The sequence below is a fragment of the Dipteris shenzhenensis genome, chromosome 26 (assembly GCF_047967505.1).
Source record: "Dipteris shenzhenensis isolate YYH24624 ecotype China chromosome 26, Dip_SZ_1.0, whole genome shotgun sequence".
In the NCBI taxonomy this organism is placed as follows: Eukaryota; Viridiplantae; Streptophyta; class Polypodiopsida; order Gleicheniales; family Dipteridaceae; genus Dipteris; species Dipteris shenzhenensis.
In genome coordinates, this window is record NC_141621.1 from 41443316 (window position 1) to 41587494 (window position 144179).

At 40.4% G+C, this 144179-nt stretch overlaps 2 pseudogenes; one reads left to right on the plus strand and one right to left on the minus strand.

Moving 5' to 3' along the window:
• The first annotated feature begins 23403 nt into the window (after positions 1-23403).
• Positions 23404-24993, plus strand: LOC147885086 (polyol transporter 5 pseudogene; annotated as a pseudogene).
• Positions 24994-25035: 42 nt separating this feature from the next.
• Positions 25036-64377, minus strand: LOC147885087 (uncharacterized; annotated as a pseudogene).
• Positions 64378-144179: the final 79802 nt, after the last annotated feature.

Here is a 144179-nt window from a genome sequence, read left to right on the forward strand (position 1 = left end):
ACCTGGAACCTCCTTCTAAACCTTGGAACTCCTTCTAACCCTGGAACTCCTTCTAACCTCCTTCTAACCCTTAAACTCTTCCTAAACCTTGCAACCCCCAATGAAGACGAAAGTCTTCATTACCTCAATCATGATGATACATGTTCCTTTTACACATGCATGCACTTTGTTTGCTTACCACACTTAAGCCTAGGTCTTTCACCAGCGGAACACGACTCGAGGTCCTAAGCTACACATATACTACAACCGACAACCCCGATATATCTATAGGTGAAAAAATGCCTCGGAACCCTGCATACTGAGAAAACCCAACTCTTCCTATGAAAGCAGTGGGAAAGAGCCAACACGTGGACAAATTCAAAGCTGTACATGTATTTGATTACTCAAACATGGATAGATTCAAAGGTGCACATTTGTTTGACTAAATCCACAACTCCCCCTCCTTTCCTATAAAAGTGCACCCATCCCTCTCATACTTCTTCTTTCACATCTTGCCTCCATCCTCTGCCCCATTTGGAGTCCTACGCAAGACACTCCTCCCTCTCCATCGACCACCACCCTACTCCCATCCTCACATGGTGAGTTACTTCGAGCCCATCTCGCAGCGATAACCTAGCCATCCACCCACCATCCATTCATCCTCAACAATCCCGTTGCATCGAGAAAGACTTGGAGAGTGTTGAGGTGACCATCTCTCCCTCCCTTCAAAGTTTTCCATCCATAAAGTCCCCCCCCCACCCTGCCCTTCCACCACTGTCCCTCCTCCCCCCCCCTCTCCACCCTCCCCTTCCACCACCATCCCTCCTTCCCCCCCCCTCTCCACCCCCCCATCTATCTCCTCCACCCCCCCCCCATCTCCAGCACCCCCCCCTCTCCACCCCCGCCCCCTTCCATCCCCTCTGCCTTGCCCCCCCCTCCATCTCCACCACCACCCCCTCTCCCCCCCCCCCCCATCCATCTCCACCCCCCCCCCCCTATTCCATCTCCACCCCCCCTTCCATCTCCTCCACTGCCACCCCCACTCCATCTCCAACCCCCCCCCTTCCTTCTTCCTCCTCCACCACCCCTCTCTCTCTCTCTCTACCTACCTCCCCCCTCTTCTCTCTCTCTCTCTCTCTTCCCCCTCCCTCTTTCTCTCTCTACCTCCCCTCTCTCTTCTATCCCCCCCCTCTCTCTCTCTCTCTCCCTTCCCCCCCCTCTCTCTTTCCGACCCCCTCCCTCTTCTCTATCTCTCTCTCTCTACCTCCCCCCCTTCTCTCTCTCTCTCTCTCTCTCTCTCTCTCTCTCTCTCCCTCTCTCTCTCCCCCTATCGCCCCCCCTCGCCGACCGCTCCACTCTAATCTAAGGCCCTAAGGCCTATCTAACTCTAACCCTATATAAGGGCTTCCTAGCCCTTATTATAGGCAACACCTGCCAACGACGACACAGTCGCCTGCCAGTGCGATAGAGCCACCAGTGGTAGTGTGCACAGTACCGCCACCCTACCTCCTATTGCACCTCCTCTCCCTCTGCCCCTACTATGCCTCCTCCGCGCCCCTCTTGCTCTGCCTACCTCACTCGACGCCCGCCCCATCGCCCTCCTACTCGCCTCCATCATCTCCAACCTCCCCTCCTCTCCACACTTCTCTCCCTCGGCTGCGACACCCCCCCCCTCTCCATACTCCTCCCCCTCAGCTGCGACACCCCCCTCTCCTCTCACTAGCCGCTGTCGCACGATGCCCCCCTTAAATTTTTACTTTTTTAAATAATTATTTAAAAAATAAACCCCTAATCTAACCTTAGCATTAAACCTAGGTTAGTTTAACCTAGGTTAGATTAGATATACCTTGGTTTAGTTAGTTGCAACCTAGGTTAGGTTAGCACCTTAGGCTAGGTTAGTCTAATAGGTTAGGTTAGTGAGCTAGGATTAGTTAGCTTTAACCCCTCTAGTTAGTTTAATTAACTAGAGTTAGGTTAGCATAACCTAGGGTAGCTTAGTTACAGCCTAGTTAGGTTAGTTGAACTGACCTTTAGTTAGTAACTAAATGTAATCAGTTAGGTTAACCAAAGTAACTGTCTAGTTGAAGTAACTAGGCAATTGGGCTAATTGGCTAGTTAGACTAACTAGAATTAACTTGGTTCAAACCCCTCAGTTGGACTTCAAGTCCATTCACACCAACCTTAAGACGAAGGCCCCCCCCCCCCCCCAAAAAAGGCCAATTTTAACCCTACTTCAACACTTCATATCGCGCCCGTTTGGGACCCAAAATGGACCCTGCTTGAACCAAGATTTCACACATGAAAACACCATGCTACGAGGCATTTTTCTAGCCCATTGCACACCATTTTGGCATCTTTAGCACTCGCTTATTTGCACCCTTGTGTGGGCCTCATTTTGCACTAATTCGCTCATATCTTTACACTGTGACCTCCGATAGATGATTCATCTGCACCGACACATTTCCCTACACATGTGGGACAATCTTAGGCACATTATTAACATGGCGGTCCCTACAACACTAACACAAATCTAACCCTCCAAGCATAACCCGCACTTGCATCAGAGACACCCTGTGCAACTCTCGCCCAATTTGCATGTAGCTACGCTTCGACCAACACCTTTGACTCCTACGCTGGCCAAATCCGCATACAACTCCACTACAATCATTTCCTCTGACAATCCTCTATCCCAATTCCCTCCTTGAAATTCAAGAAATCCCTTAACTCCTCCACGCCACAACATGACTGGACGCCGTTGGCACCGACGATGATGGGGATATTGACCTCGATGCAGAGGCTAAGAATTTCTTTAATCGCAAAAATAATAACAATCAAGGCAGGCACCCCTTGGGAAAAACAGGAAGTTTCCAAATATAATGGTAGGGGAGATCCAGCTAGATTCCTCCAACATTTTGATGCTGCATGCCGAGTGGGCGGAGATCAATCCAATGAAACCAAGGTGGCCTGCTTTCCCATGGCCTTAACCGATGAAGCATCTGAATGGTACCTAGACCTCCTAGTGGAAAAGTGAGAGCCACATGGGACCTACTTCAAACAGAATTCAAAAGGTGTTTTCAAATGGAGAGACTACAAGATGATCCCGCTCTCCAACTAAGTAAGATCGAACAAGGCCGTTAAGAAGATGTACGCATGTATCTGGGCAAGATGAAAAGATTAATTGCCAAATGTGACCCACGCCCCGATGCAAAGTACCTCATGGCCTGGTTCATTTACAGGACTAAGAAAGAAAATCCGTAAGGATTTAAAAAAGATTGGCAGCTATGAAATGTTCAGTGCTGCTCATGTGGCAGCCATTGACATTGAGGATGGCATGACCAACTGTGACACCAGCACTGATGATGGCAGATCCAGTGCATGAGATAAGCACTCTAAAAAGGGCAAATCCAAGTCTAGTTCCAAAACATCAAATGAAGATTGCCTAGAGGCCATGACCATGAAGCTGAAAGAAGACATGATGCAGGCCATGGAACAAAAGCTTCACTTGTCTCAGCTACCAACTCAGACTTATCCATGATGAGAAAATGTCTGGTGTCCACATTGCATGGCCAATCATACAGCAAATGAGTGCTCGATCCTAAGAGCTAGGATCACTACACAAGCAAATCCACTGCCAAGGTTGTGGTGCCATATCTGTGTCATCGGCGGCCATGATGAAAATAGTTGCATCTTCAACATGTGCAACAACCCGCCTCGACCTCAATAATACCAAGCGGCACCCATGCTAATGTACAGGCAACCGGCACTTGCACAAATGCCCCTAGCTCCGAAGCTAAATCCTATTCCTGTTCAGACACAAGTCCCACAATTACTTACGAATTTGAATCCATGACCATATCCAAGATCGCCAAATCTAGCTCCTCAGGTCATTCCAATACAACAATTACAAGCCGAGGAAGTAGACTCACCATTTGAGTATGAAATATAGTACCCAGTGTACTATGTTGAAGGCGTAGAGGTACTAATACCAGTCTATGCAAATCAAGTACATCCCAACACATATCGAGCACCAATCAAGTGCTACGGTTGTGGAGAAAATCATCGGATCGCAGAGTGCCCTTGTGGTAGCCCCACTACTTTCCAACCAATCTATAGAGATTGTGGTATAGGACATGCCTGTATGGATTGCCCCATGAAAAATAAGGTCCCACAACAAACAGAGGTTAAGCCTGATGTCCCAATCAGCATCATTGGGATGGACCATCAAAGTGTGGTGCTGGCAAGCATAATATCACAACCTGTGAATGTAATTAAATGCCAGCAAAAAGAGGCCACCAAGGATCCTAACATTCCAATCCAAGCTAGATGACTTCTTAAAAAGAAAGCACAAGTGCCTCCACCTCCGCCAAGTAATGAGCAGCCGAGCTCATCCACATTAACTCCCGAGCCTCAAATAAAAGAAGCTCAATACCCAAATGTAGAGGTGGAGAAGGCTCGTTTTCAAGCACTTCAACAATGGGTACAAAAGGAACAAGCTCAATTTGAGGCTAAGAACAAGCTCAAGATCCAATCCATGACTTGGCCCCACAAAGTATTGATACTATACTCAAGCCTCTCTTCCAACAATAGACTCCACAACATAATGTACTGCCACGTCAACTTGAAGGAGCTGCACTCTCTAGCATCTTGAGTTGCCCTGTGTCAATTCCCATCGGAATCCTCCTACGAAAATAATAATGGTTCTTAATTATTTGTGTAGGGAATATTGGAGTCTGGTGGTTTGGGACCTTGAAGACAACTATTGTTGGTTTGTCAACTCGATTGCAGGCTTTCATGGCTCAGTGCAAATGTAAGTATTCTATTAATCTGTTGTTACTTCTATATTATGTACCTTATGTAATAGACACACTAAATTTTTTTAATATGTCATGATGAGCAGCTCGGTTGAGAAGTTGGTATTTGCTATGAGAGAAATAGTACAGTACAAAGACTCGGTAGATTTCCAAAAGCATTTAGTAGCGGTGAAGGCTTTTCTTAGAGGTAGCTAGTCATCCACAAGCTTGCAAATCTGTGGATCTCGATGTAGGAGGCGTAGTCTATGAAGGCGAAGCTCTTGTCGTAGGAGTCATAGCTACTTGTGTGAGCTTTGAGTCGGGATGGCCTTGGAGGCTTTTGTTCATGAAGACAGCATCATCAAGGTTGCGGGAGGTTGCAGAAGGCTATGAACCATTTGGAGCTGCGGGCTAGCAGAGAAGGGCCTCGTAGAAGGCTTTGGGAGGTGATAGTCTCGTTGAAGGAGGCTTTGCTACAGTCGTGGATCTATGGAGCACTCTAAGGTGGATGGAACCTATGTGGAGACATGATGAAGAAAGTGCTCATGACATGTACCTCAAGTCAATTATGGTCCAAGATAGATTAGCTTGGACTCATAAAGAGAATCTTGAGATAGTGCAAAGTGCTTGATTGATATTACTTCAAATGAACCTCCCTTTTATATGTGAGGGTACTTACATCCATATGCTTGCTCACATGTGGGATATCTCCTCCATGCCATGTGGCAGTTTTTACTCATACCTTTGCTCTACATGTGCTCATGGCACCACAACTCTCAACAGCTACACCCAGGAAAACGTTGACCCGAAACCATAATTAATATTTCATACTTTTGTGAATGATAATGTAGTTGTTTTTGCATATTTCTCTAGTTTTTCATGAAGAAAGGCTACAATTTCTCAAAATACTGCCAAGCTGGGAATTAGGATTTTCCTAAATTATCTAATATGGTCTTATGTAGAGTACTTTGCATACTCCATGTAAAGTAGTCTACAAATGCAAAGTAGTGAACAAGTAGTGCCAAAGCACTTCCAAATGAGTCTCACAAGCATTGCAAAAGCACTCACAAAAGCAAGCAGTCAGAAAGCATACTAAAAGCAATGAATGTTTACATGGAAAGTAGTTTTAAAAGAGAAAGAAGTTGTAAAGTAGTCACAAAGCATTGGTAAAGACTTGTCAAACCACTAAAAAGCACATGTAAAGAATTACCGAAATAGAAAAATAGAAAGCAGTGGGCAACTAGTCACAAAAAATATATGTAATACATAAAAGCCAAATAAAATAGGGAGTGAAGCATACCACTTGTTGAGCCTAAAACCATCAATTTTGCTGTTGTGGGAATTTTCCCGAGATGACGTGCGAGGGATGAAGTAGTAGTTAGAACTGAAGTAGTGGTATCATAAAAGCTTACAAGCTTACGAGTGTCATGGGACACATGTGCAAAACTCCTAATCATAATTTACATGGTTGGTGGATATGTCACAAGCAAGAACCTCTTGAAAAGTGCTAGAATTTTGCTATTTTAGCACATGATTTAAGCACAAAAAGTGTACCAACCAAACGTGCTTCCACCCGTTAACTAAACTCTACCTAATTGCATGCACATCAATTTTGTTGGTAGAAAAAACTCTTATGGTTTAGCTACCTCAGACAACCACCATGGTGGCCCTTGCATGAGCCAGACTCCCATGGTGGTACTCACTATACTTAAGCCCAAGAGCTTGATGATGTTAGAATGGGTAGGGACAAAGTAGAGTAAGAGCTAGCAGGCATGAAAAAGTTATTGAAGATCAGACATCTGACAAGGAGGCTCTTTACTAATAGCTTTGCAAAATGTAGAATGCATTGAACATTGATAAGACAAAACGATAGAGCAACTAAAAAGGGAGAATGCAAGAACTAGAGCATTCATGCAAGAGCTATGAGAGAGCTTCAATTCAAGGAAAGATGAAGATTGAGAAGAGAGCAGCCATGGTGGAGGAGACAAAGAGAATGTGTGGTTTTGGCAGAATATGTACAAATCCTTGAGATGTATCTGTTCAATTATTAATGAAATCAGTCTTGAATTTCTACCAGATTTATTATATATTGTCTAGGATGAACTGCTGCAAATGCAGTTGTTTACAAGATGAATGTGGTCACCAGCACGGTGTTTTTACAAGATAGGTGGCATACATTTTATTATATATATATATACCTCTATAAGATTAGAATACATCCAATTGTTTGGGATCATTAAAAAATCATGGTGGATTTGGGATTTACTATAAAAGCCAAGTGCAGTGGTTGTAAAACAAGCACAGTGGAGATCTACTATTTGGGATTTACATAAAACAAGCACAATGGTTGTAAACCAAGTGAGGTGGTTGTAGAGAAAGCACAATGGTTCTAAAACAAGCATCATGGTTTTGGTATTTATCGAATTGTCTAGGGTAATTGAATATATTTTCCTTAGAATGCATTTTCTTATAATGTCTTAGTCATCCACCACTAGTCCAAGACACCCCATGATATGCTCATGCATGTCTGAATCCATTTAGAAGACACTCTTGCTATTCTTGCATCTAGGCATAGCTTGCAACTAGAACATAATATCCCTTACAAGATGAGAGTACACACATGTTTGCGGAATATTATATAACAATTCATAATTGTGGCCTCTTTTGGATGTTGTTTTATACTAGACAACTCTAACTATGCATACCACTTCTCATAGCTTGTTCCCTAATGATCAGTAAATGCCTACTCAACCTTGTGCTTGGGCTTGGTACACTGCAACACAAAGTATGGGTCATCTTCCTTGTTCTCCCCAATGTCAGTGATGACAATTGCAAAGTTATCCCACTCTTCTATATAGTCAAAGAGGTCATCATAATACTCCCCAAAATGGGGTGATTCATCGTTTGTCTCTTCATTATTTGTCACTCCATCTTCATGTCAAGGTAAAGCTTGAACTATCTCCCATCTCTTCATGCTTGCAATGTCCTCACAATTGTGAGGACCCCCTATGATGCACGCCTTGCAGAAAGAAGAAAATTTTCTTGTTTTGAGCACATTGGTTGTTTGAAAAGGTTTTGTACAAACTACGAGTTCCTTTAATGGAATTACAATTGTGTCTATTTATTCTTTTAACTTCATTCACTTTCACTTCATGTAATACTTTGTGCATGACACTATTCTTGAGGTTTTGCTTATTGTATGTGAATTGTGCCCCTATGGAGAGGTTGGCTGTGAGCCATGTTACAACATCATGGGCATCATTGATCATTTCTTAAGGATATGTTAGTTGGTGTTTGAATAGAGCTCTCTTAATAACAAAACCACATCCATCATGTTCCCTCTTGCCATGGCTACACCAAAGAGTGGTTAATAGGGATTAAACCTTGAGACAAAGTAGAATCCAAGGTCTTATTTAAACGTGAGGGGTGGGGGGGGTTCACTAAGAAATATGTAAGATATCATGTACGATCAATGGAAGGGATTTTCTATTATTATGGAGTTACAAAAAAATATATATATAAGGGATTTTTTAATTTAAAAAGTGAAAATTTTCATACATAAGGGATACTTTAATCATGTCACAATCTATAGAAGGGGTGTATATAGGTTATACAAATCCATAAGTAGAAGGTTCTTTTAATACCTCTTGATTGCACGTGCTATATAGGGTTCTTACATAATGGCCCACCTAGGGAACTGAGAGGAAGCACCATCTGACCACACAAAATATTATTTTATATTTTCTTGTACATGGGGATCATCATTTTTTAGCCATTCCCAATGCAATAGAAAAGTGTGTTGCACGAATAAGGTGTCGAGTTCCCTATCATCAAAAATTTAGATATGGTATACACAGTGCACGGATCTGGATCTAAGTCAACAAAAGCAAATTGGCATCAACCATACAAGAGACAAGCAAGTGACTATACATAATATGCACTAGAATTGATATCTGCTTGTTGTACTAGTGAGAACTTTGTATCTCGTCTTGTTCTTCAAATGATTAATTTTTTGCAAAATCTATGATAGAGACAATAGTGTCATGGGGAAAATTGGCAAGACACTTCTTGGATTGCTTATCTTGCCTGATGGTTGTGAAATTATGAAGCACATATTTTGGGATGGATTGAACTAAGTTCTCTACAAGCTTCCTCGACTAAGTGCTCATATACGAGAGTAGCCATCTCTTTTTCTTTGATCCTTCAACATTAACATGTTCAAATATCCTCCATTTTAGAGGAGTAGGGGTGTCTTTCTGCATTTTAAAGGAGCAAATATAATATTGCCTCTTTTTCACATACAATCTATGCATGGGCCACAAATGCATTCAATGTGGTGCCACTCAAACTCTCCCTTTGGATAGGCTACCGGATCCCATAGAGAGCTTAGGTTACCAAGCTTGGTCTCCCTTGGAACACATGATGAGGATTTGGCTGGCCTATAGATTTCACATTCATCTACAAGACATGGGCATCTATCTCTAGGGAGCAATGCTCCAGGATGACTAGATCTTGAGTAAGTTCAAATCTTGCCAGGGTAGGTCAAAGTCTATGTGTATTTTACAACAATACACAATGTTCATGTCTTTGATTTTCTTGACATATAGGGATTACAATGCTCAACGATCCTTTGCCCAATTGAAATGTCAAGGTTTTGATCCATAAACTTTAGGTACAACACTATCTGCTCACCCAACATGCATGGAATAAAATTTGGTTTAAAAAACCACTATGTTTTCCACACTAGTATGAGGAAAATGTCTAATCAGGCTAACTAAACTAATCAAGTGAATAGAACACAAAAAAAATTCAATACTACAAAAAAAGGACAATTTCAACCACCAAGCTCATTCAAAATAGATACATAATTGGTGTCTGACCTATATCATCTTGGTGTTTCGACATCGACCTATTTTAGGATAATCAAACTACTAATTAATATAATCATGCTACTAGAAAACAAAGTAATTAAACAATGAAATGATGATCATATTAACCAATTGAATTATATATTGCTGGTCCAACCCCACCAGGCTGGTTTTGGACTATCACAGTCCAAGCATGACCCAAACCAACCTAGAAATTAAGCTAAACCAATTTAACTACTAGTAAAATAAACTAATCTAACTACTAGAAAACACAAAAATTTCAACCATCGGGCTGGTCATCAATTATTTTGGTTGCAAAATATATATTTGTGTATTTTTTATTTAATCACACCAGTTCATGTTTGACCTAAACCATCTCGGTGATATATTGCTTGATGTTCCAACCATTGCGATGGTTTATGACAATCACATAAGTCCAAGCCAACTTGGTTTGCAAGTTGACTGGCATATGACCTGGACCAGCCTAAAAATTAAACTAAAAATAATTTAGATACTAGGAAACACAACAATTTTAGCCAATCACCAGGCTGGTCATCAATTATTTTTGTTTGTGTAATATATTTTTGTTTCAACCATGCTAGTTTAGGATAATCACAAAACTCATGTTTCAGATCGGTGATATTTACATAATGTTCCAACCACCAGGCTAGTTTAGGATAATCGCATTAAGTCCAAGCCAGCCCGATTTAGGAATTAACTGGTATGTGATGCAAACCAACCCAAAAATTAAACTTAACTAATATTTAACTACTACTAGAAAACACAACAATTTCAACCATCATGCTAGTCATCAGTCACACAACAATAATATATTGTTGTTTCTTTCTCTTGTGAAATATATGGTTGTTGCACCACCAGGGTGGGGTTTAGGATGACCATATTAAGCTCAAGCTAGCCCTATTTAGAAATTAAACAATCAAATTATTCCAAAACTCAATCATAGACAACCATCGGGATTGTGAAATATATTGTTGTTCAACCACATTGGTGTAGTTACAATTACATAGCTGGTGTTTAACCTAAAGCACAACAGTGATGTATTGCATGATGTTCCAACCATTGGGTCGATTTAGGAAAGTCGTATTAAGTCCAAGCCAACCCAATTTAAAAATTAAACAATTAAACTATTCCAAAACTCTTTCATAGACAACCATTGGGATGATGAAATATATATATTGTTGTTCAACAATGCTAGTTTAGGATAATCACATAACTGGTTTTTGACCTAAATCAACATGGTAATATATTGCATGATGCTCTAACCACCGGGATGGTTTAGGGAAATCACCTTAAGTCCAAATCAAATTCAACAATTAAACTATTACAAAACTTATTCACATACAACCATCAGGCTGATTTGGGCAACCAATGACCTACGTTGTATGAACCAAGTGTATGACATGCTCATCCTACTACTTGCGTCCCATTTTCTTTTTGTAGATGTCCTTCTAATTTGGTGAAACTCTTGTATTTTTGTGCCCAAACCTTGTCACTTGATCAAGAACTTCTGTACTTAGTCTATCTCTCCTTTTCTTATATGTTGTTGAAGCCCAAAGGGTGTATGCATGTTAAGGGGGACCACTTTTCAACTAAATAGTGGTGTTGGCTAGTGGTTGGCACTAGTCACTAGAGTTCAAAATTGGGATTAAAAAAAAAAAAGGGAACTAAAAGTTGAGCCCATGCAATTATGAATTGAACTGTGAAAGTGTGCATGAAGGATATGACTTGATGTGTACTTGCAGAAGAGCCTCCTCTTTGTGGATGCTAAGATTTGTCACACCTATGTTTGCTTACTTCAACAACTCTCCCTCTGAGGACACTTTCTTCTTGCTCAATAATCCCACATGCATTCTCCTTGTTGGGCCAGGTTGGAGATATTGGAATTTGCATATAACAGTACCAAGACTTTTAGCTAAAGGTTTCATGATGATGAATGGGTTTAAACCTAGAACCCCAGTTGTAGTGGGACCTTAAAAAAGAGGAGGTTCTAGTTTCCAAATACTTTGACAAGGATATGCTTAAATTATCTAAAAGCTAGCATTAGAAGGGCTTTAGATAGAGTAAGAAAAGTCCACTGTACAAGGTTGGAGTTTGAAGAAAATGAGAAAGTCTATCTCAGAGTGACTAAATCTTCAAAATCCATAAAGATAGTGAATGTCCAAAGTTATCTCCTAGGTACTATGGACTATTCACAGTACTTTTCTTACAAATTAGTCTTACCAAGGGGATGTAGAGTATATCCAAATTTTCATGTAAGTAGGATAAAGAGGAAGTTAGGAGATGATGACAATCTCATTGGCAATGAAGTTCTAATTTTAAGCTCCTTGAGCTTGCTACTTTACCACATGAACTAGGGAAAATTTTAGATAGAACACTCTATTAAAAAATTTTAGACTCTCACTTTGTGTGGACTTTTGTTCTAAACTGGTCACCTCCACTCAATATCACTTTGTAGACTTGTAAATTGAGTATGTTGGAACACGAGATCTGTAAGTGCCACACTTAAATGGAATAATAAACCTCAAAATTTTCCAAATTTGAAGTTGTGACCTCTACTCGATACATCATGTGTAATTTTGTGATACATGTTTTAGGGACTATGATACATTTGTCAACATCATAGCATGCTTCTTTTAATAAATGCAAGTCCTTGATTTCCAACAACAATGAATAATGCTACTCACTCCCACCTCTATCAAATCTTATTTATTTGGAATCCATTCGCATTTCTTTTGCAAGCAACCCTCATAAAGTTGTTTCATTGTATATTTTTCGGGGAGACTTTTTAAACTTAGCTTTGGTTCATACCATAAAGCTTTGAATGTTACTAGAATTCCCTTGCCATCCCTTGCTATATGAGCAACCTTTGCCACCCGAATGGGGCCACCTTGTTCATACAACTTTGAGTCTACATCAAACACCCAAACTGAACAAACATAACGTTTTCAATCTCATTCTCTGGTACAAACTCTGGTAATGGTTTGTCCCCCTTCCTACCACAATATTTCCAAGGTAAAAGTCATTGCTTAGCTTCTTCCTCATCTATGTGGATCTCGGTGACGTAGCTTGTTGTGGCCAAAAAGATTCAAAGTATTCAATGCTCATTATTATTATTTGTTTTCGTAAAGATTTGACAAGTACCTCAATTGACTTGATTATCCCCCATTTTTTACTGCATCATACTTTGAAGATGTTTTATAAAGACTTCCAAGCCTTTCATTTCATCTATGTCAAGTTCTTTGTTCTTTGCAAGAACAAATCTAGTTTCCTCCAATGGAGTTATTTTTTGCAATAAAGCATATGGCTCACTCCATAAATTATCTCCATCCACTGAGTAGTGCTTCCATTGCATCACTGGAATATCATTATGCATGCTAAACCAAAAATAGTGTAGACTTGTGTGCCCTATTAATACATAATCTCCTCTTTTTAAATGTGATGCTATGAATGCTCTCCAATTAACCATTCTCTTTAATTTAACCACTTTTGATTCCTCCATTTGAGAGCCTCTGATTCGAGATGTCATATCTTCCAATGTCAGAACATCCCTTGACTTTAACTCACCAGAGATAACACTAAATATTTGATAAATGTCTTCATGTGTATGGACAACAAGAAGAAAACCAACTTCCACTTCTTTAAATATTTTCAAACCAACTAGCATAGAGCATAAACCAAATATATATCTATTATTGTTTTCTCTCCAATAGTTATCAACCTATATACACAAGGTGCAAGGTAAACATCCACGTGTATCTATATGACATTCTGTATTTCTTTCATGATGGATGTTGCCACTTGGTTACTATCGTGTTCATGCAAACAGTCAATCCAACATTGCAAAAGAATCAAAATCCTTGCACTAATACTCCACAAAAGTGTGTTTTTAGTCTATGTTTACCTCCAATGCTGGTGGGATACATCTATACCTTGGTAATGTTGTTGTATTTTGATCCATGCCATCAATGGGGATACACATGGACTTCTTAGCATGGACAATAGCTTCCTCTCTCCAAGAGGCATACAACAATCTAGCATCTTACACATGACTTAAATGGAATGTTTGCCATCTTATATATTGTCGAAGGGCTGGGCCGGGAAACTTATAAATCGCAGATATTGACGTATTTGGGCATCACCATGCTCATGCCACTGTCTGGATTTAGTCTTGGAGGATTGGTACAAAACACCTGAGACGAGCTTCTTCAAAGTTGTTGTGGATGAGGCACAAAAGGTCGTGTTGTACTTTCTTAAGCATGAGTAAATACTAGGCATATTCAATGCATTGCCCATTTGTGGTCTTAACCCATTGCACATATGTCCCATATCGCTATGGGAGACACATCAGCATGTCATGCACACTTCCACCATTAAAAAAGGGAGTGATGACCCATAACTCGGGTGTGTGAGTATCCCAATACTCGACAGATAGCTCTATGGAAAACTATGATCCTTAGCTCATTCTTTAGTGCTAGATGAGCATGGGCATCACTCCTCTTGCCAGTGTACCACTTTGTTGGCCTAAGACCTGGGACACCCTACACCTATACCTTGAATACCTTCCCTTCTCCTCCCTTGCCCACCGACTCGTGCACGGTCAATGCTTGCAATGGAAAGTGTACAGTGTGGGAGCACACATCGGCATATGCAGTACAAAGTTCTATCTGTGCTCTCCCTTCAACTTGACTTGGGTCAGCATTTGCTTCTAGACCACTAGCCATCTTAGTCATATGGACCAGGGCACTAGCTATTGCCTTTCCGATGGACCCTTTCTCCTTCTGATTTTTTCTAAATTTAGATATTTGCGATGCCTTCCATTCAGTCATCTAGAGTGCAAGCTTCACCTCTCGATCAATGGGCAAGGCTACATTGCTCACCTTCTCATATAATATCCATTGTCCTACTGGATCTCCAAATACTCGAGGGATAAATTGTTCAAGTATCTGCCTCACATCCGATCGTGTCATTCGATCACAACTGGGCCAGCTTGCATAAATAAGGCCAATATTTGGGATATCATTTGATCACGAAGAAATTTAGAGCTTGCATGGGCTCAAATTTCTTCGTCACACATTCCTATCAAGTGCTCGATCATTTTCTTATGGGCAAGCATCTGAATCTCAGTCTTTAACTACTCTTGCATTGCCATCAGAGATGGGTGTGTAGACAGTGGAGTGATCTAGTGCATGCAACAACTATTTTGTAAGTGCTCAAACTTAAAAATAAAGAGCATTCCAAATACACTTGCCAAATAAAGAACATTCAAAATACTGAACATTCAATAAACACAATGCAGGTGTAAACTAAATTTCACTCAAAAGCAACATGCAACATCATGAATGTTTCTTGCAACATAATCTACTACTGTAGCAATCACTACGAGTGAATTCTATAAAGTCACTATCGAGTGTCAATCTATCAACTAGTGGATGTAAGAATAGAAAACATATAATAGCATCACATAACAAAGATGATCTATGAACGTTTCTTGCAGCATAATCTACTACTATAGCAATCACTATGAGCGAATTCCGTAAAGTCACTATCGAGTGTCAATCTATCAACTAGTGGATGTAAGAACAGAAAACATATAACATCATCACATAACCAAGATGATCTATGAATGTTTCTTGCATCATAATCTACTACTATAGCAATCACTACGAGCAAATTCCGTAAAGTCACTATCGAGTGTCAATCTATCAACTAGTGGATGTAAGAACAGAAAACATATAACATCATCACATAACCAAGATGATCTAGATCAACTTTTCCAATCACACATCCGATTGGGAAGAGTTTTATCGGGAGGACCGGCCGACCGGTTAAAGCGGGCCATCATCTGGATAAAACTCGGCTCTACTGACACCTATGTACATAAATAGATATGATATATATGAAGATTGAAGCAAGGGGAAAATGGCTGGCAGATGCAAGACATCCTCCGGCTTCGATCTTTACTATTATTATACACATCAGTCGAGGTGAGGAGAGGACGATCGACCGAAACGGATCTTCTCCTAGCCTGACTAAGACATAAATAAATATCTCTCCCTCTCTCTCTTTACTCTCCCTCTCTCTATTGTCCTCTCTCCCTTTACTCTCCCTCTCTTTCGTCTCTCTCTTTTACTCTCCCTCCCTCTCTTTCCTCTCTCTTTTACTCTCCCTCCCTCTCTTTCCTCTCTCTTTTTTACTCTCCCTCCCTCTCTTTTCTCTCTCTCTCTTTCAATCCCCCTCTTTCCCTCTCTCAAACAGCCTACTCACAGTCAGCCAGGCAAGGTGAGTCCGATCGGCCGAGGCGGGTCATCACCTGGCCCAACTGACTAACTCTAAAAGCTGAAGGCGAGAGTTGCGGTGGGAAAGCGGCAGTTTTGTAGGGTGGTAGTGGCGGGGGCAGGGTCATTTTATAGTTTTTCTCAGAGGCACCGCTGGTACCCCTCTTGGACCGTGCAGTATCTCAACGTATAGGATTTCATATCCTTCCCAATCGGACGATCCATGCTATCACACATGCGGATTGGACATGTACCGCATGGTATAGGAATGTTACTAGCAGTGTTTACTGATGCCCTAATCTTTACTGCTGGTATAGACCACCAACCATGTGGGCCAACTGATACCGCTTGGTATGGATAGACACCGCACAGTGTTTTCGATCACGGTACCATGCAGTAAGAGCATTTACAGCATGGTGGTCTTTCGGTGTAAAGAACCCCGTTTTTTTGCATTTAGGGCGTGAGGACGTGATCCTTAGTCGAAAAGTACATATTTTTATTTTTAAAAAAGTACTTTTTAAATCCTTGGAGATGGAGGAGAAGGATAAAGGAGGGAGGAGGAGGAGGAGGAGGAGGAGGGAGGAGGAAGGAGGAGGAGGAGAAAGGAGGAGGTGTTGGAGTAGCATGGTGACAAGGTGGAGGCAACAAGATGAACAATGAAGCTTGTTTATTCATTCAGAGGATGTCATTATATAGACAAGGGGTACATCCATAGATTACATCATATGTGAGCTCAATAGTGAGCATCTAGATCCACAATCATCTCCATGAATCTCTCAATCACACACCACACTCCTAGATTCACTCATTCACACCTAACTGACACATCATCAATCACACCTAACACAGGCACACCTACACACACACACACACACGTGTTCACACACTCAATCACATGATCACTCACAACCATAGACCTTGGTATGATCCATTACATCAATTTGTCCGGCTTCATACCCCCCCACAAATTGATGATCTCAACCCTAGTAATACTCCATGGGAAACTTCATGGCTTGCCCACCTCTAGTGACAACACTCATGATCCCAACCTGGCACTCACTCTAGTTGCATCAGCAGTAGACTCATTTGGGCATCCTCACCCCAACATGATCTCACTCTGATTTTGATCTCTTGGTTTACAATTGGAAGACTGGACAATGACTATGCATGGGAAGTCCCCATAGGTCTGACAAGGAACTCACACATAAAAGTAACAATCATTTCAGGGGGACATCCAAGGGTAGAGAACCCTTATTAATCACACACAAAAATTCTAAGTTGAAGATGTGGGGAAATTCCCCCCCTTGATGGCAATCTTTTTCTGGCATCATTTCCAAGCCACCATTTTATCAGACTCATAAACTTACTTGTCCATTGCATTGTACCTGGTGTCAATGAAGCAAAGCTTTCCTTCTTTGTGTATCTTCTTGTTATACCAAAGCATAATATTTTTTTCAATGTTAAGCAAAGATTCCAATTCTAGGCAAGGTCTTACCACATGGGCAGTGTCTCTTACCACATGGGTAGTGTCTAATGCCTTACAAGATTTGACAAGTAGACTCAAGCAAGTGGAACTTGAGAACATATTCTTTGAGAGCACAAGCATCATTTCATCTGCATAGAAAAGGAAGAGTATAATGATGAATATAAGATTTATGACTGAGTTGTTATGGTGAAACATAGTAAACATGTTCAAGAATTTCAATCAAGTATAAAAGCCCCAAGTTCTAATTGCCTAGTCAACTATCTTTTACCAAAATATGAACAAATCTACCTACTATGGAGACAGAGATCGGATGAAGGGTGGAATTCACCCTGATTATAGAGGCTATGAAGGGGCTTTTGGTGGCAAAAGAAGCCCTAAATAGTAGAGAATATCCTCCAGCAAGAAATCATGCAATGCTATGTCACATCACCAGTTGGAGTTGCTATAAATTCGACTAGTTTTTCCACGTTTTCTCCTTGCTTAGTGGACCAAATGAGCTCAAATTGGAACAAAAGCTAGCTCATAAGGTCTCCCAACTATACCTAGGAGGGCTGGTTGAAATTTCACTTCTATAGGTCATATGAAATAAAAGTTTATTGGGCAACAATCCTTTCGGCATGGGCTGTGTAAGTTATATTTCCACAATTCCTTTGAACACAAAGTTTGCCCTATCAAGAGGAATATCCAGCTTAAAGGATTCATGAAATGGTGTAGCAAAAAGGGAGAACGAGCTTAAGCAAAAATGGGTAGAAGAGGGAAGATTGGAAGAAGAAGGTGGAGGGTGAAGGGGAAGATGATGATGTGGCTCAAGGAGGCTCAAGGAGGGAAGTATGGCTCTGATACCACATGTTGGAGTAGCATGGTGACAAGGTAGAGAAAACAAGATGAACAATGAAGCATGTTTATTAATTGAGAGAGTGCCATTATATATACACTAGGTACATCCATAGATTACATCATATGTGAGCTCAAGAGTGAGCATCTAGATCTACAATCATCTCGATGAATCTCTCAATCACACACCACACTCCTAGATTCACTCATTCACACCTACTAAACTGACACATCATTAATCATACCTAACTCAAGCACACCTACACACACACACGCACATGTGTTCAGACACTCAATCACATGATCACTCACAACCATAGACCTTGGTATGATCCATTACATCAATTTGTCCTTCAGGAGGAGGAGGAGAAGGAAGGAGGAGGAAGGATGAGGAAGGAGAGGGAGATGTGAGGAGAAGGAGGAAGGAGGAGGAGGAGGGAGGAGGAGGAGGAGGGGGTAAGAAGGAGGAGGAAGGAGGAGGAGGAGGAGGGAGTACTACAAGGGTAGAGAGTGCAAGGGTAAGGGCATGCTAGAACACGATAGTGTAAGAGAGCATGGATGCAATGGAGATCAATCATATGAACACAATAGTGAGCTTGAACACTGAACCCCAAAGAGTCGGAGCTTCATTCCATTGAAAGATATATATACATGTTGGTCTCTACACAATTCGTAGGTACCTCCGTGGTGGGACCTCTTTTCTAGGAGACCTTTTAGACAGGAGTCCCTCCACTTTTGGGGGGGACCTTTTGGGTCTCTACACAAAGTGGGGGGGCCTTTTGGTCTCTACACAAAGTGGAGGGACTTTTTGGGTCTCTACAAAAAGTGGAGGGACCTTTTGGGTCTCTACACAAAGTGGATGGACCTTAGAAAGTATAGGCTTTTAGGCTTTCTCTCTCTAGATCTTGATTTTTCAAGTATGATTGGATCTTTTCTAAAGAGGATTTTGGCTATCTTCATCTTTTAAGATTTATCATACCATCTTTCAGGCTCAAGATATTACATGCAGAGATTTGCCACTACTCTACAGTACACACAATGCTCTCATAGTTGTAGTCCTATACTGCACTTCTGGTCCTTGTTGTGCCACAAGGTTAACAATACCCTCAAGGTGTAGAAGTGGTAGGAGCATTTCCCAAGTTCCTTGATTGCTCGATCATATGCCTTGGCTATATAGATTAGTGAAATGCATATTTAAATTGAATGAGTCCAATTCCTCGTCCATGCCTATATCTCCAAACATAGTATTGTATTGTGTGTTCTTAGCCATCGTCGTTGAAAGCATGGAGTGTTTTGATCTTGATGTCGAACTCCTTTTCCAATGCTGTATCTCCAAACATGGCACTATATGGTGTGTTCTCAGCCCCGCTAACATCTCATTGCAAGCATGTAGTGTTTTAATCTTCATCATGGATTATTTTTTCAAGTTAGTTTCGTTAAGAAGCTAAATTTTTATATTAGCGTCTAAAGTTTGTATGCTTTAATAAAAATAAATGTTTGAAACATTCACCAGGATCTGAAACTTTTATGTAAAAAAGTTTAAAGTTTCACTAGGATTTACGTTTTCTCCTTCAAAACTAGTCAAAAGAAAATATATAAACAATCACTACATTCTACCAATATCGTGAAACTAAAAAAATGAGCTTGAAAACTTTCACCAAGATTTTATATTGATATATAAGCATAGCTTTGATAAAAACAACCCCGATCTTCATGTCCTTGCCCCCTATAAGAGCTTGGCTCCTTACAAGAGTTGCAATGCCTTTGTGGTAACACCTTGTTGCATATTTAAAGTAATGGCTAACATGACTAGCTCAATCAAGTGACTAAGTTCTTTTGGTTTCAACATAGGAGTCCTTTGAGACCCGAATTCCCTATTGAACTCTATCGTGGCTTTCTTATGCTCATCTAGGTATATGTCCATGATGCATTGCACTATCATGTCAATTGGAGGTATAAGCAACACCTCTCTTGAATTAAAAAGGGAAGGCCAAAGATGGATATCTGTTGGTTGTTCAGCATAATCCTTACACTTCTATAAACCATTGAAGTAGGTTTATGTGGACAAATTCTTGTGTCTTAGATCTAAAAGTTTCATTTAGGAGTACCTATTTCTAGAGTTTCCAAATCAAATTTCTTATGAATTATAATGGATATAGTTTATCTACTTGTTTAAGGCTAAGTGATTCCCTTGTAAGTGTATCATCATCTAGGGGACCAAAATTGGAAGTGGCTAAACTCTCCTTCCCTAGTAGAGTTCGCTTTTCACCTAGGATTACCTGTGCCTTAGAATGATTCAATTTTGATTCCATATCGGTCTCTTGCGGTACAAAATTAACATGTGGATCCTTTATTGATGGTGGGTTTATCTCCTCTCATGGATCATACATGAAGACATTCACCCACTATTGTAATTCTTTCATTCCTAAAATATGACACTTAATTGCATTAATGATGTGGTAAAATTAATGATGTATGCTAATTCATGAAGGGTTAGGAAATGAATTTTGGGCAGAGGCTATGGCAACAACAATTTATGTGCAAAATGATATTTCTACTTTTTCACTTTGGAGTAAAACGCCCATTGGAGTTTGGACAGGAATCAAGCCAAATGTTGACCATCTTCATGTATTTGGCTATTGTGCTTATGTTCATATTCCAAAAGAACATTGTATAAAGAAGGATCCTTTTGCCACAAAGGCTATATTTCTTGGATATGCATCTAATGCTAAAGGATATTGATTCTTCGATATTTGCTCTCAAAAAATTATCACAAGTCGAGATGCCGTTTTTGATGAAGCACATATGTCACAATCTTTTCATGATACTCATGTTGCGGGAGCTGTTTTATTACAAGATTTTTATACTGATATGGAAGAAAATTCTCCAATTGTTCATGAGAAGAATTTGGAGCAAGATGATTCAAATGATAATTATTTGGAAGATGATGGTCTTTAATCTGATGGTGATGGTTCAAATCATATACTTTAAAATGTTTACAATTTTTTGGATGCCTCTTTATCTCCTATCCCAGGTACTATAAAAGAAAATTGTAGATCTTGGAAACCTACAAAGAAGATTCTTGAATATGATGCTGCCTTATTGACAACATCTGATTCCTCAACATTTGAAGAGGCTCTTGCATCAGGCTAAGCTAATAATTGGTAGCTAGCTATGGAGGCTAAGTATGCATCTTTGATTAAAAAAGGTACTTGGGAGTTGGTTGAGATTCTAGAAGGCCGCAAACCTATCAAGTGCAAATGGTATATCATACTAAACTAAAAGCCGATGGTTCATTTGATAAGTTTAAAGCAAGATTGATTGGAAAGGGCTTTTCATAAACTCTTGGAATTAACTATGAAGAAACTTGTTCACCAGTGCTTCGACTTATGAGTATTGGTGTATTGTTAGCATTTGCAAATCAGTTTGATTTTGAAATACATCAAATGGATGTTAAGACAACATTCCTAAATGGAGAAGAGATATATATGAAACAACCACTTGGTTTTCAGGTATGTAAAAGGTAAAGAATCCATGGTTTGTCATTTAAGAAAAGCATTATATGGATTAAAAGAGGCATCACGCTCTTGGCACAAAAAGATTGATGATTTCTTGGTTTCACAAAGCTTTCTACCAAGCATAGCTAATGCTAATATATATGTGAAACGTCCTGGTGGATCTTTCATCATAGTTGCATTTTATGCGGATGACATGATACATCATATTTGTTTCCAATGATTTGGAATTTCTTGGTGAAGAAAAGTTTTTGGAATGCAAGATCTAGGAGAAATTAGTTCTTGCTTTGGTTTGCAAATCAAAAGAGATCGAAAGAATGGATGGTTGCATCTTTTGCAATCAAAGTATATTAGTGATCTTCTAGAAAATTTTGGCTTAGTGAATGCGAAACCACAGTTAATAGTAATGGTAACTACTTTTAGGTACACTAAGTTATCAAAAGAGCAATGTCCATGTGATGATGATGAGCGACAACAGATGAAATATTTTTCTTATGCTAATTTAGTAGGAGATCTCATGTTTTTGGATGATGCTACCATACCGGATATAAGTTATGCTATAAGTACAGTCGGACAATTTATGGCAGATCGAGGACACAAGCACATTAGAATGCTGCAAAGAGAGTATTGAGGTATCTGAAAGGAACATTGGATCAAGGGTTATTGTTTACAAGGAAAGAAGGTATCAAATTCATGAATCTTAAAGGGTTCATAGATGCTGACTCAAGAGGCGGCCCTGATATGTCAAAATCCACTAGTTGCCGAAGTTTTCTTTTTGGATAATTCCTTGGTATCGTGGATGAGTAGAAAGCAACATTGTGTTGCAGTGTTAACCACAGAACAAGCATCTTTAGCAAGTCGAGAGCTCATCTGGTTGAGATGGCTATTGGAATGTTTGAAGCAGAATCAAGTGGATTATCAATCCTTATGTGCGAAAATCAAAGTACCATTTCTCTAACAAAAGATGAGGTCTTTCATTCCAAATCAAAGCATATTGATATTCATTATCGTCATGTCAAGCTTGAGGTAAAGAAGAAAATGATAAAGCCTGAATATTGTGCAACACAACACATGGTGGCAAATATCGTCACGAAAGCCTTGGGAGAGAACAAACATGAGGATCATAAGAGAGTTCTTGGTGTTATGAGAAGTCCAACGGAAGTTAATTTTTGGGCAGCTTAGTTAACTTTAAGGATGTTAATTAATATTTGGAAATTTTCCTTTGAGTCCCTGATCTTTTTTCCTTTGAATCCAAATATTTGGAAATTTTCCTTTGAGTCCCTGATTTTTTTTCCTTTGAATCCAAATATTAATTAACATTGGCTAAGTTTGAGGGGGGTGTTAAAGCATTGCAGCCTTAGCTTTTGTCGAGAAAGCATGATCGCTTTTTATATGCTTTCTTCTTCTGCTATAAAGAGAGCTTGCATTCTATGTTCTAATATACTTGATCGTTTAACTCAGACACGACTTTGGCTTTGCCACGGGTTTACATGCTTCAAAATATGAGCGTTGATTTTATAGCGAATACCGACTCGCTCGACTTTCTCTAGATAAATACAAGGCAGATATCATTGACGACGATACCAGAAATTTATCTTCCCTCAACACCAATCTGCTGCGAAATTCCTTATCCTCATGAGTTTCGAGAGCTTGGAGAGTCCAGAGATGAATCCATCCACCTCTAAAGATCAAGTTTCTAGCACGCCCATGAAGCTTCACACTTGGTTTTGCATTTTGCTGAGCACAGTAAGCGCTCTGTTGATGGGGTACGACATCGGAATTTTAAGCGGAGCGATTTTGTTCATTAAGGATCAATTGCATTTGACTATTCTGCAAGAAGAGATCGTCATCGGCTCTTTGAATTTGGTGGCTAGTTTGGGAGCGTTCGCGGCAGGTCCATTTGCAGATGCCTTTGGTCGGAGATATACGCTCATACTGGCCTCCGTATTGTTCTTCGTGGGAGCAGTGGTGTTAGCTGCGTCTCCGAATTTCGCGTTTCTCATGGTTGGACGCGCCTTAACAGGTGCAGGAGTTGGCTTTGCCATGATGATAGCCCCTCTCTACTCTGCGGAGATCTCGCCCGCAAGCGTTCGAGGATTTCTGGTTTCCTTTACAGAGATCTTCGTCAACGTGGGAATCCTGTTGGGCTATCTAATAGGGTTTGCACTTCAATTTCTGAATGCTAAATATAACTGGCGATTGATGCTTGGCGCCGGAGCACTACCTGCGATAGTGTTGTTGGCCGGTGTCCTGTTTGTGCTCCCTGAGTCACCGAGATGGCTGGTATTGAAAGGGAGGTACGTCGATGCCAAGGCGGTGTTGATCGACACTGTATGCGGCGGAGACCAGGAGGAGGCGAGGCTTCGATTGGAAGAGATCAAAGCTGCAAACGAGATAGAAACTTCTAATAGCGACGAAGAAGAGGACGAAATCCCAGAAACAACCAGTTCAGTCGGCAGGTTTCTGCAGCGTGGGCGACGATTCTTCAGCTCTCCCGTGTTGAAGATGTACATAGTGGCTCTGGGGATCAACTTCTTTCAGCAAGCGTCTGGCATCGATGCCACGGTCTACTACAGCCCAGTGGTCTTCCGGCAGGCTGGGGTAACAAGTAAGATAGCGATGCTGGGAGCGACAGCAGGGGTGGGAGTGGTGAAGTTGGCCTTCGTCTTCGTGGCGACGTTCTTGTTGGATCGGGCGGGCAGGAAAAAGCTACTGCTTGTGAGCGCTGCGGGGATAACAGCATGTCTGATAACTGTAGCGACGGCTTTCATAACGCTAGGACTGAACTCAGCAGAGGGCGATTCGATGCTATCCGCAGGAACCAAATTGGCGTCGCATGCATCAGGACTGGGCGTTGCCATCACCGTGGTTGCCATCTGTGCCTACGTCGCCTTCTTCTCAGTGGGCTATGGTCCTATCACCTACGTGATCAATTCGGAGGTCTTCCCCCTCAGACACCGCTCTAGAGCCATGGGCGTCTGCATCTTCGTCAACAGAGTGGTCAGTGGCATTGTGGCTCTCACCTTCCTCACTATCGCCAAAGCCATCACCCCAGCAGGTACCTTCTATTTGTTCGCCGGAATCACGACATTGTCCGGGTTGTTTGTGTTGCTTGTGGTACCGGAGACCAAGGGCAAAACGCTCGAGGAGATGGGGATGATCTTTGAGAAGCCGGGTGTTCAAGGCCACCCAACAAAGTTCAAGAACAGTGAAGTTGATGTTTGACCGCTTGAGAGTCTCATGCGAATGCAGTCAGTTGCATGACAATCAAACCTTTCTGACACCAAGGGCAAAAAGCTCAAGGAGATGGGGATCATCTTTTCGAAAAGCTGGGTATTCAAGGCCAGTTGAGGTTTGAACGTAACGGCGAACCCAGCAAACCTTTTCTCAATAAAAGGCTTGAATGTAATAATTTTGAGCTTTAATGTTAGTTTTGCATTGGATTTCCTACAGATTTTTGTAAAAGAGAGAGATTTCTTTATAATCTTCAACAAACTTTGCAATTTGGAATAGCCAACCAATTGCATAATTGTCAATCTCTTTAGAGTAGACTCTTTTCATGCTATATTTGGTTCTCTTGCCATGCATCCTTCCTGTACTTGTTAGATTATTTCTTTTTTAGCCAAACAATAGACATGTATCCCTTCACAAATGCAAGTGCTCTTCCCTTACAAATTTCTCAAGGCAAGCACACACAATATGTGCTTCATACATGGATGCCTAAATTAGCTAATGTAGTACCTTCATGGTCATTCATGCTAGGAGGAAGGGTCGATGCCCTAAGGATGTATAAATAGTGATGTGGATGCACTAAGCTTATTGTATCTTCTTCTTATTCTTCTTCTAGGCTCTTTTTGGGAGGAAGGGGGGAGTAATAGCAATGCAAGAGTGAAAAAGGGAGAGGGAATACTATGTCCTCAAAAGAGGATGTAATACGAGGGCCTTTGGTAGAGGGTACTTGGAAATGTGGTAGGACTTTGCAGGCTCAAGTCTAGGGTCTGTGGCTCTCATTGATTGAAAAGCATTAAGTTTGTGGGAGCACAAACTTGGATTATCCACATTTCTCTCCACGTTTTGCAAGCTTTAATCTAGTCTATGCTGAGTTTTGTGTTTGAATTTGAAAGTCTAGGTAATGGATTTAACCACCACTACAATTATTGACATCATTTGTGATAGCTATTTTGGCAAAAATTGCATAGATTCTCTCTTTGTAAAAGAGTAATCATGCATAAAAAGCATGAACACAAACATTGCTAAAGAAGCATCAATAAAATTATTGGATATAACCATCGATATATCATTATATCAACACTTGTATCGATGATTATATCAAGGCTATTACAAGAAACGTTTTTCATAGGTATATTGATAATGACACATTAGGTTTGAACAAAATGCTAATCTCTCCTATCTACATAGCCCATTGTGTGTGTGTGTGTGTGTGTGTGTCGCACGTGTGTCTGTGTGTGTATCTCACGCTACTAAACCATCATTTAAAAATGACATTCAAGGACAAGATGGCCTTTCACATGAGTGGCTACATTCTACCCAACCCCCAAAAGGCTCCACCAAGTAGCATGCCATCCTTGCTACTCCTCGTTAGAGCTATTGTTGTCTCCCCATTCCTTTTAGTCTCTTTGAGTCCTCATTGGATTCATCGCCCTTGTCATCAAGTTGAAGATAGGAAGGATCCTCCTTGAACTCATCCTCATCATCACCACCGCTCTACTCTCCATGCCTTCCAACCATTTCAGTCATATATGTGAAGGTTGGCCTTAGTTATCTAGACATCAAAAATGCAAAAGCTACATATTTGGAAGCTCTTCTATAGTGTGCGTCGAGCGATTGAGAGTGCAACATGTCCAAATCAAAGGGAAACCAAGCTGCCTCACATGCAGCCATTGCTGCACCCCTGTACTCAGCCTCTACACTCGACGAGGCAACTGTAGGGTGTTTCTTGCTGCTCCAAGTGATTGTAGCACTCCCAAAAGAGAACACATATCCACTAGTAGATCATCTATCAGAAATACTACCAGCCCAATCAGCATCATTGTATCCATGCAACTGTATCTGAACCCCAGTCTCATTTTTTTTAAACACAAAAAGTTGTGCTAGCTATATTACTTGAAAGCGAGAGTACAAGAGGGCCTAAAGGCCAACAGGCTACAATCACAAAATGGATATAGCCGGAGGAGCCAAAAGTTTTTGAGGAGGGGTGTCTTTTAGAAGGCATTACAATTCTTTTTAAATTAGTTTCTTATTTGAGTTTTTGAGTTCTATTTTAATTAGTTTTTTATTTATATTTGAGTTTGTAAATTTGAGAAATGAGAGAATAGGGAGGGAGAGAAAGAGAGAGGAGAGAGGGAAAGAGAGAAATTAAGAGAGAGAAGAGGGGCTCTTGGCGGCTGTGGCCACCAAAGGGAGAGAGAGAATGAGAAATGAGAGGAGTAGGGAGGGAGAGAAAGAGAGAGAGAAGAGAGGACAGCCCTGATGCACTGAGTGCTCGAGGGTGAATCTCTCACCCATCTTGCTGCTGATGATAACACGGCTGGAGGTCGACCTGTAGAGGCTAGCAATACCTCTGATCCACTCGTCCGAGAAACCGAACTGAGAGAGTGTTCCTTCCAAGAAGGACCAGTCTACCTTGTCGTACGCCTTCTCAAAGTCGAGAAGGAGTATGGCAAGGTGCTGGCCACTGTGCTAGACCCATTCCGTCACCTCTAAGAAAGTGAAGATGTTGTCCAAAATGCTGCGATCTTGGACAAAACCAATCTGGGTGTCATGGATCAAGTTGTGTAGCAGGGGGCGGATGCGGCTACTGATCCTCTTGGCAAGGATTTTGTAGGCGGTCGGGAGGAGGGTGATAGGGTGCCACTGTCTGATCTCTTGACAGTCCCCCCCTTTGGGGATGAGGCATATCAAGCCTGTCGCAAGGCTGTCTGGCATCTGCCCGCTGGAGAAGATATGTTGGAAGGCTGGAGCAAGGGCCGGTGGATCTGCTCCCAAAAGGTGGTGAAGAAAGCTCTGAAGAGGCCATCCTCACTTGGGCATTTCTGCCCATCAATAGCGCTCACCGCATCCTACATCTCTGCCACAGTGAAAGGGGCAAGAAGGGAGTCACTCATGCTAGGCTACACGAGCCGCGGTGTAGACCTCCACACCTCCTCCCTGCAAAGGTGGCCACGAGGGTCTAGGGACTCCTGTTGGAACAATGATCTGTAGAAATCTGTTGCCAAGTCCCGGACCTCGTCTAGATTTGTCCTGACACTACCATCCTGCGCTCTAAGAGATCGGAGCTGTTCCCCTACTGACCTCTGTCCATGAGTCCTGAAGAACTCTCTGCACATCTTGTCACCTTTTCTAGCCCAGAAGGACTTGGAAGCATGAAACGAGAACTCTGAGCGATGCTGGGTGATCTCCTTTAGCATGGCTCGGGCTCGAACCTCCTACTGTCTAAGCCCCTCAGAGCTTGGAGAAGACTGCTGCATCTGCTGAATCGAAGCAAGATCTCGTCTGAGACCCCTCTCCTTCGCCCGACATTGCTGCCTGACTTGAATCACCTCCTGCTGATAGATAAGGCTAGACTCAGCAAGCGCCTGAGCTACCTGTGCTGCCATATCCCCGGTGGGGTCCCAATCCTGCTCCCACAGGTCCACTATCCTGCTATGAACCGCTGCTTTAGAGTAGATGGAGTCAGGGATCCGACATGAGCGTGGAGGTGAGGAGTCAGAGGCTGAGTCCAGGACTAGGATGACTGGGGCATGGTCTGAGAGTGTTGTCCCTGGAACCATTCCTGACTCTCCACCTCTACCAAGCACCCAATCGCTGACATAGAAACGGTCCAGCCGCTCTAAAAGTCTGCCTCCCTCCCTCTTGTAACCCCAAGAGAAGTCCAGACTCCCTGTCCATCTGTGAAAGGAAGGCTCCCTCCAACTGTCCCGACCTCCCATTGTGAATAGGAAGGAGTCCCAATCTGTCTGCTCTACCTGAGCTATACCGAGGAACTCTGGGCCCCATCCCTGCTGATCCTCTAGGGTCTCAAGGTTGTTGAAGTCCCCTCCTACAATCCAAGAATCCATCTCTGGCAACAAGTCTGTTAAGGATCTCCAAAAAGCGGCTCTCCATTTGAGATCGGTTGGGGCATAGATATTGAGTATGCCGATACAAGATCCCGCAATATTCAAGCCCACCCAAAGCCCACGTCCTGCGATCAGAGCCAAAACCACACACATGCTGAACTAGAGAAGCGTCGATGGAGGTACAAACACCCTCGCTCCTCCCCTGCTCACCAATCGAAGGTTCCCAGTAGGTGTGGGATCATCCTATGAGGACCTTCCCACAAATACTGGTCTGTGAAGCCAAAAGCTTGTGTTCTTGTAGTAGGAGCACATCTACCCTTCCCACCAAGGCTGGCTGGAGCTCCTGTCTGAGCACCATCTTCCTGGGGCTGCGGGTTCCTGATGAGTGGAATCCATTGACATTCCAAGAGATAATGCGTATACTCATGAGGAGGGAAGGTGGGCCACAAACAGCTATCTACTTGCGGTCGATGTCGAGGTGGTCGGAGGATGTCTAGTGTGCAAATGAAGGCGCTTCTGTGAGGGTTTTGAAGGAGAGGTCGGATCATTGAACCCATCCTCTAAAACCTTCAATAGAGGGGAGAGGACCTTCATCCCGTGGTGGTAGGCTCTCTCTAACCAGCTCAATGCCTCTGCTAGGGAAATACTGTAGAAGCCCGCTATCTCTGAGGTCCTCCATGGGCGGAGCCCATCCGCGTAGACCCACTCCAGAGGTGGCCGAATAATGACCAAGAGTCGGAAACGTTTGGCGCTCCTTCTTCCACTCAGATGAACGCCACTCTCCTTCCACTGCTGCTGAAGAAGCTCCGCTGCTCTGCTACCAATCCAGTCCTGCACCTGCTCCTGGGAATGATCTCATATCGTCTCCCAAACATTTTCATTCGTCCATTGCTCATTCCCTTCACTAGAGATAGTGAAGGAATAGCTAGGACCATCGTAAGGGGCAAGGACAGACACCAAAATTATAAAAAATTTTTAAATTTCAAATGCATTTTAAAGTTTTTATTAAATTTTTGAATTACGACAGTTTTTATTTAAAATGTGAAAATGTAAAAATTTTGTTTTTTAAAATCATCTTTGAAAAAAAAAGAGATTAAAGTTATTTTTTAAATTAGAGCTATTTTTATCTAAATAAAAAAATGTTTCATAGGAATAATTATAAAATATTTCTAAATTTCAAATGCATTGAAATTTTTTTTTAATTTTTAAATTACGACATTTTTTATTTAAAATGTGAAAATGTAAAAATTGTGTTTTTTAAAATCCTCTCTGAAAAAAAAGAGATTAAAGTTATTTTTTAAATTAGAGCTATTTTTATTTTAAAAAAACGTTTAAATTTTAGTTCACAAGAATAATTATAAAATATTTCTAAATTCAAAATGCATTTTAAAGTTTTTTTTAAAATTTTGAATTACGACATTTTTAATTTAAAATGTGAAAATGTAAAAATTCTATTTTTTAAAATCATCTTTGAAAAAAAAGAGATTAAAGTTATTTTTTAAATTAGAGCTATTTTTATTTAAATAAAAAAACGTTTAAATTTTAGTTCATAGAAATAATTATAAAATATTTCTAAATTTCAAATGCATTTTAAAGTTTTTTTTTTGAATTATGACATTTTTTATTTAAAATGTGAAAATGTAAAAATTTGGTTTTTTAAAATCATCTTTGAAAAAAAAGAGATTAAAGTTATTTTTTAAATTAGAGCTATTTTTATTTAAATAAAAAATTATTTAAATCTTAGTTTATAGGAATAATTATAAAATATTTCTAAATTTGAAATGCATTTTAAAGTTTTTTAAAATTATTTTTGGAATTACGTAATTTTTTATTTAAAATGTGAAAATGTAAATATTTTGTTTTTAAAATCATCTTTTAAAAAGAAGAGATTAAAGTTATTTTTTAAATTAGTGCTATTTTTATTTAAATAAAGAAACGTTTAAATTTTAGTTTATAGGAATAATTATAAAATATTTCTAAATTTGAAATGCATTTTAACATTTTTTTAAATTATTTTTTGAATTACGTTATTTTTTATTTAAAATGTGAAAATGTATATATTTTATTTTTTGAAATCATCTTTTAAAAAAAAGAGATTAAAGATATTTTTTTTATTAGTGTTATTTATATTTAAATAAAAAAACGATTAAATTTTATTTTTAGAAATGATCTTTAAAAAAAAAGAAAATAAGAGTTTAAGTTAGTGAAGTTTTTATTTAAATGTCAAAAAGTATATAATTTGTTTTTTAAAATCATCTATTAAAAAAAATTTATAACTGAAGTTTACAAATTACTGAAGTTTTGAATTTAATATAACATTTAAATTTTGTTTTTAGAAATCATGTATTAAGAACAAGAAAATCAGAGTTTAAAGTAGCTTTTATATTATTTTAGTTTATAGGAATATGTAATCTAATTATAAAATATTTCAAAATTTCAAATGCATTTTAAAGTTTTTTCAAATATATTTTTTTTAATTACGTAATTTTTTATTTAAAATGTGAAAATGTATATATTTTGTTTTCTAAATTCATCTATTAAAAAAAAGAGAGATTAAAGTAGGTTTTATGTTATTTTTGAAATTGGTGCTATTTTTATTTAAATTAAAAAATGTTTAAATTTTAGTCTTCAAAATCATCTTTTAAGAAAAAAGAAAATAAGAGTTTAAGGTAGCGGTGTGCGTTTACTCTGCGTTTATCAATCTTTATGTGGAATATTATAGATTATATAGTTGGTTAAGAGTTGTTTCATAATTTAGGTAGAGTATGTAGGCTGTATAAAACACCACATGGGCATTATCCCTAAAACACTACACCACATGGGCAAAGACCCCAACACTAGAGTGGTTAGATGCATAAGCGTATGGCTAATTGGATTTTCTAAATGCACTAGCGCATCGAAAACACATACGTAAATGATTGTCCAAAGGTCTCCTCTCTCCCCAGGCATGGGAACCAAGTGATGATCTATAGGAATGGCCACTAGTTGAGGTGGATTGCCCAACCAAAATAGATAATATTGAAAAGGCCTAATTGTTTTCTCAAAGTTCTCGCTTTAAAAGGTCTGTAGTGTCAACCCGCTCTCTTTTTTAATGTGTAGTCCGAGAAATACTAGATGCGCCTTGCTTGTGTATCGTTCAAAGTAATGTATTAGGTATCCTTCTATCTTCTCCATATCTATTACAAACCCAAGGTAGTAAAGCATTCAAAGAAGGTCTTATTAACCAAACCTCTCCACTATCTGTCCTTAGTATAGGGGCCATAAGTGGACAATGTGGTCCTTACACCACATGTGGAAAAGTTTCATATTGGATAAAAAGTAAAAAAAGGAAAAAATATTTGAGACATCTAAGTTTAAAAATGCAACAACTAGAGTTTGAAAAATTTTTAATCAAAATTAAGAATTTTTAATAATATTGAGTTTGATAAACATAATATTGAGCCACACATTTGGCCCATCTACCGGTAGGTGCATAGGATGATCCCAACGACATCCTACCTCATCAAGGAGTACGTACAAATAGTTTTCATTACGTAAACAGATTATAAGTCATATTGAATAGAATATTATTTTCATTACCCAGATAGAATATTAATTTCCATGTGTTTTTTTTGTGCATGCGCTAGCCAGCGCACAGGTTCTAGCACCACTATTCGTATGCAGATAGAGATTCTGAGAGCTGAGATGAGGGCACTACAGGATGCTAGGGCACCCCCTCACTTGGTTGCGAGACTAGATTCAGTTATTGAGGCTCTGGGTCGATTGGACACAGTTGAGGACGTTGTGGATAGCTTTTAGGCACAGGCTGAGGCAGAGATCACTGGTGATGGCTTGGATTGGAGAGCCATTCGACAGTTGTTTGAGCGTGAGTCACATCACAAGCAGGCCTTAGAGGATATGTTTTGGGATGGTCACACTGAGGCGATGCGACCACAATCAGGGCTCCCCTTGCATATTTTACATTGTAGGCACCCCATCATAGCAGCACACATTTATTCGAGATATCTCGCTGCGAATGGTGGTCGATTGCCTCATAACCGTCAGATAGCCAGATCATTTACCATGTAGCTATACGCTGAGTTTGTGCTTGGTCATCGGGTAGACTACCTTAGTACCCGAGGAGCAGGACATGGTAGGATGGGACGTCAGGAGCATCAGACTGCAGGTGTTCGGCGTCGACGCGAGGCACCAGAGTTGCACACCATCCCTGCACTGGCATTGCGAGCTATTGGAGGATGGATTAGGGGGGATGTTCATTCAGTGGCATCATCCTTGCAGCACATGGTCTCTGCCCCATCGAGATCACTTTTGATTCCACCTCCCCCACCTCGATCATCGATGGAGCCTTCCACATCTACACCACCTCCCACATCTACACCACCTCAACACTAGTTGGAGGCTCGAGACGCATGGATTGCAGAGTTGGAGGCATTGTTGGCCGAGTCTAGGGATGAGGTTAGTTATTCTGATTATGTTAGTTTATTTTTTTGTAGCGTGTTTTGAACTGAATTTTTTTGGTTAATTCTCACCATGTACGCGACATGTTTGCATTGCAGGCACATCTATTGCATCACGATATGGAGTCTCGTGTACGACTGTTGGAGGCAGATTTGGAGGAGCAGAGGATTCGGACATGCATAACATACCATCATGCAGAGCACTATATTTTGCAGTTGAGGCATATTAGTCGTGATCCATCTCGCCATAGGATCGACCCCAACGTGGCCCTATACCCCGCTCCTCCTGTAGATGTGCCGACTAGGACACCCATAGATGCAGCAGTCATAGCCAGGCTTCCTACTGCCACTTGCGTCCTTTACCACGAGGAGTTTGACACCGTAGGGTGGTTTGGACTAGGGTGCGGCCACATCGCACATCTCCATCGCATGACCCGCCACTTGGTGGCACGATCAGTGTGCCCTGTATGCTTTGCTAACATTGATGTGGCCACATACAGAGGACTAGGCATGGATGATCTGTATCCTGGTCATCATCAGGCCATTGATCCATTCGCCCACGTGGTCTTGACAGAGCACTATAGGGAGGAGGCACAAAGAGCGTTGCTGATGCAGGAGGGTGCTGATACATCAGTGGTTGTAGCGTGTGTTCCATAATGCTTTTCATGGGGTGACTTCATGCCAAGTGATGAGGCACAAGCAGAGGAGGCACGCCGTATTGAGCGAGAGGCAGAGCTGCATACATCATTGCAGCAGTGGGTAGAGCAGCAGCTTGGGCGGGGCCAAGACCAGTGTCTTCTACATGTAGAGACGGTTACTCGCACTAGATTTGAGGCACGAGTATTCGCAGATGCATGACTATGGGAGCTGAGATGCGCATACATAGAGGAGGCAAGGGAGGTAGAGATGGCAGTGGTGGCTCGTGCAGCATGCCCTCCTCTTCAGCAGGATGAGGCTAGCCCATCTCATGCAGGTGATGAGGCTGGCCCATCTGATTCGGCTTTGCCTGAGGGCACACGGTAGACGGTTGGGTAGCAGGTCATACGGAAGCCACGTCAGAGGATGACTAGAGGATCATATGTGGAGTTATCAGATTCTGATTCAGGATGATTGTTTAGGCTTCAGACATTTCTTGTTTAGGGATGCACTTCTACATGATGATGATGATGATGTACACATTCATTTTGGTATTTCATGATATTGTTCTTACTTATATGATGTATGAGCATTTTCATACTTTCATGTTCTTCACACTTTGTTTATCTCAGTTTATAGTTTGTTCAAATCTAACATAAACATTTAAAATTAGGAGTATGATTTTGAATTTCGAATATCTCAATTCACACATCTAATACATAAGGTATTTAAAAAATAATTCCATGTGAAGTAATTGTAAACATTAAGCATTGAAAAAGTGTTCAAGTATAAACTTTATCATTTTGAATATCATATTGAATTTCGTATATATCAATGCTTGCAATTATTACACTAAACCTAAGAGCCATGCAAAGTTTCATCCCCAACAGGGTATTTAAAATTAAGAGTATGATTTTGAATTTCAGATATCTCAATTCACACATCTCATACATAATGTATTTTAAAAATAATGCCGTGTGTCATAATTGTAAACATTAAGCATTGAAAAGGTGCTTGCAAAAATGTATGCATTATACCTTCCACATGGCGCATACCAAATCAGTTGGAGACCAAATCTTGCGTTGATGTACATCTAGGGTAGCCTAAGAGCCGTGTGAAGTTTCATCCCCAACAGGGTTTAGGATTTAGGGTTCAGGGTCTAGGGTTTAGGGTTTAGTCGTGCTAGTAGGAATTATAAAAATGTACGCATTATACCTTGTACATGGTGCAAACCAAATCAGTTGGAGACCAAATCTTGTGTGGATGTACGTCTAGGGTAGCCTAAGAGCCGTGTGAAGTTTCATCCCCAACAGGGTTTAGGGTTTAGGGTTTAAAATGTACGCATAATACCTTCTACATGGTGCAAACCAAATTAGTTGGAGACCAAATCTTGCGTGGATGTATGTCTAGGGTAGCCTAAGAGCCGTGTGAAGTTTCATCCCCAACAGGGTTTAGGATTTAGGGTTCAGGGTTTAGGGTTTAGGGTTTAGTCATGCTAGTAGGGATTGTAAAAATGTATGCATTATACCTTCTACGTGGCGCAAACCAAATCAGTTGGAGACCAAATCTTGTGTGGATGTATGTCTAGGGTAGCCTAAGAGCCATGTGAAGTTTCATCCCCAACAGGGTTTAGGATTTAGGGTTCAAGGTTTAGGGTTTAGGGTTTAGGGTTTAGTCGTGCTAGTAGGGACTGTAAAAATGTATGCATTATACCTTCCACGTGGCGTAAACCAAATCAATTGGAGACCAAATCTTGCATGGATGTACGTCTAGGGTAGCCTAAGAGCCGTGTGAAGTTTCATCCCCAACAAGGTTTAGGATTTAGGGTTCATGGTTTAGGGTTTAGGGTTTAGTCGTGTTAGTAGGAATTGTAAAAAGCATTATACCTTCTACGTGGCCCAAACCAAATTAGTTGGAGACCAAATCTTGCGTGCATGTACGTCTAGGGTAGCCTAAGAGCCGTGTGAAGTTTCATTCCCAACAGGGTTTAGGATTTAGGGTTCAGGGTTTAGGGTTTAGGGTTTAGTCGTGCTAGTAGGGATTGTAAAAATGTATGCATTATACCTTCTACGTGGTGCAAACCAAATCAGTTGGAGACCAAGTCTTGCGTGGATGTACGTCTAGGGTAGCCTAAGAGTTGTGTGAAGTTTCATCCCCAACAAGGTTTAGGATTTAGGGTTCAAGGTTTAGGATTTAGGGTTTAGTCATGTTAGTAGGAATTGTAAAAATGTATGCATTATACCTTCTACGTGGCGCAAACCAAATTAGTTGGAGACCAAATATTGCGTGGATGTACGTCTAGGGTAGCCTAAGAGCTATGTGAAGTTTCATTCCGAACAGAGTTTAGGATTTAGGGTTCAGGGTTTAGGGTTTAGGATTTAGTGGTGCTAGTAGGGATTGTAAAAATGTATGCATTATACCTTCTACGTGGCGCAAACCAAATTAGTTGGAGACCAAATCTTGCGTGGATGTACGTCTAGGGTGGCCTAAGAGTCGTGCAAAGTTTCATCCCCAACAGATAAGTCCACACACATATTTTATTAGTACATGCACCATAGCTTTGTCGTAGTCGTGCTAGTAGGGATTGTAAAAATGTACGCATTGTACCTTCCACGTGGCGCATACCAAATCAGTTCGAGACCAAATCTTGCATAGATGTATGTCTAAGGTACTAAGAGCCGTGCAAAGTTTAATCTCCAACAGATAAGTTCACATGCATATTTCGTTGCTAGTAGGGATTGTAAAAATGTACGGATTATACCTTCCATGTGGCGCATACCAAATCAGTTCGAGACCAAATCTTGCATGGATGTACGTCTAGGGTAGTCTAAGAGCCGTGTGAAGTTTCATCCCCAACAGATAAGTCCACGTGCATATTTCATTAGTATGTGCGCCATTTTTCATACATAGTCGTGCTAGTAGGGATTGTAAAAATGTACACATTATACCTTCCATGTGGCGCATAACAAATCAGTTGGACACCAAATCTTGCGTGGATGTACGTCTATGGTAGCCTAAGAGCCGTGCAAAATTTAATTTCCAAAAGATAAGTCCACATGCATATTTCATTAGTACATGCGCCATTTTTCACACGTAGTCGTACTAGTAGGGATTGTAAAAATGTGCGCATTATACCTTCCACATGGTGCATACCAAATCTATTAAAGAACAAATCTTGCATGGATGTATGTCTAGGGTGGCCTAAGAGTCATGCAAAGTTTCATTCCCAACAGATAAGTCCACACACATATTTCATTAGTACGTGCGCCATAGCTTTGCCGCAGTCATGCTAGTAGGCATTGTAAAAATGTATGCATTGTACCTTCCACGTGGCGCATACCAAATCAGTTCAGACCAAATCTTGCGTGGATGTATGTCTAGGGTGGCCTAAGAGTCGTGCGAAGTTTCATCCCCAACAGATAAGTCCACAAATGTATTTTGTTAGTACGTGCACGAATTTTCTTAGTCACATTTTTAAAATGTCCTAAAGCACAAAGCAAATTACAACATTACTACTAATAAACAATTTTTTGTTTTACAAACACAACAAATCCAATTGAGAAGACATCGAACATCATGTATAAAATAGAATCTAATACAATGATGTGTATGAACGTGTATACAACCATCAGAGTGAAATACAAAATATGAGTCCATAAAAATTACAATGGTACGGTCACACAGTGAGCCTATACATATCGAATACAAAAATGTGTAATCAACTAGTGATACCCAATAAAAATCAATCTGATCAACTGATGTTCCCAAAAAATATGATATGTAATGTGCTACTCCTCAGGATCAGCTCTCATGCCAATAGTTGCAAGTATGCTCTCGTGATCCGCCACTGCAAGGTGCCATCGTGGAGTGGACATCGCCTTGCGAGTGCGAACACGACTCAAAGTAATCTTGATCCCAACAACAAGATGAGAATACATGTATGCCTCCTGATCCGCCATGTACTCCTGGAACTCAATATAGTGACCACGCCTCTGTATCTACTGAAAATAGTGGCCACCTACGATCATGCTATGAGCATTAAAGTGCATCTCATGCCCATCCACTGTATCCTCATTCAGCACACTCTTCAGCATAGAGCATCGCAACAAGTAATAATCCACACCCTCCTCATTGCCCTCCGAAGCAATAACCACGAAGATATCACCAATACGCAAAATGTCTGTAAGCTGGTCATAATCTCTAGAGGAACTGAATCCCGCATCCTAATCATCATGTACCTCCTCCCAAGGCTGGAAGGGAGAAAGCACTCGCCGTACCCATGGATTGGCCCATGGTATCATGGAGCACCCTCCCCAATCATCATTAATGCATGCAGAGCAAAAACATGCAAACCGTCGAGAAAAGATCGCGGGGTGAGACTCACCTACGCTCCTGATGGAATGGAAATCAAGAGTGCCAGGCACAGAACGACAATCAAAAGGCCTAGACCGATCAAGACTCCTAATGTTCACGCACCAAAAATACCGGCTCACCACCCTATCATCATGCGACTGAAACAAGGAGATAGCACTAGTGGATAAGTGCTGGCTGCACCACCGCATCACATCATGTGCATCCTTGAAGCGATCGGCACTGTGACACAACTGGTATCGATGCAAAGCACGCTTCACACAAGCACTTGCACCATCGTGCTCTCCCTTACGGTGCCCTATTTTCGCAGCTGTCTGACCAGATCCAGCGCCACTGCCATGTGACACCATGATCCCTTAAGAAACTATCATGCAAAGTGAAGCAATGCTACACAAAATGGGCATCATGCGATCGATCATCACTAATGTAGAAGTGATACTCTCGCACAATGACGCGTGAGTCCATGGTGCTATCAATGCCATCCACATGAGCCTATGCATGACGATAGCTAATGTGCACAAATATAGCAACCTGCAATATGGCATTGAAAAAAAATATGACTATTGAAATAATTCAATATAATGAGGTGGGGAAAAAATCAATACTCAATCACATGTCACCTATTCGGAGAAATAATACTCTGATTGGATCTCATGATGTGGTGCAAAGGTGTAATTCTCTGCAAAGTCCACCACTGAGACAACCACCCCTGTAGGAAATGTCCTCAAACATGCACGGAACTGATGATCCTCCCATTTCGTAGTGTGCGAGTGGCGTATGTAGCAGTACAGCTTCCCTTGAAAACTGTCAATGAATACAACATGTGGTGTCTCCTTCCCCACAAGCTGCAACCTCCTCGACTGTGCACCACCATCTTATGTCAAGGTACTGTACTCATACTACTGCCAACGAACCATTTGCACATCACAAGTATCTAGTTCAACTCGTGGCACTCTAGTAAAGTCACCACACAAAGTACACATGCCTTCCACACAATCAAGGGAGTGGAATAAAGCGTCACCATCTCGTGTACACAATATGGAATGAATGAAGTTGCGAGGGCTAGTAGGAACCACTCCCCTATGACCATCAAGGGAACGGAATACGTCATACATCAATCCAAAATCCACATGGTAGCGACAACAGCATGTGTCATGCTCCTAAGAGCATCGCACAAACCATGGCCTGCATCGCTCAAATGACCTCTACCCAATCTTGAACTCCGGGTGTGCCTCTACAAACTGAGTGTACAACTCAGTCTGGAAAAAACATGCACCATGCTCAATGTACACACCGTGTGACACCCTCTTCCGCAATGCCTTCTTGAACACTGAGGATGCTCTGCAATGCTCCTCCCAAAACTATTGTATGAAGGACCTAGTGGAATCATCCAACAATTGATCGCTGCAAGGCGCACGACCATTCGAAGCCCAAAGAGCATCAGTTTCACTATCCTCTAGACTCTACCTCCTAATGATGCCTGCTCGCATTTGTGCGCGGTGCAATCTGAAGAAGACGTGAAGTGGTATGCACATGGCCTATCATATAAGGTCTACTAATGGTAGCCACAATAGCATGACGTGCTGCAAAGGCATCACTGGAGTCCTATGCTTCTATTAAGCATAGGAACGTCGAACACTGCTAAGGACCTCACTAGATACAACCTCGGGGGGTTCACTATGTATAAACCCTCTATATCACATGCGTTCAAGGCCTATTTCTAAAATCCCTTATCTGTAAATTTTTCATTAATAAAATGTACCCCTTTTCTATACAAATCTGTAAATTTTTTCCAAAACTATTTTAAATAGTCCCTTATGTATATTTATTTCTGTAAATTTTAGAAATAAAAAATATCCATCTGTTGAACTCACGTGATAGGGTTACATACGATGAGTGACCCCCCCGAGGATACAACCCTATCTCTATGTGCACCAAGACCAGCAAGCCTCCTACACTCTATCAAGTCAGGGTGATCAATCAGGGATGTGAGAAGAGAAGACTGCGAAGCTGGCGTGAGGTCACAAAAAAAAGACTGCACAATCTTGCTAGTACAATGATGGATAGTGGACTTCGGCAAGTCACGTCATGAAGCAACACTGCTGCTGCAAGGTGGGGCAAGGGGAACAATGGGAGATGGTAGGGTGGATGGGGGAAGGGAGGCGCCAAGGGGAGCAGGGGGAGGGGGAGGGGGAGGGAGAGGGGGGAGGGTAGAGGGGGAAGAGGTAGAGGTGGAGGCCAAAATGTAGGTGGCTAGGGGAAGGGCAGAGGCTAGAGGTAGGGGAGCAAATGAGGATGGGGGGACAATGGAGGTGGGGGTGGAGGTGGGGGTGGAGGTGGGATGTAGAGGTAGAGGTGGAGGTGGATCAGTGGTGGCAGCACGAGCTTGAGCTCTAGAGGCTCTCTTGCACTCGTGAGCCTTCCGCTTGCACTCCTCGTCAATGAGATTTGGGGGGGGATTCCTACATCTTTCACGTCTACTAGCTCTACGGCTTTGAGAACCCATTCTCAATGAAAGTAGGATGGAAGGTGTGACAAAGTGATGAGGAGGCAAGAATGGCTAAGAATGGGTGAAATGAACCAAAATGTGGTGTCTTATAGAGAGCCTCAACTCATCCACTAGATTGCTCTTCATTATTATTGGTGGAGAGGTGCTAAGATTGAAACTAATTGGCTAAGTTTTGGTGCTAAGATTGAAACTAATTGGCTAAGTTTTGTACCTTCAAATACCTCGATCGAGGTATGCTATGCCCAGATCATATACCTCGATCAGATCATATACCGTGATCGAGGTATTCAATGCATTACGCATGTATAAACCTCGATCGAGGTACCCCTCAGTCATATACCTCGATCGAGGTATTGTATGCCTCACGCAGGTCATATACCTTGATCGAGGTATTCTATGCCTCGCACATCGTGATGTGTATACATGTGGCTGATGTGGCACCATGCATGGTCATGATGTGGCAATATAGTCTCTTCCATGACATGGAAAGGTGATGTGGCATGATGAGTTGGCATTCATGAGGTGGTAGATTGACATGGCAAATTGAGGTGGAGGGATTGGTGATGTGGCAAGGTTGACGAGGTATGCCAAGGTGGCAAGGTGTGATGACATGGCTCATGATGTGGAATGATGAGGTGGCACATGTGGCAGCACGTGTGGCAATGTCAGAGGAGTGATGTCACATCTCCTTGATGACATGGCACCACGTGGTCTAACAACATGGCATGGTTTTGATGACTCAGCCTTCTGCATGGGCAACATGCACACTCCAAAGGCTTGCCACTAGGGTCGGTGATGCTCCTAGCCTACCTCACCAAGCCTAAAACCAAGCCTACCTTGTCTTGGTATTAGGCTCGGGTGGCCCTTTTTCCCCCACAAAAAAAGGGAGATTTCACTCTTGGAGGCCATATCGTATGTTTCCCTTACTCAAATTTAACCAAAAATTTTTCCTCTTATTCATCATGCAGAGGACTAAAAATATTGACATTTTTGAAATGTTTGGTCATGTTTGAGAATTACTAGATTTATTTTTAATATTCTTTGTTGATCCTCTAAGGAGTAAAAGTAAAAATTAAACTTCAATCTTCCTAAATCTAACCGTTGGATTTGGGATTTGATGATTCAACCACACACCCTTATGTGCCTACTAACCTTCCACCGAATTAGATTTGCTTAATTATTCAAAATACTAAAAAAATGTGGTGTGCTACTAAAATGCATGTATTTTATGACTTTATTTATTATAAATAATTATTTATAATTAGATAAGTCATTCAAAAAATTACCAATAAATCAAGTTAAGCTCTACATAATGCAAAGAGACCACTTACAAAGTTTCAATAACATTTAATCTAAAATGAGTGAGAAATTTAGAATTTAATATAACACTCTCTGTTCGTGACAAACGTGTGACCACCTTGGAACCATGCCGTGTGATACAAAGAAATTTTTTGTGTGTGCATCGAATTTTCGATCAGACTATATGATTGTGTGCACAATAGCAAGTGTGATGTTGTGTCAGAAGACTTCAAAGACTAGATCCATAGGGAAGTAGGTGAGATTTGCATTTTTGTGTGCTAAAAAGCTTGTTTTTCCACCTCTGAAGGATTGGGGAGTGAACAAAAAGTGGACACCCTTAGCTTGCTACTTCCCAATAGTACTGCAAAACCACTTAATACTGGTTCAGGATGACTATATAGTGTTTCAGAGCCACTTAATAGTACTTTTATAGCTCTTACAAGTATGTTTGTAGCACTTTATAAAACTTTTGGACCACTTAGAAGCACTAAGTAGTACTTCTAGACCACCTAGTAGTACTTCAAAACTATTTAATAGTACCACAAAACCACTTTATACTAATTTAGGACCACTTAATAGTACTTCAAGACCATTAATAGTACTTTTGTAGCACCTATAAGTACTTATGTACTACTTTATAAAACTTTTGGACCACTTGACAGTACTTGAGCACAATTTAATAATATTGCAGAACCACTTAATAGAACTTCTGGACCATTGAGTTCAAGCTTGTGTATCATGCAATAAACATTAGGTTGGATTTCACTGCCAATCCTCTTGACACTATTTCTATTTATATGCTCTATGCTTTTCTTTAGCACATTCTTTTGCTAGTGTATCAATAAAATTTAGCCAAGAAAGAGTTAAAATGCATTTGAGTGATCTATCCAACCTCTGTAAATAGAGCATCGTGTGATTCTAATTCGCTTATGGTAATTATGGCTTGTAACTCTTATTTTATGAGATATATGATCAACCCACATTAGACATTCTAATCAGTCTATTGAAGCTTGATTTCTTGAGTTTTATTGTAATCCTTGGGCCTATTGCAACGCATCTCTAGGTGTGATCAAGAAACCCTCTCTTTAACATTCTTGTGCATTCGAAACAAAATAAGTGGATTTTTTAAAGACACTATCCTATTTATTGGGCTAATTTTTTATGCAACTATAGTATTTGGGCTATCTAACAAGTTTCAACATTGATGTCGGATCTCAATTTTCATGTTGTTTTTGAAGCTAGAAATGTTTTTCCATTTCAGGTTTGCTTTTAAGCTAATAATCACCTTTAGTTCCTTTGTAGATCACTATATGATTCAATCTAAATTACTTCATGGTTAAAGACTGTATTAGGAAAAGTGGGAAAATCCAATGAAATTGGAACTCTCCAAATTGGTTTTGAAGGGAGAAAATGAGCTCTTTCTTGTTTAATGGAGCTTGCTTAAAACTCTCAAGTTTTGTTTCTTTTATGTTAGTGGCATGATATTGTGGAATACTCAGGGGGGTCACTATGTATAAACCCTCTATACCACGTGCGTTCAAGGCATATTTCTAAAATCCCTTATTTGTGTAAATTTTTCATTAATAAAATGTACCCCTTTTCTATACAAATCTGTAAATTTTTTCCAAAACTATTTTAAATAGTCCCTTATGTATATTTATTTCTGTATTTAGAAATAAAAAATATCCTTTTGTTGAACTCACATGATAGGGTTATATATGATGAGTGACCCCCCCGAGGTGGAATATTTATAATTGAATTTGACTAAAGGGTTTCGTGTCCAACATATGAACTAAGGTCGATTTGGTTTGCATGCTACTCGCTATTGTATATCCTTTTGTGATTTGTTTCCATGTTTATGATGTGATGTATGTTCAATGTATATATGATAGGCCCCTTCCATTACAAAACATTATAAATGCATGTAATTATTGCCATGTGATGATTACAATGAGTCCTAGCTTTTTAAAGCTCTAAGGAACTTTGTTAACATAATTCACTACAAGTTGCTATATATTGACTTTGCTAATCAAGATAATTAATAATAATTACTATTAATTAAGTTACTTATTATTAATTAACATAATTGATAATATTTTTTAATCAATAAAATTTCTACTCAAAAATTCCCTTGATATAAAACAAGACTAAGTTTGAATGAATGACTATAGAAAAATAGAATATAAATATTGATTCTAGTTAAAGTTCATAAAACAAGATTGAGTTTAAACAAACTAGTATAAAAATGAGGGTAAATTTAAAAATTGCTTCATAAAATAAGACCAACTAGAAAAAAGCAGATTGCAAAGGCTGAGTATAATTAACGTTCATGAGAGAAGATCATCCAATCTTTACAATTTGTCTTTGCATACACTAGTCTTTGCTCAAATTGACTTGATCTTTCACTAAATTAAATCATCCAAGAAATCATCAACAGACAAAACGTCCTTCCCACTATTGTTCATAGGCATTTGAAGGTTCTCTTGTGCTTTCAAGATTGCAATATTCTGTGGTATTTTGACCTTCTTTTATTTGGAACTTTTGTTGTGCTCCAACTCCATACTATCGAATGCACATGCTCCCAATGGTCCTCATCCTTCATGTATCGCCACTCTTTGTTCTAGCAATTAGCATTTCATACTGTATCACTACATCTTCCTCTATGGATAGGACTCCAATACTACACAAATACCTTCATATGATTAGTGGATGCATTTGTGTCCACATCTAACAATGCAACACCTAGCCTTCTCTTGGTTTATTAGATGCAGGGCCACAATAATGGTCCTCTAGGTCTTCCAAGCCCATAGTCTTAGCATCTTCTATGTCCACTCCATCATTAACCAAGCTATCTTTCCATTGACTCTTTGGCAAAAAGTCATGACTAAGTTTCTCATGCTGTATAGTGGTCTTCTCCATGCAAGAAATCAATATCTCCCAATAATGAATGATAGGTGCTATCCACTTTGAGTATGAATCCCCACCTATGTTGTTACCAACATGAGATCTCCAATATTCCACATGCTTCTTGATTCCCTAAATTATAACATCTTTATCATTCAAGTATGTTCTTATAGGAATAGCATTGGGAATTCCTGATATGTGAAAGTACAACTCGTTCTTAGTTTCTCTAAGCATCTACTAAACAATGCATCGATGTACTCATGTGTATGTCCCACCATCAAGAACCCTAGTTGGATCATTTGAAAGACTCCACGTGTAACAAGTAGGGATAAAAATGCAAACATGTATCAATTTTTATTTTCAAAACCAGTGTTGTCTACCTCTGTAAGAGTAGTACTCGTGGATTTAGCTTGTACCCTTTACTGGACGAAGTTATCCTTGAACTTATTGTAGCCTGAACGTCATATTTATTTAGTTCTCCTATTGAAAGTACATCTTCATGCATGTGACAGTCTAATGCATCTCTAGACATCAATGTAGAGAATAAATCTTGACTTTTGCTATAGTGCTTCTTTGAAAGATCAGCATACATGTGCTTGTCTAGCCTCTCAAGGTTTTGTAAACATAGTGACAATGAACCAATAGTGAAATTAGGGTCATTCTTCCAATACTGTAAAGATAAGTTTCCATATGTCAATTGCCCATGTGCATGAGTGAGGATCTTGGTTAAGGTTACAGGAAGTTACATGATATGATTCAATGATTTTGGTATAGGTTGTAGCCTTCGTATGTAAGTCTTCGTTTGATCCATCTTGTCATGAATGATGCAAAGATTCTGCTTTGGGTCCAACTCTGAAGAAAACCTCCATGCATAGTATAGGCTTCTGCAAGACATTTGCTGCAAATTGTTTCCTCATCTCTTTAGTAACAACCATTCCCTCTCACTTTCTATCTTTGTTCTTTCTAGCTTCATTTAAGTTCACAGAGCAAGTCTCGCACTTGGAGAATGTGCTTGTCTTTTATAAACTAACTTGTTTGAATAAAGTTCTCCATAATCTACTGAATGTTGACCTTGACAAGGTCTTGTACTTTAGCCTATCCATTTTTTTGTTGACTTCTTGCCAAATATCCACGTCTTTCTTGTATATAAACGGGATGACCATTTGTGTCTCACATTCCCCTGTCATCATTGTACGACTTTTATGGGGCATTTTATCTGCATTATACTGAACAAACAATTGAATTACAGCTTTTTAAACCTCCACATGCCTCATTCTATTTCATATTTTCTCCTTATTTCCATGCATAGCATTTTGCACTCCAAGATCATATTGATTCTTATACCTATAGAAGGTTTTCTTTGGAATTCCTTATATTGTGTACCAGGCCTTGTAACAAAAATTCATGTTTCCTATGAAGAATTTCAATCCACTTGTATGGCCCTCAACCCTCTTGGATGTTTGTAGGTTGTTGTAAATGTGATTCATGCGATTAGCAACACATTGACCCTAGTATTCTTGTTGGACATTCAAAACGATTTCTCAATTAGCAACTTGACAACAATGTCCTTTACAACAATCAGTAGTTGAAACCCTTTGGATAGCCCTAGGGGTAGTATTCATGGCCAACCATGTTTCACTTTCATTATTTTCCTTCTTTTTCCTATTTATCATATTATATGGACGTTTCTTTTTGAGATGTTTGATGTTTGCCCCATGTAAGTCATCAATAGAAAGGAAAAATTATGCAATATTGCCCTCATTTTCATAAGTTTCTCTTAGCAACAACCTACTCCCATCCTCGAATGTACATTGTTCAATTGGCCATTTTAGCAACTTCACTATGAAGACCATTCTCTATAGAAGCACCATCTTGCATAATCGCTTGATAAGTGGCTATCCCCAAGTGATCATTCCCTAACTCTTTAGAGTCAATTGCTTGGTATGGATGCACAAGAAGTATGTGAGCCTCCCCTAAGTTTGTTTCCAAATGTTGTGACCATAAGAATACTTTTCTCCCCACCCAATCATCTCTACTTTTCATTTGTCCTTCCTATAGTATCATGTTACAAGCCTATCCTTGCATAGGCCCTTAAACAAGAAAAATGATAAAAACATCATTCATTGAAGCTAACCACTTTGTGATAAGAAACAATTTATACATAATCCAATCCTTTATAATGAGAGCATGTGCATGCCCACAAACCTGAAGGTTGTGTCACAAGATTTGGTGTATGTGTGCTAGTGCCCAAGGTTACCTCTGATAAGGGTTGTATTGTATTAGAATGCCAATTCACAATACTACCAAGTGCCTCTTTGACATAAGATTCACCCATGTTAGGGTATGGAAGCTCAACATCATAAGTTGTACAGCAGACATCAATAGAAATTGATATCACCCCATTCCCTAATGGTTGGAAGTGGTAAGAACCATTTGGATCAACTGATATAATTGTCCCTTTTGCTACGTTTAATCCATCCTTTAGTAGAACAACTTTGCATTGGCTCATATTGTGCCATGCCTATAATTGACAATATGCAAATTCATATAATTGTTACTTTTTAAAGATCTCTCTCTCTCTCTCTATTTATCTATCTATCTATCTATCTCTGTCTCTCTCGGGCTCATGTTCGAAGGGGGGGAGGGATCCCTCATTACTCACTAAAACATGTTAAGAGTTTTCAAATAATCCTTGGATTGGTTTACAATCCATGGCATGTGTGTGTTTATGTCGGGGTATTGGGGGTTGTTCTCTGGCTGTGTGCCATTCTAAGATGTATTGCAAATCGACCTTGGGTTGATTTGAGTAGTGCATTACCACATCCTTGCAGACTTGAAATGGACCCAAGGTCGATTTGCAACCCTATCTATGTGTGTCTATGTTACACACACGTTCTTGGACATTACACAAACACATAAACACGTAATAAGACACCCCCCCACACACTGCAAATTAACCTTGGATTGATTTGAGAAATGATGGTTGCATAGGGTGTTAAACACAATTTCTAGACTTTACAAAATGACCCAAGGTCGATTTTGGAACTGGAGAAGTAGGATGTTGACACAATGATCATGCTTTGCAAATTGACCTTGGTGTTCATTCACACACACACAAACACATTGAAAAAGTTTTTGAGTTTCCAAATGGATCTTAGGTCGATTTGTACTTCATGGAGATGAGTGATCACTCATACACACAGGCATGCCACACAAATAGGTTCTTGGACATTGAGTAGACACACAAAGACACTCTAAAACCCCTGCACACACACTAGGAATTGACCTTGGGCCAATTTGAGAAATGACAACATGGGGTGGTGAACAAAATAGCTAGGCTTTACAAATCAACCTAAGGTCAATTTGATGATCACTCACACACACATCTCTCTCTCTCTCTTTCTCTCTCTCTCTCTCTCTCTCTCTCTCTCTCTCTCACACACACACACACACACACACACACACATTCTAAGATGTATTGCAAATCAACCTTGGGTCGATTTGAGCAGTGCATTGACACATCCTTGCAGATTTGAAATCAACCCAAGGTCAATTTGCAATCCCTATCTATGTGTGTGTCTATGTTACACACACGTTCTTGGACATTACACAAACACATAAACACGTGGTAAGACACCCCCCTAAAAATTCACCTTAGATTGATTTGAGAAATGATGGTTGCATAGGGTGTTAAACACAATGTATAGACTTTACAAAATGGCCCAAGGTCAATTTGGAACTTGATGTTGACACAATGGTCATGCTTTGCAAATTGACCTTGGAGTTCACTCACACACACACAAACACATTCAAAAAGTTTTTGAGTCTCCAAATGGACCTTAGGTCGATTTGTACTTCATGGAGATTAGTGATCACTCACACACATAGACATACCCCACAAACAGGTCCTTGGACATTGAACAAACACACAAATACATGCAAAATCCCCTACACACACACTAGAAATCGACCTTGGGCCAATTTGAGAAATGAGAACATAGGGTGGTGAGGTTATATCAAAGTTTCCAAGATCAGTACAAAATCGTGTATATATTCTAGATTCTCTTCTTTCTTGTGTAGCTAATGTTTGTGCTTGGTTGCAACCTCTAGATTTGGATGGTGTGCGAGTCATATTTATGGCATATTATGAGGCATAACTAGCATTAAAAATTTATTTTTACTCTTTCATTAATAAGATTGTGTCAAATAATAATTATTCTTAATTAATCATGCAGCTTACATTGGAGTTTGGTGGTTTGGGATCTTGACGATGAAAAATGTTGGCTTATCAATTCAATTGAAGGCTTTCATGGCTCAATGTTATTGTGAGCATTCTCTTAATATGTTGTCACTTCCATGTTATGTATCGTCAAAAGTTATCCAATACATAGGCTCAGTCCTTTTATATGTTTGATGGGTAGGTCGGCACATAAGTTGGTGTCTGCTATTGGAGAAATCAAGTAGCACCCAGGTAAGTTAGTAGACACAAAAGATTTCAAAAAATGTATATTAGTGAAACAAAAGGATAGGCACAACTGTGGGTGGAGAGTGGGCTACAGCTGCATGGTAGTCCTCAACGAAAATTTTGAACGGAAGTCACATCTCTCAATGGAGAAATATATAGAGATCGTTCTACAGGAATTTATGGCTGAGACCATTCAAGATGTAATTGCTACAATCAAGAAACAACATGCAATTGAAGTAGTCGAGATTAAGTCTAACCCAAAGAAACACACTAGAGAATTGAGTCTCCAAAAGCATCACAACTTCTAGCAGAGTTGGAGATACAATCTACGCCTAAAGCATCAACACCAAAAGAATCCCAACTTGTAGAGGAAGAAGAGATGGAGTCTGCTCCAAAAGCATCATAGCCTGTAAGGAAGGATAGGTTCATTCTAACTCTAGAGCATCATAGCCTTTACAGGTTGCACTACAAAAGTCTATAGACTCATTGTGAACCATGTAGATGATGTTGTAATGTAGTCCAAATTTCTTATAAAAAACAATATGAATTGACTCATGAGGTTTTTTTTGTTAATTATGTTTAATATCTAAAAGATTGAGAGACATTTACTCATGATGTAAATTTATTCCATGTGTATTATATAATGATATGGATGTCTACTAATACAGTTCTGTAGAAATATTAAATGTGATGATAAAAATTAAACAATTATAATAATTTGGATCACTGAGAATGAAGCAAAGCAAGAGGCAAGAAAGAGCATTAAAAAAAACATTGAAAGCAAAGAACATTCTCCTCTTCTTGCAAATAAAAAACATTAAATGCATCCCCACAAATATACAAAATAAAAACAAAAAACAAGCATTTATATAAGTGAATTTTAGTATTAAAAAATAAGAAATGAATGCAGTGATAAAGGATTTGAAGGCAAATCTTTAAGCATCCAAGCAATATCTACAATGCAATTTTCACAAATAAAAAGTAAATATAAGTGAATTTTAGTATAACAAAATTGAAATTTAAGTGCACTAATAAAGGATTTGAAGACAAACCTTCCATTGATTGTTGGTGATAGGTTGTACCTATTGATCATAGTAACTTCAATATGTACTGATAAGTGTAGTGCTTTTCACAAATTCATGCCACGTATCTTGATAAAAGTTTGTTTCAAATTTATTTTTGTCTTATGATGAGATCAAAATTGTGAGTGCCAAAAAAAGTGGGACTTGGGGTTTTTCCACTTTTCCTAATACGGTGTTGTTATGTCTAAGTTGGTTCTATTTAACGCCTATTTCATTAATTTTGGAACTTTTGTGTTGTTTTTGGATGAAGCCCAAATCCTTCCCAAATGAAAACTTTACTTTGTGAAAATATCCTTCCCAAATCAAAATTTTACTTTCTGAAAATATTCTTCCCAAATAAAAAGTTCACTTTGTGGCACTATCATATTCACATAAAAATATTGTTTTTTCAATCTATAGTTTTGCACCAACATGCAAGAATTTGAAATAATTCTATATTAGAAATTCTAGCTATATCTAAGTTATTTGTTAATTTAATTATTTTTAATTTTTTTCCTTGATGTTTTTCCTTGACGTGATAAATTTATAAATCCATGAAAGGAGACTTAAATATTTCATGAAAATAACATTGTCACTTGCAATATGCACAAAATTTTTAAAACTTTTAATAAATAGAAAAAAGACATGATGCCATAAGACCCAAGTTTTGTATTGAACCAAAGAGATATAATAGCAATTATAGCTATTATTATATAATGATTACATTGAGAGACGTTGCTCTCAGCTAGAGTCTTTATATCCAAAATGATATAGATTGAACATATGTTTACAATTTAAATTGTTGCTCTTAAAGAGCCTCAATTTGTGCCATCTACATAATTTGACTCCCCATTGTCTTATTGCTCAATGTCATGATAGTCCCTTGCCAGGTGCCATCTGCATAATTTGACTCCCACTTGTCTTGCCAAGCCTTGCCCCTTGGGTGCATTGACTCCCCATTGTCTTATTGCTCAATGCGATAGTCCCTTGCCAGGTGCCATCTGCATTAACTCCCTATTGTCTTGCCAAGCCTTGACCCTTGCCAGTGCAAAATACAGGTGCCATCTGCATTAACTCCCACAAGTTATCTTGCCCCTTGGGTGCATTGACTGCCCATTGCCTTATTGCTCAATGTGATAGTCCCTTGCCAGGTGCCATCTGCATTAACTTCCTATTGTCTTGGTAAGCCTTGACCCTTGGGTGACATCCAGTGCATATTTTGACTCTCATTTGACATAGGAGGTGATGACTCTGATTATAATTGTCTTGGATTGGCTTCTTGCCTAGTACCCAAATAAAATCCTTCAATGGACTTCAATACAAAGCTTTAATCATGGACATTCTTCATTTGCACTATCTCCTTCTACTTCCTCCATGGCGAGCATCCTTAAAAATTCGTGTATATGCAAAATAGTTTGCTGTGGTATTTTTATTTTTCCTTCTACCTCATATCCCATGTGCTTATTTGATTTCTTTGCCCTTGAATGCCAAGACACTATGATTGTCTCCGTCGAAACTTGAGAGACCGCTTCATCATTTGGGACCCACTCCTTCATTATACAATTAGTATACGATGTGTTGTTATCCATATTCTCCTTCCTGCCCTTTGGCTCATACCATACCGCTGTAAATGTTGTAGCTCTCCCTTGGTCATCTCTTTGCACATCAACTACTTTTGCAACCCAAAACTCCACATTTTCATATTCATCATCCGATGGCCGAACCACAACAAAACAATCGACCTCTATATCTACTTGTGGCATAAACTCTCTCTTCTTCCGTCCACAATATGGATGTGGGAGTAATGATACAAATTCATTTTCAAAGACTGGAGCTGGGTGCAAATCGTTATGAACATTTGGCCAAAACATATTGCATTCTTCCTTGACATCCTTTGAGCCTCGCATTCTCTCAAGGTACTTTATTAAATTTCGTGTCTTGTTAATTATAGTCGTAGTGTGTTCTCTCCAAGTAGGCTTCAAATTAGGATATCTCCGGAGCATTTCCTCTTTGTATGTAATAAATGCTTTTAATCCTTCTATTTCACAGTTAGACCTCTCATTGAATTCTTGTATAGGAGCCCATGTTGGATACCTTTCCTTGCTGGGAATTGAAGTTAAGAGACTGTAAGGTTCTTCAGGTTCCCATTTTATATCATGAGAATACTGTTGCCATTGCATTACGGGTTTTTCATCTTTAAAAAAAAAACGAAAGTAGTGTGGATTGGTATGACCTGTCAATGCATCACCACCCATTTGTATGAAAGGTAGAATGAAGCTCTTCCAATCATACATTCTTTCGAGCCTCTCACATCCTATACTTTCTTTACGACCACCAACTTGCCTGCCACATCTTCTTACCAAGTCATCTATTGTCTTCACATCCTTGCATTTAAGCTCCCTTGAGACTGTGCTAAAAACCTGATCGATATCCTCATGTGTATGCCCAACATACAAAAATCCACATTCGACCTCATTGAAGATTCGATGAGCAACTAGCATGGAGCAGAATGCAAACATGAGTACATTCTTATTTTCTCGCCAGCAATTATCAGCTTGTATTCTCAAAGTTGGTGGTAGGTGACCTTTTTCTGCATGTACATTGTGAATTGCCTTCATAATAGATGTTACAACTTGATTGCTATCATGTAGATGCAAGGAATCAATCCATATATCTGCAAAGAACTTAATTCCATGCACTAACACTCCACATAGATGTGTCTTTAGAAAGTGCTTTCCTTGTAATTTAGGTGGAGTGGCAACAAAACGAGGCAATGTTGTTGTATTCTGATCCATGCCATCTACAATAAGGCACATGTAGTCATCGGGATGCGAAATAGCTTGCTCCTTCCAAAATGCATATTTTTGTCTGGAATGTCGAATAAGGTCATGATGAGATTTTTGGTTTTTTTTGTATAATTCCCTTTGATTTGGACATGTTGCACTCTCAATCGCTCGCTTTAAATCATCACAGACATTGCACTTTGACATTTTTTACCTCCTTGGAATTTTAACATATCCAAAGTTCTTCTTCCAAAGAGTATACAAAGTATGAGAAGAAGCTACGGCATCCCCTCTTTTCCTTTGCTTTTTTGCAATAGAGTCAAATACTTCGAGCTTTGTGAAGCCCATTGGAAGGTGCATTTCAGTGATCAGGTCACCGTAAGGGAGTTTGGTAGATATATGGGGTTGAGGTAAAGCATTTTCATGTATGAAGTCTTGCAAAATTGCTACTTCCCTGACAGTTGAGATTCTTGATTTCGACCTTTCTCTATTACCGTAAATGCTAAATTTGTTGCCGCCCTTTGCCTTGTTGACTAAATCCCAATATGTACCATGGGATAATCCAATAATACTGCGATATGCCTTATTGCAAATCCTTTTTCCATTTACAAGAGGTTTTACCTTTTGTCTTAAACTTAGCCTTTTATTGCCATTCTGAAGAAAGCAAGAGAGACTTGTGAGAAGGTATTCATTTCTTTCGCTTCCTCTTCTTTGCCACACGTGTCCTCTACATTCCCTAATGTCTGCAAGATCAATGAAGCGCATACATCTTCGCTTGCAACATAGATATCCCAATGCATTTAACATGTTCTCCTCCTTCATTACTCTCTTCCTCTTTGGTTGCTTTTGTGGATCTGCCTGGATTCACTTTCTCTTCATGCATATGTATGACCGTTTTCGTTCCTCATGCACGTTGTTATCTATATTTATGCACTTCTTCTCCTCACATTTGTTTGTAACCAAGCATCCATGATTGGTCGTTGCATCCTTGTCCATATCACAATCAAAGTTAAATATTGAATAATCCTCTGTTGATCTCATCCTCGTTTTTAACATACTCTTAGGACCATTCAATGAATTCAATATTCTACGAGAGTATTGAGAACCTTGAAACTCTTCCACTCCTGAGAGAACATCACTCATTGGGACATCTTGCATGGCTTTCACAAATCCACAAGCTTGATTGACACCAGGTTTGTTAATATGCATGAACTCATTCACACTTAACAAGACATCACTATTGAAACCTTTGCCCTTCTCACTGTGTAAGAATTCATCCACACCAGATAAGGCTTCGCTTCTAAAATCATTTTGTTTCTCAGAACCAATGAACTCATCCACTCCAGATAAGATATCACTTCTATAATTGAGTATATTGAAATCATCCACATTTGAAGTGATAGAGCCTGGCACATGGGCACTCTTTTTAGGTCCTTTGATATTGTAGTATACATTGTCTTTATCATTGAAAACCACGTGCCTCTTTCTCATGTTTAAAAATTGCATGCTCCATCTCATATTCTTGCCTACCTCATAGTAGGGATCACATAAGGATGTTATACCATCATCAGTGACTTTTAGAATCCTCATCTGTGCAAATGACCATTGCTCCACTTGTTCAAATCCCAATACTTCACCTTCTGCTACAGTCTTATTTGCAATAGAACTCATTTGTAAAATGTCCCCTATAGCAAAATCCAAGGTGGTGCACTTTGTATTCTTGATAATGTCTGTTGCATAAGTCTCATCTTTGTCCCATGCTATAAATGATTTCTTGGATGTATTGTAGGGCATAACATCTCCAAGTGTTTCCATATCTCCACATTTATACTTTAGCTCAACATGTGCGCGAAGAATCTTTGATACAGTAACTACCACCTTATCTTCGCCAAGTCTTCGAAAGTGGCAAATTGAATTGGGATCACTATCATGGATTGTAGCAAATGCAACTACTTCTCTTTTGCTACATAAAATAACATCCATCCCTGGAACAAAATCTATAGCCATCTCCTTTGTGAGAGTCCTTCGCAAGCAAGCTGCAGTAGCAACAATTACATAAATATTAGTCTCTTTTTAATAATCTACTCATTTATTAAAATTTTTAATTAGTACTTAATTTATTGGTGGGAGAAGTTATCCGATCAAGTACTCATCAGATGGACATGCCAAGTTATCCTTTGCATGGTCGATCGAGCATTACATACTATTTTTGCTCTAGTGTCATGCACATCCGTAAAAAAACACGAGCCTGCTAGGTATGTTATCCAATCAAGCACTTATGGGATGGGTGTGCCACTTTGCATGTAAGTCAATTCCACCTAGTTAAAGGTGTGTGCAAAGTATTGTGCCCATCAGATATGCTTTGCATTGTCGATCAAGCATAAAACACCGTTTTTGCCTTAGTGTCATGCACAACCATGAAAAAACACGGTCCTGAGTGTGTTAATCAAACAAGTACTTATTGGATGGGGGCTCCACTTTTCACGCAAGTCCGTTTCAACTAGGTTTAGATGCGTGCATGGTCGATTATGCATTATACAACATTCTTCCCATAGTGATATGCACATCTGTAAAAAAACACGCCCTTAGGTATGTTATCTGACCAAGTACTACTTATCGGATGGGTGTGCCTCTTTGACAAAATTTCAATACCACATGCACATCCGTTAAAAAAACATGCTGCTAGGTGTGTTATCCGATCAAGTACTTATGCGATGGGAATGCCACTTTGCATGTAAGTCGATTCCACCTAGTTGAAGGTGCGTGTAAAGTATTGTGCCCATCGGATATGCTTTGCATTGTGGATCAAGCATAAAACACCGTTTTTGCCTTAGTGTCATGCACAACCATGAAAAAACACGGTCCTAGGTGTGTTATTCAAACAAGTACTTATCGGATGGGAGCTCCACTTTGCATGCAAGTCCAATTCAACTACGTTGAGGTGCGTGCAAAGTATTGTCATCATCAGATATGATTTTCATGGTCGATCATGCCTTATACACCATTTTTTCTCTAGTGATATGCACATTTGCAAAAAAGCACACCCGTAGGTGTGTTATCTGACCAAGTACTTATCGGATGGATGTGCCTCTTTGAGAACATTTCAATACCACCTAGGTTGAGGTGTACGAAAAGTGTTGTGCCCATCGGATATCCTTTGCATGATCGATCGAGAAATAAATACTATTTTTGCTCTAGTGTCATGCACATCCATAAAAAAACACGCTGCTAGGTATGTTATCCGATCAAGCACTTATGGGATGGGAGTGCCACTTTGCATGTAAGAAAATTCCACCTATTTGAAGCTGTGTGCAAAGTATTGTGCCCATCGGATATGCTTTGCATTGTCGATCAAGCATAAAATACCATTTTTGCCTTAGTGTCATGCACAACCATGAAAAAACACGGTCCTAAGTGTGTTAATCAAACAAGTACTTATCAGATGGGGGCTCCAACTTGCACGCAATTCCGTTTCAACTAGGTTGAGATGTGTGCAAAGTATTATCACCATTGGATATGCTCTGCATGGTCGATTATGCATTATACAACGTTTTTCCCATAGTGATATGCACATCCGCAAAAAAACATGCCCTTAGGCATGTTATCTGACCAAGTACTTATTGGATGGGTGTGCCTCTTTGAGAACATTTCAATACCACCTAGGTTAAGATGTAGGAAAAGTATTGTGCCCATCAGATATGCTTTGCATGGTCGATCGAGCATTAAATACCATTTTTACCTTAGTGTCATGCACATCCGTAAAAAAACATGCTGCTAGGTGTGTTATCTGATCAAGTACTTATTCGATGGGAATGCCACTTTGCATGCTCAAGGGGGTCACTTAATGTAATATGTCTATATCACGTGCGTTCAAGGGTTCTTTTCTAAATCCCTATGTAACCTATTTGTAGTATTTCCTAGTATCCCCTCTGTAAACTTTGGGAAAATTTATAAATCCCCTTCTGTACGTATATTTAGTTTCCTAGAGGAATTTTAAAAGTCCTTATGTGAGTCATACACTACTACTTTTGGAGTCCCTTTAGGTAGGATGAGATATTTAGAATGCAAGATCTCTACATCACCTGCATTATTTGAATCTACACACAAAAAATTGAGGTACCGACTGCAATAATGGGCAATGCATAAGTTTAAGATAAGTTTGTGTCTTGATGATGCCATAAGGCAAGAGAAACAAAGAATAAAGACTATTGTGCAAAAATTAAGAGGAACAAATATCAAACAAGACAAATCATGTGTGTCATACACCAAGAGCAAAGAATTGTGCAAAGTCACTTGAAACACGTAAAGAGCTCAAGAAACAACCTTTATAAAAATACTACATGAAATATTGGGAGCTTTTATAAATGCTTTATATCTTTCCATTTTTTACAAAACCATATGTATGGGTGTTTCAGCTAGGAGAAGGGATGATAGATTAGCTAATTTTACAAAGCATTCAATGACGATATATAATATTTATTTCTTGCCAAATACAAACATCTACTAAGTTATATCAAACCATGGTATTAAAACCATAGAGGCTACATTCATACAACATCTTGTTGTACCCGATGCCAAAATAGCATTTTCAAACTTGCTTAGTGGCATTCATATAAACAAAAGTACCCTCGGGGGGGTCACTCATCATATGTAACCCTATCACGTGAGTTCAACAGAAGGATATTTTTTATTTCTAAAATTTACAAAAATAAATATACATAAGGGACTATTTAAAATAGTTTTGGAAAAAATTTACAGATTTGTATAGAAAAGGGGTACATTTTATTAATGAAAAATTTACAGATAAGGGATTTTAGAAATATGCCTTGAACGCACGTGGTATACGGGGTTTATACATAATGACCCCCCCGAGAAAGTACCCAGGCAGTTGCAAATCATCCACTTCTGTGATTCAAGATCCTGCAAAAAAATAATTTAAAAAATCCATCAAGACAAATCAAACTAAACTCAGCGCATAGTAATAATCGTAATAAAGCTTTTATCATATTAGAAAGATTACAAAGAATCCCCTACCAAGTGCATTTAATGCCCCTTTACAAAGTCATTGAATACATTCCAATCATTCTCATATAAAGTATACTTATTGCTATTACCCTCATAGGTGAGGTTTGCCAATGCAATTACGCTCTCAATATTTATCATGTCAAGGTCTGTAAGGTCATATGTGAAGCATCTTGAACCTTTTGCCTTTTGATACCACCCAAGCTGGACTTCTACTCCAAAAGGTCTATCTGAAAGGTTGAACCCTCACAACAACACAAAGCAACTATAGATGCGCTTGGTCGACGCGCAAAATAGTGGGCGCATCTATAGGCGTTGCTTTAGTAGAGAAATTACGGGCGCGTCTATAGGCGCAGCTAAACGCTCGTCTATTTGCGCATAAATCACCGCGTCTATTTGCGCGTTTGACCTGAGAAAATACGGGCCCGTCTAACATCCCGTTTATTAGCGCATCTATTTGCGCGTGTATTTGCGCGTTTATTTGCACGTTTACACTGAGACTCAGACGCGCATTTAGACGCATAAATAGACGCGCTCCAGAGAATATAGAAAGTGAGATTTTGGTGTACATCATTGCTTTTCAAACATTGCCCATGATTACCAAAGCACATAATTTTTTGCAAGACCACATATACAAGAATTAAGTGAAATGAGGAGAATGAGACAATATGTAAAATAGTTTTGCCAATATTAATTGTGAGGCTACGGTTCAATCTCATCCTCAATGAGATCAACCCTTGCCAAACTATCTACTTCAAAATCCAAACAAGTGTTTAGATCTACAAATACATTCAACCCACTACTACTTGTGCCATTCATGTGCTCATCGAAATCAACATCTCCAATGGTAGGCTCGTCCTCATGGGTAATGCCGGCCTCAATATCTATATCTCCTATCTCATGATCATCCTCCTCTCTTGTATCACGGTCATCATCACGTCCATGGCCATGATCATCCTCCATACGCTCCATATTAGTAAATGTACTATACATCACTTTGGAACGTGGCATAATAGGTATGACATGCCACCATCTATTATTATCCACCATTGGTTGATAGCTCGGGGGGGTCACTCATCATATGTAACCCTATCACGTGAGTTCAACAGAAGGATTTTTTTTATTTCTAAAATTTACAGAAATAAATATACATAAGGGACTATTTAAAATATTTTTGAAAAAAAATTACAGATTTGTATAGAAAAGGGGTACATTTTATTAATGAAATTTTTTACAGATAAGGGACTTTAAATATAGGCCTTGAACGCACGTGATATAGAGGGTTTATACATAGTGAACCCCCCGAGGTTGATAGACAACCTAATTCAAACACAAATACAATCATGTTACTTTTCTTGCATCAAATATTTAAAAGCGAGTATTTTTATGTGTGTTTACAGTACCTGTTCACATTGTTGCGGTAGTACTAGTGTGTCCTTCCTACTTTGCCAAAACTTTGTGGAGTCAATAGTTACAAAGCCACTTGCATGGCGTTTGATTGTTGCATTAGGGCCTCTTTACACCACGTCCTTAAACCACTTTACATCCAAAACATACACAAAGAAGCGTCGAAAGTCAAGCATAATGATATCTTGGATTATGCCACAATAATCATCCATGGCTCCATTGGCTCCCTCAAAGCTAGCAATGATGCCGCAATCTTGTGTGTTTCTCTTATCATCAATCCGTTGTGTTCAAAAATGCTTGCCCTCACACCATATAGCATTGAACATAGTGCAGTACACCAAGAAAAAATCAATTAAATAAGCAATCTAAATTATAAAAAGCTCCTAACTTATGCATAACATTCTATATACCAACCTTGCTCATGCATCCCCTAGCATACTCCCATGCTTCCATTGTGATATGCATCCCCTCGTCTTTCTCTGCTTTCTCCATTTCATCAAGTAGCCAATCCACATGAATATCCTTTGGAAGTGCTCTTAGATGCTGAGGGTATGGCCCACGAGATCCGTGGTGTGTACGAAAGAGGGCCCTTTCTTCTTGTCTTCTTGCCTTTGCATCCTCGTATCTTGTCACCCATCTTTTCATCACATCACTATTAAGCACACAAAAGAGGTTGATACTATTATGCAACTCCGTGTCTATTACTTTGTTGCATCCTTTTCCTTGAGGCACAATAGAGGTCATCCTTAGGTCTTCATCATCTCTCCATAGTCGTGGAGAGAGCTATCCACATCAACAAGAAACTTAGAAATATATACAAGTGACTCTTGTACCAACCAACCCTCGGCCATGCTACCTTCGGGTCTTGCATTTTGTCTCACGAAGCCCTTCAACGTCTTCATGAAGCACTCGAGGAAGAACAACCATCGTGCATGTATAGTACCGCATATAGCAATCTCATCCACCAAATGTACTATGAGATGTAGTTGGCTTGTGAGAATAGAACGTGGAAATGTCTCCTCCACTAAACAAACCGCCTCCACTGACATAACTCGAGCATTCTCAAGCGTGGTGGGATCTATTTCCTTTGAGCTCACATACCTCACAAGCTCGCCCATCTTGTAAATACAATCTTTCATGTCCTTTGATGCACCACGTGAAATGCTAGTAGGTAGTATGAACTGAACCCGTGAGGAGGTGGTTGATTAGTTGCTTATAGCTATTCACTCACAAATTTGAAAGGAAAAAGATATTATGCATATAAAATACTTACTTGGAGCATCTTGTGCCAATCATGAGATTTCAAGCCATATAATTGCTCTACACCTCTTTTCTTGCTCTTTGTAAAGGCTCCCTTCAAACACCTCATGCATCCAGTGGGAGTACGAATTGTAAAGGTTTTGAGATCTGCTCTATATCTTGCCTCTCCACAAGTAGGACACTCTCTTGCATCCTTATGTAGTCCATGAAACAAAACGCAATCATTGACACATGCATGGATGCGCTTGTAATCTAATCCTCCAAGAGAGGTCACATGTTGCCTTGCCATATCTCTTGAGGTCGGTAATTTATTCTCCCTTGGAAGCATTTTACACAATAGCCTGCACGTGAAGACCATAAATGAGGAAAAGCATTCGAGTAATTGACCCATGCGCATAATTCACCATGTTTGCAAAATCGACTTTAAAGCTTACTTGAGTAATGCATTCAAACTTGCATTGCTCCATCCATAGATGGTTTGCAAGTTTAGTAACTCAAGGGAGGCACGTAGAATAGAGAATGTGCACCCCTCAAACAGTGGAGTCGATGCTGCGGTAAAAAGATCATCCTGCTCCATGCTATTATCCCTCCCTTGATGGACATATAAATCCTGCACCATATCATCAAACACGTCCTCCTCCATGGCTTCATGAGGTAATGGCGGAGGGCTACTATCACCATCACTCCATGCATCCGTAACGGTCCCTCCTGAAGATCCCACCTCATATCGCCGACACTTTGTCTCCTCACGACGGGCATAGGGTAACATGTGCAGGTGTGGCACTGCATCCTGTATCAAATTAAAACTGGATCATAACTCAAACATATGAACACCCATAGGTATCTCAATCAACCTTAACTTACAAACCCTTACCCTGTTTACGGTCACATCCCATTCTCCATACTTTGAGATATGATTGAGCGTAATCCTACGTGCACGATACATGTTTCCTTGACATCGATCACACAGACATTTGATTTTTTGCTCCAACCACATTTCCCGATGGTGGATACGGAGGGATTCATCCTCACTGGAGCTACTTGTTGAAGATGGAGACATCCTACAAACAAACAACCCACCAAATTTGCTCTTCTTCAAATGCTTAATTTAAACTCTGTGTTACGTCTATCGCCGTGTCTATAGTCGCGTCTAACATCGCATCTATCGGCGCGTCTACTTTGTGTATTTAAACATGCCTGTAGATGCGCTAATAGACGCGACTATAGACGCATCTATTCTGTGTATTCAGACGTGACTATAGACACGCTAATAGACACGACTATAGACGCGGCTTTTAAACCTGCTTTTCGGCACACTGCTCGCTTTGCTTTTCTTTTCATTACTTAAACTTTGCGAGCGGCTTCCTTCCTTCTTTATTAGCAGTTCCATAGATTCGAAGCTTAAGAGAGAGCCTCCCATACACAGTTCCAAGCTTTCACTCAAGAGAAAGGGACCGTACCTACACTTGCTTCCAAACCTAAAGGAGAGGAGGAGTACAAACAAGGAGAAGAAACAAGTTTGGAAAAGAAAGATCCTTCCATACCTTTTTCCAAGTAAGTCCTTTTGAAGTTGTTCTTGCTTGCTCTTTCCAGTTTTGTGCTTTCTCGCATCCACGAAACGTAGGATCTAGGTATGAGCGACACGTTCTTTTGTCGGGCACAACATCCTTTTCGACTTTTTAGTATTCTTGCCTATCGGAGCGTGTCTATAGGCACGTCTCAGGGCGTGTCTATAGGCACGTCTCAGGGCGTGTCTAAAAGCGCATCTATAGGCACGTCTATTCGCGCGTCTGGCTTGTTGCAGACACACACAGACGTGTCTGTAGACGCTCACATAGACGCCCTATTAAACGGACTTTCAAATGCACTGTTAGACGCGCTTTTAAACGCACTATTAGACGGATTGTTAGACGGACTGTTAGATGCGCTTTTAAATGCACTGTTAGACAGACTGTTAGACATGCTTTTACTTGAATTGTTAAACGCTCTGTTAGACGGGTCTATAGACACGCTCTGATAGAGCCTCTTTTTTCTTCCCCTTTCTTCTCAGCTCCCAAAGTAATAGATTTGTTTCCTATTTTCCAGTTCAACATGTGGCCAGGAAGTGCTTCTAGCTCACCTAATCTGTGGGAATCGATTTGGAAGGACTTATATAATCTTTTAGGGCACCCTCCTAGTCCTACGGAGTTATACGGGTATATGACAGGTACATTCAATTCTCTCCAGACATGTTCTTGCTTCTTATGTGCCCTTGTAAATAGAGGACTATCCTCTTTGCATTCAAAGTGTGCAAGCCTATTCATACTACCTGCACTCTGTAGCATATTCATCAAGTCATAAGCGCGTTCTTGTCCCACCATGCTTCCAATCTTGCTAAAGAAGATTTCAACTGCATCTGAACCTATAAGATGTAAAGGACACCTTAGGACTGGACAAAATTCTCTAAAGTACTTGATCAGTAGGACCACAAAATGGCATGAGAGTTGCACATCTAAGAAAGCTTCCTTAGTTATGAAGTTTCTATTCAACGTATAGTTGGCATGATGAACAATCCAAGACCTCCAAATTTGAAAGAAAAAAGAGACTTTGCCTGCAAGATAGACTCGATCCACAAGATTCAAATGTGGAGATAAGACGATGTCGATGTAGTCTCCAGCAATTTCAAGATAAGCTTGTGTTCCTAGCATGCTCCTCTCTTTTCTATGAATTCCATTGTTTGCCAATTCTCCCAAGCACCATTGCACTTGTCTACTGCATATTCTTTGAGCTCCAGCCCAATTTTGGCGGTCATCTCGCCTAATGTCTCCCTCCCTTAGCATATGCTTGTCGATAGAAAAAGCATCATACACAATAATGACATGATTTAAGGTGATCCAAACATTGCCAATAGCCAATTGACGCTTAGGCTTGTCAAGAACATTGACTAACTTTTTTCCATTATGTACAAAATCTTGATCATGTAGCCCAAAAACTTGATTTTCTAAAACTTTTGCTGAGAGAGGCCATCCATCCCATTTTATCCCAAATCTACTACCTCTTTTATTTAGATAATCGGAGATCATCAATGTTCTTCACCGACTATCGCCATCAGATGCATGTCTAATAATTGGACCAATCATGGTCTTTAGCTTCTCATTCCATAAGTTTAAAATAGCATCCCATTGCTTGCGGACAAAACTTGCATCAAATCGGCCGCAAGTGCAATGAAGTGCAAGAACCAAGCGTGGGAGTGCATCATGCAATGGATTGGCAAGAAAAACTCTTGCACGTCCACCAATGACACAATTTTGAAATGCATCAATAATCTGATCATATCCTTTTTGTCCTTCTCCCACTTTGATCATGCATGTGGTCATGCACTCATGATCATCTACTTTATATCCATCAAAACCTACAAGCATGTCATCCTTTGGATTCCACCTACAAGCAATAATAAGCACAAGTCTGTAAGATCATATGCAATCCTCTTGCATTCAAAAACAAGATTTAGATTATGAAAATAATTTAGAGAAAAAGGAGGTTACCTTATCTGCTTCTTTATTGCAGTTTCATCTTCCACTATGATGAAGGGAATCCTTGACATGATTCCATGCTTTTCTTTTTCTTTTTCATAAATTTCAGTGATTGCATCAAAAAGATATCCATGTATACCAGGTACAAACTGAGTAGCAAGTCTTTGCCCTCGCTTTGTCGTTGATAAAGAAGGCCCATTGAGGTTGGAACTCAAGAAGTCATGTAATCTTGGACCTCCCCACATCCTTGCAACCTCAAATATTGCCCTTGTGTTCTCACTATATCTTTGTCCAGCACTTGACTTGATTATGTTTGTGGCAACATCTTGTAGAAAGTCCCATAAGGCAACTTTACCACCAAACTTTTCCAATCTATGGGCTTTGATTATATTGTTGCGAAATCGTTTTACATCCTTTTGATTGAGAGACTCTATGCTAGCTTCTCTTAAAGTGCGGACTCTTACTGAAAGAATGGCAACCTGAGACTTTGTCCACCATAGTTGCTTAGAAAGGTCTCTTACTCGACTTTTAGCAAAAAGAGTTGCATTTCTAAGCTCACTCTTTGTAAGATAATCTAGGCTTCTTCCACAACCGGTACTCCTATCTCCTCTCTTGTTCTCAACCTTCTCTTCTCTATACAATCTCATTCTAAAGTCAGCAAGTTTAACTATCCCCTTGCAATGGTGGCATGTAAAGCCTTTAAATGGTTGCCCATCTTGTGAAATGCGTATGCAACTTATGTGACGAAAGCATCCATCCACATGAATATCCGTACATCCATTATTTAACATCGCCTTAACATGACGCTCTATAAACCAATGCTTCCCACCACATTGATCATCTAAGAAAGGCTTTATCTTGACATACTTGTTACCTACTTTGACCTCATGGCTCCAAAGGCCCCAACATAGCAAGTCAAAATTTAGAAAAGAAGATTTATTTTCTCTATTAAAACTTGAATCAACAGAGAAAGCACTCGTACTTGGGCTTCTAGTTTTTGTTGAAACCAAAAAGTTGCTAAGAGATCTTTGCTTTGGATCATGCTCCTTATCCTTTCGAGGACGCCCTCGCAAGCCAGTGAGTGCTACCTTTGGATTTTCATCTTTTCTCATGAGTGACTTGATATGAGAGTTTGACTTTGTGTGTTCATTGAGAACCGTGTACAAATCTGATCTTGGAGGACATAAATGCAACCATGCATCATCATATTTGCGTCGCACCTTCACCAAGCTTTTGTCCTTAAAATCATGTATTGTAGCTTCAACAACCTCAAAATCCCAACCTATTGAAATGATAGGAGATGAGTAAGAGACTTAATGTAAGAAGATGGCAAATACTAATTGAGGAATAAAGGAACAAATAATACCTTCATTTGTGGACATAAAAGATTTCATCTTCTCTATCGCATCTTCTATCTGTCTTTTGTCATCCTTTGTCGGTTGATGCACTACTTTGGGCATATCTTCTTTTCGTAGTCCTCGAGCAACCATATACTTGAGCTCATGCTTTTTGCTTTCTAATATGCGAAATCTCATGAAGTTAGAGAAGCAATTGTATGCTACATGCTTGCCTTCTATCAATCCTTTACCATAAAGTTCATTACACTCATGACACCGAATTCGCACATGGGGCACCCCATTGAAGTCCTCAGAATGCAACTCAAACTTATCATCCCTTGACACTACCATTTCCTTTAGCTTTGATCTAACTCTATCGCATTCACGTTGCCAAAGTTCAAGAATATTTGGGCTTAGTAATCTACTAGAAAGCTTTGAAGACATGTGCACTTGGGCATCAAGATTTATGTCATCAGCTAGTTGAGTGCAATGTCTTTTACATGGATAAGGAGTTTCCTCTATGCGGCATAGACTTCTCTTGATGTGCACTAAGAGTTGATCATTGATTGTCCATCGTTCCTCTTGCTGTTTGGTTATTGTATATTCATCCTCAACAAACTCAAAAGTTTCCAATAGAAGCTCATCACCTTCAATTTGTTCACGAACATGAGAGAATGTGGGATGACCTGTGTCTCTTGTCACCCTAACAACACCTAATTCCTCCTTATTATCATAGTCAATCACTTGAATCCTGAAAAAAGATGCCATGATAGGAGACCGATGTACTTCAAAATGAAATGAGAACCTTAATTATAAACCCCCCTCCACCTGTGTGTGCATGACCTACAAAATTTAGATTGCCAATTTGTGCATGACTTGTGAGTTTAAATTTAAATTAGTATTGGATCTGGTTCTCTCCTAGTGACTCCATTGCCTTTCAAGCATAACACTTGCTTTCTGAAAGTCCCTTTCTCAAAGGGTAGCTGCATCATCATGTCTCCAATACTCCCTCCATTGAAGTATGGAAAAATGTTGATCCAAGGTAAGCTTCTAGTAAATCCTATGCATCTGACAATCCCTGGATGTAATATTTGCATTCCATACTCTTTGTCAAATGACTTTAAGGTGTGAGACATGTTTCCTTTGTAGCGCTTCACTGCATAAGTAATACTTCGAGGAAAGAAAGAGATGCCATTAAAAGTGACTTTAAAGCATACTCCAAATGAGCCAGCACCAAGATTCTCACCCTCCTCTATAGCCTCATGGGGGATACCTAACACAATTGAACAATCACCATTCCTAAATGAATGTGCTTTGTAAGAAGCATCCCCGCGACTACCCTCAATAGCTAACCATGCCTCAGAAGATGGATCACATGAATGTTTTAATTGCTCATATCGTACTCTCTTTGAAATAGTGAAATGTGAATCTATGTCTTTTGCCCTCTTGCTTTACCCTTCTCCTCTTTCCACTTCAAATCCCAAAAACCTAATTTCTCCATGTCAATATTAGGAGGCAAGTCATCTCGCAAGTCTTCTGCACATTTCTTCATATTTCCTATGATGCTATTGATCATGTGACCTCGGGGGGGTCACTCATCATATGTAACCCTATCACGTGAGTTCAACAGAAGGATATTTTTTATTTCTAAAATTTACAAAAATAAATATACATAAGGGACTATTTAAAATAGTTTTGGAAAAAATTTACAGATTTGTATAGAAAAGGGGTACATTTTATTAATGAAAAATTTACAGATAAGGGATTTTAGAAATATGCCTTGAACGCACGTGGTATACGGGGTTTATACATAATGACCCCCCCGAGCATGTGACGTACTTCACCTTCATTCATTTCACTCTTGGGTAGCGTCTCTCCCATTGTGTTGGCTATGATCTCATTGTAGAAACACTCTATCCGTATTGCATTGCTAGTTATGTCTGTTATTTGCTCCTTGCTCATCTTACTTATCCCTATACAAAGATGCCACCTAATGACTTTGAGCCAATTTTTCCTTTTCTCTGCTTGCATCTTTTCACAAAAGGATTTCTGGCAAAACATGCATGAAAAAACCAAGTATTGAGAGAGAATCTAAAATATATTCATATTTTAAATAATCAATGAACACAAAGTTAATTACAATAAAGAACACAACGAACTCCATTCTTATGAAATTTGCATCATGCTTACATGGGCCTACCATTTGAGTGTGTGTTAGACACTAGATTCTACACTAGAAGTGTAGTCCCCTACATTCTACACAAAATATTTAATGTGGAAGAAACTGTATACCTTTGAGTTATGATTGCTTGCTAGCGATAAGAATCCTTACAATTGGCTCACAATTTGGGCCTTCACAATTAATGTCAAGTCTTTATTGAGGATGGAAACTTGGTAGAAGAATACCAACATGCAAATCCGAATCTCAATGCAAGGCGGTGATAGCTGAAGGAGTCTAACTAAGCTATTATTTTACCAATTGCAACAATGCATGGGTTTCCCATTAGTCTATTAATTATACTAGATCACAAGTATTTTAAACTAAACAACACAAACAACCATTTCATATGCAAGCTACAATGACACGAACATCAAAATCAAATGACTAAGTGTCAAAGCTTGGACAATTACATTTAATAATGTTAAGTACAACAACATCAAAAGTCGAATAAACGACCAAGTGTTGAAGCCAAAAATATCATACAACACTGATAACCTACAATGACACTGAAAGCCAAATAAATGACCATGTGTTGAAGTTTAAACATTTGTTTTACGAAATAAGCTACGACAACATTGAAAGCCGAATGAACGACCTAGTGTCGAAGCCGACTTATTTTATAAATTATATATCTAAGGAACAACACCAAAAATCGAATAAACGACAAAGTGTTGAATTCTATTACTCTTCTAAGGTTGAGAAATGACACATACAGTTGAATGATACGACCAAGTGTCGAGCTAGTTTCAAAACAATAAGAAGGAGTCCTTGTAATGACATCAAAGGTTGAATATTACAACCAAATGTCGAAATGCAGACTTACTTACTTAACCGCACATATAATCAAGTAATACGATCCAATGCGGAAAGATAAGCACCATGCAAATGCATGGCCCAAGTAATTGACTCAAATATTACATTACAAATCAGATGATCGACGTATTATGTCGAAAGGCTAAATATGACACTACGTCGATATTTAATAGTCATGTAATATCAAGAATAAAAAAGTTATGACATTGACATACTATATGAAAAGATGACACTACATTGAACATACGTGAAGAAGAAACCCCCCCCCCCCCAAAAAAAAGCTTATCAACTTATCAAAAATTTACCAACAAATGGGTTATTGAGCAGAGAAAGAAAAGCTATCATACCTTTATTTCAATTATAGTTTTAATTTTGGATTGTTAACGAGGCACAAAGCAAACAGAGAGTCTCCTTGGTGACCTGCACAAATCCAAGGGACAATTAATAGAAATCCTCTCAGTAGAAGGCAAGCTATAAACTCCAGTTGAGTCGTTCCCAAAACTGCCTTTTTGAGATGCAGTGCCTTATGAACAAACTTATTAGAGAGCTTATGTAAGGTAAAGGGGAAGACCCTTTACAAAGAGAGAAGACCCTTCAGCAACACAGAAGAGTTGATACAAGTACTCAGATTGGAAATGTGACTGAGGAAGCCAGAGTTGATACAAGTACTCAGATTGGAAATCTGACTGAGGAAGCCACAGTTGATCAGGAGGCTCAAACAGAGGTCGCACGTAGCAGCAATGTGGAACAGACATTATCACCTGAAGAACAGGATAAGATCCGAAATACTTTCTTTGGATTAATAGCATGGACAAGAATCCAACAACAGGTAGTGAGAAGACAACAGTTTAATCCTATGCCAAAGAGGCAAGTTAGAAGGAGAATTTTACCACCATTAATTAATTCAGTACTGGCTCAACCACCTAATTCAGCAAACCTCAAAGTAAAATTTGCACATTTTGAGGGAAAATCCAAGAAGGAGGACCTGGATGCCCATGTAGCTCAGTTTGAGACAAAATGGGGTGCAAGTGGATTTAATGGGGTGTATGGAGATGATGTGAAAATGCAACAGTTTGCTGCCACATTGGAGGCCCAAGCTATGAATTGGTTTAGGCAGTATGGTATTGCTCACTTCAATACTACTCAGGCATTGCAGGAGGCATTTCTAGGGAGATTCAGAAAAGAAAAGACTCCCACAGATATCAGAACCAAGCTGCAAGGATTGAAACAGAAAAAATTGCTTGTTGAGGATTTTGCTCAGAAGTTTTTAGATCTGAATGGACGACTGGCTGCAAATGAGAGGCCCACCAATGAGACATTGGGGGAGTGGTTCTGTAAAGGACTCAAAAAATCTCTCAGGACATCAATTGCAAGCCAAGATATTCCTGCAGGTGCGGGAGGATTCAATGCATTGGTGGGTGCTACCAGAAGAGCAGAAAAGAGAATGGGGAAATTCAAAGGGTCACCCTCTAAGAAGAAGAGCAAACACAAAAGTAAGAAGGACAAGAAGCATAGCAAGAAATCAGATTCTGATAGTGATTCAGATGAAGATTCTGATGATGAGTCAGACTCAGATGCAGACTCTGACTCAAGCAGTGAGAATTCAGATTCAGATTCTGAGGAGGAAGAAGATTCAGATTCTGATGATGAGGACAGAAAAAAGAGAAAGAAGAAAGGTAAGGGAAAAAGCAAGGAAAAGTCCAGAAAACACACGAAGTCGAAGAAGAAGACTTCAGAGGATCTGGGCAAGATGATTGCTGATACCCTAAAAACCATGGGCATTTCATCAACCCAAGAAAGAAGTAGAAGATATTGTAATGCTTGTAACATGACTAATCATGATGACAGTACCTGCTGGTACAGATATAAAAACAAAACAGAAGTAGTGCAACCACCAACTTCTGCAAATATTGTGCAAGCTAAGAGCAGTAGGGGACCAAGGGGACCACCAAAAAGATTCCAGCAAAGGAATTGGGGACCACCTAGCCCACAGGCTTGTGCATCATCATCATCAACACAGAATAGCTGCACTTATCGTGGAGGAGATCACAAACAGGGTCCTGATTGCCCACTTTGGTGCAAGCACAGAGAGGAAAGGGGAATACCAATTATAAGGTATGATAATCAAAGGCAAGCACTGGCAAACAGCCAATTCAGTCAAACAGAATGCCACAGGCTAATGTAGTCATTGTGGATCAAATGGAACAGAAAACCATTATGGAGGAGATGAAAGTGGACCAGTCTGATTCAAAGGTGTTGTATGTGGAGTGTGACTGCTCTAAATGCATTCAAGTAGAGGAAGTCCCTGAAGATCCACCTGAAGTTTTGGCTATCACAAGATCTGGAAAGCAGTTCAGAAGTGATTTAGATGTTTCAAAATTATCTTTAGAGGATCCCAGAGTTTGGGAGGCACAACAGTAGTGCCGAAAGAAAGTGCTCAAACAAGTTCACAAGTTGAGGAACAAAGTATTAGAGCTTCAGGAAGAATCAGATCAGAAGAAAATGGAAGAGCAGATGGCTGACAAACATGTACAGGATCAAATCCAACAAAGTAAAGATATTTCTAGGATGATGGAGCATACAACAGTCACATTAGATCAGTTGCTTAGTTTGGTCCTTGAATTCAGAAAGAATTTTCTGACAAAGTTTCTGGGGTCAGCAGATCTGAATACAGAGGGGAAGCCAGATGATGTTAATGTTGTCAAAGTAGAACCAGAAGATGTGGACTATCTAGTTCCCAAGATAGAATTGCAATTCAGCAAAGAAACAATTCAGGGAGTTCTGTTGGATGGAGGTTCAGGTGTGAACATATTACCAGAATTCGTGTATAGGAAGCTGAAACTACCCAGATTGGAGGAGGTGCCATTCCAAGTAAAGATGGCTGATCAGAGGAGGATATAGCCATTGGGCATACTCAGAAGATAGGAAATAGTGGTGGCAGGTTTGTCTTACCTAGTGAATTTAGTGGTGCTTCAGATGGAGGAAAATCATAGTCCATACCCTTTACTGTTAGGAAGACCATGGTTTAATCAGGCCAAGCTTAAAATGGATTGGGAAAAGAGTAGAGTTACACTCAGAAAAGGCAAAAAGAAAATCAGACTGAATATGGTTCCAACTACAATCTTACCAATTCATGCATTAAGGGCATTGCATGCTCAGGCAATTAGCATGGCAAATGAAATAGAGGAGGATGAAGAGGAAGCATTCCCTAGGGCCAATGAGTCAGTTATTCTAGTCTTTGACATAGATGTGGTAGAATTGTGGAACAATACAAAGTGGAGAAAGATCAGAAGAAATCTGAACTAAAGGATCATTCAGAGAGCATGGAACAACCAGATTTGGAAGGAGCAGACCAATCAGATACAGATACTCTGAGATCAGAACAGATGCAAAAAATGCATGTGCAACAAATTATACAAGCAGCGAAAGTGTTTGAGGAGCAAATGTCCAAAACAGCAAGGGTCAGACAAGATGAATTGCAGGATCTGAACTTGGGTTCAGAGGAAGAGCCTAGAATGGTCAAAATCAGTGTCCATGTGGAGGGTCAGCAGTTCAGAGAACAACTAACTGAACTTCTCAAGGAATTCAAAGATATATTTGCATGGAAGTATACAAACATGAAGGGGGTAGATCCACAATTCTGTATGCATAGAATAAATCTGAAGAAAGATGCAGTTCCTGTAGTATCTCAGAGATACAGGATAAATCCAAATTATGCAAAACAGGTCAAGGAGGAGCTTGATAAGCTGCTCAGAGTTGGATTTATTTATCCCTTGGAAGCAGTGACATGGCTATCTCCTATAGTTATAGTTCCTAAGAAAAATGCCAAGTTGAGAATCTATGTGGATTACAAAAAATTGAATGCAGCAACACAGATAGATCCTTTTCCATTGCCTTTTCAGGACACATTGTTGGATGCAGTTGCTAGTCATCAAATGTATAGTTTCCTTGATGGATTCAGTGGATACAATCAGATCCTCATGGCTCCAGAGGACAGGGATAAAACAGCTTTTATAACAGAATGGGGAGTGTATGCCAGCAAGGTCATGACATTTGGTCTAAAGAATGCACCCCCAACCTTTCAGAAATACATTCAGAGGGCTTTTGCCCCATTTCTGACATCATTTATGAGAGTATTACTTGATGACTTTAGTGTTTTTGGCAGAAAATCTGAACACATTGATCATCTAAAATTATGTTTTGAAAGGTGCAGAATGGCCAGTGAATCCTACAAAGTGTGCATTTGCAGTCAAAAGAGGCATTCTATTAGGGCATGTCATTTCAGAGGAAGGCATGCAAGTAGATCCTCAAAAGGTGGAAGCGATTCAGAAAGCAAAAGCTCCAACAAATGTGAAAGAAGTAATGAGATTTGTGGGACAAATAAAATGGCACAACCGATATTTACCATACTTGTCTCATGTTTGTGCACCTTTAAGCAAACTGACAAAGAAAGAGGTCAAGTTTAAATGGTCGAAAGAGCATGAAAAGGCATTCAGAATTCTGAAAAAAATGTTGCAGATTTCACCAATAGTACAACCACCAGATTGGACTCTGTCATTTCATGTGTTTGTGGATGCTTCTGATATTTCAGTAGGAGCAGCATTGATGCAAGAAAAGAATACAGGATGGTACAGACCAGTATATTATGCAAGCAAACTCATGTCAGTAGCAGAAAGAAATTACTCAGTAACAGAAAAGGAGTGTCTGAGTATGATTTTTGCTTTGAAGAAGTTCAGACATTACTTGCTGGGTAATGTGGTCATTATACATGTAGACCATCAAGCATTAATTTATTTGGTCAATAAATCAGAGCCAGTTGGCAGATTGGCAAGATGGGTCTTACTTTTGTAGGAGTTTGATTACTCAGTGGTACATAGACTTGGTAGAGGGGGCAGGGAAGGGGGGGGCGGGGGAGGGGGAAGGGGGTGGGAGAAAGGGGGTACGAGAGGGGGGGGTGCGAGGGGGGGGGAAGGGCTGGCGACTGCGGCTGCCAACCCGGGGGAAGGGGGGGGAAGGGGGGGTGGGGAAGAGGGGGGGGAGGGCTGAGAGGGGGGGCTGGGGGGCTGGCGGCCACGACTGCCAGCCTGGGGAAAGGGGGAGGGGGGGGAGAGGGGGCGGGGAAGGGGGGGGCAGGGGAGGGGGAAGGGGGTGGGAGGAAGGGGGTGCGAGAGGGGGGGTGTGAGGGGGTGCGAGAGGGGTGGGAAGGGCTAGCGGTAGCAGTCACCAGCCCGTGGAGGGGGGGGCGAGGATGAAGGGGAGAGGCGGCAGGGAAGGGGGGGGCAGGGGAGGGGGAAGGGGGTGGGAGGAAGGGGGTGCGAGAGGGGGGGTGTGAGGGGGTGCGAGAGGGGGGGGAAGGGCTGGCGGCCGCGGTCACCAGCCCGTGGAGGGGGGGGGCGGGGGTGAAGGGGCGAGAGGGGGAAGGGGGTGCAAGGGGGTTGGGGGAAGGGGGGGTGGAGGGGGAAGGGGGTCGGACAGGGCAGGGAGTGGATCGGGAAAGGGGGGAGGGGGGGCTGGCGGCCACGGCCGCCAGCCCGAGGGAAGGGGGGAGGAAGGGGGTCGGACGGGGGGGAGGCACGAGGGAAAGGGGGTAAGGGGGGGGCTGGCGCAAGGGAAAGGGGGTAAGGGGGGAGGGGGGAGGCACGGGGGAAAGGGGGTAAGGGAGGGGCGAGGGGGGGGCTAGCGGCCACGGCCGCGAGCCCGGGGGAAGGGGGGAGGGGGGCAGGGGGGAAGGGGGGAGGAAGGGGGTGGGACGGGGGGGAGGCGCGAGGGAAAGGGGGGCTGGCGGCCGCGGCCGCCAGCCCTAAGAAAGGGGGGAAGGGGGGATGGAGGGGGAAGGGGGTGGGATGGGGAGAGCAGAGGGGAAAGGGTGTGGGACGGGGGGAAAGGGGGGAGGGGGGGCTGCCAGCCCTGGGAAAGGGAGGGTGGGGGGGTGGAGGGGGAAGGGGGTGGGACGAGGGGATGGAGGGGGAAGGGGGTGGGACGGGGAGAGCAAAGGGGGAAGGGGAGGGGGGGAGAGGGAGAGGGAGGGGGAAGGGGGGGGCAGAGGGGGAAGCGAAGGGGGGGAGCGGGAGGGGAGGGGAGGGGGGAGGGGTTTTGGCGGCGGAGGGAGGGGAGGGAAGGGGAAGGGAGAGGAGGAGGGGAGGGCTGGGGGTCGAGGGAGGGAGGGATTTTGGTGGCGCAGGCAAGGGAGGGGTTTTGGCAGTGGAGGGAGGGGAAGGGAGGGGAGGGGAGGAGGGGAGGGCGGGAGCCAAACCGGATCACCATTATCTGTGCTTTAGATGCGTGTTCCAGTGTAACAGCCCTAGAAGAGGGTCGAGAGATGCATGCTAGGGTTGCTGGCAATGGATGGGAATCAGATCTGGTTGTGGGCAATGCCCTCATTAATATGTATGGCAAGTGTGGGTGCCTGGATGATGCGGGGGTTGTGTTTGGAGAGATGCCTCTGCAGGATGTGGCTTCCTGGAGTGCCATGATGGCAACATATGCGCAGAATGGGTACAGCAAGGAGGCTCTTGAACTGTTTGGTCAAATGCAGGCAGAAGGCTTTATGCCAAACGAGATCACATTCATCTGCATCTTGGATGCATGTGCCAGTGGGGCAGCCCTAGGAGAGGGTCGAGAGGTGCATGCTATTGTTGTTGGCAAAGGATGGGAGTTGGATCTTGTCGTGGGGAATACCCTTGTCAATATGTATGGCAAGTGTGGGAGTCTGGATGATAGCAGGACTGTGTTTACAGAGATGCCACTGCAGGGCACTCTGGTCAAAAGATCTCAAAATGTCCAATGAAACCCATTGGTGAGGGGAGTTAGCCATCATGACAGATTACCCAGAGCAGATGGAGAGAGAGGGAAGAGGAGGATTTGACTTACTATCATGAGCAAGAGCGACAAATAAGATTTGACTTACGAGAAGAAGGGAGAGAGAGAGAGAGATTCACAGAGAGAAGAGGGGCTCCTTAAATGAGAGAGAAGAGTAAGGAGGGAAAGAAAGAGAGAGGAGAGAGGGGGAGAGAGATTAAGAGAGAGAAGAGGATCTCTTGGGGGCTGTGGCTACTTGAGGGAGGGAGAGAGTAGGGAGAGAGAGGGAGAGAGAGAGAAAGAGAGAGAGGGAGAGAGAGAAAGAGAGAGAGCGAAAGAGAGAGAGGGAGAGAGAGAGAAATAGAGAGAGAGAGAGGGAGAGAGAGAGATGTTTATCAGAATGAAATGTGGCGAGAGGAAAGAGGGAAAGAGAGAAATTAAGAGAGAGCAGAGGGGCTCTTCGGGGCCATGGCTACCAAAGGGAGAGAGAGAATGAGAAATGAGAGAGAAGAGTAGGGAGGGAGAGAGACAAGAGATTAAGAGAGAGAAGAGGAGGGAGGGAGAGAAAGAGAGAGAGGGAGAGAGAGAATGAGAAATGAGAGAGAAGAGTAGGGAGGGAGAGAAAGAGAGAGGGAGAGAGACAAGAGATTAAGAGAGAGAAGAGGGGCTCCTTAAATGAGAGAGAAGAGTAGGGAGGGAAAGAAAGAGAGAGCTGAGAACGGGAGAGAGAGAAGAGAGTCTCCTCGCAGCAATGAGAGAGAAGAGTAGGGAGGGAAAGAAAGAGAGGGAGGGAGAGGGAGAGAGAGAGAGAGAAGAGAAGAGGGAGACTTAGGGAGAGAGAAAGAGAGAGAGGGAGAGAGAGAGAGAGAGAGAGAGAGAGAGAGAGAGAGAGAGGGAGAGGGAGGGAATGAAACTTCTCTGCTAGAAGAGTAGGGAGGGAAAGAAAGAGAGGGAGGGACAGGGAGAGAGAGAGAGAGAGAGAGAGAGAGAAGAGCAGAGGGAGACTTAGGGAGAGAGAAAGAGAGAGAGGGAGAGAGAGAGAGAGAGAGAGAGAGAGAGGGAGAGAGAGGGAGGAATGAAACTTCTGTGCTAGAGGGAGGGAGAGAGTAGGGAGGGAGAGGGAGAGAGAGAGAGAGAAGAGAGGAGGGAGACTTAGGGAGAGAGAAAGAGAGAGAGGGAGAGAGGGAGAGAGAGAGAGAGAGAGAGAGAGAGAGAGAGAGGAGGGAGACTTAGGGAGAGAGAGATAAAGAGAGAGGGAGAGAGAATGAAACTTCTAGCGGCCATGGCCGACAAGAGAGGGAGTTAGAGAGAGAGAGAGAGAGAGAGAGAGAGAGAGAGAGAGAGAGTTCTCGCGACCGTGGCCGCAAAGGGAGGGAGGGAGGAAGGCTGAGAGAGATTAAGAGAGAGAATTCAAAGAGAGAGAGACATAGAGAGGGAAAGAATGACAAATCCTAGCGGCGAAGAGGATAGAGGTAGGGAGGTAGAGAGGGTAAGAGAGAGAGAGAGAGGGAGAGAGAGAGAAGAGGAGAGAGAGAGAGAGGAGAGAGATGGAGAGAGAGAGAGAAATAATTACAAATCCTAGGGAGAGAGAGAGAGAGATAAAGAGAGAGAATGAAAAATCTTAGCCGCCATGGGAGGGAGAGAAAGAGAGAGTTGAGATAAACTAAGAGAGAGAATAAGTGGGATGAGGATAGAGAGCAAAACACATAAGAGTTGTCAGAGAGAGAGAGAGAGATTAAGAGAGAGAATGAGGTGTCTTGACTATGGCTACAGAGAGATTTAGGAGTCGAGAGAGAGAGAGACAAAGTAAAGAGAGTTTTATATATTTACATGTTTTATATTATACTTTTAAAAAATTATAAAAGAGTGAATTTATGGTTTGTTTTGAAGGTGAGATAATGTTTTTATATATATTCATCTTTTGAATTGAAAAATGTTTACTTTTCTTTAGATACTTGTTCTTCATTTATCTCACATGCAGGTTTAGCCTCTACATCAAAACCCCTTCTTTTGCATATTTAAGCCTCTTAAACCCCAATACATTAAAATGAACACAGAAAAAGAAATTATTTATTGCTTTTCTTCGCTTTGACGGTTGGTTTAGCATAGTTTAGCATAGATTAGATTGCCTTAGAGGAGAGACAATTCTCCAAGTTGCCAATCGAAGCCATGCTCAAATTTTTCTAATAGTTCCTAATCGTTGTCAGTCCCTTCGCTCACATGCAGTTTAACACTCATAACATGCTATTAAATAAGACCTTTTACCATTTACCAAGAAGTTTATCAGTGGGCAGATTGCATGAGCAGATATTAATGGACATATTACATATATCAGTGGACAGATTACATGTCATGGGACATATTTGAGCTTGATGATTATTGGTTATTTTTATTGCATTTGTATAAATATTTAAGCTCCTTTATTGTCATAAAAACCCTTGTAAAGCCTTCTATGCTATTTTTTACATTTATTGTCATATGAAGCGCCTTGTAATAAACCCGACCATCCCGACCATTCACTATTTAACGAGTATCAGTGGGATGCATAAGTGGATATCATATGGGCTGCATAAGTGGATATTAGTGGAACAGTTTTTAGTGGGTAGATTGCATCAGTTGGGTATCATTGCACAGATATCAATGGATGGACAGATTACATGTCATCACGAAGATTGAAGCTTTATGACTAGAGGGCAAATCAATGGATGGACAGATTACATGTCTTCACGAAGATTGAAGTTTTATCACTAGACGACATTTTATATTACTTGTAAAGCTTTATTGGCTAATTTTTTTACATTTGTAAAAATATTTAAGCCTTGTAAAGCCTTCTAGGCTATTTCCCACATTTATTGCCATATGAAGCCTTATAAAGCCTTTTGGGCTATTTCCCACATTTATTGTATCAAGGGTTGTATATTGTACTTTACTTGTATGTATCTAAATTCTTCATTATCTTTTCTTGTAGGATTATGGAGCAATCAGCTAATGTGATGGCTATGCTAGATGACTCTGAGATCAGAGAATGGGTTTCTGATGTCACTTTGAATTTCAAAGGAAAGGAATATAGCCCCAATGGCTTTGGTAGGTGGACTCGATATCACATGGGTAGAAGAGCTTGGTTTCTTCATCAAAAGGAAAAGAGACTCTTTCTACTTATGTCAAAAAGGGAGTTCAATGGTGTTGAAGATCCATGGGATGCTACTTTCTTCAAAAAAGATATGACTTCAAGCCTTGTAGTAGGCATAATAATTCAGCAAAAAGACACCTTTGTGGATATTTTAACAAAGAGTTCAGATCCTGAAGTTGGCGGTATGCATTTTATTGTGTCAAGGAGAGACGCAAAGACCTTTGTGATGCCTCCTCCTCAACCATCAAAGTTTCCAGAGCTACAAAGGGCATTGGAGACTCTTTCATATACTTGGGAGCAATTTCCTAGTGTGGTGGCAAAAAAGATGCATGCAAAGATAATGTTTGAATACTTTCAGGATGCAGAATATACTCTCCATATGCAAGAATCATCACATGAAGGAGATCAAAAAGCTCAGACTTCAATGCAGGGACAAGAAGAACAGGCACACTGTCACAAACGTGTAGAACATGAGCGCAAACTTCTAGAGCAAGAAATGGTGGATGTAACTAAGGATGATGAAACACAAGCCTTGAGTGCACGGGAATTTAAAAAAATTGAAGAAGATCAAGGTCGATCCACTGCAGTTATGCTAGAAGCTCTTGCTAGCAAACCATGACGTGAAATGCAAAAGGCTAGTACTGCAAGAGCCATGGTTCCAAGCAGTAAAAAAAAGACATCGTCCCACTGTAGAGAGAGATAATATGGATGAAAAACGGTTAAAAGAAGAGAAAGATGAAGAAGACTTAGAACATGATGCTGAAGATGAACGGGATGAACTCACATCAATCAAAAATCTTAATCTGCATCTTAATGAAGCAGTTACAGATGATGATGTGGGATATATCTGGGGTCAAAGGACGTGGTTTGTGAATGCCAAAGATGTGGAAGCTGCAGCTCTCTTTACTAATAGCCGAAGCCTTGATACATCCTATGCAATGCAAATATACGAGGCTTTGAGAGATGGTAAGAAACCTATGGCAAGCAATGTGGTCTTGCGCCCAATAATGTTTTGTCCAACCAAAAATAGTTTTTTGGATCAAATAACATTTATAGGGCCTACACATTTCGAGGAAACCTTCAGTTGATTCTTTAAGGACACTCTTAAAAATATTCCACATGAACAAGGCGAAGAGGCACAAGGTGAGAATATGCTAAAGGAAGCAAAGAAGGAATTCCTCCATTGCAGATTCCAGCCCATTGATGGTCAACATTGGGCTTACGCTTGTAATCAGATCGCAAGGGAAGCAAAGGAGGTCAAAAGACTCACTCTAGAACAATTTGCAAAGATAAGTTCATTCCATTATTATCCTACAACAATCTGTATATTCAAGCATGAGATCAAGTATTTGATTGAGTCCGAAAGACTTAATCATTATGTCCATGGAAAGCGTAAGATATCCTCAACATCAAAGGTCTTACAGAAGGCAAGGGTTATATGGACAACATTTGGTTCTCCAAATCCTAATTTGAAGCAAAAGGTCACAAAAGTAGACGCCGACACACTCACAAACTTCTATACTTCTTTGAGTGCAGTTGTGCCTAGGGGAACTCAAGAGCGAGAAGAAAGTATGACAAGCCTCAAGGTGGTGAGGGATAGATATGCTGACTACACTTCTATCATATATCGTCCTGTTGAAGTGTTCAATGAGATGCTTGAAACGTGCATTGCTTGTGAGCGTGGACAGTTGACCTATGAAGCTCCTTTGTTTATCTCTAGAAAGTCAAAGGTAATGGATAAGAAGGAGTTGACGGCAAGGATGTGGAGGCCTATAAAGTACTTACATGACAAGTATGCATCCATGGTAGCACAAAAAATTTTAAAGAAAGAATGGTTTTTTGGAAAAAAAGACAAAGACCACTGCATGGAAGAATGCATCAATGTACAGGTGAGGCATGATGCAGCGCATAGTGCCATTAAGTATTTGCTGTCAGAGAAACAAATTCCACTTACTCATTGTAACATTGACTATAATGTGGTGAAGCATATAGCTTCTTTGTTAACACCCAAGGTAAAGCTATGGGCAAACAAGTGGATTAAAAAGGATGAAGATGGGTCAGAAATAGTAACCTCTTATATGAGAAAAGAAATCCCACAACAGGTGGTTGCATATGTGGAAAGATTAATCAGCGAGATAAGGATGCCAACATATATGCACCAAAGCTTTCAATTCAATGTAGAGGTTACGACAGAGTCTGGAAAGCTTGTAAACTTCACGGGAGTCTCAAAAGATGACTTCTTCAAGAATGAGTCAGCATGGGATAAGCCACAACTATTCTTTATCAATGAAGTTTCTAGTGATGATATCCATAACTTCATTGATAGAATAGTATATACCACCATTAGCAAAGTGGCAATTTGCAACATTGTCATTTTTGTTGATAAAAAAGACAAAGAAGCCATGCAGGTTACTCTAGAGCGAGCATATTCATCAGATTTGAAGATCTATAGTGGTGTTTATGTAGCAAAGAGAGGCAAGAGAGAATGTGGCATAGCGATTCAATCTCTTGAATCATTCTTTTTGTGTATGCGGAGTCCCAACCTTGATCACTTTTTACAAAAGAACATAAGAGGGAATTCAAATAATTTGAGATTGATGCTAGAAGAGCAGATATTCCCAAGTCCATACATTATCAAAAAAACAACTATGGAAGTCCTGCAAAAGTGTGAGTCTCTTGCTTACCATGATGGAGAATTTGCTACCGGTAGGTTGGGAGGTCACCTTGTGCAGGATGGGATATTTATTTGAGGATCTCCTCAGAAAAGGCAACTCCACAAATATTATTCAAAATAAGCATTTCATGGCTTATTTTCAGCTTCAAGCAGATCTAACCACAAGCTATGAAAAAGAGATAGACCATAAGGACACCAATGGCATGGATGATTACCTTGAAGATCATGATGTCCTAGTTGATGATGATGAAAATATGGACTTACATTACCCATTCAGAGAGAGGTTGATGGATGAAGACAAACATGATGATGCCTTCTTTGATAATTATGGCTCGCAGGGTTATGAAAAAAGGCCACTACGACAATACTTAGCGATATGAACTCTCTATTTCTCAACTAAATACAATTTTTTAAATAAGATTTAAATTTAAAGATAATGAATCTAATCTCTCATATTTGTTTACAGGCAATAGAGGTAGAAGAAATGGATGAAGTCAATACAGAGGCACTCCCTTCTACTTCAACAATGCAACCACCTCTAAATTTCATTGAAGAATCAAATTTAGCTGCATTGGATAAAATGGAGAGCTCATTTGAAGTTAGGATCGTTTTGAAACGAGAACCTTAGTATTTGAGCTTTGGTAGAGAGAAGGTTTCAATCCTCTCCAATCCTTTAAAAGAGGTTAATGACAATGTTATCTTGGCCATTCTCAGGTAACGTTTGTTTATTTGTTGCTACTTCAATGAGCTAACATTTGTTTATTTATTCACAGTGTAGTTATATATATCAGTTTCCTAGTACAGAATGCAAATCAATTCTATGAGCTAATGTTTGTTTATTTCTTGGTGCAATGTAATTATTTCTCAGCTTCCTAGTGTAGTGTAGCATCGTGTCCACATGCTCGATGATCTCCTTTCTTCTCTCTTCAAAATACTATAGAAGATGTTTATACCTGGCTAAGCCCTTTGAATTTAGATGGGATGCGAGTCATCTTAATGCCTTATCATGAGGCGTAAGTATCAACTCTAACCTTATTTTTACTATTTCTTTGGCAAGTTTGTGTAAAACAATAATCATTTTTATTCTGGTCGTGTAGCTCACATTGGAGTCTGATCTTTTGGGACCTTGAACTCAACCGTTTATGGTTTGTGAATTCAATGGAAGGCTATCATTCCAACTCCCCAAGGTAATTATTCTCTTAATATTTTTGATACTTTCTTATTTTTTATCTTATGATCATGACATATTAATATATTTAATATGTCATGATGGACAGTGCTGCATATCGGCTAGTATCTACTGTCAAAACAACCACGGAGCAACAAGATCAAGTAGAATTCAGAAGACATCTGCCAGTGGAGCAAAAAGATGGACACAACTGTGGGTGGAGAGTTGCCTACAACTGCATGTTGTTTCTTAGAGAGATTTTTGATTTGGAGTTACCAGTCAAAATGGAATCATATACAGAAGCCGATCTGCTAGCATTTCGGGCTGAGAGTATTCAACATCTAATTACTACCATTGGGAAACAACCTGAAAATATGACTATATTGCAGCATGTATAAAACCTTATCTTTATACTTGTATGCTTGTTCAAGCCTTTAATTGGGATGTGTAAATCTCATAACTTTTTTATATTTTCTTCCAAGAGGAGAAGAGACTGAGTCTAATGAAAGCATGCTATCTTTATACTTCTACGATTATTTAAACCTTTATTTTTATTTGGGATGTGTAAATCTCATAACTTTTTAAATTTTTCCTCCAAGAGGAGGAGAGACTCACTCTAATGAAAGCATGTATGAAACCTTACTTTTTAAATTTTTGTTTCAAATGGAGGAGAGACTCACTCTAATGAAAGCATGTATGAGAGACTCACTCTAATGAAAGCATGTATGAAACCTTATCTGCTTGTTTAAGCCTTTATTTGGGATGTGTACATCACATAACTTTTTTATATTTTTATAGCAAAAGGAGGATGTAGAAGACATAGCAAGTGAAGAAGAATACGATGTAGACTACTCTCTCAATAAGATGAGTCATGAAAATATGAATCTATTGGAGCAGATTGGAAGTTCATTCACCGCTATGTTGTTAATTTGACAACAACCTCAATTTTTTGAATTTGGTGAAGAAGAGATTTCAATCCTCTTGAATCCTAAGAAAGAGGTTAATGTCAAAGTCATTACAACCATCCTCAGGTTTGATGCAGCCTTTTCCTTGGCTTTATACTTTGCTTATTTTGATTAAACCCAAGAAGCTAATACTTTTTTTTTTAATATAGTAATGTTATAGCAAATTTTCGGCAAAATATACAAAGCGTTTCATATATGCTCGATCCTCGTATTTCGGAAGTGCTTAGTAACAAAGAAGAAACCATAGAGGATGTTTGCAAGTGGTTGAAGCACGTTCCTATGAATGACACACGAGTTATTTTTACAGCATATTATGAGAAGTAAGCATCAAACCCTACTTGTTTTTTCACTTGCATTGCTAGAATTGTCTCAAACACAGTAATTATTCTTTATTGATAATGCAGCTCACATTGGAGTCTGGTAGTCATGGACATCCTTACGAAGAAGTGCTTCTTTGCCAACTCAATGACATGCGTCCATGGCAATGTGTTAGAGTAAGTATAGACTACACTTCTTGTCACTTCTTGACATGTAGATTGATATGCAATGCACATATTCACTGTTGTTATATGTTTTGATGTGCAGATCAGCTCGAAAGTTAGTAGGTGCTATCGACATAGTAATGCGGCAATATGACTTGGCACAACAAATAGAGTATATAACATGTCAGGTATCACATCAAGAGAATAGCCACATCTATAATTGTGGATGGAGGGTGGGCTACAATTGCTTTTTGGTACTTGGTCAAATTTTTGAGATACAAAATGACACCACACTGTCAACATATTATACGGATTTGCATCTCTATGCATTTATAACATGTACCATTCGAGCAATCATTGAGGGCGAAATGAATGCCGTCAAAGAGTCAAAGGGGACAGAAGACCTCAACTCTACAAACATGGCTTCATTGGAAGAATTGGGAAGCTCTTTTAATGTTAGGGTTATGATTCAACATAGACCTCAATATCTTGAATTTGGGGGAGAGGAGATTTCAATCCTCTCTAGAGCTTCAAATGAGTCAATAACAATGTTATGATGGCCATTCTTAGGTTTGATACAAACTTTTTCTCTGCTTGATAATTCAATATTTTGATTAAATATAATAAGCTAATATTCATTTATTTGTTGGTGCAGTATAGTTATCTCACGATTTGGTAGAGCCATATAAAACCGTGTGTATATGTTGGATTCCCTCCTTTCTCCTATACTTAGCGATAGCAAAAAGACAATAGCCAATGTTTGTAAATGGTTACAGCCTTTACATTTACATGGCATGCGAGTCCTATTTATGGCATATCACGAGATGTAAGTATCATGGCAACCTTTATTTTCATCTTATACTGGCATCATTGTGTTAAGTAATAATGGTTCTTAATTATTCGTGTAGGGAACATTGGAGTTTGGTGGTTTGGGACCTTGACGACAACTATTTTTGGTTTGTTAACTCGATTGCAAGCTTTCATGGCTCAGTGCAAATGTAAGTATTCTATTAATCTGTTGTTACTTCTATATTATGTACCTTATGTAATAGACACACTAAGTTTTTTTAATATGTCATGATGAGTAGGTCGATTGAGAAGTTGGTATCTGCTATTAGAGAAATAGGACAGTACAAAGACTCAGTAGACTTCCAAAAGCATTTAATAGTAGAGCAGGAAGATGGGCATAGTTGTGGGTGGAGAGTTGCCTACAACTGCATGTTGATTTTCAAAGAAATTTTCTCACTCAAGCCACAGATCTCATCAGAAGACTCTTTGGAGCTCAAATATTCAGAGGAGGATATACAATTGTTTAGGGTTGAAATCATTCGAGACCTAATTGCTGCCATTAGAATAACAATGTTCAAATTAAGTAATATCAGAGCTTGCATTTAAGGAAGAGGAGACTGAGTCTACTATCAAAGCACTGCACACTACAGAAGAAGTAGAGACCCAATATACACCTACAGCACCACAGCCTCCACTGGAAGCATCAAAAGAGTTGCCATAGCCTCCACTTGCATTTAAGGAAGAGGATATTGAGTCTACTCTAAAAGCACTACATACTATAGAAGAAGTAGAGACTGAGTCCACATCTAGAGCACCACAGCCTCCATTGAAAGCATCAGAAGAGTTGCCACAATCTCCACTAGAAGCATCAGAAGAGTTGTGATGCATGTATGATGTTGTGTTTGTATATATGCATGAGGAGCATATTCTCATGATGTTGTTTACTCCATGAATATTATAATTGACATTTATTTGTTGAATGTATGAATCATGATGTAGTTTTTGTTGATTATACACCAATTTCTGACTTATTACTTAAGTGGCATTTAGTCATGATATTTATATATTTATTTCATGCACACAATTTTATGATATGAATGTGTGATGATGTGATTATTAGGAAATATAACCTTCTGTGATGAGAATTTTGATATGAATATGTGATGATGTAATATTTGTAATATATTTCATTGCAGAGTATCAATTCCCAATGCTCCACTCACTTAAAGTACAGCATTCCCAATGCTCTGCAAAATTTTATTCAGCTGGACAGTCTCCACTCACTTAAAGTAGAGCATTTCCAATGCTTCTCTCACTTTATTTCAACCCTTATCCTTATCATAGCGAACACATCGTGCCTTAGTGCACTTGTAATCTTCCATCGTAGTCCTTCCACAAACACTCTCTTATTTCTTACATCCTAGTCCTTCTAATTAACTTGTATTCATCTTTCACTTTACGTCTTCCCTCACTTTCTATCACTCTTGAAGGAGGGGCAGCTCACTGTGCATCCCTCGCTATTGCTCCCTCACTCTCCTTCTCCCACTTTCCCTCTAAGACAATGACTACTTACTACCCGACTTCATTTAGTGAACTCAAATTCTGTCTTAGATCTCTTTTGTATGGACCAATGAAGGGAAAATCATTCAAGGAGGATATGTTATGCACATGGCTGCTTGATTTGAACTCAGCAGAAGAGGTGAATATCTTTAGCTTTCTTTTTTGCTAAGTCTTTTAATCACGTACTTCTTATGCGAACGAGTTAAATTTTCGTACAGGATATGGCGGTGGCTAGAAGCTGTATTGAAAAAAATGGTGAAGATGAGGAAAGCCAAGAGAGAAAAGAAGAGTTGTTGAATGCTTACAAGTCGGCGGAAGATTCGAAACAAGTTGTGAGGAGAGTCTGTGAGGAGATTTGCGATGCCAGCCCTGGTTATGCATGGCCTGCAAGTTTAAAGTTTGCTTGTTTACATGAAGCCAATGCCATATCGGGCACTTTCGAGGACATATGCTCTCTCTAATGACTTAATAGTCAAGTGATGGAAATTTAATTCCATAGAAATTTAAAGTAACTGTGAAATTTAATTCCATAAACTTATGTGTTTTCTAAAGTAACTGTAAGAGACAAAGATGACATCTTCTAGGCTGAGCTAATGGAAGGTGTTTTTTAACACCATATGGCCTTGAGTTATATGATCTACTTCTTGTACAAATGTGTCATGCTTTTTTTTAAATGTACTCTAGTTTTTTTTCTAATTTGATTTTTTAAAATCTTACTTTTCGTCTCTTTTAACAACATGAAGTCCTCTTTTTTTAATGTACTCTAGTTTTAATAACATGTCACGTCATTTTTTCTAATTTGCTTTTTTAAAATCTTACTTTTTGACTCAAAGTTTTGTTTTATAAGAGCCTCTTTTTTTGAAATGCTTTATCCAAAATTATCTCACAAAACGATTTGGACAGTGCACTAGTCCAAAATTAATGAAATAGGTGTTATTTGGAAAGTTGCCAATAGGCTTACTATCCATCTCATGATATTTCAAGACTAGAAGTTAAAATAGTTCCAATTCACTACAAGGCATAGGCCCTTTTTCGATGAAAATACCGACGCTTTTTACATTAAAATTTTTTTTTCACGGGTGCAAACGTTGTTATCAAAGTCATTAAAAGCATCGGAAAAGAACCATCACTATAAAGCATCACTATATAGCGACACTATTAAACGTTGCTATATAGCGACACTGATAATCATCACTATATAGCGACACTGGTAAATGTTGCTATATAGCGACGATTAATAGATCTAAAAAAAAAGGATTAGTGGGGCTAAACAGGGCTTGCTAAGGCCCTGTTTAGCCCCACTAATCCTTTTTTTTTTGTAATTACAAATAAAAGTTTTTTATACTAAAATTTCTCCTTCAAAAAGGGTGATACAAAATCACTCAAATGAAATGATCAAGCAACAAAAGCATATATACATGTCGAACATATACAACATTATTTGTTACAAAATTACCCTTTCGAAAGGGTGATACAAAATTGCTCAAACGAGCGGATATACAAAATGACAAACATGGCAAAGAAAATGCAAACTGCTACTACTACTACTACTACTACTCATTCGAATCATCCTCGTCATCATCTTCATCTTGTTGGCCTGATCCTTGGTCCTCATGAGCTACGCCTTCCTGCTGATCCTTGTCACGTTCGTCTGATCCCTGGCCCTAGTGATCGCTCACCTCCGATGATGGGATGCTTGAGCTTTGACCTTAAGAGTGAACCATATAAATTGAAAATTAGATTGGAACTTAAAGAATAAAACAATTTAAAAAGTGAGATTACAAGTAGGAGTAGACTTATACCATGTGAGCAACCACCTTAGCCCAATCGACCGTTGCTCCCATTGCCTCTTGCTCAATAAACCACGGCTTTGTTCCTATGCGAAATGCACCTCACGTCTCTACATCTGTAGGAAGACGATCCATCGTAGCTTGCTATGGATCTAATTTACGAGATTCAGAGTTAGCTAAAGTGCATGTAATATGTAGTAAAACAAATAAAACAATACATTAAATGAGAAGAAGTAGACTTACCACGGTTGCCTCGAATGCCAACCGTCCGCCTGCACCAAAGTGCGAAGTACCTACGATGTCCAGCTATCTCTTCACAGCCCTTCTCTGACCCTCGAACATTTCGGGATGGTCCCTATTGTGCTTCTTAAAGAACTTTCAATCAGCTTTGTCTGCCCAGCTGGGTTTAGCAAACCCCTTTGTGATGGAAGTATGCAAGGTTGATCTATGATGCTTCAAGACCAAACCCATGCGCTCTCGCATATAATCCTCATTAAACTCCCAATTTGGGGGGTTAGGGCATTTTTGTTTTAATTCATTGATGACTGCCTGCTTCTTTTGGTCATCTTGATACCGCCCATCGGTAGCAATGCGGCTCTTGAAGTGATGGCTCATCAATCGCCTCATGATGGCCATCATTGCTTTGCCCTTTCTATCTTCTATTATCTCTCTGACAGTCATGATTTGATAGGAGAGATCAGCTAATGAGTAAGGAGGACTGATGGTAGCAGAGTCAGAAGGAGTGGAAGCTGTGCGAGCGCTTCCGAAGCGAGGAGTAGTAGTGGGAGTAGGAGAGGGCAAGGGACCTGACTGATACTATCTCCGGACCAAGTGGAGATTTGTAGGAATGTGAGTGTGTTGACTCATCTACATCTCCATAAGCTACCCTTCCTACTCTTCCTTCCCTTATGAGAGGCATGCACAGGTGATGACCCCTCAGTCGAAGGGGCATGAGGGGACGACTGGACAGTACGTCAAGCCGTCGGTGTAGGGGAGGGAATTGCTGAGGTCCTCTGAGATAGCAGAGAGAAGAATCTCATTGCCTCCTCATCGCTCATCTATTCTACAAACTCATCAGGACTCCCGACAAAGCCATGCACGGCTAGCAAAGGAGTTCCTCGAGGGGTAGTCGTAGTGCTGCATCCGAGAGAAGTCAGACCAGGGGTAGTCGCAATGCTAGGTTCGAGAGGAGTCAGACCAGGGGTAATCCTCGGGGTAGTCACCTAAGAGTAATCAAAGTCCTCTGGAGCATATAGATTGTGAGCTCTCCTCCTGCGAGGCTGTCCATACTCATCGGATGTGCGACATGATCCCATGTCTAACATAGACACAAACATGAAAACACAAAACAGAAAACAAACATAAGCATAGGCATAGGCATAGGCATAGGAAAAGGAAAAGATCATGCTTACGCTTATGCATGAGCATAAGAGAAGGGGGAAAGGAAATAGAGATTGGAAAAGGGGAAAGAAGGAAAGAAAGAGAGAAGAAGAGGAAAAGAAAAGAGGAAAAAAGAGACATATGCTCATGCTTATGCATGAGCACATGTCTACTTCTCTTATGCTCATGCATAAGCATAAGCATGAGCATATGCCTCGCTCTTCTTCCTCTTCTTTCCCTCTTTCCTTTCCCTCTTCTTCTCTCTTTCTTTCCCTCTTTTTCCTCTTTCCTTTCCCTCTTCTTCTCTCTTTCCCCCTTCTCTTATGCTCATGCATATGCTTATGCATGAGCATAAGAGAAGGGGGAAAGAGAGAAGAAGAGGGAAAGGAAAGAGGAAAAAGAGGGAAAGAAAGAGAGAAGAAGAGGGAAAGGAAAGAGGGAAAGAAGAGGAAGAAGAGCGAGAGAAGAGGAAAAACAGAGAAAGAAGAGGAAGAAGAAAAGAGAAAGAAGAGGAAAAGAGGAGGGAAAAGAGGAGAAGAGGAGGGAAAAGAGGAGCATATGTTTGCTTCTCTTACACATATGCTCATGCTTATGCTTATGCATGAGCATAAGAACATGAGCATGAAAGAGGGAAAAGAGGGGGGAAAAGAGGAGAAGAGAGAAGAAGAGGGAAAGGAGAAAGAGGGGAAAAAGAGAGAAGAAGAAGGAAAGGAAAGAGAAAAAATGAGACATATGCTCATGCTTATGCATGAGCATATGTGTTCTTCTCTTATGCTTATGCATAAGAGGAGTCTTATGCATAAGCATAAGAGACGGAGACATATGCTCATGCTTATGCTTATGCATGAGCATAAGAATATCAGCATGAAAGAGGGAAAAGAGGGGGAAAAGAGGAGAAGAGAGAAGAAGAGGGAAAGGAAAGAGAGATTGGAAAAGAGAAAAGAGGGAAAGAAAGAGAGAAGAAGAGGGAAAGTAAAGAGGAAAAAGAGACATATGCTCATGCTTATGCATGAGCCTATGTCTACTTCTTTTATGCTCATGCATAAGCATAAGCATGAGCATATGCTCATGCTTATGCTTATGCATGAGCATAAGAGAAGGGGGAAAGAGAGAAGAAGAGGGAAAGAAAAGAGGGAAAAAGAGAGAAAGAAAGAGAGAAGAAGAGGGAAAGGAAAGAGGGAAAGAGAGAAGAAGAGGGAAAGGAAAGAGGGAAAAAGAGGAAAAGAGAGAAGAAGAGGGAAAGGAAAGAGAGATTGAAAAATGAGAAAGAGGGAAAGGAAGAGAGAAGAAGAGGGAAAGTAAAGAGGGAAAAAGAGACATATGCTCATGCTTATGCATGAGCATATGTCTACTTCTCTTATGCTCATGCATAAGCATAAGCATGAGTATATGAGAAGGGGGAAAAAGAGGGAAAGAAAGAGAGAAGAAGAGGGAAAGGAAAGAGGGAAAGAGAGAAGAAGAGGGGAAGGAAAGAGGGGAAAAGAGGAGAAGAGAGAAGAAGAGGGAAAGGAAAAAGAGATTGGAAAAGAGGAAAGAGGGAAAGAAAGAGAGAAGAAGAGGGAAAGTAAAGAGGAAAAAGAGACATATGCTCATTCTTATGCATGAGCATATGTCTACTTCTCTTATGCTCATGCATAAGCATAAGCATGAGCATATGAGAAGGGGGAAAAAGAGGGAAAGAAAGAGAGAAGAAGAGGGAAAGGAAAGAGGGAAAGAGAGAAGAAGAGGGGAAGGAAAGAGGGGAAAAGAGGAGAAGAGAGAAGAAGAGGGAAAGAAAAGAGAGATTGGAAAAGAGAAAAGAGGGAAAGAAAGAGAGAAGAAGAGGGAAAGTAAAGAGGAAAAAGAGACATATGCTCATGCTTATGCATGAGCATATGTCTACTTCTCTTATGCTCATGCATAAGCATAAGCATGAGCTTATGCTTATGCATGAGCATAAGAGAAGGGGGAAAGAGAGAAGAAGAGGGAAAGGAAAGAGGGAAAAAGAGGGAAAGAAAGAGATAAGAAGAGGGAAAGGAAAGAGGGGAAAAGAGGAGGAAAGAGATTGAAAGATTGAAGGAGAGAAGAAGGAAAGGAGGGAAAGAAGAGGAGAGAAGAGGAAAAGAAGAGGAAAGAGAGGGGAAGAGAGGGTTCCTACGCCCATCACTACAGCTAGCGCTTAAGGCTAATGAAAGTAACAAAAATAACAAATGGAAAAAAGAGGAAGCACTTACCTGAAATAGTACGTCTCACTTGGTCTTGTGGAATGGCCCTACAAAAGAGAGGAAACATACCATTTTTCAAATAAGATGTTAGAGGAAGGAGGAGATTACAAAAGTAACTTCTTGAAAGGAGGAGATTGAGGAGACAAGGAGATAGACAAGGAAGAGAAATACAAAAAAGACTAGAAGAGGTGAGTCTTCTTTCTTTCTTGAAATCTGGTTTTTTGTTTCAATCCTTTGAAAACAAGCATAAAAACTAGTTTACAGGTTTAGCAATACAAGGAGAAGTAGTCACAAAACTAAAGCTAACAAACAAATAACCTACTTGAAAAACTTCCTTTCAAGAAACCAAAGAGGGAGAAGGGTGGAGAGGGAGCACAAGAGCTAGGAGAAGGGTGAGGAGTGGAGAATAGAGTGGGAGGCTGTCAGAAATAGGTGGGAGGTCGTTGGAAATAGGTGGGAGAAGAGATTGCCTTGTTTACTTGAAAGATTAGAGAGTGCTAAAGAAAGTGCCGCGTGTAGTGTCGAGTTTCGATTTTAACCCACAGCGTCGCTATATAGTGATGCTTTTTCGTCGCTATATAATGACATTTTTAATTAAAAGCATTGCTATATGGCAACGAAATAGAGCAAAACGTCACTATATAGTGACGCTTTAAGACACTTTTTGTTCTAAGTTGAAGGGAAGCTCATAGATGCTATTTTATAACTGTTAATATATTTTCTTGCAACTTATGTTGTGATTTTATAAGTGTAGATGGAAGGGATGAATGGAAGCTCGTCCGATGATGCACCAACGCTCGAGAGCACAAAGTGGCTTACAAAGGGGTTATACTATCATTGCACTCATTGCAAGCGACAAGTATGACATCAACATCATATTATCATGTGCCACTTATGGATGTATGGGGAGGAGCCCGAACCAGTACCTATCATTGGTATTGCACATGTTGATGGACTATCGGTAAGTCAAAGCTATTTAAGTTTGCAGTCTTATTGGATACCAAGAAATACAAGATCTTATATTTACACGAAATCTTAAAACAGGATGAGGAGGCTGACGAGGGTACGCATATACCTTCACACTACATCCTGGATGATGATGAGGGTATGGTCGACGTGATGGATTCTATTTTTAGGGGCACTACATCCCATGTACACGTGATGTCACAGTCTGAGGTCAAAATGCGAGAGTTGCAATCAACACAATTGTACGAGGGTGCTAGGATGTCTAAACTATGTGCTTGTCTCTCAATCTTGAATCTGTAAGTAAAGTATGGGTGGTCAGATACAAGTGTCTCGGCCTTAATGAGGTTAGCTCTTGCATTAATTTGACTCATTATTTGGATATTGTTTGTTTTGAGAATCATCATGTTTGTTTTGAGAAACATCATTTGGATAGTGTATATCGAATCATCATTGTTCGAAGCCTATGTATGTTTGAATTGTCATAGGTTGCTCCAGAAGATATTGCCTGCACCAAATGCCATGCCCGCATCAAGAGATGAAGCGAAAAAGATGCTAACAACGGTGGGTATGGATTTTGATACCATCCATGCTTGCCGTAATGATTGTATTCTCTTTCATCGTGAGCATGGAGATTTGGCTAGTTGTCCAAAGTGTGGGGAACAACGATATAGAGATGGTGTTTGCTTCTTTGCTTGATGTAGCTTGATGCATGATGCTTTGTTCTTCCATGTTCCTTGATGCTTTATGTGTGGATGCCATGCTTTGTGCTATGGTCATCTCATGCACTTGTTCTTTTGGCATGCTTATGACATCGATGTGTGCATTCATGCTTTGATTTGTCATTTGTTGCAAAGGTCTTACCAATTGATTTCTTTCAATATTGGCAGTGCCTAATTTCTAGCAATGATTTTGGTCCAACAAGCGCATAAAGTTTGAAAATATGATCACTTTTCCTTTTTGGAGTGTGTGCAAATTCCTCCTAGGTTGCAAGTTACACTTCTCAAAGTTTTTGTGACGAAGAGGGGGCCTTGATGATGTGGCAGAGGCTGTTCATATGCAGTATTCCAAAGTGTGCTTGGCAGGGTCTATGTGCTTAGGTGGCACTTTACTTATCTTACCCCTAATCGTGGTTATTGCTGGTGAGTTAACTTCACCATGGTTTCTTTTGATTTGCCACATGGCAAACAATTAACCACTCCCAAACCCAAGGTTAACTAACCTAACCCAAGTATATTTCTATCTTGCCATGTGTCTTTGTTGAGAACCTTTGGAATAAAGGCTTTGTAGAAAGAACTCTGAAGCAATGGCGACGATAGAGCTACTACTAGAAGCGATGGTTATTGTTAGCTTGTGGGAGGGTCTGCACTATCGTGCTAGATTGCATGAGGTTGTTGATGTGCTAGCCTTGTCTGTAGACATCAGTAGTACTAGAGGCTCTGTGGCACTTGCAGGAGAGGGTCATAGCTTGGCTCCTCGAGGTTGGGAGGTGCGCCTTTTTGGCACTACTCATTGACAGTGTGCAACTGTCCGTATGGCAGATGGAGCTTTGAGCTCTAGGTTGATGAAGGTGCTCCGGTCTATAGAAGGTCTGATCTAGCTGGTCGTGGGCAACTGCTGCTGATGTACTAAGCCATGGTAGAAGCTGAGCCGGTGTGAGCTTTGTATATGGCTCTATGGCACTGGAGCATCAATGGACGAGGCGGCTAAGACCATGGAAGAGGAATGGTGCAGTTGTCCAATAGCTCGTTGGACTCATCTGTAAAGTGTTACGACTGCGTAATTTGGGAAGGTTGGGGCATAGGTCCTCTTCAACATCTCTAGGGTTTTAGGTCTCACTGCAAAAAGCTCATTAGCAAGTTCCACCAAGCCTATCAAATGGGCCGTAGTCGCCGTCACTAGGCAACACTAGAGGTGCAGTTGAGTGGAGTAGCCTAGTTGGTAGGTGGAGTTGAGAGAGCTGCTCGTCCCAATATTTGGAGCATGGCTTGGAGCTAGGAGGCTGAGTCGCTATGAATGTAGAGATTCGTGGAGCTACGAGTAGTCTAGTGTGGGAGCTTCCTTGCTGTTCATTGTTTGGAGACACCTTGTAGATGCTTGTGAAGCGTTGCTATTGTATACAACACCTATTTCATTAATTTTGGACTTTTTGTGTTGTTTTTGGACGAAGCCCAAAAATCCTTCCCAAATGAAAACTTTACTTTATGAAAATATCCTTTCCAAATCAAAATTTTACTTTCTAAAAAGTTTCTTCCCAAATCAAAAGTTCACTTTGTGGCACTGTCATATTCACATAAAAATATTGTTTTTTCAATCTATACTTTTGCACCAACATGCAAGAATTTGAAATAATCCTGTATTAGAAATTCTAGCTATATCTAAGTTATTTGTTAATTTAATTATTTTTAATATTTTTCCTTGACGTTTTTCCTTCCCAAATCAAAAGTTCACTTTGTGGCTCTATCATATTCACATACAAATATTGTTTTTTCAATCTATACTTTTGCACCAACATGCAAGAATTTGAAATAATCCTATATTAGAAATTCTAGCTATATCTAAGTTATTTGTTAATTTAATTATTTTAAATATTTTTCCTTGACGTTTTTCGTTGACGTGATAAATTTATAAATCCATGAAAGGAGACTTAAATATTTCATGAAAATAACATTGTCACTCGGCAATATGCACAAAATTTAACAAAACTTTTAATAAATAGAAAGAAGACATGATGCCATAAGACAAAGAGGGATAATAGCAATTGTAGCTTTATGTATATGATTACATTGAGAGACGTTGCTCTTAGCTAGAGTCTTTATATCCAAAATGATATAGATTGAACATATATTTACAATTTAAATTGTTGCTCTTAAAGAGCCTCAATTCGTGCCATCTGCATAATTTGACACCCCATTGTCTTATTGCTCAATGTCACGACAGTCCCTTGCCAGTTGCCATCTGCATAATTTGACCTAGGCTTGTCTTGCCAAGCCTTGCCCCTTGGGTGCATTGACTCCCCATTGTCTTATTGCTCAATGCGATAGTCCCTTGCCAGGTGCCATCTGCATTAACTCCCTGTTGTCTTGCCAAGCCTTGACCCTTGGGTCACATCCAGTGCAAAATACAGGTGCCATCTGCATTAACTCCCACAAGTTATCTTGCCAAGCCTTGCCCCTTGGGTGCATTGACTCCCCATTGTCTTATTGCTCAATGTGATAGTCCCTTGCCAGGTGCCATCTGCATTAACTCCCTATTGTCTTGGCAAGCCTTGACCCTTGGGTGACATCCAGTGCATATTTTGACTCTCATTTGACATACGAGGTGATGACTCTGATTATAATTGTCTTGGATTGGCTCCTTGCCTAGTACCCAAATAAAATCCTTCTGAATCAATGGACTTCAATACAAAGCCTTAATCATGGACATTCTTCATTTGCGCTATCTCCTTCTACTTCCTCCATGGCGAGCATCCTTAAAAATTCATGTATATGCAAAATAGTTTGCTGTGGTATTTTTATTTTTCCTTCTACCTCATATCCCATGTGCTTCTTTGATTTCTTTGCCCTTGAATGCCAAGACACTATGATTGTCTCCGTCGAAACTTGAGAGACTACTTCATCATTTGGGACCCACTCCTTCATTATACAATTAGTATATAATGTGTTGTTATCCATATTCTCCTTCCTGCCCTTTGGCTCATACCATACCGCTGTAAATGTTGTAGCTCTCCCTTGGTCATCTCTTTGCACATCAACTACTTTTGCAACCCAAAACTTCACATTCTCATATTCATCATCCGATGGCCGAACCACAACAAAACAATCAACCTCTATATCTACTTGTGGCATAAACTCTCTCTTCTTCGGTCCACAATATGGACGTGGGAGTAATGATACAAAATCATTTTCAAAGACTGGAGCTGGGCGCAAATCGTTATGAACATTTGGCCAAAACATATTGCATTCTTCCTTGACATCCTTTGAGCCTCGCATTCTCTCAAGGTCCTTTATTAAATTTTGTGTCTTGTTAATTACAGTGGTAGTGTGTTCTCTCCAAGTAGGCTTCGAATCAGGATATCTCCGGAGCATTTCCTCTTTGTATGTAATAAATGCTTTTAATCCATCTATTTCACAATTAGACCTCTCATTAAATTCTTGTATAGGAGCCCATGTTGGATACCTTTCCTTGCTGGGAATTGAAGTTAAGAGACTACAAGGTTCTTCAGGTTCCCATTTTGTATCATGAGAATACTGTTGCCATTGCATTACGGGTTTTTCATCTTTAAAAAAAAAACGAAAGTAGTGTGGATTGGTATGACCTGTCAATGCATCACCACCCGTTTGTATGAAAGGTAGAATGAAGCTCTTCCAATCATACATTCTTTCGAGCCTCTCACATACTGTACTTTCCTTACGACCACCAACTTGCCTGCCACATCTTCTTACCAAGTCATCTATTGTCTCCACATCCTTGCATTTAAGCTCCCTTGAGACTGTGCTAAAAACCTGATCGATATCCTCATGTGTATGCCCAACATACAAAAATCCACATTCGACCTCATTGAAGATTCGATGAGCAACTAGCATGGAGCAGAAGGCAAACATGAGTACATTCTTATTTTCTCGCCAGCAATTATCAGCTTGTATTCTCAAAGTCGGTGGCAGGCGACCTTTTTCTGCATGTACATTGCGAATTGCCTTCATAATAGATGTTACAACTTGATTGCTATCATGTAGATGCAAGGAATCAATCCATATATCTGCAAAGAACTTAATTCCATGCACTAACACTCCACATAGATGTGTCTTTAGAAAGTGCTTTCCTTGTAATTTAGGTGGAGTGGCAACAAAACGAGGCAATGTTGTTGTATTCTGATCCATGCCATCTACAATAAGGCACATGTAGTCATCAGGATGCGAAATAGCTTGCTCCTTCCAAAATGCATATTTTTGTCTGGAATGTCGAATAAGGTCATGATGAGATTTTCTATTTTTTTTGTGTAATTCCCTTTGATTTGGACATGTTGCACTCTCAATCGCTCGCTTTAAATCATCACAGATATTGCACTTTGACATTTTTTGCCTCCTTGGGATTTTAACATATCCAAAGTTCTTCTTCCAAAGAGTATACAAAGTATGAGAAGAAGCTACGGCATCCCCTCTTTGCCTTTGCATTTCTGCAATAGAGTCAAATACTTCGAGCTTTGTCAAGCCCATTGGAAGGTGCATTTCAGTAATCGCGTCACCGTTAGGGAGTTTGGTAGATATATGGGGTTGAGACAAAGCATTTTCATGTATGAAGTCTTGCAAAATTGCTGCTGCCCTGACAGTTGAGATTCTTGATTTGGACCTTCCTCTATTACCGTGAATGCTAAATTTGTTGCCGCCCTTTGCCTTGGTGACTAAATCCCAATATGTACCATGGGATAATCCAGTAATATTGCGATATGCCTTATTGCAAATCCTTTTTCCATTTACGAGAGGTTTTACCTTTTGTCTTGAACTTAGCCTTTTATTGCCATTCTGAAGAAAGCAAGAGAGACTTGTGAGAAGGTATTCATTTCTTTCGCTTCCCCTTCTTTGCCACACGTGTCCTCTACATTCCCTGATGTCTGCAAGATCAATGAAGCGCATACATCTTCGCTTGCAACATAGATATCCCAATGCATTTAACATGTTCTCCTCCTTCATTACTCTCTTCCTCTTTGGTTGCTTTTGTGGATCTGCCTGGATTCTCTTTCTCTTCATGCATATGTATGACCGTTTTCGTTCCTCGTGCACATTGTTATCTGTATTTATGCACTTCTTCTCCTCACATTTATTTGTAACCAAGCATCCATGATTGGTCGTTGCATCCTTGTTCATATCACAATCAAAGTTAAATACTGAATAATCCTCTGTTGATCTCATCCTCATTTTTAACATACTCTTAGGACCATTCAATGAATTCAATATTCTACGAGAGTATTGAGAACCTTGAAACTCTTCCACTCCTGAGAGAACATCACTCATTGGGACATCTTGCATGGCTTCACAAATCCACAACCTTGATTGACACCAGGTTTGTTAATATGCATGAACTCATCCACACTTGACAAGACATCGCTATTGAAACCTTTGCCCTTCTCACTGTGCAAGAATTCATCCACCCCAGATAAGGCTTCGCTTCTAAAATCATTTTGTTTCTTGGAACCAATGAACTCATCCACTCCAGATAAGATGTCACTTCTATAATTGAGTATATTGAAATCATCCACATTTGAAGTGATAGAGCCTGGCACATGGGCACGCTTTTTAGGTCCTTTGATATTGTAGTATGCGTTGTCTTTATCATTGAAAACCACGTGCCTCTTTCTCATGTTTAAAAATTGCATGCTCCATCTCATATTCTTGCCTACCTCATAGTAGGGATCACATAAGGATGTTATGTTATCAACCATACCATCATTAGTGACTTTTAGAATCCTCATCTGTGCAAATGACCATTGCTCCACTTGTTCAAATCCCAATACTTCACCTTCTGGTACAATCTTATTTGCAAATGATCTCATTTGTAAAATGTCCCCTATAGTAAAATCCAAGGTGGTGAACTTTGTATTCTTGATAATGTCTGTTGCATAAGTCTCATCTTTGTCCCATGCTATAAATGATTTGTTGGATGTATTGTAGGGCATAACATCTCCAAGTGTTTCCATATCTCCACATTTATACTTTAGCTCAACATGTGCGCTAAGAATCTTTGATACAGTAACTGCTACCTTATCTTTGCCAAGTCTTCGAAAGTGGCAAAGTGAATTGGGATCACTATCATGGATTGTAGCAAATGCAACTACTTCTCTTTTGCTACATAAAATCACATCCATCCCTGGAACAAAATCTATAGCCATCTCCTTTGTGAGAGTCCTTCGCAAGGAAGCTGCAATGGCAACAATTACATAAATATTAGTCTCTTTTTAATAATCTACTTATTTATTATAATTTTTAATTAGTACTTAATTTATTAGTGGGAGAAGTTATCCGATCAAGTACTCATCAGATGGACATGCCAAGTTATCCTTTGCATGGTCAATCAAGCATTAAATACTATTTTTGCTCTAGTGTCATGCACATCCGTAAAAAAACATGAGCCTACTAGGTACGTTATCCAATCAAGCACTAATGGGATGCGGGTGCCACTTTGCATGTAAGTCAATTCCACCTAGTTGAGGTGTACAAAAAGTGTTGTGCCCATCTTTGCATGGTCCATCGAGCATTAAATACTATTTTTGCTCCTGTCATGCACATCCATAAAAAAAACACGCTGCTACGTGTGTTATCCGATCAAGTACTTATGCGATGGGAATGCCACTTTGCATGTAATTCAATTCCACCTAGTTGAAGGTGTGTGCAAAGTATTGTGCCCATCCAATATGCTTTGCATTGTCGATCAAGCATAACACACTATTTCTGCCTTACTATCATGCACAACCATATAAAAACACGGCCATAGGTGTGTTATTCAAATAAGTACTTATCAGATGGGGGCTCCACTTTGCACGCAAGTCCGTTTTAACTACGTTGAGGTGCGTGCAAAGTATTGTCACCATCGGATATGATTTGCATGGTCGATCACGCATTATACACCATTTTTTCCCTAATGATATGCACATTCGCACAAAAACACGCCATTAGGTGTGTTATCTGACCAAGTACTTATCGGATGGGTGTGCCTCATTGAGAACATTTCAATACCACCTAGGTTGAGGCGTAAAAAAAGTTTTGTGCCCATTGGATATCCTTTGCATGGTCAATCGAGCATCAAATACTATTTTTACTCTAGTGTCATGCACATCCGTCAAAAAACACGCTGCTAGGTATGTTATATGATCAAGCACTTATGGGATGGGCGTGCCACTTTGCATGTAAGTTGATTCTACCTAGTTTAAGGTGTGTGCAAAGTATTGTGCCCATCGGATATGCTTTACATTGTCGATCAAGCATAAAACGCCGTTTTTGTCTTAGTGTCATGCACATTCGTCAAAAAACGCAGTCCTAGATGTGTTATTCAGACTAGTACTTATCGGATGGGGGCTCCAGTTTGCATGCAAGTCTGTTTCAACTAGGTTGAGGTGTGTGCAAAGTATTGTCACCATCGGATATGATTTGCATGGTCGATCACGCATTATACACCGTTTTTTCCCTAGTGGTATGCACATCCGCAAAAAAACACGCCCTTAGGTATGTTATCTGACCAAGTACTTATCGGATGGGTGTACCTCTTTGACAACATTTTAATATCACCTAGGTTGAGGTATAAGAAAAGTATTATGCCCATCGGATATGCTTTGCATGGTCGATCGAGCATTAAATACCATTTTTGCCTTAGTGCCATGCACATCCGTAAAAAAACACGCTGCTAGGTGTGTTATCCGATCAAGAACTTATGCGATGGGAATGCCACTTTGCATGTGAGTCAATTACACCTAGTTGAAGATGTGTGCAGAGTATCGTGCCCATCCGATATGCTTTGCATGGTTGATCGAGCATTAAATACCATTTTTGCCTTAGTGCCATGGACATCCGTAAAAAAACACGCTGCTAGGTGTGTTATCTGATCAAACTTATGCGATGGGCATGCCACTTTGCATGTAAGTCAACTACACCTAGTTGAAGGTGTGTGCAAAGTATTGTGTTCATCGGATATGCTTTGTACTGTCGATCAAGCATAACACACCGTTTCTGCCTTAGTGTCATGCACAACCATATAAAAATACGGCCATAGGTGTGATATTCAAATAAGCACTTATCAGATGGGGGATCCACTTTGCATGCAAGTTTGTTTCAACTACGTTGAGGTGCATGCAGCATATTGTCACCATCGGATATGATTTGCATGGTCGATCACGCATTATACACCATTTTTTTCCTAATGATATGCACATCCGCAAAAAAACACACCATTAGGTGTGTTATTTGACCAAGTACTTATCGGATGGGTGTGCCTCATTGAGAACATTTCAATACCACCTAGTTTGAGGCATACAAAAAGTTTTGTGCCCATCGGATATCATTTGCATGGTCGATCGAGCATTAAATACTTTTTTTACTCTAGTGTCATGCACATCCGTCAAAAAACACGCTGCTAGGTATGTTATCCGATCAAGCACTTATGGGATGGGCGTGCCACTTTGCATGTAAGTCTATTCCACAAGTTTGAAGGTGTGTGCAAAGTATCGTGCCCATCGGATATGCTTTGCATGGTCGATCGAGCATTAAATACCATTTTTGCCTTAGTGCCATGCACATCCGTAAAAAAACACGCTGCTAGGTGTGTTATCTGATCAAGCACTTATGCGATGGGCATGCCACTTTGCATGTAAGTCAATTACACCTAGTTGAAGGTGTGTGCAAAGTATTGTGTTCATCGGATATGCTTTGCATTGTCGATCAAGCATAACACACCATTTTTGCCTTAGTGTCATGCACAACCATATAAAAACACGGCCATAGGTGTGTTATTCAAATAAGTACTTATCAGATGGGGGCTCCACTTTGCACGCAAGTCCGTTTTCACTACATTGAGGTGCGTGCAAATTATTGTCACCATCGGATATGATTTGCATGGTCGATCACGCATTATACACCATTTTTTTCCTAATGATATGCACATCCGCAAAAAACACGCCATTAGGTGTGTTATCTGACCAAGTACTTATCGAATGGGTGTGCCTCATTGAGAACATTTCAATACCACCTAGGTTAAGGTGTACGAAAAGTTTTGTGCCCATTGGATATGCTTTGCATGGTCGATCGAGCATTAAATACTATTTTTGCTCTAGTGTCATGCACATCCGTCAAAAAAAATGTTGCTAGGTATGTAATCCAATCAAGCACTTATGGGATGCGCGTGCCGCTTTGCATATAAGTCTATTCCACCTAGTTGAAGGTGTGTGCAAAGTATCGTGCCCATCAGATATGCTTTGCATGGTGGATCGAGCATTAAATACCATTTTTGCCTTAGTGCCATGCACATCCGTAAAAAAACACGCTGCTAGGTGTGTTATCTGACCAATTACTTATCGGATGGGTGTGCCTCATTGCGAACATTTCAATACCACGTAGTTTGAGGCGTACGAAAAGTTTTGTGCCCATCGGATATGCTTTGCATGGTTGATCGAGCATTAAATACTATTTTTGCTCTAGTGTCATGCACATCCGTCAAAAAACACGCTTCTAGGTATGTTATCCGATCAAGAACTTATGGGATGGGCGTGCCACTTTGCATGTAAGTTGATTCCACCTAGTTGAAGGTGTGTACAAAGTATTGTGCCCATCGGATATGCTTTGCATTGTCGATCAAGCATAAAACACCGTTTTTGCCTTGGTGTCATGCACAACCATGAAAAAACACGGTCCTAGGTGTATTATTCAAACTAGTACTTATCGGATAAGGGCTCCAATTTGCACGCAAGTCCGTTTTCACTAGGTTGAGGTGTGTGCAAAGTATTGTCACCATCGGATATGATTTGCATGGTTGATCACGCATTATACACCGTTTTTTTCCTGGTGGTATGCACATCCGCCAAAAAACACGCCCTTAGGTATGTTATCTGACCAAGTACTTATCGGATGGGTGTGTCTCTTTGACAACATTTTAATACCACCTAGGTTGAGGTATGAGAAAAGTATTATGCCCATCGGATATGCTTTGCATGGTCGATCGAGCAGTAAATACCATTTTTGCCTTAGTGCCATGCACATCTGTAAAAAAACACGCTCCTAGGTGTGTTATCCGATCAAGCACTTATGCGATGGGAATGCCACTTTGCATGTAAGTCAATTCCACCTAGTTGAAAGTGTGTGCAAAGTATTGTGCGCATCAGATATCCTTTGCATGGTCAATCGAGTATTAAATACTATTCTTACTCTAGTGTCATGCACATCCGTCAAAAAACACGCTGCTAGGTATGTTATCCAATCAAGCACTTATGGGATGGGCGTGCCACTTTGCATGTAAGTTGATTCTACCTAGTTGAAGGTGTGTGCAAAGTATTGTGCCCATCGGATATGCTTTGCATTGTCGATCAAGCATAAAACACCGTTTTTGCCTTGGTGTCATGCACAACCATGAAAAAACACGGTCCTAGGTGTATTATTCAAACTAGTACTTATCGGATGGGGGCTCCAGTTTGCACGCAAGTCCGTTTCCACTAGGTTGAGGTGTGTGCAAAGTATTGTCACCATCGGATATGATTTTCATGGTTGATCACGCATTATACACCGTTTTTTCCCTAGTGGTATCCACATCCGCAAAAAAACACGCCCTTAGGTATGTTATCTGACCAAGTACTTATCGGATGGGTGTGCCTCTTTGAAAACATTTTAATACAACCTAAGTTGAGGTATAGGAAAAGTATTATACCCATTGGATATGCTTTGCATGGTCGATCGAGCATTAAATACCAATTTTGCCTTAGTGCCATGCACATCCGTAAAAAAACACGCTGCTAGGTGTGTTATCCGCTCAAGCACTTATGCGATGGGAATGCCACTTTGCATGTAAGTCAATTCCACCTAGTTGAAGGTGTGTGCAAAGTATCGTGCCAATCGGATATGCTTTGCATGGTCGATCGAGCATTAAATACCATTTTTGCCTTAGTGCCATGCACATCCGTAAAAAAACACACTTCTACGTGTGTTATCTGATCAAGCACTTATGCGATGGGTGTGCCACTTTTCATGTAAGTCAATTCCACCTAGTTGAAGGTGTGTGCAAAGTATTGTGCCCATCGGATATGCTTTGCATGGTCGATCGACCATTAAATACTATTTTTGCTCTAGTGTCATGCACATCCGTAAAAAAACACGCTGATAGGTATGTTATCCAATCAAGCACTTATGGGATGGGCGTGCCACTTTGCATGTAAGTCAATTCCACCTAGTTAAAGGTCTGTGCAAAGTATTGTGCCCATCGGATATGCTTTGCATGGTTGATCGAGCATTAAATACCATTTTTGCCTTAGTGCCATGCACATCCGTAAAAAAACACGCTGCTAGGTGTGTTATCTGATCAAGCACTTATGCGATGGGCGTGCCACTTTGCATGTAAGTTAATTCCCCCTAGTTGAAGGTGTGTGCAAAGTATTGTGCCCATCGGATATGCTTTGCATTGTCGATCAAGCATAAAACACCGTTTTTGCCTTGGTGTCATGCACAACCATGAAAGAACACGGTCCTAGGTATGTTATTCAAACTAGTACTTATCGGATGGGGGCTCCAGTTTGCACTCAAGTCTATTTAAACTAGGTTGAGGTGTGTGCAAAGTATTGTCACCATCGGATATGATTTGCATGGTCGATCACGCATTATACACCGTTTTTTCCCTAGTGGTATGCACATCCGCAAAAAAACACGCCCTTAGGTATGTTATCTGACCAAGTACTTATCGGATGGGTGTGCCTCTTTGACAACACTTTAATACGACCTAAGTTGAGGTATAGGTAAAGTATTATGCCCATCGCGGATATGCTTTGCATGGTCGATCGAGCATTAAATACAATTTTTGCGTTAGTGCCATGCACATCCGTAAAAAAACACGCTGCTACGTGTGGTATCCGATCAAGCACTTATGCGATGGGAGTGCCACTTTGCATGTAAGTCAATTCCACTTAGTTGAAGGTGTGTGCAAAGTATCGTGCCCATCGGATATGCTTTGCATGGTCGATCGAGCATTAAATTCCATTTTTGCCTTAGTGCCATGCACATCCGTAAAAAAACACGCTGCTAGGTTGGTTATCTGATCAATGCGATGGGCGTGCCACTTTGCATGTAAGTCAATTCCACCTAGTTGAAGGTGTGTGCAAAGTATCGTGCCCATCGGATATGCTTTGCATTGTCGATCAAGCATAACACACTATTTTTGCCTTAGTGTCATGCACAATCATATAAAAACACGGCCATAGGTGTGTTATTCAAATAAATACTTATTAGATGGGGCCTCCACTTTGCACGCAAGTCCATTTTAACTACGTTGAGGTGCGTGCAAAGTATTGTCACCATCGGATATGATTTACATGGTCGATCATGCATTATACATCATTTTTTCCCTAATGATATGCACATTCGCAAAAAAACACGCCATTAGGTGTTATCTGACCAAGTACTTATCGAATGGGTGTGCCTCATTGAGAACATTTCAATACCACCTAGGTTGAGGCGTACGAAAAGTTTTGTGCCCATTGGATATCCTTTGCATGGTCGATTGAGCATTAAATTCTATTTTTACTCTAGTGTCATGCACATCCGTCAAAACACGCTGCTAGGTATGTTATCTGATCAAGCACTTATGGGATGGGCGTGCCACTTTGCATGTAGGTCAATTCTACCTAGTTGAAGGTGTGTGCAAAGTATTGTGCCCATCGGACATGCTTTGCATTGTCGATCAAGCATAAAACACCGTTTTTGTCTTAGTGTCATGCACATTCGTAAAAAAACGCAGTCCTAGATATGTTATTCAAACTAGTACTTATCGGATGGGGGCTCTAGTTTGCACGCAAGTCCGTTTCAACTAGGTTGAGGTGTGTGCAAAGTATTTTCACCTTCGGATATGATTTGCATGGTTGATCAAGCATAACACACCGTTTTTGCCTTAGTGTCATGCACAACCATATAAAAACACGGCCATAGGTGTGTTATTCAAATAAGTACTTATCGGATGGGGGCTCTACTTTGCACGCAAGTCCGTTTTAACTACATTGACGTGCGTACAAAGTATTGTCACCATCAGATATGATTTGCATGGTCGATCACGCATTATACACCGTTTTTTCCCTAGTGGTATGCACATCCGCAAAAAAACACGCCCTTGGGTATGTTATCTGACCAAGTACTTATCGGATGGATGTGCCTCTTTGAAAAAATTTTAATAACAACTAGGTTGAGGTATAGGAAAAGTATTATGCCCATCGGATATGCTTTGCATGGTCGATCGAGCATTAAATACCATTTTTGCCTTAGTGCCATGCACATCCGTAAAAAAACACGCTGCTAGGTGTGTTATCCGATCAAGCACTTATGTGATGGGAATGCCAGTTTGCATGTAAGTCAATTCCACCTAGTTGAAGGTGTGTGCAAAGTATCGTGCCCATCGGATATGCTTTGCATGGTGGATCGAGCATTAAATTCCATTTTTGCCTTAGTGCCATGCACATTCGTAAAAAAACACGTTGCTAGGTGTGTTATTTGATCAAGCACTTATGCGATGGGCGTGCTACTTTGCATGTAAGTCAATTCCACCTAGTTGAAGGTGTGTGCAAAGTATCGTGCCCATCGGATATGCTTTGCATTGTCGATCAAGCATAACACACTGTTTTTGCCTTAGTGTCATGCACAACCATATAAAAACACGGCCATAGGTGTGTTATTCAAATAAATACTTATCAGATGGGGCCTCCACTTTGCACGCAAGTCCGTTTTAACTACGTTGAGGTGCGTGCAAAGTATTGTCACCATCGGATATGATTTACATGGTCGATCACGCATTATACATCATTTTTTCCCTAATGATATGCACATTCGCAAAAAAACACGCCATTAGGTGTTATCTGAAAAAGTACTTATCGGATGGGTGTGCCTCATTGAGAACAATACCACCTAGGTTGAGGCGTACGAAAAGTTTTGTGCCCATCAGATATCCTTTGCATGGTCGATCGAGCATTAAATTCTATTTTTACTCTAGTGTCATGCACATCCGTCAAAACACGCTGCTAGGTATGTTATCCGATCAAGCACTTATGGGATGGGCGTGCCACTTTGCATGTAAGTCAATTCTACCTAGTTGAAGGTGTGTGCAAAGTATTGTGCCCATCGGATATGCTTTGCATTGTTGATCAAGCATAAAACACCGTTTTTATCTTAGTGTCATGCACATTCGTAAAAAAACGTAGTCCTAGATGTGTTATTCAAACTAGTACTTATCGGATGGGGGCTCTAGTTTGCACGCAAGTCCGTTTCAACTAGGTTGAGGTGTGTGCAAAGTATTGTCACCTTCGGATATGATTTGCATGGTTGATCAAGCATAACACCGTTTTTGCCTTAGTGTCATGCACAACCATATAAAAACACGGCCATAGGTGTGTTATTCAAATAAGTACTTATCAGATGGGGGCTCCACTTTGCACGCAAGTCCGTTTTAACTACATTGAGGTGCGTGCAAAGTATTGTCACCATCGGATATGATTTGCATGGTCGATCACGCATTATACACTGTTTTTTCCCTAGTGGTATGCACATCCGTAAAAAAACACGCCCTTGGGTATGTTATCTGACCAAGTACTTATCGGATGGATGTGCCTCTTTGACAACATTTTAATAACAACTAGGTTGAGGTATAGGAAAAGTATTATGCCCATCGGATATGCTTTGCATGGTCGATCGAGCATTAAATACCATTTTTGCCACTTTGCATGTAATTCAATTCCACCTAGTTGAAGGTGTGTGCAAAGTATCGTGTCCATCGGCGGATATGCTTTGCATGGTCGATCGAGCATTAAATTCCATTTTTGCCTTAGTGCCATGCACATTCGTAAAAAAACACACTGCTAGGTGTGTTATCTGATCAAGCACTTATGCGATGGGTGTGCCACTTTGCATGTAAGTCAATTCCACCTAGTTGAAGGTGTGTGCAAAGTATCGTGCCCATCGGATATGCTTTGCATTGTCGATCAAGCATAACACACTGTTTTTGCCTTAGTGTCATGCACAACCATATAAAAACATGGCCATAGGTGTGTTATTCAAATAAATATTTATCATATGGGGGCTCCACTTTGTACGCAAGTCCGTTTTAACTACGTTGAGGTGCGTGCAAAGTATTGTCACCATCGGATATGATTTGCATGGTCGATCACGCATTATACATCATTTTTTTCCTAATGACATGCACATTCGCAAAAAAACACGCCATTAGGTGTGTTATCTGACCAAGTACTTATCGGATGGGTGTGCCTCATTGAGAACATTTCAATACCACCTAGGTTGACGCGTACGAAAAGTTTTGTGCCCATCGGATATCCTTTGCATGGTCGATCGAGCATTAAATACTATTTTTACTCTAGTGTCATGCACATCCGTCAAAAAACACGTTTCTAGGTATGTTATAGGATCAAGCACTTATGGGATGGGCATGCCACTTTGCATGTAAGTTGATTCTACCTAGTTGAAGGTGTGTGCAAAGTATTGTGCCCATCGGATATGCTTTGCATTGTCGATCAAGCATAAAACACCATTGTTGCCTTAGTGTCATGCACAATCGTCAAAAAACACGATCGTAGGTGTATTTTTCAAACAAGTACTTATCGGATGGGGATGCCACTTTGCACACAATTCAATACTGCCTAGGTTGAGGAACGTGTAAAGTCTTGTGTCCATTGGATATGCTTTGCATAGTCTGTCTCACATGATACACCATTTTGTTGCTAGTGTTATGCACAATCGTCATAAAATACATAGGAGGTGTGTTATCCGAACAAGTACTTATGATATGGGTGCACCACTTTGTATGCAAGTCAATAAGACCTAGGTTGAGGAGTGTACAAAGTTTTGTGCCCATTGGAGAAATGTAGATGCGATAATATTAGAAAATTCTCGGTATATGTATATGTGTGTATGTGTGTGGCAAACAATTTTGGCACAAAGTAAACACCTAGTGCACAAATTATGCACTTCATACCTTGAGTAAATAAGCTTGTTGATGAGGATAAATATGCCCTTGAATAAAAGCACAGTTGTTGTATGACCACAATAGGATCGCTTTGACACCTGTGATTTTGCCCATATGTAAGTTTACAAATAGTATAAAAAATCATGTAATAATATATTAATAGTTTGCAAATGTGTATAGCAAGTGAGTAATGGGAAGTGGAAGTGGGAATGAGGAGGGAGGAGTGGAATAGGATAGGGAAGTAATAAGGGTGTATGATAATAAGTATAAAAAATAGTATAATAATATATTAATAGTTTTTAAATGGCAAGTGAGTAATGGGAAGTGGAAGTGAGAGTGGGGAGGGAAGAATGGAATGGGAGAGGCGAAGGTAATAGGGGAGTAGGCTAATAAGGGAGTGAAATGAGTGAGGAAGTTAATAGGCGATGAAAAAGAGGAGGGTGAGATGGGGAAATATGGGATTTTGGAAAATGGGAGGAGTATGGGACGTGGTGGAAATGTGGGATGGGAGTGGTGGCAATGGGGAGGAAGAAGAAATGGATGGATGGGAGGAGGGCTAATGGATGAGGGATGGGGGTTCAATAGGAGAGGGGGAGTAATGGGAGCCAATGGGAGAGGAGATAAATGAAAAGCCAATAGGAGAGAGGGGAGGAATGGAAAGCCAATAGGAGAGGAGGAGGAAAACCTAATTTTTCTTATATATAGTCTTCCTTCATTCATTCATTCTCCCCTCATTTCATTCAAGCAAGAAAGCAAGGACGATCAAGAGAGCAAGGAAGGAAGAGCAAGAAAGCAAGAAAGAGCAAACTTACAAACTGTTTCCAGGTACTTGCAAACTTTTTTTTCTAGTTTCTTTTTTAAAATTTGAAGAGAGAGAAACTAGAGAGAGAAAGGTTCAGGGGAGGGGAGGGAGGGGAGGGACGAGGAAGGGAGGGGAGGAAGAGGGTGGGAGGGGAGGGAGGAGGAAGGGAGGGGAGGAAGGGGCGAAGAGGGAGGTGGGTGGGAGGGAAGGGGGTGGGAGGGGAGGCTGGCGCGGCGGGTGGGAGGGAAGCGGGTGGGAGGGGGGCTGGCGGCTGAGAGGGGGGTGGGGAGGGCGGCTGAGAGGAGGGGGGGGCGACTGAGAGGGGGAGGGGGGGGCGCGGCTGAGAGGGGGGCAGGGAGGGCGGCTGAGAGGACGGGGGAGCGGCTGAGAGGGGGAGGGGGGGGGTGCGGCTGAGAGGGGGAGGGAGGGGGGGGGCGCGGCTGAGAGGGGGAGGGGGGGGGCGCGGCTGAGGGGGGGAGGGGGGGGGGTGAAGAGGGGGGGCTGGCGGCCGCGGCCGCCAGCCCGGGAGGGTGAGGGAGCGGCTGAGGGGGGGGAGGGGGGGTGAGGGTGAAGAGGTGGGGGAGCGGCTGAGAGGAGGGGGGAGCGGCTGAGAGGGGGAGGGGGGGGGACGCGGCTGAGGGGGGGAGGGGGGGGAGGGTGAGGAGGGGGGGCTGGCGGCCGCGGCCGCCAGCCCAGGGAGGGGGAGGGGTTGCAAAGGGGGGGGGGGAGGGTGAAGAGGGGGGGGTTGGGTGAGAGGAGGGGGGGGGGCTGGCGGCCGCGGCCGCCAGCCAGGGAGGGTGAAGGGGGGGGGATGGGTGGGTTGCGAAGGGGGGGGGGGAGGGTGAAGAGGGGGGGGCTAGGTGAGAGGAGGGGGGGGGGGCTGGCGGCCACGGCCGCCAGCCCAGGGAGAGAGGAGAGGGGGCTGGGTGGGTTGCGAAGGGGCTGGGTGAGAGGAGAGGGGGGGGGCTGGGTGAGAGGAGGGGGGGGGGGGCTGGCGGCCGCGGAGGGTGAAGGGGGGGTGATGGGTGGGTTGCGAAGGGGGGGGGGAGGGTGAAGAGGGGGGGGCTGGGTGAGAGGAGGGGGGGGGCTGGCGGCCGCGGCCGCCAGCCCAGGGAGAGAGGAGAGGGGGGGGGCTGGGTGAGAGGAGGGGGGGGGGCTGGCGGCTGAAGGGGGGGGGATGGGTGGGTTGCGAAGGGGGGGGGGGAAGGTGAAGAGGGGGGGGCTGGGTGAGAGGAGGGGGGGGGGCTGGCGGCCGCGGCCGCCAGCCCAGGGAGAGAGGAGAGGGGGCTGGGTGGGTTGCGAAGGGGCTGGGTGAGAGGAGAGGGGGGGGCTGGGTGAGAGGAGGGGGGGGGCTGGCGACCGCGGCCGCCAGCCAGGGAGGGTGAAGGGGGGGGGGATGGGTGGGTTGCGAAGGGGGGGGGGGAGGGTGAAGAGGGGGAGGCTGGGTGAGAGGGGCGGGGGGGCTGGCGGCCGCGGCCACCAGCCCAGGGAGAGAGGAGAGGGGGCTGGGTGGGTTGCGAAGGGGCTGGGTGAGAGGAGAGGGGGGGGCTGGGTGAGAGGAGGGGGGGGGCTGGCGGCCACGGCCGCCAGCCCAGGGAGGGTGAAGAGGGGGGGGGATGGGTGAGAGGAGGGAGGGGGGGCTGGCGGCCGCGGCCGCCAGCCCAGGGAGAGAGGAGAGGGGGCTGGGTGGGTTGCGAAGGGGCTGGGTGAGAGGAGGGGGGGGGCTGGCGGCCGCGGCCGCCAGGCAGGGAGGGTGAAGGGGGGGGGATGGGTGGGTTGCAAAGGGGGGGGGGGAGGGTGAAGAGGGGGGGGCTGGGTGAGAGGCGGGGGGGGGGCTGGCGGCCGCGGCCACCAGCCCAGGGAGGGTGAAGAGGGGGGGGGATGGGTTTCAGGAGGGGGGGGGCTGGCGGCCGCGGCCGCCAGCCCCAGGGAGGGGTTGCGGAGGGGGGGCTGGGTGAGAGGAGGGGGGTGTCGCCAAGGAGGGAGGGAGGGTTGAGAGGGGGCCAAAGGGAGAGTGGGGAAGAGGGTGGAAGGGTTGGGGGGGTCGCCAAGGGGGGTGGGGAAAAGGGGGGAAGGTTAAAAGGGGGTAGGGGGAAAAAGGGGTAGGGGAGGAAGAGGTTAGGCGACGGGAGAGGGGGAAGGGTAGCGGGAGGGGAGGGGGAGGGGGGAGGGGGAGGGGGATTTTGGGGAAGGAGGGGGGGCGAGGGGAAGGGAGGGGTCGAGGGAGGAGTTTTGGCGGCGGAGGGAGGGGAGGGAAGGAGGTTGGAGGAGAGGATTGGGTCGAGGGATGGATGGAGGGAAGGAGAGGAGAGGAAGGAGAGAGAGGAGAGAGAGAGAGGGAGAGGAGAGGAGGGAGCAAAAGGAGAGAGATGGGAGAGGAGGATTTGACTTACTATCATGAGCAAGAACGAAAAATAAGATTTGACTTACGAGAAGAATGAAAAGGACTTACGAGAAGAATGAAAAGGACTTACGAGAATGAAAAGGACTTACGAGAATCGAGAAGAATGTTGAAGAAAGTATAAGAAGAATGTTGAACACAAATTTGAATTCAAATTTATAATGAATTCAAATTTCCCTCTCTTTTTTGAAAATTCAAATTTATGCGTAGGAGTGGACTAGTTTTAACTCTCTCCTCATTTCATTGAAGCAACCAAGAGCGGAAGAGAAAGGATAAGCCGAGCCTTACTTTTTTCACTTTTTCCAGGTACTTGCATTCTTTTTTATTCGTCTTGTAATTCTATTTCTTTACTTACAATTCTTTTCAATTAGTTTCTTGTTAAGGTTTTTGAGTTCTATTTCTTAAAATTCGTATTGTAATTCTTTTTCTTTACTTATAATTCTTTTTCAATTAGTTTATTCTTAAAGTTTTTGAGGAGGGTGGTCTTTTAGAAGGCATTACAATTCTTTTTAAATTAGTTTCTTATTTGAGTTTTTGAGTTCTATTTTAATTAGTTTTTTATTTATATTTGAGTTTGTAAATTTGAGAAATGGGAGAATAGGGAGGGAGGGAAAGAGAGAAATTAAGAGAGAGAAGAGGGGCTCCTTAAATGAGAGAGGAGAGGGAGAGAGGGAGAGAGAGAGAGAGATTCACACAGAGAAGAGGGGCTCCTTAAATGAGAGAGAAGAGTAGGGAGGGAAAGAAAGAGAGAGGAGAGAGGCGGAGAGAGATTAAGAGAGAGAAGCGGGTAAAGAGAGAGGAGAGAGGGGGAGAGAGAAGCGGGTCTCTTGGGGGCCGTGGCTACTTGAGGGAGGGAGAGAGTAGGGAGAGAGAGGGAGAGAGAAAGAGAGAGAGGGAGAGAGAGAAAGAGAGAGAGGGAGAGAGAGAGAGAGATGCTTATGGGAATGAAACGTGGAGAGAGGAGAGAGGAAAAGAGAGAGAGAGAGAGAAGAGAAGAGGAAGACTTAGGGAGAGAGAGAGAGAGAGAGAGAGAGAGAGAGAGAAAGAGAGAGAGGGAGAGAGAGAGAGAGAGAGAGAGAGAGAGGAATGAAACTTCTGTGCTAGAGGGAGGGAGAGGGAGAGAGAGAATAAGTGGGATGAGGATAGAGAGAAAAATACTTAAGAGTTGTCAAAGAGAGAGAGAGAGAGATTAAGAGAGAGAATGAGGTGTCTTGACTATGGCTACAAGGAGATTTAGGAGGAGAGAGAGAGAGAGAGAGAGAAAGTAAAGAGAGTTTTATATATTTACATCTTTTATATTATATTTTTAAATGAGAGAGAAGAGTAGGGAGGGAAAGAAAGAGAGAGGAGAGAGGGGGAGAGAGATTAAGAGAGAGAAGCGGGTCTCTTGGGGACCGTGGCTGCTTGAGGGAGGGAGAGAGTAGGGAGAGAGAGGGAGAGAGAGAGAGAGGGAGAGAGGGAGAGAGAAAGAGAGAGAGGGAGAGAGAGGGAGAGAGAGAGAGGAATGAAAAATACTTAAGAGTTATAGAGAGAGAGAGAGAGAGAGATTAAGAGAGAGAATGAGGTGTCTTAACTATGGCTACAAAGAGATTTAGGAGTAGAGAGAGAGAGAGAGAGAGAGAGAGAGAGAAAGTAAAGAGAGTTTTATATATTTACATCTTTTATATTATACTTTTAAAAAATTATAAAAGAGTGAATTTATGGTTTGTTTTGAAGGTGAGATAATGTTTTTATATATATTCATCTTTTAAATTGAAAAATGTTAACTTTTCTTTAGATACTTGTTCTTTATTTATATCACATGCAGGTTTAGCCTCTACATCACAACCCCTTCTTTTGCATATTTAAGCCTCTTAAACCCCAGCACATTAAAATGAACACAGAAAAAGAAATTATTTATTGCTTTTCTTCGCTTCGACGGTTGGTTTAGCATAGTTTAGCATAGATTAGATTGCCTTAGAGGAGAGACAATTCTCCAAGTTGCCAATCGAAGCCATGCTCAAATTTTTCTAACTAGTTCCTAATTGTTGTCAGTCCCTTCGCTCACATGCGGTTTAACACTCATAACATGCTATTAAATAAGACCTTTTACCATTTACCAAGAAGTTTATCAGTGGGTAGATTGCATGAGTAGATATCAGTGGACAGATTGCATATATGAGTGGACAGATTACATGTCATGGGACATATTGGAGCTTGATGATTATTGGTTATTTTTATTGCATTTGTATAAATATTTAAGCTCATTTATGTGATAAAAATCCTTGTAAAGCCTTTTATGCTATTTTTTACATTTATTGTCATATGAAGCGCCTTGTAATAAACCCGACCATCTCGACCATTCACTAATTAACGAGTATCAGTGGGATGCATAAGTGGATATCATGTGGGCTGCATAAGTGGATATCAGTGGAACAATTTTTAGTGGATAGATTGCACCAGTTGGGTATCAGTGCTCAGATATCAATGGATGGACAGATTACATGAATCTTCACGAAGATTGAAGCTTTATCACTAGACGACATTTTATATTACTTGTAAAGCTTTATTGGCTAATTCTTTTACATTTGTACAAATATTTAAGCCTTGTAAAGCCTTTTAGGCTATTTTCCACATTTATTGCCATATGAAGCCTTGTAAAGCCTTTTGGGCTATTTTCCACATTTATTGTATCAAGGGTTGTATATTGTACTTTACTTGTATGTATCTAAATTCTTCATTATCTTTTCTTGTAGGATTATGGAGCAATCAGCTAATGTGATGGCTATGCTAGATGACTCTGAGATCAGAGAATGGGTTTCTGATGTCACTTTGAATTTCAAAGGAAAGGAATATAGCCCCAATGGCTTTGGTAGGTGGACTCGATATCACATGGGTAGAAGAGCTTGGTTTCTTCATCAAAAGGAAAAGAGACTCTTTCTACTTATGTCAAAAAGGGAGTTCAATGGTGTTGAAGATCCATGGGATGCTACTTTCTTCAAAAAAGATATGACTTCAAGCCTTGTAGTAGGCATAATAATTCAGCAAAAAGACACCTTTGTGGATATTTTAACAAAGAGTTCAGATCCTGAAGTTGGCGGTATGCATTTTATTGTGTCAAGGAGAGACGCAAAGACCTTTGTGATGCCTCCTCCTCAACCATCAAAGTTTCCAGAGCTGCAAAGGGCATTGGAGACTCTTTCATATACTTGGGAGCAATTTCCTAGTGTGGTGGCAAAAAAGATGCATGCAAAGATAATGTTTGAATACTTTCAGGATGCAAAATATACTCTCCATATGCAAGAATCATCACATGAAGGAGATCAAAAAGCTCAGACTTCAATGCAGGGACAAGAAGAACAGGCACACTGTCACAAACCTGTAGAACATGAGCGCAAACTTCTAGAGCCAGAAATGGTGGATGTAACTAAGGATGATGAAAAACAAGCCTTGAGTGCACGGGAATTAGCAAAAATTGAAGAAGATCAAGGTCGATCCACTGCAGTTATGCTAGAAGCTCTTGCTAGCAAACCACGATGTGAAATGCAAAGGCTGGTACTGCAAGAGCCACGGTTCCAAGCAGTAAGAAAAGACATCGTCCCATTGTAAAGAAAGATAATGTGGATGAAAAACGGTCAAAAAAAGAGAAAGATGAAGAAGACTCAGAATCCGAGGCTGAAGATGATCAAGATGAACTCACATCAATTAAAAATCTTAATCTGCGTCTTAATGAAGCAGTTACAGATGATATATCTGGGGTCAAAGGACGTGGTTTGTGAATGCCAAAGATGTGGAAGCTGCAGCTCTATTTACTAATAGCCGAAGCCTTGATATATCCTATGCAATGCAAATATACGAGGCTTTGAGAGATGGTAAGAAACCTGTGGCAAGTAATGTGGTCTTGCGCCCAATAATGTTTTGTCCAACCAAAAATAGTTTTCTGGATCAAATAACATTTACAGGGCCTACACATTTCGAGGAGATCTTCAGTCAATTCTTTAAAAACACTCTAAAAAATATTCCACATGAACAAGGCGAAGAGGCACAAGGAGAGAATATGCTAAAGGAAGTCAAGGAGGAATTTCTCCTTCATTGCAGATTCCAGCCCATTGATGGTCAACATTGGGCTTATGCTTGTAATCAGATCGCAAGGGAAGCAAAGGAGGGCAAAAGACTCACTCTAGAACAATTTGTAAAGATAAGCTCATTCCATTATTATCCTGCAACGGATCTGTATATTCAAGCATGAGATTAAGTATTTGATTGAGTTCGAAAGACTTAATCATTATGTCCATGGAAAGCGTAAGATATCCTCAACATCAGAGGTCTTACAGAAGGCAAGGGTGATATGGACAACATTTGGTTCTCCAAATCCTGATTTGAAGCGAAAGGTCACAAAAGCAGACGCCGACACACTCACAAACTTTTATACTTCTTTGAGTGCAGTTGTGCCTAGGGGAACCCAAGAGCGGGAAGAAAGTATGACAAGCCTCAAGGTGGTGAGGGACAGATATGCCGACTATACTTCTATCATATTTCGTCCTGTTGAAGTGTTCAATGAGATGCTTGAAACGTGCATTGCTTGTGAGCGTGGACAGCTGACCTATGAAGCTCCTTTGTTTATCTCCGGCAAGTCAAAGGTAATGGATAAGAAGGAGTTGACGGCAAGGATGTGGAGGCCTGTAAAGTACTTACCTGATAAGTATGCATCCATGGCAGCACAAAAAATTTTAAAGAAAGAATGGTTTTTTGGAAAAAAAGACAAAGACCACTGCATGGAAGAATGCATCAATGTACAGGTGAGGCGTGATGCAGTGCATAGTGCCATCAAGTATTTGCTGTCAGAGAAACAAATTCCACTTACTCATTGTAACATTGACTATAATGTGGTGAAGCATATAGCTTCCTTGTCAACACCCAAGGTAAAGCTATGGGCAAACAGGTGGATCAAAAAGGATGAAGATGGGTCGGAAATAGTAACCTCTTATATGAGAAAAGAGATCCCACAACAGGTGGTTGCATATGTGGAAAGATAAATCAGCGAGATAAGAATGCCGACAGATATGCACCAAAGCTTTCAATTCAATGTAGAGGTTACGGCAGAGTCTGGAAAGCTTGTCAACTTCAGGGGAGTCTCAGAAGATGACTTCTTTAAGAATGAGTCAGCATGGGATAAGCCACAACTATTCTTTATCAATGAAGTTTCTAGTGATGATATCCATAACTTCATTGATAGAATAGTATATACCACCATTAGCAAAGTGGGTATTTGTAACATTGTCATATTTGTTGATAAAAAAGACAAAGAAGCCATGCAGGTTACTCTAGAGCGAGCATATTCATCAGATTTGAAGATCTATAGTGGTGTTTATGCAGCAAAGAGAGGCAAGAGAGAATGTGGCATAGCGATTCAAACTCTTGAATCATTCTTTCTGTGTATGCGGAGTCCCAACCCTGATCACTCCTTACAAAAGAAGATAAGAGGGAATTCAAATAATTTGAGATTGATGCTAGAAGAGCAAGATATTCCCAGGTCCATACATTATCAAAAAAACAACTATGGAAGTCCTACAAAAAGTGGGAGTCTCTTGCTTACCATGATGGAGAATTTGCTACCGGCAGGTTGGGAGGTCACCTTGTGCAGGATGGGATATTTATTTGAGGATCTCCTAAGAAAAGGCAACTCCACCAATATTATTGAAAATAAGCATTTCATGGCCTATTTCCAGCTTCAAGCAGATCTAACCACAGGCTATGAAAAAGAGATAGACCACAAGGACACCGATGACATGGATGATTACCTTGAAGATCATAATGTCCCAGTCGTGATGATGAAAAGATGGACTTACATGACCCATTCACAGAGAGGTTGGTGGATGAAGACAAATATGATGATGCCTTTGATAATTATGGCTCGTAGGGTTATGAAAAAAGGCCACTACGACAATACTTAGTGGTATGAACTCTCTATTTCTCAACTAAATACAATTTTTTAAATAAGATTTAAATTTAAAGATAATGAATCTGATCTCTCATATTTGTTTACAGGCAATAGAGGGAGAAGAAATGGATGAAGTCAATACGGAGGCACTCCCTTCTACTTCAACAATGCAACCACCTCTAAATTTGATTGAAAAATCAAATTTAGCTGCATTAGATAAAATGGAGAGCTCATTTCAAGTTAAGATCGTTTTGAAACGAGAACCTCAGTATTTAAGCTTTGGTAGAGAGGAGGTTTCAATCCTCTCCAATCCTTTAAAAGAGGTTAATGACAATGTTATCTTGGCCATTCTCAGGTAATGTTTATTTATTTATTGCTACTTCAATAAGCTAACATTTGTTTATTTATTCACAGTTCAGTTATATATCAGTTTCCTAGTGCAGAATGCAAATCAATTCTATGAGCTAATGTTTGTTTATTTCTTGGTGCAGTGTAGTTATTTCTCAACTTCCTAGTACAGTGCAGCATCGTGTCTACATGCTCGATGCTCTCCTTTCTTCTATTCTTAGCTCTCCTCAAAAGACTATAGAAGATGTTTGTACCTGGTTAAGCCCTTTGAATTTAGACGGGGTGCGAGTCATCTTAATGCCTTATCATGAGGCGTAAGTATCAACTCTAACCTTATTTTTACTATTTCTTTGGCAAGTTTGTGTAAAACAATAATCATTTTTATTCTGGTCGTGTAGCTCACATTGGAGTCTGATCTTCTGGGACCTTGAACTCAACCATTTATGGTTTGTGAATTCAATAGAAGGCTATCATGCCAACTCCCTAAAGTAATTATTCTCTTAATATTTTTGATACTTTCTTATTTTGTATCTTATGATCATGACATATTAATATATTTCATATGTCATGCTGGACAGTGCTGCATATCGGCTAGTATCTACTGTCAGAACAACCACGGAGCAACAAGATCAAGTAGAATTCAAAAGACGTCTACCAGTGGGGCAAAAAGATGGACACAGCTGTGGGTGGAGAGTCGCCTACAACTGCATGTTGTTTCTTAGAGAGATTTTTGATTTGGAGTTACCAGTCAAAATGGAATCATATACAGAAGCTGATCTGCTAGCATTTCGGGCTGAGAGTATTCAGCATCTAATTACTACCATTGGGAAACAACATGAAAATATGACTACATTGCAGCATGTATAAAACCTTATCTTTATACTTGTATACTTGTTCCAGCCTTTAATTGGGACCTTTAATTGGGATGTATAAATCTCATAACTTTTTTATATTTTCTTCCAAAAGGAGAAGAGAATGAGTTTAATGAAAGCATGCTATCTTTATACTTTTATAATTATTTAAACCATTAATTTTATTTGGGATGTGTAAATCTCATAACTTGTCTAATGAAATCATGCTATCTTTATACTTCTATGATTATTTAAACCATTATTTTTATTTGGGATGTGTAAATCTCATAACTTTTTAAATTTTTCATCCAAGAGAAGGAGAGACTCACTCTAATGAAAGCGTGTATGAAACCTTTTTAAATTTTTGCTCCAAGCAGAGGAGAGACTTACACTAATGAAAGCATGTATGAAACCTTATCTGCTTGTTTAAGCCTTTATTTGGGATGTGTACATCGCATAACTTTTTTATATTTTTATGGCAGAAGGAGGATGTGGAGGACATAGCAAGTGAAGAAGAATACGATGTAGACTACTCCCTCAATAAGATGAGTCATAAAAATATGAATCTATTGGAGCAGATTGGAAGTTCATTCACTGCTATGTTGTTAATTCGACAACAACCTCATTTTTTTGAATTTGGTGAAGAAGAGATTTCAATCCTCTTGAATCCTAAGAATGAGATTAATGTCAAAGTCATTACAACCATCCTCAGGTTTGATGCATCCTTTTCCTTGGCTTTATACTTTGCTTATTTTGATTAAACCCAAGAAGCTAATACTTTTTTTTTAAATATAGTAATGTTATAGCAAATTTTTCGCAAAATATACAAAGCGTTTCATATATGCTCGATCCTCGTATTTCAGAAGTGCTTAGCAACAAAGAAGAAACCATAGAGAATGTTTGCAAGTGGTTGAAGCACATTCCTATGAATGACGCACGAGTTATTTTTACAGCATATTATGAGAAGTAAGCATCAAACCCTACTTGTTTTTTCTATTGCATTGCTAGAATTGTCTCAAACACAGTAATTATTCTTTATTGATAATGCAGCTCACATTGGAGTCTGGTAGTCATGGACATCCTTGCGAAGAAGTGCTTCTTTGCAAACTCAATGACATCCGTCCATGGCAATGTGTTAGAGTAAGTATAGACTACACTTGTTGTCACTTCTTGACATGTAGATTGATATGCAATGCACATATTCACTGTTGTTATATGTTTTGATATGCAGATCAGCTCGAAAATTAGTAGATGCTATCGACATTATGCTATCGACATAGTAATGCGGCAATGTGACTTGGCACAACAAATAGAGTATATAACATGTCAGGTATCACATCAAGATAATAGCCACATCTATAATTGTGGATGGAGGGTGGGCTACAATTGCTTTTTGGTACTTGGTCAAATTTTTGAGATGCAAAATGACACCACACTATCAACATATATGGATTTGCATCTCTATGCATTTATAACATGTACCATTCGAGCAATCATTGATTGCGAAATGAATGCCATCAAAGAGTCAAAGAGGATAGATGACCTCAACTCTACAAACATGGCTTCATTAAAAGAATTGGGAAGCTCTTTTAATGTTAGGGTTATGATTCAACATAGACCTCAGTATCTTGAATTTGGGGGAGAAGAGATTTCAATTCTCTCTAGAGCTTCAAATGAGGTCAATAACAACGTTATGATGGCCATTCTCAGGTTTGATACAAACTTTTTCTCTACTTGATAATAATTCAATATTTTGATTTAATCTAATAAGCTAATAAGCTAATATTCATTTATTTTAATTAAATCTAATAAGCTAATATTCATTTATTTGTTGGTGCAGTATAGTTATCTCACGATTTGGTAGAGTCGTACAAAATCGTGCGTATATGTTGGATTCCCTCCTTTCTCCTATACTTAGCGATAGCAGAAAGACAATAGCCGATGTTTGTAAATTATTACAGCCTTTACATTTACATGGCGTGTGAGTCCTATTTATGGCATATCATGAGATGTAAGTATCATGGCAACCTTTATTTTCATCTTATACTGGCAACATTGTGTTAAATAATAATGGTTCTTAATTATTCGTGTAGGGAACATTGGAGTCTGGTGGTTTGGAACCTTGAAGACAACTATTGTTGGTTTGTTAACTCGATTGCAGGCTTTCATGGCTCAGTGCAAACGTAAGTATTCTATTAATCTGTTGTTACTTCTATATTATGTACCTTATGTGATAGATACACTAAGTTTTTTTAATATGTCACGATGAGCAGGTCGATTGAGAAGTTGGTATCTGCTATCAGAGAAACAGGACAGTACAAAGACTCGGTAGACTTCCAAAAGCATTTAGTAGTAGAGCAGGAAGATGGGCATAGTTGTGGGTGGAGAGTTGCCTACAACTGCATGTTGATTTTCAAAGAAATTTTCTCACTTAAGCCACAGATCTCATCGGAAGACTCTTTGGAGCTCAAATATTCAGAGGAGGATATACAATTGTTTAGGGCTGAAATCATTCGAGACCTAATTGCTGCCATTAGAATACAACGTGCAACTGAAGAAATACCAGAGCTTCCCTTTAAGGAAGAGGAGACTGAGTCTACTATGAAAGCACTGCATACTACAGAAGAAGTAGAGACCCAATGTACACCTACAGCACCACAGCCTCCACTGGAAGCATCAGAATAGTTGCCACCGCCTCCGCTTGCATTTAAGGAAGAGGATACTGAGTCTACTCCGAAAGCACTACATACTACAAAAGAAGTAGAGACCGAGTGTACATCTACAGCACCACAGCCTCCATTGGAAGCATCCGAAGAGTTGCCAGAGTCTCCACTAGAAGCATCACAAGAGTTGTGATGCATGTATGATGGTTTGTTTGTAGTTTTTGTTGATTATACACCAATTTGTGACTTATTACTTAAGTGGCATAATCATGATATTTATATAATTTCTTTATGCACACAATTTTATGATATGAATGTGTGATGATGTGATTATTTGGAAATAAATCCTTGTGTGATGAGAATTCTGATATGAATATGTGATGATGTAATATTTGTAATATATTTATTTCATGCACACAATTTTATGATATGAATGTGTGATGATGTGATTATTTCAAAATAAATCCTTGTGTGATGAGAATTTTGATATGAATATGTGATGATGTAATATTTGTAATATATTTCTTCATGCACACAATTTTATGATATGAATGTGTGATGATGTGATTATTTGGAAATAAATCCTTGTGTGATGAGAATTTTATTCAGTTGGACAGTCTCCACTCACTTAAAGTAGAGCATTCGCAATGCTTCTCTCACTTTATTCCAACCATTATCCTTATCATCTCCACTCACTTAAAGTAGAGCATTCAATCTCCACTCGCTTTATTCCAACCCTTATCATAGTGAACACATCGTGCCACTCACTTTATTCCAACCCTTATCCTTATCGTAGTGAACACATCGTGCCTTAGTGCACTTGTATTCTTCCATCCTAGTCCTTCCACAAACACTCTCTTATTTCTTACATCCTAGTCCTTCTGAGTAACTTGTATTCTTCTATCCTAGTCCTTCCGCAAACACTCTCAGAGTCTTCTTTCATCCATCCTGATAACCAAGTATTCTTCTATCCTAGTTCTTCCACAAACACTCTCTTCTTTCATCCATCCTAGTGCTTCTCATTAACTTGTATTCTTCTTGTATTCTTCTATCCTAGTCCTTCCGCAAACACTCTCAGAGTCTTCTTTCATCCATCCTGATAACCAAGTATTCTTCTATCCTAGTTCTTCCGCAGACACTCTCTTCTTTCTTGCATCCTAGTACTTCTCGTTAACTTGTATTCTTCTTGTATTCTTCTATCCTAGTCCTTCCGCAAACACTCTCAGAGTCTTCTTTCATCCATCTTGATAACCAAGTATTCTTCTATCCTAGTTCTTCCGCAGACACTCTCTTCTTTCTTGCATCGTAGTCCATCTCCCTTTCTTTATCATCTCCCCACCCATGGATGTCCTTGGCATTGTCGAAGACGTGGAGTTCGGAATTAACAATCTCAAAGAATGGATTGCTGACCAAGGAGCACAGAGAGAGGCCAGAATTCGACAAGGTTCTCCTTTGACACACATGGAGAGAGAGGAATTTGCTGCACAAAGGCACGCAGAGAGGGAGGAGACTCTCAAGATAGCAGACAGTGAAAGACTTCTAAGACGTATGATAAAAGCACGACAAGATCTATTAGACTTCTTAAGTAACCTGCGTTATTGCAGCTCTCGTCATGGGCGATTTGATGCGGATGCTGAGAGAACAATAAGAGCCTCTCAGAGAAATTATAAAGAAACAATTTGTGATTGCTTAAACTTCTTCTTCACATGTAATTATGTTGAGGATATAGCTGTGGAGGCAGTGAAGGATTGGGTTGTTGAGAAGATAAGAGAGACCAATGATGAGATCTTCTAGACTTAGATAAGAGAGACTGTATTAAGGTGTTTTTTGACACCATATGGCTTTGTATTAAGGTGTATTAAGGTGTTTTTTGACACCATATGGCTTTGTATTAAGGTGTTTTTTGACACCATATGGATTTGAGTAATATGATCTACTTCTTGTACAAATGTGATGTTAAGATGATGTTAAGAGAGACTGTATAATTAAGGTGTTTTTTGACACCATATGGCTTTGAGTAATATGATCTACTTCTTTACAAATGTGATGTGCTCTTTTTTGAAATGTACTCTAGTTTTCATAACATGTCATGCCATTTTTTCTAATTTGATTTTTTAAAATCTTACTTTTTTGTCTCTTTTAACAATGTGATGTACTCTATTTTTAACATCTCACGTCATTTTTTCTAATTTGATTTTTTTAAATCTTCATTTTTGACTCAATGTTTTGTTTTATAAGAGCCTCTTTTTTTGAAATGTTTTATCCATAATTATCTCACAAAATGAATTTGGACAGTGCAAGAGTCCAAAATTAATGAAATAGGTGTTATACTAGGATAAGCTTCCTTTGCTTGAGTTCAACATAGTGTCTCGCTCTCAGAATAGGATATGAGAGCAAAAATCTCTCTCTTTTTCTCTGAACCAATCTAGTTCAGAATAAAGAAAACTTTCAATGAATGAAAATGATGACTCTCTTCCTCACGAAAGCCTTCTCATTTCTCTTTAATTAAGATCTCTTGAAGAGAACACTCAAGATCTCAAGAATGATGGAAATCTCAAAGAAAGACTATTGAACAGAAATCTCTCTTGAAGGAAACTCTCCAAGAAGAACTCTCTCAAATGTAGATGGAAATCTCTCAAAGCAATGAACGGAATTTTCATTCAATGGATGGAATTCTCTCAATCTAAAACTAAAACTAACCTAGGAGAAAACATGTGCTCCTAAGACAAGCCTACAACTAATTTAGGAGACTAGACCAAAGCTCTAGTACCATGAGAAAACATGCGTGCCTCAGAATCTATGGAGTGCTCTAAGGTGGCTGGAACCTATGTGGAAACATGATGAAGAGCTCATGACATGTACCTCAAGTCAATTAGGTTCTAAGATATATTAGCTTGGACTTATAAATAGAAACTTTAGTGAGTCTTCCTTTCTCTACTCAACAATGCATAATAGGCCTCTTATATAGGGAGTGCCCTTAGAAAAGTCAACCATGTGGGATCCTCTGCTCCACATCTCTTCTTGTGGTTATCCTTGATCCACATCTTCACATCAGGTAGTCCACATCCTAGGGTGGCTACTTTGATTCTTTCCTATACCATACCTTGCCTTTAATCTATGTGCTCATGGCACTATATCTCAACAGTAAGTTTCTTACCTCTTGACATAATTAAGTAATTATTTGTGGCAATATACTCTATAAAATAGATGCATCCTCATTGTTTTAATGATGCTCTTTTGCAGTACAAAAAGTACAATGCATTATGGTCATATGGATGATATTTTTGTGTGGAACACATCGATTCAAAGAGAGTCACATGTGATTGTGGAGTCATGGCTAACTAGGGGCTAGCTTCACACAAGATACCCGAGCAAGTGCTTCGAATACCAATCTTCTCTCCTCACAATTGGATTATTGTGAGACCATATTGGAATCTATGAAATTGATTTCAAACCATTTAGTATTTTCATTCTTAATGTAAAATGGTTTAGAACTATTTACAATGGTCCCCATGCAAGAGTGAGGAAAGGTAGTAGTGGTTTCTTTGTGATAGACTCCACCTAACTTTGGACCAATGAAAGTGATACTTTTGTTATTCCAAGCATTGTGAGCAGGTGCATAGTAATAATTTAGTTAATCAAAGCTTTCATTTTTAAAGATCAATTGGTACATGTACTTAAGTATAAATTCATATAATTGTAGGTGGTTTTCATCCGGATCGTTCTAATCCAAGATGGTGGTATGTGATCCAAGTTGCACCATGAAGTAAGCACATTTTTGAACTAGATAGAGATGTAGATATGGAGATACCAAGTCACATGTGATTGTGGAGTCATGGCTAACTAGGGGCTAGCTTCACACAAGATACCCGAGCAAGTGCTTCGAATACCAATCTTCTCTCCTCACAATTGGATTATTGTGAGACCATATTGGAATCTATGAAATTGATTTCAAACCATTTAGTATTTTCATTCTTAATGTAAAATGGTTTAGAACTATTTACAATGGTCCCCATGCAAGAGTGAGGAAAGGTAGTAGTGGTTTCTTTGTGATAGACTCCACCTAACTTTGGACCAATGAAAGTGATACTTTTGTTATTCCAAGCATTGTGAGTAGGTGCATAGTAATAATTTAGTTAATCAAAGCTTTCATTTTTAAAGATCAATTGGTACATGTACTTAAGTATAAATTCATATAATTGTAGGTGGTTTTCATCCGGATCGTTCTAATCCAAGATGGTGGTATGTGATCCAAGTTGCACCATGAAGTAAGCACATTTTTGAACTAGATAGAGATGTAGATATGGAGATACCACTACCAATTCCAGATCCAATTGATCCACATGGATCTAGAGAAGAAGATGAAGATCAAAACATAAGCCAAGAGGAAGATGCGGATAATGACATTGTATGGGAGGAAGATGGAGATCATGATATTGAGGAAGAAGATGAAGATCATCAAGAATCACCTAACTTTATTGAAGAAGATCAAGTCTGAGGTGAATGTACGATGATGATGTAGGAGATCAACTCGGTATCAAGTTGGAGATAGACTTGTTTGGCGCACTGGATTTGGCTCAAGATGAAACCATTGATGTAAATCCTCTTCATTGATTTTTTTCATCTCAAACTTGGATATGAATATATAAGCTTCAAACTTGACGTATGTGCTCTTGTACTTTTATTCTTTTAAAGGATACATGTATGAAAAAAAAAAATTCATTAGAAAAAACTATCTTTAAAGGTTGCTATAGGGAAAAACACTCTCTGTAAAATGTCGCTATAGGAAAGTGTCTCAGAGTCGCTATATAACGACCATTTACAAGTTTGGTAAATGTCGCTATATCAATGTTTTATAAAGGTCGCTAAATAGAGACCTTTATAAAATTTTGGTATGTAGCGACCTTTAGTCACTATATACCCACCTTTTTAAACTTGCTTTACTTTTACTGACGATTAGCGCCCCATGCACGCTAAACGTCAACGCTTAACCGTTGGAATAAGGCCCATGTCTAGTTGTGCTAGGTCTAGATTTTGCTAACTAGAAGCTCATTATATTGCTAAATAGCAATGCAATTTATTTTTGCTAACATTGTATGCTAACTAGCACTTGTTAGAATGCTGATCTAGCACTATAGTGTGCTAACTAGTAGCATAGATTGCCAACTAGCATTGTAATATGTTAACTAGCATTGTAGCATGTGAACTAGTAATTCTACTATGCTAACTAATATTGTAATATTATAATGGGAATTATAAAGTACATGCTAATGAGCATTCTAGTATACTAGCTTAGTATGCTAATTAGCACTATAGTTTGCTAGCCAATAGTTGCTAGCTAGCACATGCTAGTTAGCATGTTAAATATATTAGCATATTGTGTATCTTGGCTAGTATATGTTGTATACTGGTTAGCATATGTTGTATGTTGGTTAGCATATGTTGTATGCTAGGTAGCATATCTTTTGTGTTAGCATATGTCTTGCACTAGGTAGCAGTTCTTCTACATTAGGGTTTGTTTTGTGCTAGATAGCATATGTTCCATGGTAGCATATGTCTAGCATATGCTCTATACTACTTACCACCCATGATATGCTATTTACTATCTCTTTACTATGCATGATGCACTACTTATCATGCACTGCTAATAGACAATTTTGGAGCTCTTTCTTACTTCGGGTATTGGTCATTGTATTATCATGTTTTGCATATCCGTCAATGTGTAACCTCGGGGAGTTCACCTCAGAAAAATTTAGTGTACCACGTGCATTCAAAAAGAGGGGTATTTTAATTCAACTTTTTTTAAAAATTTAACAGAATTACAATAACCAGAAGGGGGTTTTAATTCAACTTTAGAAAAAAAATCACTTAGTTCACAAGTAAAGAGGGGCGTGTTTATTGACTCAAAAATTTTCGTTGAGGGGTTTTTTAAATACCTCTTGAATGCACATGATACATAGGGTTTCTTAGTAGTGCACCTCGAGTGTGTAACTCATCAAGAAAAACATATGTTCGAAACATGTTTTCATCGGGGCAGATGGAAAGCATGCCTATAGGAAATCAAATGCACATGCAAGTAGGCAACAAAGACATATGATCTGTCGCAAATTTACTTCACATGAAGAATGTTGGTCATATTGTACAAGTTCAATGTTGTAGTGGTGAAGACATGGAAAACTCATCAACTTCTTTCCTGTAGCTTGGAATTGCAAATAATCATAGTGAAAACTCCATGTTTGTCAATCATATTGATAATAAAGTATCTCTCTTTCCAATTTATCCATGACTCAAGATCTTTTATTTTTTTGCTTAAGTATTGCAACTTCCTATTTATGCATGTCTCAAGATCTTTTATTTTTGTGCTTAAGAACTACTACTTTCTTTGCAGGATGCTTTTCTCCATATGGTTGTACATTAGTTATCTGGCTACCTCCCTTTGTATGCATTGCCATTGATTGGTCAGCAGGGGGTCTAATGCATGTTGTATGGGTGCCACAAACGTTTGGCTTGATGTATTTGCAAGCATACATGCCTCTTCATTTCTTTCCATGTGTACACATACCAATCATGTTGTGTCATGAACATTTGAAGACATTGTTGTCTCTTGGGCAACCAATGAACAAAAAGTTATTGTCTCCTACGAAACCAAAGAAAACAAAGATGACACAAGAGAAAAGAATACTACCAGGAAAGGACGACATAGAGGAAATCATGCGAGTGCTACCTGTCATGAAAATCGGCATCCCTAACATAAATTGTATGCCACTTGTAGAGGAGCATGATCATAGAGCACTCATACTGGACTTGAATGGTGTCTTGATCTATGTTTAAAGGGTAGGCCTTATTCTTAGGCACACAACTTGGATGACAGAGGTGCCGTTCAACTGGCATGAGCATGTATGGGTCCGTAAAGAAGCAACTCACTTTTAATATGGTGCATGGAACATTTCAATGTTTACACATGGAGTTGTGCACAGCAAGGCAAAGTCAGGAGGCTAGTGCACATAGTATTTCCAGACCAAGCTATGAAATTGGAACGGCATATGTTTAGTAAGGAAGATTGTAAATTTCAAGACAACGCAATGACCATACCTGGCACAGACAAGCCGATTTTGTACAAGTGTTTGGCTAATTTTTGGGCAAGGTTGCTAGTGTTTTATGACAGTAATACTTTGATAATTGATGACCCAGCCTATAAGTGTTTTAAAAATCCACGCCAATGATGTGTCATAATTACAAAGCTTCAAGACTTGCCATCCTCTCAAATTAATGGATACTTGACAAATGCAATTGCAAATTGGTTGTGGCAATGGCTACTTGTAGAATGCTGTCCCAAAATTTCACTAGCCAGCCGAATAGACACCAAGCTAGATGATGAGAGATTGGATGTATTTGACGCTATAAATAATAGACACAAAGTTGAATGATGTGAGGTTGATTGTGCCTCATGCTGTAAAGAACATGCCTCGAACATGCATACTTTGTAATTATATAGTAGTTTATAAATGTATAAATTTTACCTCAACTTAAAATTTCAATACAAATTTTTAGTTCGTGTTGGATCACATAAATTCAAATTTCCAGTCTTGTTGCATCAAATAAATTCAAATTGCAGCGAGGAACACTCCAAATCTATGGGATTCATATATTAAGGATTAGCATTATTCTATACTATTTAGTACATATTCTCTGCATATTAGTATATATTATGCATTAGGCATCATATGTTCTATGCTTGTTCGCATGTGTTATGTGTTAGGTACCATGTGATTTCTACTAGTAACCATTTATTGTCTGCTATTTAGAATATTTTCTGCCTATTAGCATTTTTGTGTGTCAGGAAGCATATGGTCTATGCTAGCTACCATATATTCTATGCTAACCATGCTAACCAGCAAGGCTCCAATATCTGGAGGTAAGTCACTAGAGAAGAGATAAAACTATGCTCCTTTCTAGATATAAATGGTAGTCAATATGGCCCTTGCCCCTAAAGGGGACCCCTCAAGGGCCATATTGAGAAACACTTATCTCTAGAAAAGACTCTAGAGATAAATTTGTTTGTCAATATGGCCCTTGAGGGGTCCCCTTTAGGAGCAAGGGCCATATTGATGAGGGTAATGATAGTCCTCCCTAAAGACATTGTTAAAGAAAATCATTTAAGTCTATTAGCTTTGTTAAGTAGCACATTTAATGCTACTAATTATCATACATCAAATAGTCTCACACTATTAACTAGCACATCGAAGATTGTCATGGACTCTATGGTTGTGGAGATCTACTTTGTGGTCATTAAGATATTTCTAAAGAAAATAAATAATCATTTAAGTCAGTTAGTATTGTTACCTAGCACATGTAACACTGCTGCTAACTAGCATACATCAAACAATGTTAGACTATTAACTATAGCACATCCAAGATTGCCCTATTAAGTCTGAACACACTGTAAACTAGCACACATCAAACATTGTCACATGTTGTTAGCTAGGAATTCTATCTTTCTCAAATTTGAAAATTGAATTTGGGAATTAGTACCATCCTTAAAAGATGAAACCATTTTGAGATGTATACCTTTAATAGAATCGAAAATTATTACTTGATCCTTTCTATAAGATTCAAAAACTTGTTTGAAATTCATGTATCTTTCAAGACATAAAAACTTGCTCTGATGGTAACTTGTGAGGTGCCCAATTATAAAAATTGAGTCTTTATAGAAGATAGGAATTCAAAATTGGAAAAGAAAGAGTTTCTTCATTCCAAAAATATTTTTAAAAGGAAATAATTCTTGTAGAAATAGAGATATACTACCTCGCTATCCCCATGCTCTACCTTGAGTATATTCATCTCATTCTCAATCACACTCACAATGTTAATCTCTATCATAGTTGGAGGCAAAATATGAATCTCAATCTCAATCTTGATCTCAAACTCAAAATTGACACTTGGAATCTCATTCTTCATCTCAATCTCAATCTTGAAATTTAGGTCTCTTTCACTTCAAGCTTCTTTGAAAATCTTAGACTTGTTCTTCTCCAAAAATCTATCTTTTTTTAGTGCAAACTTAGATTTGTCAAAGTGAGCATTTTTTCTAGAAATAAATCCTTTGCCTTGATTTAGCAAACTCTTTAAAAAATAAAAATAAAAGAAAATACAAGAAAAAAATTCATGCTTGGTGCCCTGTATCTCTACCAAATGGTGCAAATTCTGGGAACAATTAAGAAGACAACTTTGAACTGTCTTGGTTCCTTAAAACTTTGGTCTTCATCTCTTTGAGATAGTATCTGCCATCTAAGCTCAAGTTTGGGTTTTGTAATTGATACTATAATCCAAATAGAAAGACCAATTTGAAGTGCTTTTTTGTAATCTTTGAACCAACACTTCACCATCCAAGGTTAAACCATGTGAACTACAATGCAGAAAACTACATCCACTGCCTTACCCCTCACAGATGCGGTAGGGCATCAAGCCTCATCTTTGACTCCATGGGTAATCTGCAAGGAACCTCCATGCATATTCCCAATGACCCTCTTCCTCCTAGAGTCCGACAATTTACTCCCGCAGCTGTAGCTCTAATGTATAGGGGAGCAAGCTTCTCAACCCCAACGCCAGTACCGACAACCCAGTGGATCCCACCAACCACTAGGGTCAGGATTGAGACTGCCTCTACGACCCATTAGCATGTATATAACGATCCAATTATGTCAAGAGGGGGCAAGCCCATTGGATGATTACTCCGTCTCGAGGTCTAGCACATTTACTGAACGTTGTCAGAATAAGAATGAGTGAAATGGTATCTCCATGCATTCAAGAAATAAATTTGTTCAAGATTGGAGAAATGCTTTTATACATGGCAATCAATAATTTTGCACATTATTGATTTATTAGTATGCACATATAGAGTACGTGAGCATGGCTCCAGAGAAACAAGGCCAAAACCTTGCAAAAGCCTGAGACTATGTTACGCTTGGAACTACCACAAAGTGGAGATGTAACATCTACCACGAAGAGTACACACGTTCAAGAACTCGTATGCACAAACATTTTCTAGGCGACCCTCAAAGACAGATTGGAAAGTGCAAGGGTCCAGGAGTGGAAAGGATGATAGCCGCTTTCGGTGGACAAATAGCCACAAGTGCAAACACAATTGTGGATGAAATAGTCGCATGCCACTAGTCTCAACTTGTAATTGAAGAAAGAACCATGGATCTTGAAACCCTGAGCGAGCAATCAGTGACTATGGAAAGTTGTTCGCAAAGTGCAACTACACCGAATCCCACACACAATCGGCAAATTGCTCGAATGTGCATATGGAAAGAGGACAATTTAGTAATGTGCATCATTTGAATGGCCATTTACATGTGCAACAACAATCCTTAGAAGCTTCCTTCAAAGCACAACATATCAAGAAGGCACCAAAGATGTGTTTGAAGCTATTTGTCGCACGAGATATCCATTGAGCATGGTGCAAAGCCCACATTGGAAAAAAGTCATGGCCTCTGTCACTAAAGTTGGCCCGAGTTTCACAATGCCTAGTTACGATGTTGTCCATAATAGCACGTTGGATGCCTACTACAGTAGGATGAAAGTAGGATGAAAGAGGAGATGTAGCAAGTGGTTTATGATGGCATTGAGAAAACTTCTTGCACCATCATATCAGATGGATAGAAGCATGTTAGCAAGCAGCCCTTGATTAACATCATGGTTGTGACATTCAAAGGGGAGGCTTTTCGATAGTTGATTGATACAAGCAGTGAGGCTAAGATGGGAGAATTCATTGCAAAGTAGTTAAGTAGATGTATTGAAGACATCGGTCCTGACAATATTATTTAGTTGATTACTGATAATGCCAAGAATTGTTTAAAGGCTGGGAAAATTATAAATTGCAGATATCAACGTATTTGGGCATCGCCATACTCGTGCCACTTGTTGAGATATCGAGCTCCACTCGAGATATGCCAGGGTGACCGTTGTGTACTTATGTCACCGACTTGTTAGCTGGAGATGCGGTTGGTACACTGCCCACGAATAATAGCTAGATGACAGCTATCCTTATCTACTATAGTTTGTGGCTCAGTTAGTATGCCACCTTAGTTAGTTGAGTTTGGTTTGAGACCCACATATAGGGTTCTTCTATTTCTTTGTACTAGAGTTCTTTTGGCTTACACAACTAAGAAGAGGAAAACTGTTTTCAGCCTCCACCTTCGTGTGTATTCCCCCATTGTGCATGTGAGAAAGCCTCAAGTGAGACTCCTTCCCTCTCTCCCACAATCTTCACATGGTATCAGAGCCAGGTCGTGGTAAGGAGCTCAAGAAAGCAAGCCAAGTTCGTGGTGTCTTGGTAAGAGGACCAGTGTTGCTTTCCTATTTCGAGTTTGGGAGCAAATCTCTGCAGGTAGCACAGCCAGAAGTGTAGGAGTGCACTGTTTCAGATTGAGACGCCCTTCGCGGTGTGGCAAGAGCGCAGTATATGCTGCGGGCAAGGGCGAAGCCCTTAGTGACTTTATTTTTCTGATTTGAGGCCATTTCGGGGCCCGTTTTGAAGGCGGAAGTTCTTCGCAGGCACTCAGAAAAAGGCCATGTTTTTTGCTGTGCGACCACTGCGCGGCTAGTCGTCGGTGGAAAGGTGCCGCAGAAATTGCATCGTATGCCTGTGTGCAGAGATATTGGGAGTTGCAGATTCATGCCTATTGCCTGTTGATGCAAAATCGTCACTAGGAAGTGACTGTGTGGTGAAATACCACTCTCGTCGATTTTGCAGATGTACCCGTGTGAGGCAAAAGCTGTGTTTTTTGCAGTGACAGAATATTTTGCAGTGTTTTGTAATGGCATCTGATTCTCTTTCACAGATTGTCACTGAAAAGCTTGACAAGAACAACTTCCAGGCATGGAAGTTTAGAATGACGAATTTCTTGATGGGAAAAGGCTATTGGGAATTCATTACAGGAAATGAAGAAGAACCTGTTCTTCCTAATGTTCCCAGTCAACAGGAAATGCAGGCATTCAAAGGATGGCATGAGAGAGCCAGGAAAGTTATGTACTGGCTGTCTATCAATATTTCGGACTCCATGATTGTGCATATTCAGGATGCAAATACGCCAAAGGAGGCATGGGATACTTTGGCAAAAATGTATAGCACAAATACGCAAGCCAGGAAAATGCAACTCAAATAGGAGTTGCACAATGTGCAGAGAGAAAATTTGAGCATAAATGACTACCACATGAAAGTGAAAAAAATTGCAGATGCACTTGCTTCCATTGGGTCGCCAGTGGATGATGATGATTTGGTTTCTGTGACCTTGAATGGTCTAGGAAAGGATTATGCACAGTTCCGGACATCCATTGCCGTCCGTGAAAACTTTCCTGATTTTGAGGAGTTGATTGCTCTTCTAATTTCTGAAGAGCAGAGAAATGGGGGTGCATCTTCTTCAGCAGGAACTTCGAAAGAAACTGTCTTCTACTCAAATGCTGGCAGAGGTAGAGGCAGAGGTAGAGGCAGAGGTAGAGGAGGCCGGTCTGTAGGCCGTGGTAGAAATCAGAATATGCAGCAAACGCAAGAAAACCAGTCCTATGCAGGAGGACATGGTAACTCTAGAGGCAGGGGGAGCCAAAGAGGCCGTGGTGGATGGTAGAGAAGCCAAAATGCAAACAGCAATGTTGAATGCTACTATTGTGGCAAAATGGGTCATACGGCTAAAGACTGTGCTACAAAAAGCAGAATGACATTATGAGTGAAAAATTGCAGCAAGGCAATTATGCATCCTCTAGTAGACAGGGCGATGATAGAAATGAGCATTTGTTTATGGTGCAGCATATGACAAATTCTGTAACAAGTGCAGAAGAAAGCAATGATGTGTGGTATGTTGACTCGGGTGCGTCAAACCACATGACAGGTCACGCTGAATGGATGCAGGATGTAAGAAAAATGGAAAAACCGGGATTTGTGGAGACTGGTGATGATACTGCACATCCTATTGTGCAGATTGGCAAAATTCCTTTGTCTATGCAGGATGGGAAAAAGAAATACTTGTCTGATGTATTTCATGTCCCGAACATCACCAAGAACCTGGTTTCTGTTGGTCAAATGGTTGAGCAGGGCTTGCAGGTTAGATTTAATCCTCATGGATGCTTTGTTGAGGCTATGAAAAATAACAGTCGCTTGATAGCAAAAGGAAAGAAGAAGGGCAGGATGTTTACGTTGGATGCAGACATGCCTAAATTGAGTGCAGCAATGTTTGGACATGGGACCGGTGTAGTTGCAGATATTGATATCTGGCACAAACGCATTGGTCATGTTAATATACAGCGACTAAAATCAATGCAAGCCCAAAATATTGTTGCAGGATTGCCTAAATTCAAGGTTGCAGAAATGCACAAGGTTTGTGAAGCCTGTCAATTTGGGAAACAGGCAAGGAAACCTTTTCCTAGGCATGTTCAAGAGAGTAAAAAGCCATTGGAATTAATCCACTCTGATGTGTGGACTACAAAAGGTGCATCTATTGGAGGCTGTCACTATTTTGTCACATTTATTGATGACTTTAGCAGAAAACTGTGGGTGTATTTTATGAAAAAGAAAAGTGAAGTGTTTGGGCACTTCAAAGCTTTCAAAGCTATGGTTGAAAAAGAAACAGGCCTGCAAATAAAATGCCTAAGGTCAGATGGAGGGGGAGAGTACCTCTCAAATGAGTTTGCAAGGTTCTTGCAGGAGCATGGTATAAAGCAGCAATATTCATGCAGTCATACCCCACAGCAAAATGGAATCGCAGAAAGAAAAAACAAGCATATTGGAGAGGTATCTCGGGCTATGCTAAATGAAAAAGATCTACCAGATTATTATTGGGCTGAAGCAGTTGCTACAGCAGTCTATATAATGAACAGGACTCCCACTGCAGCAATACATGGCATGACACCAGAGGAGATGTATACTGGTAGGAAACCAGATATTTCTCATTTGAAGATTTTTGGTTGCATTGCCTATGTCCATGTGCCCGATGAGATGAGGTCCAAGTTGGATCCAAAAGCTGAGAAGTGCATCTTTATTGGTTATTCTCTGCAGCAGAAAGGGTATAGATGCTATAACCCTTCTACACGTAAGTTCACAGTGAGCAGAGATGTTGTTTTTGATGAGATGAGCAGCTGGTATAAACCAGTAAATGTGATGATTAATGTAGATGCACAAAATGGTATTGCTGCACAGAATTCACAGCAGCAATCACAAAATATCAGTGGACCTGCAGTGTCCTCTAGCAATGGTTCACATACTTCACCATGGACAGGTAGATTGAGATCAGGAGAATCTCCTCAAAGCAATGTAGATAGTGGTACGCAGGTATCACGAAAAGGAAAAGAGAAGGTAGATCAGCCCATGTTTGATGTGAATGCAGGTCACTCTTATGTGGATGGTGAATCCAGTGGCTCAGAACAGAGCATTGATGATGAGTTGGGTATTCCTTCTGTTGTTACACCTGGAGTAAGGAAGACCAGGGATGTTTTGAGAGCACCTGGAAGTGAGCCTATTTTGCGCAGGTCTACCAGGGTTAGGTATTCTGTGGATAGGTTGAAATATGATGGATTTACAGCCATTCACTATGCCTATATGGTCAAAGTGATACAGGAACCAGAACCCACTTCTTTTGAGCAAGCCATGGGAAATGAAAAATGGGAGAAAGCCATGGATGAAGAAATGGATGCCTTGGATGCTAATGCTACATGGGAATTGGTGCCTTTGCCTAAAGGCAAGAATGCAATTGGTTGTAAGTGGGCTTATAAGATCAAGCACAATGCAGATGGTTCTGTGAATAGATACAAGGCAAGATTAGTTGTCAAGGGGTATGCACAGACATATGGCATTGATTATGAAGAAACTTTCAGTCCAGTTGCAAGGATGGCAACCGTAAGAGTAGCCATTGCTATGGCTGCATCAAAGGGATGGTCTTTACATCATATGGATGTAAAGAATGCCTTCTTGCATGGTGATTTGCAAGAAGAGGTCTTTATGGAGCAGCCAGCAGGTTATGTTCATGCTACTCATCCTGAGTTTGTTTGCAGGTTGAAGAAAGCCTTGTATGGCTTGAAGCAAGCACCTAGAGCATGGTCTGACAAGATAGGACAGTATCTTGTCACTATTGGCTTTCAGATTTCCAAGGCAGATTTCTCACTCTATGTGAGAAAAACAGAGAAAGGGATTATGCTGCTGGTCATTTATGTTGATGATTTGATCATCACAGGTGATAGTGATGAAGATATCCTTCATGTGAAAATGCTATTGAGGCAGAAGTTTGAGATGAAGGATTTGGGAGAGCTGCGTTATTTCTTGGGCATTGAGGTGATTAGATCACCAAGTGGGATACAGCTCTTGCAGAGGCAGTATGGATTGGACATGCTGTCCAAATATGGGATGACAGGCTGTAAGCCTATTTTAGTTCCTTTGGAGCAGAATGTGAAGCTGAGCACAGATGCAGGTGAGCTTCTGGAGGACCCTACTATGTACAGACGCATAGTAGGAAGTTTGATTTACATGACTATTACCAGGCCAGATTTGAGCTATGCTGTTGGGATGGTAAGTCAGTTTATGCAGGCTCCAAGGAAACCGCATTTGGATGCGGCTAGACGCATACTCAGGTATGTGAAGTCCACATTGCAGTATGGACTATTTTATGAGGCTGGGGTTCTCAGATACAGTTGCATGGATACACTGATGCTGATTGGGCTGGTAGCATTTCTGATAGACGATCTACCAGTGGATATGTGTTCTCTTTTGGGAGTGCTGCAGTCACTTGGAGCAGCAAGAAACAACCTACAGTTGCCTTGTCGAGCACAGAGGCTGAGTACAGGGGTGCAGCAATGGCTGCATGTGAGGTAGCTTGGTTGCATAAGCTACTCTATGATATGCATCAGTCTGGGCCGGTTGTCATTTATTGTGACAACATGAGCAGTATACACTTGGCAAAGAACCCAGTCTTTCATGCCAGAACAAAGCACATTGAGGTGCATTATCACTATGTGCGGGAGAAGGTTTTACTAGGTCTTATTGATCTAGTTTATGTCAGCACAGAGGAACAGGTAGCTGACATATTCACGAAAGCATTGGGCGCAGAGAAGCTGCGCAAGTTCAGAGACCTGCTTGGTGTGTAGGATTTGGGATTGAGCTCCAGGGGGAGTGTTGAGATATCGAGCTCCACTCGAGATATGCTAGGGTGACCGTTGTGTACTTATGTCACCGACTTGTTAGCTGGAGATGCGGTTGGTACACCGCCCATGAATAATAGCTAGATGACAGCTATCCTTATCTACTATAGTTTGTGGCTCAGTTAGTATGCCACCTTAGTTAGTTGAGTTTGGTTTGAGACCCACATATAGGGTTCTTCTATTTCTTTGTACTAGAGTTCTTTTGGCTTACACAACTAAGAAGAGGAAAACTGTTTTCAGCCTCCACCTTCATGTGTATTCCCCCATTGTGCATGTGAGAAAGCCTCAAGTGAGACTCCTTCCCTCTCTCCCACAATCTTCACACCACTGTGTGGAGTCTTCTAAAGCCAGGTGAAATGCATTTTGGCACAAACTATATAATGATGGAGCGATTGTTAAAACAAGAGGCTCTTGTAACCGAGACACTATTCAACAGAGAAGCCACTGAGTGAATAGTCGAGGCATGCTCAACCAACTCTAGTAACAAATTTGGAGACCTAAAGGCATTGGTTAATAACCCAATGTTTTGGAAGAGGGTATCTGATATAGTGGAAGCTATGAAGCCAATTTGGTTTGCAATTTGTAGGTTGGATGTGAAAGGGCCAAGCATGGGAAGTGCTTATATGGTGTGGTGGACTGCTGAGAGGGATGTTCTGAAGGAAGATGCCAAGCTAGGTGAAGGTGGATATAGCATGACTAAACAAATTGCATTGCAAAAGATGGAATCAATCTCACAACTCTTTGTACTATGCCACCCATATTTTAGATCCACAATGGTGGCAATATCGCACAGAGACTGATGTATAGATAATGCACTCGTGGCATGATCTTCTTGGATGTTTCTTTGAGGATAGGATAGAGTATGCCTCCACTATTAGGGAACTGTCAACTTTTTGAAATAGAGAAGGACTATTTTCCTATCCAAGAATCAAAGAATTAGCAAAAGATATGCCAGCATGGAGATGGTGGGAAGAGCGTGGAGCATCCACGCCTCATTGGCAAGGCTTGGCCATGAAGGTGTTGTCGCAACCTTGTAGAAACTCCTCTACAGAACAAAATTGGAGTAACTATAAGTTTGTGCATTCCATTACAAGAAACCACTTGACATCCGAAAGATCGAAAAAGTTGGTTTACCTCTATGCGAAGGGTAGAGTGCTAGACGATGTGAAAGGGGTATGCAACGATAGTGATATGCCAAAGTGGGTACACACAGATCTTCTAGGTCCCTTGCATGATGCCCCTATGCTAACTCTACCCTGAGCCGAATTCAAGTGACTCAGAAGAAGAGATGTTGGTGTGTTGGCTGGTTACATCTGATAAATGTTGCAATTGCAATTCTTTTAACATGCAATCCTTTTGAAATGCAATTTATTTAAAATACAATTCTTTTAAAATGCAATTTAAAATGCCACTTAAAATGCAATTCTTTTACGCTGCAAACCTTTTAAAATGCAATTCTCTTAAAATGTAATTTATTTGATATGCAAAATATGGTTCTAATGGTGGCTGGAGTGATGGAAGACTAGCCCTTGATGAAATTATAAATCTTTCCAAGCACACTTTGTAGAGGGAGCGTAAATCCCATCAAAGTGTTTGTGAAAGATTTATAATTTCAATGATGGCTAATCTATGATAATTTTCATTTCACCAAACAGAATGATTTACAATAATCCAAACATGCCAATTTTCACATCAATAAACATAATAATAGCTTGTCATCATATTATAAAAGTGCACATTGTACACAATAGTGGTTGATAGTTGTAGATTTCAGGAAGAGTTTACATTTGAAGCCACAATCGATAGGAGAAAAGTATACATGTGTTCAGTTTGCAAAATTTATAGTTACAGATGTAGTGGCCCAAAAATTACACTAAGAAGCCCATTTTTCAAAAATTTAGAGCATTAAAAAATTGCTTGCTTTGTCACATCCATGTCCCGTTGTCAATTTTGCAGTCCGCATGAAAAATTGCATCGTGTGCAATTGTTCAACAAAATGATAAATAATCCACATAGAAGCACCACCAACACCAAGGTGTACAAGACCGAGAGGCGAATGATCAGCATGGTGGTCAAATTTGTGGATGTTTGAAGAAAAACAATTTGAAAAAATCCAAGCATCAAAATCGTACATCATTTAGTTAAGTATTTCAAAACAATTAAAATACACCTCTAAAGAAAATCGATTTGAAAAAACCCAGCAATCGTGTAACATTTACTTAAGTATGTCAAAATAATTAAAAAGATATGCAAAAACAATAACCATGATCACATTATGTGCTTCATGGCTTGCTTGCCCCTCACGTTTGGATCCTGAGATTTGTATGTAGCTTGCATTGATCATTGTGACACGGATGCCATGGTTGTGAGTGAGGGAGCAAGAGAAGATCTAACAAGCACGTGAAATCGAGTGAGCAACTTTTTATTGAAACATTTAATTATAACATGCTCATGCAAACCACACTATATAAGAATTTATCTAAATAACAAGATTATGGATTGACCACGATTGATTAAATTGTACAAATAAAAAGGGCGAACTCTGACAAATTGTTACATTTTTAAACCCACATTTACATTTTTCAAAGACATTACAACTTTGCCAATAATAGTGCGATCATATGGGTCAATCATAAAAACGATGTAGCTTATATTCAACAACATGTCTTCATTTCCTCACTGGGTCACATTGCCACATCCTCATTTACATTGAAACTATGCAGTTTTGTTAGAATTGCTCCCGTGGAAGCTCGCTCCTTTGGATGAATCTTGCATAGCGTGTTCCCACAATCAACCAAGGGCTTGATTGCAACATCACCCTTCACAGAGTTGTCACTGAGAGCATCTACAACATCTATGAGAAAGTTGGCAATTTCCAAAAATAGCCATCCAACGACAAAGCAATCTGACTCTGGTGCCCATGCGCCCTTGGGATTTGCTTGTGTAGTTATACTGGCATATAATTCCAGTGCTAACCATGGAAATGCCCTAGGAGGAGCGAAATTCAGGTCTTGCAGATATCGACTTTTGGTCCAGTGGAGGCTTATTCCCCAATCAATAATTCCAACTCGAACAGACATGTCATCCATCGTGAAGTAAATGTAGTTGGTTGCTTGCAGATCATTGTGAGCATATCTTTGTTCATGAACTACTTTCAAACCATTGGCAATAGCAACAGCAATGGACAATCCATGATGACAAAATAACCTTGCTCGCAACCTGGTGAGTGGAGATTTCCAATCAAAGCGAGGTTGATGTGTGGTCTTAACCCATCGTGCATATGTCCCACATCGTTGTGGGAGACACATCAGCACACTTCCACCATTAAAAAATGGAGTGATGACCCAGAGCTCTTGGAGGTCTAAGTACCCCAATACTCAACAAATAGCTCTATGGACAATTGTCATCGCCAGTTTATTCTTTAGTCCTAGATGAACATGGGCATCGTCTCTATTACTCCTCTTGCCAGCATACCACAATGTTGGCCTAAGAATTGGGACACCCACAATTTGTATCATAAATACCTTCCCTTCTCCTCCCTTGCCCACCAGTTCGTGCAAGGTCAATGCTTGCAACAGAAAGTGTATTGTGTGGGAGCACATGTCAACAAATGCAGTACATAGTTCTATCTATGCTCTCCCTTCAGCTTGGCCTAAGTTGGCATTTGCTTTTGGACCACTAGCCATCTTGGTCATATGGACTAGGGCATTGGCTATTGCCTTTCCGACGGACCCTTTCTCCTTCTGTTTTTTTATAAATTTAGATATTTGTGACACCTTCCATTTAGTCATCTAGAGTTCAAGCTTCACCTCTCCATTGATAGGCAAGGAAATGTTACATTGCTCACCTTCTCGTATAATTCCCATTGTCCTATAGTATCTCCAAACACTCGAGGGATAAATTGATCAAGTATCACTTTAACCTCTGACCATGTCATTCAACCAAACGACCGGGCTAGCTTGTGTAAATAAGGTCAAGTATTCGGGATATCATTTGATCGCGTAGAAATTTTGAGCTTGCATGTGCTCAGAGTTCTTCGTCACTCAATCCTATCAAGTGCTCGATCGTTGTCTTAAGCACAAGCATCTAAAACTCAGTCTTTAACTACTCTTGCGTTTCCATCAAAGATGGGTGTGTAGACAGTGTAGTGATCTAGTGCATGCAACAATTGTTTTGTAAGCACTCAAACTTCAAAATAAAGAACATCCAAAATACACATGCAAAATTTCAATGCTAGTGTAAACTAAATTTCACTCAAAAGCAATGTGCAACATGCAACATCATTAACATTTTTGAATAACTTCCGATCCTTAGAAATAAACTACTAACTTTTCAAGGTAATGGTATATTACGTCAAGTAATTTGTGATCTCGCAACATAATCCACTACTATAGTGATCACTACGTGATCTTCTACTATTATAGAGTGAATTTCGTAAAGTCACTATCAAGTACCAATTTAGTGGAGGCAAGAACGGAAAACATATAACATCATCACATAACCAAGATGATCTAGATCAGCTTTGCCAATCACACATCCGATTGGGTAGAGTTTTATCAGGAGGAACCGACCAGCAAAAGTGGGCCATCATTTGCATAAAACTCGGCTCTACTAACACCTATGTACATAAATAGGTATGATATGTAAGAAAATTAAAGTGGGGGGAACCGACTGGCAGATGCAAGCCATCACCTAGCTCTGATCTTTAGTGTTACACACATAAGTCGAGGCGAGGCAAATCCGATCGACCAAAGCGGATCATATCTTGGTTTGACTGAGACATAAACAAACATCTCTCCCTCTCTCTCTTTCAGTCTCCCTCTCTTTCCTCTCTCTCTCTCTCTCTCTCTCTCTCTCTCTCTCTCTCTCTCTCTCTCTCTCTCTTTTTCTCTCTCTCTCTTTCAATCCCTCTCTTTTCCTCTCTCAAACAGCCTATTGATAGTCAGCTAGGCGAGGTGAATTTGACCGACCAAGGTGGGTCGTCACTTGGCCCAACTAACCGACTCTAAAAGCTCTATAATCTCACCAAAAGGCTTGGGAGACAACTGTGGCAGAAAGCGATAGGGTTGGCAGGGCTGTAGTATTGGTGGGAGTAGGGTCATTTTATAGGATTTCTCACAGACACCGAGTGAGAGTGCTCTCAACGAAAGCAAGAATGGAAGAGGGAGAGAGAGAAACAGAGAGCCACACAAGTTTTGGTGGGTGCAGAACCACCCTAATCTTCTTTTTCATTCATTTATATATGTGTTTAAGTATTGTACAGAACCAAGGTAAAGGCACAGTGACCTTTAAACCCCACAACCTCCCACTTAAAGGACAATGTGCCTTTAAGGGAGAATAATAAGTGAGCATACTATCCAATGCCCATCAATACATGACAATACTCAAACCACTGACTAGGTAGACTCTTTGTCAGCATATCTACAAGGTTATCATCTGTATGAACCTTGACAAGCTCTATGCGCTTGTCCTCAAGTACCTCCCTGATGAAATGGTACCTGACCGCA